The following is a 144179-nucleotide window of genomic DNA, read 5'->3' on the forward strand; positions in this document are numbered from 1 at the left end:
AAAAAGGTGTTTTTTTAGCCACAATTTGAGGTTTGCAAAGGATTCTGGTTAACAGAACCTGGTGAGAGCCCCACAAGTCACCCCACCTTGGATTCCCCTGGGTCGCTAGTTTTAAAAAATGCACTGGTTTGGTAGGTTTTCCTAGGTGCCGACAGAGCTAGAGGCCAAAATCCACAGGTAGGCACTTTGCATAAAACCCCTCTGTTTTCTTTGGAAAAATGTGATGTGTCCACGTTGCGTTTTGGGGCATTTCCTGTCACGGGCATTAGGCCTACCCACACAAGTGAGGTACCATTTTTATCAGGAGACTTGGGGAACATAGAATAGCAAAACAAGTGTTATTGCCCATTGTCTTTCTCTACATTTTTTCCTTCCAAATATAAGACAGTGTGTAAACAAGAAGTCTATTTGAGAAATGCCCTGTAATTCACATGCTAGTATGGGCACCCCAGAATTCAGAGATGTGCAAATAACCACTGCTCCTCAACACCTTATCTTGTGCCCATTTTGGAAATACAAAGGTTTTGTTGATACCTATTTTTCACTCTTTATATTTCAGCAAATGAATTGCTGTATACTCAGCATAGAATGAAAAGCCACTGCAAGGTGCAGCTCATTTATTGGCTCTGGGCACCTAGGGTTCTTGATGAACCTACAAGCCCTATATATCCCCTCAAAGAGAAGAGTCCAGCAGTAACACATATAGAAAAATGGCAGTTTTCACCTCAATTTCAATATTTTTTTATTTCAGTTGTTATTTTCCTTAGGAAACCTTGTAGGGTCTACACAAATTACCCATTGCTGAATTCAGAATTTCGTCTACTTTTTAGAAATGTTTAGGTGTCTGGGATTCAGCATTGGTTTCATACCCATTTCTGTCACTGACTGGAAGGAGGCTGAAAGCAAAACTTTTTAAAAATGGGATATGTCCCAGTAAAATGCCAAATTTGTGTTGCAAAATGTGTTTTTCTGATTCAAGTCTTCCTGTTCCTGAAAGCTGGGAAGCTGGTGATTTTAGCACCGCAAACCCTTTGTTGATGCCATTTTCAGGGAAAAAAACACAAGCCTTCTTCTGCAGCCCATTTTTCCAATTTTTAAATAAAAAACTAAATTTTAGCTGTATTTTGGCTAATTTCTTGGTCTCCTTCAGGAGAACTCACAAAGTCTGTGTAACTCTAGAATCCCTAGGATGTTGGACAAAAAGTACACAAATTTGGGGTAGGTAGCTTATGTGGACAAAAAGTTATGAAGGCCTAAGCGCGCCCTGCCCCAAATAGCCAAAAAAAGGCCTTGCACCTGAGGGGGAAAAGGCCTGGCAGCGAAGGGGTTAATACTAAACATTTACTTACAGTGAAAGGGCCTTAAAAACTATTTTCACTGCAGCAGGATTTGCTGCTCCTTAGAAAAACATATTTTTGTACACTATTCCATTTCATTATATTTTCTTCAGTTAGGAACCATCTACAGATTTCACTATGGACTTTTTGATGTGCGTATTACAAGCCAATTTACTGCTGAAGTCAGATTTGTAATAAATATTTTGGAAAACATACATTTGTCCTCCCTGAAGCCTCTGGATGCTCATTTGCATGAGCCCAAATGTAACCTGGCACGTGAATAACTCCCTTGTTTAGGTGTGAACTTGCTTCCAGAACTGGTATAAAGGCCTTTGTTGTGGGAACATTTTCTATTGTTTGGGTATGTTGACCATCTGGACTGTGCCCAGGAACTTAATTAGCTTCAAAGTGTCCTACTCTGTCATAGGCAAATTCTAGCTGACCCCTGAATCAGGAAGTCTCCAATTCAGTGGGAGATGAACTGCCCCAAGATCTTGTAACAGAGGACGGGTTGGTCATTTCCCTGCACGCACCTCTGGAGTGGGGGCATAGCCTCTGCACAAGGGGAAAATGGTTTCCCCATCTTGGATTTAGGCAGAGAGATGCACTGTTATATTATATGCAGCAGGGCACACAGGAAGGGTTGCAAAAGTAGGTAAGGTTGTCCCTGGGTACATTTACCCTTTTGGTTGAGGGGCAATGAGTTACTCCCACCCACAGGATGATGCCAGACATAACTTTGGCACACAAGACACCTTCCTCAGAACACTTTCTGGACTTGAAAAGAACATTACCTCAAAGTTGAGCCTGTCCGTTCTGTGGCATAGATACCCAGTGTGTTGGAAAGTGGATTATTGATAGGAGCAGGTAAGTACCTACGCATAGCAATAGGCCACTAACCTCCACAGTTAGGATTCAATAAATTAACCCTTGTTAGCTTGACCACGTGCAACAAGGCTTAACCAAGGAGACAAAATTGGTAATTATGACAATGGCGGTGACTGTTAAAGTGGCAGTAATACTACCAACAGGCTGGCGGTAATTACTGCCAAATTATGACTATGGTGGTGACAACTCCCATACACAGCCAATATACCACACCAACCGCCAGGGTGTTAACACCACTGACCACGGCGGCAGCCATCAACAGCCAGGTGGAAGACAAGGTACCACCCACCATATTATGATATACCAAACCGCCACAATTTCCGGGGCAGTACCAACACCATCAAAAGCCTGGCGTAAACAGAACACAGAAAACGAAAGACTCAACCATCAGAGACACAGAGAAGATCAACGCCGCCATGGAGCCGGAACTTTAAGTTTTCCAGATGCTCCTCTAAGCCATGCTCCACCTGGAACACCAATGCCAATGAAAACGACAAAGGTGAGTACAGCCGCCTAGCACACAAGGAAGGGAGGAAGGAAAAGGAGAGTGACACAGACACACACAACACACACCATCCACACACACAGCTTACACACAACCAGCTGCAGAGGAAAACCAATCTCACAGGACCCACGTCATAATAATGCAAGGACAACATTTAGCTATAACTGATATTGTAATTTGATGCCAACAGCCACCATATTGTCCATATGATAAGAGAAATTGGAGTAAATGTTCAGAAAGGGATAATGACCAGCACAAAGTACAAAAGGCCCACATGGTCATAGGTCACAGTCCAAGCCCCAACTTGTTCCCTGAAGAAACCCACACTACACTGTGCAGGGGCATCATGTTGGAAATGGCCAGGCACCTCAGGGGGAACGGGGTTTGGGGGCACCTCAGCTGAAGTGGGGAACATTCACACTGCTTCTGGAGGGGGCTCCATGCCCATTATCCTTTGCTGGGGAGTGCAAGGTCACAGTCTCTGAGGTGGGGAACTTTCCCACTGCTTCTGGAGGGGACTCCATGCCCATTCTCCTTTGCTGGGGAGTGCAAGGTCACAGTCTCTGAGGTGGGGAACTTGCCCACTGCTTCTGGCGGGGGCTCCTTGTACAACAGTCCCTGGAGGGTGGGTTACATGCACTGTGCAAGAGGTGAGTGCTGCTGTGTTCCAGCTGGAGGTGAGAGCTGCTGTGTCCCAGCTGCAGGTGAGGGTTTCTTGCCCCCTGCTGTTGGGGGGGGAAACCCTGCCAGCCTCTGCAGGAGGCGAGGGCTCCTTGCCCACTGCTGTTGGAGGGGAACCCCTGCCAGCCTCTGCTGAAGGTGAGGGCTCCTTGCCCTCTGGTGTTGGAGGGGACTCTTGCTCCTCTTAGTTGGGGGAATGGGAACATTCCCTTTTTTGAGTGGTGGAGTGGGGGGTGGTGGAGTGGGATCCTTCCCTCTCTTGGCTTGTGGACTGGAATCCTTCCCTTTCTTGGGTGGTGAAGTGGGATCCTTCCCTCTCTTGGGTGGTGGAGTGGGATTCATTCCTTTCTTGGGTGGTGGAGTAGGATCCTTTCCACTCTTGGGTGGTGGAGTGGGGTACTTTCCTTTCTTGGGTGGTGGAGTGGGATTCTTCCCTTTCTTGCCTCCACTACTGGGAGCTGCCTCCAATGTCCCTATGGACTGTTTTGCTGAGGTGCTAGGCTGGGTCGTTGTGACCCAGCTCTTGTGGGCAGGACGGGGTGTGGAGGGGAGGAAAGAGGTCAAGTTGGGGAAGGAAAAGCTTCTAAGGGACGGTGGGGTGGGATGAGGGAGGAGGGATGGGAGTGGAGGTTGAGGGAGTGGTTGTTGGAGGTGTAAGTCTGCTGGACCTGGGTGCAGGTGCATGGGAAGTGTGCTGATGTGAGGGGGGTGGCTGTTGGGAGTCTGAGTGTGTGCGTTTGTGTCTCTTAAGAGGGGGAGCACACAGGAGACAACACAGGGGACGCATGGATGGATGTTGCGGAGTGTCTGCAAGTGAGGTGTTGTGATGGTGGTGGTGGTGGCTGTTGATCCAGTGCATGCAGAGGTGAGTGCAGATGTGACTGTGAGGGAGGAGGAGAAGGAGGAAGGGGAGACAAGGGAAGTAGTGGATGTTGTGTGTGTGTAACTGTCTGTTATTTGTATGAGTGCTGGTGGCTTGAAGTGTGCTGCCTGTGTTTGTCTGTGTCACTCTTGTGTGATGTTTTGTGTGCATGCTTATCTGTATGTGTGCATGCAATGGGTTGGGGATGAGGAGACTGGGTCTGGGAAGTGGTAGTTGGAGGGGGGAACGGTACTAAGAGGGACAATGGCTGCCATCAGAGAGGAGGCCAGAGCCTGGAACGATCTCTGTTGGGCCACCAATCCACTGTGAACGCCCTCCAGGAATGCATTGCATTGCTGCATCTGGGATGCCAGCCCCTGGATGGCATTCACAATGGTTGACTGCCCTACAGAGATGGATCTCAGGAGGTCAATAGCCTCCTCACTGAGGGCAGCAGGGCTGACTGGGGTAGGGCCTGATGTGTCTGGGGCAAAGGAGATGCCCATCCTCCTGGCTGAGCGGGTAAGGGCAACTTGGTGAGGGGCTACTGGAGGGCAGTGCCAGTACGGGGGTGGCGGCTATACCTGTAGGTGGGGTGGACCCAGAGGTGTCTGCCACCACCAGGGAGCTTCCATCGGAGGAGGAATCAGAGTCAGTGTTGTCACCTCCTGTCTCTGCATTGGTGCTCACCTCGCCCTCCATTCCACTGGCTCCCTCAGCGTCAGTGGACTCTGCTTCCTGGGTCCTGTGGGATGCAGCTCCCTCTGTCACTAGTGTCCCTGCTCCTCCACCAGATGATGCTAGTGCACACATGTACAGGATGACAGAAGAAAAAAAGGGGGCGAGAGAGTAAGGGAGCACTGGGTCAATTACAGCACCAACACCACAGATGGCATACACATTACCGCCACACACAGGGATCAGGATTGAGCACCATGCATCGCACTGGCATTACATTAGCTAGGTACCACAGAAAGATGAGAGCCAACCACCACCAACTGCACCGCTCCTGTGAGCCACTAAGCCCTGTCTGACAAGGAATGCAACCTAGCTCAGTTACCTGATTTTGCAATACACCCATTACCCTTGAGCTGGATCATGCTGCAGTGTCTGAGCTGGCATTAAGGGGCACCCACTAACTGACACCCACCACCAGGATCCCATGCCACCTACCAATTATAGCTGTAATGCCCACTGTATTCACTCCCTTGTGGCTGTTGTGATGCCCTCAAGTGCCCATCCAGCTCTGGGTAGGCCACCACCAGTGTGCGGGCCATCAGGTGGGTCAGGTTCTGAGAGGCATGCCGCCCTCGTTGGGAGGCCATCCCCAGCTGGGCCTCCACAGTCCTCCCAGGCCCACATCTCAGGTCCTCCCACCTTTTTCTACAGTGGGTGCTATGCCTGCTGTGGACCCTCAGGGTACGCACGTCCTTGGTGATGACACACTACAATCCCTTCTTCTGATGGGCGCTGACCTGCAGAGGAAACACAGACAGGAGGACACCATTGCACATACAACCCAGCCTTTCACACATATGCCCCACAAATCCCATTTCCATCTCCATTGGCACCCAGCCCCGAGGACATTAGTGAGTGCCTCCTGGAGAGTCGATTCCCTGGGCCTGTCCTCCCCCTGGTGCACAGCGGTCCTCCCAGTGTCCCTGTTCCCCTGTGCCTCTGTCCCCTGAATGGTGTGCCCACTGACACCAGGGCCCTGATTGTCTTGGGGTGAGGTGTGGACTGGGAACCCTGTACAGGTGGGCACACTGCTGATTGATGTGTCCTGTGGACAGAGGTATGGGGACGTTGGGTGGGTGCTGTGGTTTTGGATACTAATGGGGAAGGCTCTGTGGTGGACTGTGAGTGGGCTGGGGTGGCCGACTGACCAGTGGTCCCTGATGGGCCAGATAGTTCATCCAGATCCTGAAGTCCAGAGTTACTGTCATCACTGAGGGCATCTTCTGTTGGGGGACTGGATAGTCGTGGCACCTCCACGCCGCTGACATTGGCTGGGGCACCTGTGGGATGTAAGTAATATATTAAGTTTCATGTCTGAGTCATATTGTACATCCCTAGCTTCCCCTCTATAGTTGCAGTCGCCCTGCCACCTTTGTTTGTGTATGGTGATGTATAGTGTGTATACTTTGGTGATGGGTGTACATGCATGGCTGGGAGGGCTGTCCATGCATTGGTATAGCATGCAGGGCTTGGCATTGAGGTTAGTCAGATGTGTAGGTGCAGTTTGTGGGATGGAATGGAGTGATGGGAGTGTGGGTTAGGGGGTTTAATGGCATGCAGGAATGGGGGGTGATAAGTAGTAAATATTGACTCACCAGTGTCCAGTCCTCCAGCTACTCCAGTGAGTCCCTCAGGATGCAGGATTGCCAAGACTTGCTCTTCCCATGCTGTGAGCTGTGGGGGAGGAGGTTGGGGTCCACTGCCAGTCTTCTGAATGGTGAGCTGGTGCCTTGCTGCAATGGAGCGTACCTTCCCCCGTAGGTCATTTCACCTCTTCCTAATGTCGTCCCTTGTTTTTGGATGCTGTCCCACGGCCTTCACACTGTCCACGAGTCTCCGCCATAGCTCCATCTTTCTAGCAATGGATATTTGCTGTACCTGTGCTCCAAACAGCTGTGTGTCTACCCTGATTATTTCCTCCACTATGACCCTCAACTCCTCATCAGTGAAACGGAGGTGCTTTAGTGGTGACATGGGTGTTGTTTGGCGTGAGTTGTGCAGAGGGTGTTGAGTGATCTGGTGGGGTGTGGGATGTTGGGTGCGTGACGGACTAATGTTTGTGGTGTGTGTGTATAGTTGCCTCAGAGGTCTTCTTGTTAATCTCATGGCGATTATTGCTGTTCGTAAAGGGTTGTGGGTATTGGGGTGGTGTTTTATAGTGCTGTGGGTGGGTGTGTGTGTCAGTGTCAGGTGTGTGATTTTCATTTGGGCCAATGTTGTGTTGTTTTGTCAGTGTGTCCTGCCAATAGTTTACCACCATTGAATGTCCGCCGTGGTGATTCGTGGCTCATCATGTGATGGTTGTTGTTTTGTTGACGTAACGGTATGGATGTTCGTACTGACACATTAATACTGACCTTTGGGCTGGCAGATTTGTGAATGTGGTAGTATTCTGTCACTTTGGTGTGTGTGTGTCATAATATGGCGAACGGATATCCGCCACCGTGGTAGTATGTTGGCGGCCATCACAGCGGTGGTAAGCGGCTTTTACCGCCCGCCAGCCCAGCAGAATGTTCTTTATGCGACCGGCAGGGTCCCAGGGGGGCTGACGGTCAGTTAAATGACCGCCAGCCTGAACACAGCGGTTAACACCGCTGTGTTCATTATGAGGGCCTTTATCTTTAATTGGACACCAAAACAAATAAAATCGGAAATGGGAAACCGGAGATATGAATTTTTAAAGAATGTTTTTTGGCCCTTACAAACAAAAAGTGCCACTCAGGGTATCTGGTCCCACCTCGACCGGGGCAAAGTCAAAGTTTAAGGCTGATAGTGCTGGAGCCCTGCTCCGCTATAGCAAATGGGAGGCCCCCATCAGAAGTTTACCTGCAAAATTAGTTTTTTCTTGAAGAATTTCATCAATGGGATGAAGACACCAATCAGATCCGACCTCCCTGGAGCCCTTTTCGGATATGAGTCGCAGGAGACCTTGTTAAGAATTCTACGTTCAGACTTAGTTGATTGTTCAGAATGGAAATCTTAATCCGGGCCGAAGCTGAATTTTGATCCGACGTCCTTGGAGCCCTCCTCGGATATGCTGCACGGGAAGTCCCGGTCAACTTTTTACGTTCAGACTTTGACACTTTTTTGAGCTTTTTCTCCTTGACGTCGGACGGCCCTCCACAGCAAGCCAATTTCAAGTCACCATCGTCAGATTGCCTTTCCAAGAGCCCCTGTTGAAAGTCTGGAGCTCTGGAGCTTTTCAGCGGCTGAACCTGCACGTCAGGCCGGGTCGACGTAAGCCGGCTTGACCCATGACATCGGGTCGGAACCTTTATGTAGCTTTTTTCCAAAAGTTCCTAATCTTCTAGATCTTCTTCCAGAAGGTCTTTGAAGTTCCTTAAGGGGCTCCTCTCTCTCTGTCAACTTGGGTACTGAGGTGTTTTTCTTCTCTATCCCTAACTTTGCAAAGGGCAACAACTAGCTTAATCAAAGAGGTCACCCAACATTTGAGCAACTCCACCATGACCAACAAGGTCAGGGAGCCTACTTTGCTACTGGCCCTGGGGTCTGCCTCCCCAGCCAAGTGCAGTGATGCCATGAAGGCCAGCACACAACAGAGGCTACTGACATCTGTCAGAACCCAGAACCACACCCTAAGCTCTTCACTGACAGGTGGGTGAACTGTGTTAGTGGCAACTGTGGGGCTTAGCCATTGTTCTGGCTGCTTAGAGTGGGAGGCTACCACATCCTGTGGCAGACATCCTTCTTCCACTCTCTCTTCTGTCAGTGCAGGGGCAACACCCTGCACCTGGACAGTTGCCTGACTACTCAGGACGTCCTAGGAGTCAAGTGAGTCCCAACTCTGGGCTCCGCCCTACTGGGGCAGAAGGCCTTGGGCTCACTGGAAAACTCTTTAAGAGTGGCCTACCCTTCTGTTTCTTTTCCTCTTTTCTTGGGGACCCCAGCCTCCTGACTGTAGGGACTAGCTCCCCAGGACTTTGGGCTCAGAGGGTGCCCTGGGTGATCACCCCCTCTGGGGCCAGACTCATCTCTGGAAGGTCATTGCCCAGGTTACAATCTAAGGAGAGGTCAGCACTGATCATCTCCCTATACCAGCCAAGGATACCCTCCCTCTCTAGGGGCACTATGGCCACAGGTTTGGTGGTGACCTCACCTGTGGCTATCCTGACTCTCCTTGTCTCCCCTGGGGCATACATGTCTGGGGTCCCCAACCTGTCACTCAATATAGTGTGACTGGCACAGGTGTCTCTCAGGCCAGTGGTTGGGATCCCATTCACCTGAATCGGATGACAGTGCCTACTCCCACCCTCAGGGATCGCCAGCTTACTAACTGGTCCTGTCTCCCAGCCCAATGCTATATGGACCTCATCATCTGAGGAGTCCTCGTACCTCCACTGGACAGCCTAGTACTAATAACCTTCTTGGAACAGGATGCATCTCCCCTGAAGTGACCTGTCTTCTCACAGTCAAAACAGGCCTTTCTGTCCAAGAGTTTGTTTAACTCTGGGCCTCCCTGTCTCTGCTGGTCACAGTGAGGGTGGGACTTACTCTCCTCCTTCTTAGGGTTCTGGGATACTGAGGGAGTCTCTGTTGTAGGCTTACCACCTCCTTCCTTAGGTATTTGGGGACCTTCTTAGAGTCTCCCCCATGGGACTTGACAACCACCCTGGTTCTCAACCACTCTTCAGCTTCCTCCCCCAGCTCTCTGGCGTTGGTCAGCTTGGAGTCCACTAGAAGCTAGTGTAACCTCGCTTCGGTACAGTTGGTCAAGATGTGCTCCCTCATGATCAAATTGTATAACCCCTCATAAGTATTGATTTTGTTACCATGTATCCAGCCCTCTAGTGCCCTCATAAGTATTGATTTTGTTACCATGTATCCAGCCCTCTAGTGCTCTAAGTGAGGTGTCTACAAAGTCAACCCAAAACTGGAAATTGACCTTCTGGGTATCCCTCAACTTCATTCTGTATTGCTCTGAGGTGAGACAAAACTTATAGGGTTAAACACCTCTTCATACTGGGATAGCAATCTGCTCCCCCGCCCACCTAGGGTCAGGAGGCTATCCCTCCCAGATATTGGGACCAACTCCCATAGGAGTGAACCTCTATATTGGGGCTTAACCCTTCTAGGTTGGAGAGCCCTCTCAAAGGCCTCCAACCACGTGTCTACGTCATCCCTCCCTACATAAGCAGGAACAACCTCTTTTGGTGGTCTGGGACACAACCCACCACCCATGGACACATCAGCTTCTCTGTTGCTGCTAGCATCTCTCTGTTCAATCTTTGCCCACTCCTTCTTTTCTAGGGCCAACATCTCTGCCTCCAAAGCTATGAGGGCTATCTGGGCCTGAAGTTCCCTCTCCATGAGGTCGAGTTCTGCATCTTCTTGGTCTGATGCCACAGCCCCTCTCCTCCCACTAGCTCTGGATGGGGCCCTCGCTGCGGAAATTACAGTTTGGCAATCCTCCTCCTCCTCCTGGGGTTGGAGAGGACATCTTCCCTCTCCCTTCCTACCTCTGAAGCTTTCTCTGCCTACATCTGCACTACCCAGGCCTCAAGGTACTTGATCATCACAGTCTTTCTAAGGATGTTTGAAGCAGGCAATCCCATCTTTCTGCACAACACCCCAAGCTCAGCTGCATTCAGTGTGGGTAGGCTACCCAGATCAAGCTCCATGGTCTCCCTTAAGTTGTTGTGTCATTTAAAAAAAAAAACATTGGCACCAATTGATCAGAACAACTTAGAAAAATCAATAATGAAGTATTTTAAAAAATAGTCCAAATCTGAAAAATTAAAAATACCTTTGCTCCAGGACAATTTAGAGGATTTTTAACTTTCTTCACTTAAAACTATAGTGTGATATTAAATACAAGTACTGGATCCCACCACTGTGCACTAAAAATGTTGGAAAGTGAATTATTGGTAGTGGCAGGTAAGTACCTACGCCTAATGATAGGCCACTAACCTTCACTAGGTGCAGTTAGGTCTCAAAATATTAAACCTAGCTTAACCCTTGGTAGCCTGCCAACGAGTGACAAGGCTTAACTTAGGAGACAAGTGTGTAAAACATTTAAAAATCACAACTCAGTAAATAGGTAAAACACAATAAAATTCCAACACCAATTTATTAAAACAAATAATATTTTATCTTTAGAATGACTCCAAAATTAATAAAATCGGATAAGGGGAACCGGAGATATGAATTTTTCAAGAATTCGTGTTTTTAGCACATAGAAACAAATAGCGCCAATCTGGTCATCTGGTCGCACCTCGACTGTGCCAAAGTAAAGTTTAAGGCCAACTGTGATGAAGCCCTGCTCGGCTACAGCATCAGGATGCCTCTGTCAAAAGTTCACCTTTGGACTTAGGGCCACATGTGCGAATCTGGCTGTTTGTGACATGCAAAAAAGCACTTTCCGATGCACAAACCCAGTTTTGCAATTCAGTAACATTGTTACCGAATCACAAAACGGGTTTACGAATCGCAATTAGGAAGGGGTGTTCCCTTCAAAATTGCAACTCGCAGTGCGATGTAGGATTATTTTGTGACCGCGAATGCGGTTGCAAAGCAATCGAAGTTACCACCAGTGTTACACTGGTGGTAACACATTCGCAAACGAGAACCCCTTCCCCTTTGTGAATGTCACTGATTTTTTTTTTTCAGAGCAGGCAGTGGTCCTATGGACCACTGCCTGCTCTGAAAAAATTAAACAAAAACGTTTCATTTTTTGTTTTTGTGATGCATCTCGTTTTCCTTTAGGGAAAACAACTTTCTACGTTCAGACTTTGTCACTTTTTCAAGAGATTTTCTCCGCTGGGCGAACCTGCAAGTCAGGCCGGGTTGCGGTTGAGGCAAGCCGGCTAGAGTTGCTGCGGCGGTTCGGTCCCTCTAAGAAGCTTTTTCCAAAAAGTTCTCCAAACTTCTCCAAACTTCTGGATCTTCTTCCAGAAGGTATGTTAAGGTATTTTAGGAGCCCACAGCTCACCCCAAGATTCCAGAAGCTTTGAGTTGCTTCTTGAGGGTGCGTACTACAACTCCCAGCGTACCTGGCTCAAACTGCCAATTGGCCAATGGGCAGTGGTCAGCTGGTCAGTTTCCTCAGGATTTGATGCAGGGGGCTCTGATTAGCAATTTTTCACCATTAGCAAACAAGGAGTCCCTCCTTGAACCAGATGAAGCTGGGCAAATTCCTTCTTGTGATGAAGCCCAAGTGTGCAGCTGCTGCAGTCCTTCAGAGTGTAGTGTACAGGTGCAGGTCAGGGGCCCAGCAGGACAGTCCTTCTTCTTCTGATGTTTTTCCCTGTAGGAATCTGGTAGGGATCTGAGGTGTGGGTGCAACTCTGCTATATTTATCCTTGCTCCTGGGTGAAAAACAGGGGGTCCTAGTTCTCCTTCCCCCTTTGATGACCACTTCCTGGGAAGTGAGGCAAAAATCTATCCCAGGGAGCAACATTATTCAAAAATCCATCATGGCTGCAACTGATTTTTGGAGGTTACATCTGTCTGAGCCCACCCACTGATATGGCTAAAAATCTTAAATATACCCCTCTCCTAATCTAATCAAGAGGGCACCTAATTGCTTGGGGTTGAAGGATGTGAGGGAGGTGCTGAGTTGCTCCAAATGTCCTTCCCTCCCTTGAAGACCAGTTTGGCAGCCCTTCCCACTTCCTGCTTCTCCATCTGCTGAGGTAGTTCTCCTCCCCACGGCACATCCTTTGTGTTCAACCCAGGCCATTTCACACCTCATCAAGGCAGCCTGGCCAGGCTGGAAGAGGTTGGCCAATCAGAGAAGGGTACTACATAGCTGAAGTTGGCAACTTTTTAGTTACCTGATCTAGTTATATTAAATCCAACAATTGTATGTAGTGGGATTTATTATAACAATTAATTAGATACCAAACTCGAGGTATCTAACACTTAACGAGGCGTTGTTAATTAAAATAAAGGATCCCCATTTTAGCCTATAGATGCCATTCACTACAGTGATGGAAAATTTAATTTACCTGTTTTACCTCACCAGGGCATACAAAACTATTTTTATATGCTCCCTGCTTGTAGTTACAATGCACCCAACCCTAGGATCACATAGGGCACACCTTAGGGGTGATTTGTATGTAAAAATAAGGTAGTTTATGACTGTGGAAGTACTTTTAATTCCAAAGTCGAATTTGCATTTAACTTTAATTTAAAAGCAGCCAGCAAAATGGCCCTGGGAACCTCAGCAGTGTACCTATGGTTGCACTACCTATGCTGGGGTCCCTAAACCTACATCCCCTACCATATACTAGGGTCTTATAGGTAGGTTGACATAGCCAATTATAATTAGCCTAATTTGCATACTTATTTTATAGAGAGCACAGGCCTTGGGACTGGTTGGCAAACATGAAAAATGGGAGCAAAAAGTTAGGGGGCCTCTGCAATCAGCCCTGTTTTCATACACCATACCTGATACACTTGAGCAAAGCGCATTCAAAAAGAAATGTCTATTAATTTGATTAGCCTTGCAATGTACTTGAAGAAGAATGTATTAAAAGAATGCCATGTGAACTCTGCGGTGGACCTCCAAACCAAGTCACCAGAAAATTGTTCATATTTCTTGATCCAGTAAAGTAATTTTCCTAGAAAAAATAGGACATCAGTTAAACAACCATGCTGTCATTTTCATGAGATAAACTATCAACCTCATTAGGAGTGGTTCTGTAATTGTTGAGATGTTTATCACACTGGCTAAAATCCAATTCCAAGTAAGAATTTATCAGATGTGATAAATATCATGCCATTTACGAGTTGTAGAGGAATAACTTATACATATTTCGGTGATGCATGTTTCCCTAAATCATGCGCGTGTTTTGCAAGTATATCAGCAGGTTTGACCTGCCAAAGTATTTATTTTAAATCTCACAATTGGGATATGTACAGTAATACTAGTTATCGGACCTATTGAGATTAAGTGGGCCACTCATAATGAGGGTCATAGAGTCTACTGTGTGAGTCGGTTAGGCTGTTTCACAAATGGGCTGCCGCAAGCTGATGAGAATGTTTGGTGAAAAATGACTATGTCAGCTGGCCTGGCCACATAATGGACATTCTTGACCTTCAACTGTGACAAATCCAGGCATGTGTTATACTACACTTGTAATGCATAATATAGAACACACAGAAGAAAACAAATTGATGGATCCATAGAGAGAGAAAGGCTTAAAAGAAACCGAATATTTTTTCAAATGAACTGTGAGACTCATATACACTTTGTAGAAAGACAACATGAGATTGGGAAAGTATCCAGATGAGAGAATTTAGAGATAAAAATAAAAAAGAGAGACAGAAGACACTAACAGTTAAATAAAAGCGATGATGGAAAAATAATACATTAACTTTCCCTATAGTATAATTTATAAAGTAACTAAGGTGATTAAGATTCCAGAGATCTCTAAAACCTTTTGGGGCATATTTACAAGAAAGTGGCGCATCGGTCCCGATGTGCCACTTTTCTTGCATGCCCTTACCGCCACCTAACACCATCATGGTTGGGACCACCTTAGAGTCAAAAAGGTCTAAGGCGACGCAAGGGGCTTGTAAATATGCCCCCTTGTATTATAGAGGCAGCCAGTTTTGAAAAGATGAAAGAAGAATAGACTAGGAGTTACAAGCAGCCCAGGAGAAGTAAACCTAGCCTATCTCCGTTCTTCATCAATAAATGATTCAAATAAAAAGTTGTCTGCCTTGCAAATCTTGCTTCAGAAGCCAGTTCCCTGAATGCTCGTTTTAGAGTAAGTCAAAGTCATATCACATTAATTCCACTGCTGCTGACTTATTTTGCAATGAGATTTGCCATGAAAGGGCAGAACGAAACTATAATCTACACCAAGTGATCAAGGCACAATTTTCATGTTCTACATCTCATTAAATACAAATGTACATTTTAGAATGGTGAAAAATAGTCGCGAGCATATGCATAATTATTTGGCTACCATCCAAAAGTGACCCACAATTATGCCATTTACGTTATCAGGCCGAGACACCTCAGCTCAAAAAATATCAACATTTACTTTTCAGACAAATTTATCCCACCTAGGATGCTGGCATAATGCGCAACCAGAATGGGGTGCCAGATTGTAGCTAAGAACCTCAATATAGCCATCTTGCTAAGGCAACAGAAGAGGTTAATTATAAGTTTGCACTGGGACCCGAAAAGTTACCTTATATTGTGGAAGAGTGCACTTAATTTGCAGACGGTGCCACATAAGCAAATCTGTTTACAGGGAATAAAGTGGGAGTAAATGTTAGCATGGGTGTGCCAGGGTTCGAAGCTTCCCAACTCCTGTCAGTAATTTGTGATTTTTCAAGAGGTTTTTGAATGTTGATTACTGCCTAGGAACACTTGGAAAACGACTCTGTCTCTATTTGTTTGAATTCATCAAATGAAGACAGAGTAAATCCCAAATTTTGCATTGCACATTCAGAGGATTCCTTTAACACTCTGGAAAGCCAATAGTGAAATCTTTAAATCTTATCTCCGATTGTTTAGTCAAGATACTACCTGAACACAGATACTTCTTGGTACATTATATGCGATGACTCTACTAATTACAAACAATTATAACTCAGGGGCTTTGTTATGAATGTTTTTTGTCAGGAGCATTTCCTTTGTGTCCAACAAACTTATTTTTGCCTTTATTAGAATTTTTCATTGCTTTCATAGACTGACCACTGTAATAATATAGCATTTATAATGAGTTAATGTGCAAAGTTGATATTTGACAAATGTAGTGAATGAGAAAATAAGGAATCGGAGGCGAAGTCACCAGGAAGAAGGAGTAGGTATATTTTCTCATTCGGTATTGCACAAGACATGTGTTCATCCGTCACCTACTATACACATCACTATGAGGAGGTTAATATAGTAGCTATAACAATGATGACGGCAGTCATGTATCGTGTGATCTAGGCATTACTTTACAAAATGTAAGTGCATTTATGTACCGTTTGCACATTTTCAAAACACGAGGACAACCATAGAGCTATTGCTGCTGACATCTGATATAATCTTGGGATTTACAGCACACAAACAATTTGGGCTAAATTATTAAACGGTTTGCTCACACGCATCTAACAAGATTTTTTGCCAAAAATGCAGTAATGTTTTTCGTTAATAGTTGATATGCCCAAGTTACCATGTTCAATATTCCTCATAATTGGTTACAAACCATATCATACATGATTTGCCAAAATTACACGCTGACACTTTAAAAAAAATAATTAAAAGAAAGCTGTACTTTTCTTTCCGAGTTAATCATAGGAAAGGTCGATTCTTTCAGATAATCTTTGGTAAAAGAATATATCCACATAAATACATATATGTACAGACTTCTTGCAATGCGAGGCATATTTTCATAATCGTTGAGTGAAAATAAGATGCATGTATTGTAAATCATAAATAAATATTCAAATTTCAAAAAATCTATAAATAAACCAGGTGTAGCAACTTTGCATACCCCAAATGATATATCACATTTATACATGCAACCATAGTAACTTAAACAAAAATAAATATTTTATCTACAAAGTATTGTTTCTGTACAATTTCACACATTCAGAATTGAAACTCCCGTCATAATGATCAAACACTCTAAATCAGAGTTTTATGTTATGCTCAGCATTAGAAATTATTAATTTTAGTAGCAATTTCAGAGTGCCTATTGAAGTTTACAATACCCAAACAAGAGTAACTCATATCAGCAAATGAGTTAAAAAGGAGGAGGTGTGTATGAACCAGTTTAATACATTTCTGTCCTTTGTATCCTCTATATTATATGTCATTTGTAATAATGCTTTCAGTCACAAAAATGTTGTGTATTTACAGCTGTATGTGCAAAATTAATCAAAAAGTAACCACATAAATAGGGAGCACAGCTTCAGTATTTCTATTTGTTCTCTGTAAAGAATATTCGACAGCCCACTTCAGGAAACATATACAAATGAATTTTTCAAAAGCTGCCTATATAAAAATCAATGTCCATTTTTGTGGTTCTGAGTTTAATTCTTGCCATTGACTTTGTGTCCTTCTTCAAATAACTGATTTGAGCAAAGATATATCACCATTATTTGTTCATGTTAATTAAATTATTTTTTCCCAGTTTGTAATTGCATAGAAGTAATGTAGTCTAAGAAAATCTGCACCTTGGAATGGTTCATGAGTGGTTCACCAAGTAGGCATCATGTCCGGAAACCAAAGTCGTCCTAGGTGCTTGGACACTTCTGCATGAATTTGTTCTAGGCTGTATTTGTTGTCTGGAATAAGCACCTCTTCCATGATTGACAATTGTGCAAGCCTTCCCCCACACATCTTTACAAATTCCACAAATCCACTGCAGGTGACCTCACATTCACCAAGGCCCATGGCGGTGAGGTTCTTGCAGCGTTCAGCAATGCGGATTAGTTCATTATCTAAAGGCTGTAGTCCATTGGCACAAACTACTAACTCAACCAAACGTGGGCAATTCATTCCGATCCTTCCCAGCATGTCTTTGCTTACTGCTCGTCCAAAGTAAAGGTGGGTGACAGGAGTTTCTTCACGGAAGAAGGCATCAAATTCTTCTTCATACAAAAAGAAATACATAACAATGCTGACCTTAGGAGAGTGCCGAACAAGAGCATCCCAGCTACTCTTCTTGATTGTGTGAAATTGTGTTTGCCCGGGGTTTTCGCTGACCACATCAATGCGAAGATGTTCAAGATGAACATGTTTCTCGCTTGACAGAGCCAGCAGCAGTTCATCACTGAGAAGATGATAGTTCAATGCAAGCTCTCGGAGGCCGTAGCACTGGTCAGCTACACAAAGAATCCCTGAAAAAGAACAAGTACAAAAACCAGTGAAAGATATAGATTGCAATGAAATACGTCACATTATACGTTCACTATTTGGCATACATTAAGGTTCACTAGGTAGGTTTTTTAGCAGTACCATTAGGGAAATTATTGAACATTTATTACACTGCAAATCTACTTGATTATTTATCACTTGTATGCATAGATACCAAATCAACTTTCTAAACAAGTTCAAAAAGCTGTACTAAGGTGTGCAGGGTTGTGTGCTTCCACCCCATTCAATGCACCCTCTGTCACTTGTGAATGTATTCCTAAAAATAAATTGAATCATAGTTGTGGAGTTGCATATCTCCATTTTATAAACAAATACAAAATGTAGATGATTTAATGCAAATTGAAATAGAGCAGGCCCTGTAATATTTATTGGCTTTGTAGAACTGACGGATAATTTATTGTCAAGCATTTGGTTTCAATTATGGAAAACACAAACTCCACACAAAGCAGAACTTCGCGTAGTTGTTAGTAGACTCTATCAGTACCACTAGGTTATACAAAGTAATGAAAGACGTCCCATGGCTCACACGTAGTGAAGCATTAGTCCTCTATTATTAATAGAGATACTTACTGAGGTTCCCAGTATGGTCCCAGAGTTATTTATTATAGAAACACCAGAATTCAATACCTATGTAATTTTCAACACAGAATACAGGCCTTCATACAGTGACAGAGGAATAGCCATGATTAATATGTTACATATATGTTTGCCATGTCACATATCAAATTTGACTTGAATCATCCCATAATATCTCAAATAATAACTACCTTATTTGGCTTAATTGAATGACAGACAATGTATAACTGTTCCCATATATAATGAGTAATGAATACAGAATGTTATATAGAAAACAATATAAAAATACTCCCACTCCCTCCTCTTAATTGTTGGGGAGCAGCCACCTAAACGTCCAGGCTTGTACAAGTCCCATAAACAGGCAAACAAAAGAAAGAATTGTGCTCTCAGTTTGTTCAAACCGCTGATGCAATTATTTAAATGTATATTACTGATCAATGAAGGAACGAAACTGACTAACAATCTGGTTAAAATTCACAAAGTGTTTTCCTCAGTCAGATTGGAATAAAACTCTTTTTGTAAGTGTCCACGTACACCCATATTAAGTGTATAATCGTGAAATGTGCTTCGTGTTCCCAAATTCAACTGCACTCTTACAGACAGGTCGAAGAGAGAGAAGGCAACACACTGAGTGGTGTCCTTCAGTGACAGGAGAATACTCTTTCACTTGGGCACCTATTAAGAGTTTCGCTCCGTGTGCTAGCCGTTTTTACAGACATTAAGATTTCACCCCTTTAGCACCATGCAACAAATTTGACAGGTGGCAATTATGTTCCTTGCCTACATTGTGTATCCCTGAACACTAAGGGGCATATTTATACTCTGTTTGCACCGAATTAGTGTCATTTTTTTTTACTCTAATTCGGTGCAAAACTAACTCCATATTTATACTTTGGTGCTAGACCCCTCTAGCACCAAATTTATGGAGTTAAAGTCATTTTTTGAAAGTGGAGACCTACTTTGCCTTAATGAGATGCAAGGTAGGCGTTCCCGTGCAAAAAATGACTCTATGGCCTTAACGCCATATTTAGGGGCATATTTATACTCTGCGGCATATTTATACTCAGTTTGCACCAAATTAGTGTCATTTTTTTTTACTCTAATTTGGTGCAAAACTAACTCCATATTTATACTTTGGTGCTAGACCCATCTAGCACCAAGGCCCTGATTTAAACTTTTTTTGCCCACATTAACGTCATTTTATGACGCAAAAGTGGCGCAAACTTACAAAATATTGGCCCTTATTTATACTTTTAGCTGCAAAACTGCACTAACTCAGTTTTGCACCAAAAAGATTAGCACCGGCTTGCACCATTTCTGTGCACCAGCCGGGCACCATATTTATGGAATGGTGCAAGCCGGTGCAAAGGGTAGGCTAGAGTTTTAAAAAATGACTTTAGTCGGGTGGGGCTGGCAGTATAGAAGAAGAGGGTTTAGCACCAAAAAATGGCTTTAGGCAGGTTAGAGTAAAAAAAAATGACTCTAACCAGATTAGCGTCATTTTATGGTGCTAAACCTACCATGCCACATGACTCCTGCCTTAGAGAAGGCAGGAGTCATGCCCACCACCCCAGTGGCCAGCACAGAGGACAGGGGTCCCCTGGGCATGGCCATTGCACCCTGTGCCATGTATGGGGGCCCATTTCAGGGCCCCCTATGGCACTTTCAAAAATAAAATGGACTTACCTGTACTTACCTGGGATGGGGTCCCCCATCCTCGCAATCCCTCTAGTGTGGGTGGGGGTGCCCCTAGGGCCTAGGGAGGGCACCTCTGGGCTTATTCCATGGTGTTTCACCATGGAAATAGGGCCACGGGTCCCCTAGCGCCTGCCCTGACCCAGATCTTAAAAAATGGGGCAAAGCAAGCTTTGCTCCATTTTTTGACCCCTCCTCCCTCCCTTGCACCATTTTTACATGGGAGTATAAATATGGTGTTAAGGCCATAGAGTCATTTTTTTGCACGGGAACACCTACCTTGCATCTCATTAATGCAAGGTAGGTTTCCACTTCCAAAAAATGACTTTAACTCCATAACTTTGGTGCTAGACGGCTCTAGCACCAAAGTATAAATATGGAGTTAGTTTTGCACTGAATTAGAGTAAAAAATAATTATGCTAATTCAGTGCAAACAGAGTATAAATATGCCCCTTGGCGTAATAAAATGATGCTAATCTGGTCAGAATCATTTATTTTGACTCAAAACTGCCTAACGTCATTTTTTTTAAGCTAGCCTACCGTTTGCACCGGCTTGCACCATTCCATAAATATGGTGCCCAGCTAGTGCTAAAAAGTGGTGCAAGCCGGTGCAAAACTTTTTGGGGCAAAACTGCCTTAGTGCAGTTTTGCACCAAAAAGTATAAATAAGGCCCTAAACAAGTATGGTGACCATGTGCACTGGAGGACAGAATTTCATTGATCTCCCTAAATCGCATTTCATTGGATGCACCCTTTAAGACATCACTTGTGAATCCTATATAGTGTTTTTAAAGGGAAATGGCCATGCTGTTGTGTGGAGGCCCCTAAAATTCTCATTGCATAGCTCATGGTAGACAACAAATACCAAAGCAACAGTTACGCATCATGTGGTCCCTTAGAGGACATGGATTTTCAGGAGTGTCTCATTTTAAGCATCCAGTGCATCACTTATACTGCCAACAAATTCCTCCTCCAGCAACAGTTCCTTTTTGTGAATCAAGAATAGCATGCAGAGAATTTGCACTCACTTATGTGAGAGGACAGTTTTCTTCCCATTAGATGCATGAAAACAGAATAATTCACGAGTCTACCTCATGCCTCACAATGAACAAATACATTGGTCATAATAGCCAATTGCCCCAAAAGGTTAGTGAATATCTACAAACAAGCACTGACAATACCAAGAAGCCTGGCTTTACTGTACTGCACCCATCTCTCTCACAGGCACACCACTTATTCTGCAACCACACGGGCAGAGTCTTTTAGCTCTGGTCTACTGTGAATGAGAGTCAGAACCAATAACATTGTCAGCCTACTCTGGTACAATGGAACATGAGCACAATTAACAGTGCATGCAAATAGAAATGAAGCATGTGGAAGGGTGTGCTGCTGAGGCCAAGAGCTGAGATACTCAGGACAGGAGTCAGAAAGGCACGTGAGGAAGCCCAATTAGAATTTAACAGAAGAGTGCTAAAGTAAATTAAAAAACAGGCTTGGCAGCTTCATTTTGCACGATATGGAGGCAACGGATACTTAGACAGGCCAAGCAAGATTGCATTCCTGTCATCCAAAAATGAACAGATAGAAGTCTGGCTCATCAAGCTTCTCCCTTCAATTCAGAGGTAAAATATCGTTTTCCTCCAGCTCTTGAAAAGGTGTTAACACATAAAAGCAATCTTGTTGACATGAGGGCTCAAGGTAGTGCCAGCATTGATAGTAATACCAACATCATCTATCATAGTTGCAAAGGTCAGCTAGAAGCCAAAGACTATCAAATGAAGTTAAGTTTGAGTTACTAGAAACATTGATCTTATTAAGGGAATTACTCATCCAATATGTGACATGTCATTGTACTTATTGCCATTATGAGTTTTGTGATAAACATCAGCAGGTCAAGCCTGCCAATACTGATCGAAAGAACAATGCTCAGTATTTACCCAAAAAAGCGTAGCTTTTCGAGCAGTAATCATCAAAATCCACTTATTCCTCAAAAAATCATACTTGAGAGGTATTTATGGCATCCAATAAATTCCATATTTGACATGGTCTTTTTTAACAAAGGTATTATCATGTTTTTTTTCCACTTGGATGGTTCCAAGCCTTTGCTAAAGAAAGATTGCATATGTGCCAGAGTGGGCTGGTGAGCTATATTGAAATAATGTTCCAGAACTTAAAAGGATGGGAGTCAGAAGGGATATCCAAAACTGTGGTAATCTGTGGGATATAAAACCTCTTCCAACTGTATTTGACAGAGGGTTTATTACAGAAGCTTTTTCCACTGGTATTGGTAAGAATTTCAGGGTGCACTGCAAAACCCTCACCAGTTTGCATTTGTCATTAACTATGCAATGTAAAACACCTATTGTATTTGTGAAATCCTGTTCAGGAAGTCCCTGGGCAGTCAAAAGTTACTAGTGACTATTGTGTCACTGGTGGTATTTCATCTGTGGTGTTCTTGTGCTTCTGTACCCAGGCCTTCTAACAGGGTATAAATTGCCCCTTTTAGCACTTGGTAACCTGGTGCATCAGTCCAAAGTTGACTCAGGGAGCTGATATGAGCTAGAAATGCAGTGATCACATTAACCCTGGCAAACACCCATCCTTGTAAGCATATTGACTTTAACATTTAAATTCAGGTGTGCTATTTTTGTTATATTAATATCTGTCTTTGTCATAATTCTACATAATAAACAGATCAGACCTATGGCATCTCACTTAACCTTTCCTAATGAACCTAGCAGGCCTTGATGCTTGGCATGTCACCATAACCAACTTAGGCATACCGTTTGAGTATAATATGTAAAATGAAAGCACTCTTTTACATTGGAAGCACACAATTTATGCTCAATTAAATCACATAGGGAGGGAAATCGACAGGTGGGCAAAGTCACACACCGTATCTCAGTAGTGCTTCATAAAGCTCTTTTTCTGTTGATCACATGTAAATGAACATATGCGTGAACTGCAATTATCTATTCATCTGTCCCTTCTATGTTTTTCCAAATGTGGCCTTGAAAACCTTACCACTAAAACCATTTGAAATCATGCAAAATATTTACTTATTTATTTATTATTCATTCATTCGTGTATTTATTGATTTATGTTGCTGGAAGCAGCATCACAAGCTTCTTGACAGTTCTATAGGCACATTGCATTTACTGCAGGAAGTAGCAGCATATGTGATAATAATCTGAGGGGCAGATTTATAAGAAAGTGGTGCATCAGTCCCAATGCGCCACTTTTCTTGCAATCGGCACCTAACGACACCATGGTCGCACCGTATTTACAATAAGGAGCACTATGGTGGTCTTTAGTACATTAGCATCAACATTTTTGATGCTACTATGGTACTTTGCTGCACTAGTGTAAACAAAATTGATACTAATGCAGCAAAGCAGAGGTTAATATGAGTGCGTCATTTTAACACATGCATTTTGCAGGCGTTAAAAATGACGGAAAAATGCTGCAGTGAAATGTTGTAAATGTCACTGCGCCATTTTTCAGACCTCCCTGCGTCAGAATGCCCACTTGCATACATTATGCCTGATGCAGGTATAATATGGCACAAAGGTGGTGCAAGGGGCTTGTAAACATGCCCCAGAATGTTTGCAATCAAAGCCTCATGAGTATGGAATAGTTTGAGTTTCAAAGACTGTTAATGTTTTAACTTTTTCTTCTGAACAGTTTGAAACAAAGTGATTTAAGTATTCTCATCATCTGACAGATTGTACTTAGCAATTTGTAATGACTAGTAGAAATACATTTTAACATTTTGCAATTTCTATGCTTACAAATATTGTTTCAGTGTATGGCTAAATAAACTTGGGAATATCATGACTCACACATCACTAAGAAAGAACAAACACCTGAATTTAATATTTAAATTTTAAACCTTTGTGAATTGCGTTGTATTTCTATTGTGAAAGTGATTTAGAGCCTCATTATGAGTGTGGTGTTCCGAGGACATTAGGAAACCACACTCCAGGCAGTCTGACACCCCCAATTACAACCCTGGTGAGTAGATTCAGCCAGGGAGGCGCAGAACTCAGTGCCGCCTGGCTGATTACAACTCCCCTCAAAGCCAGCCTTTCCATGTCTGCCTGACTGGCATGTTATGTTGGTGGTGAGGGTGTGCTGGGGGCCAAAAGGGGGCCCCTGCACTGCCCATGGCCCACAGTTCTATAGGCACATTGCATTTACTGTAGGATGTAAAAGTTTATGTGATTATAAAAAGGGGCAAATTTACAAGAAAGTGGCTTATCGGTTCTGATGTGCCACTTTTCTTGCACCCCCCACCACCACCTAATGACTCCATGGTTGTGGTGTATTTATAATACAGAACATCATGGCACTCGTTAGCACAATAGCGTCAACATTTTTTACGCTATTGTGGGGCTTAGACGCTAGTGCAGCAAAGAACAGGGAGGCCCATTGGGTGATATGGGTGCACCATTTTAACGCCTTCTCGGAGCTGGCGTTAAAAATGATGGAAAAAAATGGTGCAGTAAAATGTTGTAAATTTCACTGTGCCATTTTTTCGGGCCTCCCTGCATCAAAAAACCCATTTGCATAAATTATGCCTGACCCAGGCATAATATGGCACAAGGGTTGGCATGGGTAGCACAGGGCCCCCCCTGCCCGCACAAGTGTTGACTTTGCAGACAGTGGGCATTATGAGGGTGCTGGTCAGCCCCCTCTGTGCTATGAGATAGCACTCGGCTCCCTTATGGGAGCCGAGTGCTATCTTGTAGCACTGTTCCTGCTGGTCTGACCTGTGGGAACAGTCTATTACAATGTTACTGCGGGTCAAACTGGCGGGAACATTATAATAGAGCAGGGGGGACGCCACCGCCATGGAAGGGGCGTCCTCCCCATGAGTTTGGCGATCCTGTGGTGGGACCGCCAAACTCTTTATGAGACCCTTAGTGTTCTAAGTGTTCTATTCCTGTAAAATGTTATTATTACAAAATTTTCAAATGTAGGGCTGGAGCAAGCATAATTCAAAATATCACTGCTCCCTCGCTGTGCTGACTAATATGGGTGGGCTGTTTGTACTTTGCTTAGTTCTGAGGAAATGTAAGTGACATACCATAATTTGTGATGCACTCTCCCCCAACCCATACATTTTACCTTTTAAAATCCACATTATTTCAAAGGAACTGATTACTCACCAGCAGGGGACACATGAGGACAGCTGCTCATCTTTAGTAGTTTCAGTGTGTCACTGTTGTTAGCAACAAGCACCTTCAGGGATGGATCATCCACAGGTGTGTCATCAATCTTTATAGATGACAGAGATCTTGAGTTGACAAAGATCACCGTCAGGGCAGATACAAAATGGGACTGTTGGGGCAATGAAAGAAAGCATGAGAACACCAAAGAAACCTTTAAAATGTGCAATATGTTGCAAAACTAAAACAATGGATGCATTAACATAAAGATGATTAATGGAATTCTATTTGACAATCTTTTTATTAAGTGGGTAGAGACTAGCCAATCTGGATCATTCAGCATGAAGGCCTCTGCAGCCTTAATACAAGAGTTATTATATCCAGTGTGCATCCTAAATGTCTTTGCATTAAAACCCATTTATAATATTGGTCTATTTTTTTTTTTTTGCACTGAGTTGATAAAAGGCAACAAACCAATAGGTAACTCATTATATTTTTAGCTCCAACATTACAAGACCACAGTGGTATATTGCTCAAACAACTATATGTTTAGGCACATACTATATGTTATTTCTGGTTATTAGGTGATGGCACGCAGGTCGATAATTCTTAGGCAAGGTAAATACTGTTGAAAAGTAGTAAATATTTTTGGGAGGAGACTTTGCATTAACATTTTTATGTCACAATGTGAAAGATGCATTATTCAAATAATTTAGTTATCAAAGAGCCTATTCACAAAGGTAAATTTATATGTAATTAAAAATACACATCTACATTTATTCTTACATGTAGTAGTAAATGTACTATTCTTGGCTAGTCAACTATTTTGTTTTATTTGTTTTAGTCTAATGAACTTTTTTACTTTGGCTTATACTTTACCAAATGGAGACTGCACAGTTGGGATGGATATCTCCCTTTGTATATTTATTTTCAATGTTGATCAAAATAAAATAAATGTTATGGCACTATTAACTTCTGAAATAAATCCCTAATTAATGTTAATTAATTACTTTAAATAAAGAATATTTTTCTTAAATTTAAAATAAAAAAGAATTCCCCACCTAATAATAGTTTATGCATTAATAATGGTGTATACATTGAAGTATAGAATTAATAAAAAGTAATTTAATTTTTGCATTCATTTTTCAATTAAAAAGGCTGTTAAGATATGTTTTTATACATATGTTAATTTCTAAATTATGTTAATTTATATATTATTTAAGTCTCTGACTCCATGATTTTCTATGGGCAAATTGCCCTGATTGTGTTTACAATGTATGAGTTTTTTGGAATCAGACTATGTCAAATCAGTCCCTGGGACGCACAAACTCAAAAGCTCCACATTGTGAGTAGAGATAGCAGAAGTTCTTCCTGTGAAGTTTGCTAAAGTGTTAGTTCTCCTTGGCCACACACCTATACAGTATTAGCTTCAGACGACCTTCATCCTTCATTCCTCATTTCCTGCCACCGTCAACTTGGTAATATGACAGCTCATTTCATTTTCACTTTGACTGTAATGACGTCAGCACACCATGAGTGCTGATCGTCATTACAGTGAAAAACAAAAAAAATGCCTCTGGTGGCAGGGGAAGCTGCTTCCAAGGCTAAAAAATATATAATGGAAATCCCTCTTCTCAGAAAAGCGGAGAGATTTCCTGGTCGTGTGCAGAGGAGGGAACAGTTCCGTTCTCAGCATATGCCCACCACGACTGAAGACAGAACCATTCCGTCCACAGCAAACAACTAGTTAAAGTATTGAGAGTTGACAAGCATCTGTTCAAAAAGCCACAGACAATGTGAAAGGGAAGGGATAATTCCAGTCAAAAGTATTTCCTCTACTTCCAAAGATGCTAAGCCTCGGCAGCATTAATCTCATACTAAGCCAAGGTCAAATTTGCTGGCTTCGCTGATTGCTGATTACTCATAAAGTGGCCAGTTGATAGAAATAATGCACCCAGTATAGCCCAGCTATGGCTAGACCTAGACCAAGATTAAGATCAATGGCAACTCTAGTCCACCTGGACTGCAAGCTCAGCACCCCTTGTGCAAGCTTAAGTAAGATAGGGAGAGTCTTCAAAGATATGCAGCTCTCACCCAGCATTATCAATGCAAGTAAATGGATGGGAGGGTTGACAAAGGAGGTAATTGCTGAGCAAGGGGAGATGGAGGTGTCTTATCTACAGTTAGCCTATTCTTATAGGGCTGCAAGCAAATCTGTTCTTTGGCCAGCTTGTCTTACATCCCTAAATTTGCGACTGCTAGCCATTTTCGATCTGTTTTAGAAAACAGTTAAAATACAACAGTGACACTGAAGTGTTCAGAGGTTCCTCAACGGAAAAATAATATATAAAGGTTCACTACCATCTCTGTGCCCATGGCCTCTCTTAGCATTTTAAGCCAATTTTGTTCCCACTTGAAATGGAACCTATCTTAGGTGTTCCATCCAGAAATCATCCAAACTAGAAAATGTTTAGGGCCAGCCTGGCAGTTAGCAGATGTGGTGTAAGGTAATGCCCCTAGACCAAGAGCTGGGCTATGTCTATCAGTGAGATTAGTGGAGAGATGAGGACAGAAGAAGCAGAAATAATCACTGAAGGCAATATCATCACTCACTCCTGTATGTAATGTTGCAATGTAGCAAAAGACAAATTTAACTCTGATCCCCAAACAAAAGGCCACAACTACAAGCCTTAAGAATGAGTGTCAGTGACTGTAGGGTTTTAAGACTATGGAACCAGAAAAAAAGGCTAAAAACTTCACAAGAAAGCAATGTAGTGTGCTATACAGTTTCAGCGGCAACTGGAAAGCCTGAAAATGGTCACCTGCAACCAAAACACTGGAGAAAAAAGAAGGAACAGCACGTAAGTAAGTCTGGAAGCACCAAAAGAAGCCTAAGCCCAGTAAGGAGACAGGAGAAGGACAAATGTATGACTAAAGTGTTTTCCAAACCACAGGCACATCGTTCTTAGGTAGAGGAGTTCTATTCTTTCGGTCAGTGACAGGAACCTCTAATAAATGGGCAAGTATACGGGAAAGCAAAATCACGGTCCTGTGACACTTCAAGGAACAAACCATTGGCATGGTTTAGAGAGACCTGGGCCAAAGATGGTAAGGTCGTCAGAACATTATAAAGAAGCTAATGGATTACTGAAGACCTTAGGAAGAAGTGTGCCACAGTAGACATAACTGTGAACACATTTTCGACCCCACTTTGAAACCAAACACTTGCCCTTTTAATACTTGTTCTAACTGCCTGAACAGGTGGAGTGACATTAATGGTATTTGAGCATGCCTACTTATTTTACTTTCCTCAAACCTTTGTCTACATAGAGGACCCTTCCTTCCAATTATCTTTATGCTTCCTTCACTCTTATAGAAGCAATTGTCATCCTTTTTGTGCCATAATTGGAACTATAAATAACAATATGGGGCTTCCCATTTTATTTTCTATTGTAAATTAACTTTTATTAGTGGGTGTTAATGCCCGATTACAGGGGGAAGATACACTGAGGCTAGTGTAGTGGGAGAAGTGATTCTAGAACACTATAGGCAAATCTACTTCCAAACTCAGAATACTGACTGCACGGTCATTAGGGATTTTCTGGTGGGATTAAGTATTCCCTCATTGTCAAAGGAAGAGGGAGCCACCCTCTCCCAACCTTTCACTAAGTCAGAATTAGTAGAAGTGGTGAAAAATATACAGAATGGGAAAGATTGCGGATCCAAGGGTCTTCCAGCAGAATTCTTAAAAAAGTTTATCGATGTTTTAGCAGATTACCTTCTGGGGCTAATTAATAATTTGTAGAGGGCAGGATGATTCATCACTCTTGAAACCTGGGGAATGTAGTCAGCTTCCCAAAAAAAGATAAAGATAAAGAGGATACAAACTCATACTGCCCAATCACTCTACTAAACACCAGCTATAAAATCATTATGAAACTTCTGGCTAATAAATTTAATGCCATTGTACCAACCTTGGTACATTCAGACCAAAACAGGTTCGCAGCAGGGCTGCAACTCACAACTAATACACATTTTTTGGTCGAGGCACTGGACTATTTTTCTATTAATAAAATCCCCGCCGTCATCCTTTCATTGGATGTGGAAAAAGCTTCCAGGTCTCAGGGCTGATACAAAGGATGTCTCAAAACACCAAAGATATCATCATAGTTAATTCAGCTAATGTAGGTAAAATGCAGGTTAGGCGAGGCACCCGGCAGGGGTGCCGCCTTTCATCCATACTATTTGCTTTATTTATTGAACCTTTAGCCATCGCAATCAGACAAAATAAGGGTATTCACCCTCCACTAAAATCAATGGGGAAGATTAAACTGTACTCCGATTATATTATTATGTTTCTATATGCTAATCAGAGCTCTTAGGAGGCGGCCTTTGAAGTATTCGCTCAATTTGAACGAATTGGGGGTTACAAGGTGAATAGAAGTAAACTTAAAATCATACTTTGTGGCGGTATGCCTAATAAATTACTTTCCAAATTGGTTCCCTGTGCGAACCTAAGGCATAAGAGATACCTTGGGATTAGATTCTCGGCGGATATCCGATACCTCTATATTCTCAACTATGCTCCTTTGATATTTAAAATACAAGTATTGTTAGCACGGTGGAGGGCACTCCCGCTGTCTATCATAGGGAGGGTTGTGCTGATTAAAATGTCAATCCTGTCGCTGTTTGTCTTCCTGATCCCAGCCATTCCTTGTGTTTTAACAACCACATTCTGCAAGAAAGTTGATTCACTATTTAGCTCATTTATTTGGCACAATAAAACTGCAAGTATTGTACTGAGCACGCTATCAGCAGATTGGGAGAAGGGTGGCCTAACTCTGCCCAATCTGTGCGATTACTATTTTACGATTTCTGCTCAGTACACGAAAAGTTGAGACCACGCTGCTGGAGTCCGTTATTTCACCTAAGAAGATTCTCAACAAATTTGGCGACGAGTTGCGCAGCCCCGGCTTCCACGCGTATTGATGTTTCCTCTCCGCCTTGCTGAACTTGACTGCTGCTTTAGGACCTATCGAGGAGTATGTTGCAGTAACTATTAATCGGATTTATTTATTTTTCTCCATGTTTCATTTTGTTTGGTGGTTCCTTGGCGAGCGGAGCGGCGCGAGCAAGGCAGCGCGAGCGTCCTTTAATCTACGGACGCGCATGCTCAATGTGCGTTTCCTCGTCAACGTCACGGAAGCGGAGCACCATGACGCGAGTGTCTCCAAGGAGACGGAGACGCTAGCCAGGTCATCTAGAGAGGTTCTCCGCACGCTGCGTAACACTGTGGATTTTGGTTGGTACAGCGCATTTTGTATATAAAGTAAGACTGTGCTACAATGTCAGTGTAGAATCTCTGACAGCTATTCTGTCAAACTTCGTTTTTTTTGGATTTATACTTGTTTAAGTGACATAACATAATTACTTATGGCTTCAAGTAATTTGAATTTACCACCACCTCAACCTTTCATACCTGGATCTAGTGATAATTCCACAAAGTGGCAAGAATGGCGGGAATATTTTTTAAATTACATTTCTACGTGTGATGAAGAAAATGATTTTTCTGCTGATAAAAAGAAGAAAATTCTATTACATTGTCTGGGACCGCTTGGTTTGAAAACCTACAATAGAATTGAAAAGAAACATAGAGAGCATGGTGATGTTTTTTGTCATGCTTTAGAAGATTTAGATAGATACTATGCTCCTACTGTTTGCGTAGGTATTGATCATTACAAATTTTACCATAGGAAACAGGAGAAGGAAGAAACCATTGAGGAATATGTTTCAGCTTTAAAGAATTTGGCTTTAACATGTAGGTTTGGTGTCTTGCACGATGAACTTATAAGGGATCAGATTGTTATGCATGCAGCAAATCAGCATATACAGGATTGTTTATGGACTAAAGGAGAGTCGTCTTTACAGGAAGTCATCGATGTTGTTAAAAAAGCAGAACTGACTGGAAGATGTGCAAAAGCGGTTCTACAGGGGAGTAAAAAAAATGATGACACGTGTCCTGGATCTGACATTCTTGTAAACAATATTAGGGAGGTTAAGTATGGGTCTGACAAGTTTTCAAAGAAAGACTACACCAGTAAAAATAAAAAGCAAACCAAGAAGGATTTTAGTAAAAACAATGTTACATGTTTTAGATGTGGTTTGATGGGTCATTATGCCAACAATAAAAACTGTCCTGCCAGGAACCAGAAATGTTCTGGTTGTGGCATCAGTGGTCATTTTGTTAAAGTTTGCAGGAGGAAAAAAGATTTGGCGATAAAACTTTTAGAGAGTGCAACGGACTCAGCTTCTTCCTCTGACAGTGACGACAGGAATATGTGGGTACTCAATGTAAAGGATCATGAATCTTTGACACTAGATTTTCCGCGGAAAAAAACGAAATGCGACATTTCTATTGGGGATATCACTATCACTTTCACTGCTGACTCTGGTTCGCCTTATACTATTGTAAATGAACTGGTTTGGTTAAAAAAAATTGAACATGTTATTGGTGGGGTTCTAGACAGTCCTGATATCTCTCCTAGAAGTTTTACTGGAGAGCCAATCCAGTTGATAGGGTACAAGAAATTGTTATTTTCTTTCAAAGACCGTAAGGCAGAATGCAAATTGTATGTTTCTAAGACTGGACCTTCGGTTTTAGGCTGGTGGGATCAGGGAGCGCTTGGAATAGTCCTAGATCCAAACAGCTTGGAACCAGTGTCCGTTATACAGGGTGGTGAGATGAGTGATGCAACTATTAGGGATTTGTTTCCACCAGTATTTTCGGGGACTATAGGCATGTTAAAAAAATTCCAACACAAAAACATACTTAAGGATAATGCTGTACCGGTAATACACAAGGCCAGGAATATTCCCATAAGTATTAGAGACGAAGTGTCTGGAGAATTACACAAATTATTGCAAGCTGGTATTATTGAGCAGGTGGAATCATCCGATTGGATTTCGCCATTGGTTGTAGCGAGACGTTCCAATGGCAAGTTAAGATTGTGTGTGGATCTTAGGGACCTCAATAAAAATATTTTGGTAGATCAATTTCCATTACCTAAGATCAGCAAAGTGTTAGCACTTACTAAAGGTAAAGAATGGTTTACCACAATCGACTTGACTTCAGCGTATCACCAGATTTCTTTGCATCCTGAAAGCCGTAGATTGACCGCGTTTATTACACCATTTGGGTGTTATCAATTTATTAGGGTGCCATTTGGGTTGGCATCTGCGGCTGCTATGTTTCAAAGGCTGATGTATAAATTATTTTGTAAGGTGCGTGATGTATTTTTTTTTCAAGATGACATATTAATCATGGGAGATACGAGAGATAATTACAATGCCAAAGTTAGAAAAGTTCTCCAGGTGTTGGAAGATAATGGACTTACTGCAGAATATAGCAAATGCAAAATTGCTAGGCGAAGTGTCACATATTTGGGACATGAAGTTAGTGGTAATGGCATCCAACCTAAAGCTAGTTTAATACAGGCCATTAAAAAATCACCTGCACCTACAAACAAGGATGAAGTTAGGGAGTTTTTAGGCTTGGCAGAGTATTATGCCAAGTTTGTCCATAATTTTTCGCAAAAAACTTTTCCCATTAGGCAATTGCTTAAGAATAGGTGTGTATTCAAGTGGTCTGTGGAGTGTGAAAGGGCTTTTGAAATAATTAAAAGAGACATTATTCAGGCACCTGCTCTACAAGGATTTGACCCAAACTTGCAAAGCATTGTTACTACGGACGCTAGTAGTAAGGGGTTGGGAGCTGTACTCTCACAAATGAATGAGAATAATGAGGAATGTGTAATTGCATTTGCTTCCCGTTCGGTAACTGATGCTAAAGCAAAATTTTTGGTCATAGAGAGGGAAGCTCTTGCATGTGTGTGGGGCTTGGAACATTTCAGGGCATTTGTTTGGGGTACTAATGTCATTTTGCGGAGTGACCATAAACCACTCACCAAGGTCTTAACGACTAAAGGTTTGTTCAAGGCTTCACCACGAATAGCTCGGTTATCTATAAGATTACTAGATTATAAGTATGAGGTATGTTATGTGCCGGGGGGTCAAGAATAAAATTGCTGATTTCCTAAGTAGGATGCCCCTTGTTAATTCGAAAGATAGTGTGGCGGGTTTGGAAGATTGTTGGGTAGCCGATATTGTACAAGATGTTCAGGGTATTACTGATGATGAATGGGATAAGACTGTGGAGGAAGATCTAGTTTTAAACAATGTTCAAACCATGTTGTGTGAAGGATGGCCTCATAAAAAAAATTTGGATGAGAATTTCAGACGATTTTGGGAGGTGAAGGATGAATTGTCTGTTGAGGGGAACAAGTTAATGCGTAATGGGAAATTAATACCTCCTGAAGTACTTAGAAATAAGGTTTTAGATTTGTGTCATGACGGCCATCTAGGTATATCCAAAACAAAAAGTAAAATTAAACAATTGTATTGGTGGCCAGGAATAGATGTGGCTGTGGAAAGAATGGTAAGAGAATGTTTTTTATGCAATGATTCAGAGAAGACTTTATCAACATTTAGACCACCGCTAGTTCCTATTAGGTGTCCTGATATGCCTTGGGAAAAAATTGGTTTAGATATTGCTGGTCCTATACATGCAGATGGTGAGTGCAAATATATAGTGGTGATGTATGATCATTTTTCTAAATGGCCTGAAATCAGTATCATGACCAAGGTTGATTCTGGTTCCATTGTGAATTTTTTGGATATGGTTTTCCTAAGAGAAGGTTTCCCCAAAGCTGTAGTTACGGACAATGGACCGCAATTCATTTCTGATAAGTTTAAGAATTTTTTATCGAGGTGTGGCATTAAACACATTACTACGTCCAATTATCACCCGGCTGGTAACGGTGCTGTTGAGCGCTTTAACAGAGTGTTGAAGAACAGCATACAGCTGGCAGTAAATGCAAAACTAAGTTGGGAAAAAGAAGTTTGGAGAACTGTTTGGTCATACAGGACCACACCTTGTAATTCTACGGGGCACTGTCCTTTCGAGATTATGAGGGGAAGAATTCCGTTATGGAAGGATAACATTGGTTGGATGAAGGATGGTAGGAAGAGTGGTTGGACTGTGGAAGGTGTTATGAACAACATTAAAATGGCGCAGACGCGTTCAAAAGGAAACTATGATATAAAACACAAGTGCAAAATGGTGAATATACAAATAGGTGATTTGGTTAGGGTGAAAGTTCCAGGTTTCAAAAAATATGGAGCGGGTAAATACTATCCTCCTTTGAAAGTTTTGAAAATTTTGTGTAATGCAGTGCTACTTGAAGATGGAAAAGTGTGGCATTTAAGCAGGGTTTCCCCATATAAAGGAGAGGGGAAGAAGAGTATGATTGGAACTAAATGGTCTGTGGATGATGAGGTTAGTAATGACATGTCCTCACAATGTGAATTTGGAGTTCCAGTTCGACATGCCAATGAGACGCAGGTGGTTGGAGGCAACGGAGTTCCTATGCAAAGTGATGAGGTAACAGAAAAAAGAAAAAGGAATGTTCAAGAAGAAGGTATGACAAGCTTAGAGAGTAGGTTTAGTAGGTGTGGCAGGGAAATCACAAGACCGCGAAAGTTAAGAGAATATGTATGCAACTAAGTCCAAATTCATTGTAAAATTAAATAGTTAAGATAGGATTTTGTAGTCATTAGACATTGTGGGGTATTGTTGGAATAAGTAATGATGCTGTTTGTACTTGATATATATGGAAAAAAAATATATATATATTTTTAGTGTAAGGGGAAAGATGTGTTGTATTGTTTATGTTGTTGTCGGGCTCGCGCTAGTTAGCGCGAGCCGGAGAACAAAGGAATGTGAGGGAGGAATGTTGGGGAGTGCGAGGAGACGGTTGGAGAGCAGACCGGAGGCGAGGAAGTAACCGGTCTGTGTGCTGCGGCCGTGTTTTTTTTTATGTATTGGAATAAATTGAATTTACCAGTTGAGACCACGCTGCTGGAGTCCGTTATTTCACCTAAGAAGATTCTCAACAAAATCCTGTAAAGGTAACCTTTAATCAAAGCCAATGAAATTAAGCAATTCAGTGGTCACTGGTTCTTTCTCTATGTATGGACTGGCTGCACTTGCCAGGCATTCAACCACAATCTGAACTAGCAGATTTTAACAAAAATATTTATACCTGAAAGAGGATCAAACATTACTAAATTGAGAGGCTCAGCTGTGCAGGACAGCCAGTTATATTTCCTCTAATGATTGCACGAGTCAATAAGGTACTAAAGAGGTGAAACATTTACCTAGATTGTATTAGTGGCCCCATTCCTGGACTAGGAAAGGGCTTTTGTGTGGAGCCTGAACACATCCTTACTCATTTACATAAAATTCAAACAGGGCGGAAATAATAATTATTTGATTGTCATGAACATGTTCCCTTGTCCTTCCGGATTTAAGTTATTCTACATAGACAGACTATTATCAACTCAGCGTTTCTGAAACAGTGCAATCAGAATTCAATTTTCCTTTTAAGGTCTTGAATCCTACATTGTTTCCTAGTGAAATACGTAAATTAGAGGTATGTAATGCACTATAACGTCCAATATAGATATTTCAGAGGCCAATAGTGTGAACACAGAGTAAACTCAAAACTGAAACCATAGTTATAAAGCATAACTGGGGTTTCTAGAAAAAGAGGTGCACTTACAATGGTCTACAGGTATTATTGTTTTCAACCAATGACGATAATATATGTTTTACACATACTAATATAGCCTTAGAACCCGCCGTAGCGGGCTCTACCGGCTATTAAAGGCCCGCTCCCCTCGTCGGCTCGGGCATTTAACAAGGGAGAGGGACTTTAATAGCCGATGGAGCCCGCTACGGCGGGTTCTAAGGCTATTAGAACATTCTGCCACTCAGGGCAGAATGTTCGATTAAAAAAAAAAAAAATCACGGAGCCCGAGGGGATTAAAATCCCCTCGGGCTCCGTGAGGCTTTGTTCACAGCTGTTGCTGTGAACAAAGCGAACATTGGAAGGTTGGCGCTGCGGGCTTTTACTGGCCAGTAAAAGCCCGCAGCACTCCATTGTTTTCAATGGAGCCCCCAGCATTCCAATGTTCTAATTTACATGTGGACCCAGAAGGGAGGGTGTTACTAAAGCGCTGTTCCTGTCCTTCCTTCAAAGACAAGATCAGTATTTGTTGGAAGATAGTGTGATCTTCTCTTTGTACTCTGTAGAGTGCTGGGGTCCCTCTTGTACAGAGGCACACAGACCACAGTGAATGTACTATAAGCTGCAGCATAGGTTGCTTTTTATTGCCGCAAACTTTAGTTGAAACTGCGAAACATTTTAGTTGCATGTTGTCGCATATCTCCAGTGTCCTGGTTATAACTCACAATTAAAGTTTTAAACATTTCATTTTGCCCTTCGATTAGTTTGATTTTAGAAATAATTCCACATACCAAGGTATATCCTGACCACGACAATTCTATATCAGTGATAACGGTGATATTTACCTTTGCCACATTCATGAAACTTGGTCGTGCTGTTGAAATCAAGCCTAGAGTTTTGATCGAGCAGTTCACCAGTTGTGACAGAATATCACATGCTGCCTCGGCGGACTCAGTGCAACTGTCCACCTATGACAAAGTCAGTAATCCGTTCTTTAAAATCTTGTATTTGGAAATCATGTTCATACAACATATTATGTTTAGAAGACGTAGTCATACTATTAATCCTAAACGCACAGGACGTAAGTACACATGTTGAAGGAAGAAGACATATGTCACAAGTAATCAATGCAAGTTTAAGTCTTCCCAGAAGATTACAGTATATACATGTACACTTTTCATATAAATATATGAAATACAATTATATAACACGTCATATTTTTATTTTAAAAATGCATTATACCTTCATGTAACGACACAATGATCCGACCATCTCGTCCGTAACGGACAATGTGTCCATTATCCAACAAAAATAACACTTTCTCCAGTCGAGAGGATCACCTTTTTTCTGGACAGAAGTAGCTTTTTAATAAAGTAACTTGTGTGGTTATATCTGCTCCAATGATTAAACTGTTTCTAAACTACAGACGCAATTGAAATCACCCTTGAAATGTCACCACCGCCTTCTGCTGACTTGAGAGTGGCTTGATTGAGAATTAATAGTAATTGAATCACTTGATGAAACACTAAAATAGATTTTATCGTGGTTCTCCTAACCCTAAAACAGAGAGCAACTTCACAAATGTATTGGCGTTGGCCTAATCTTTCAGTTTTCGGTAAGCCGGGTTTTGTTGTTCTTTAAGGCTAGCTTGAAGCATGCATATCCATGTTTCTACATTGCAGTGAGTCTAACACATCGCACTGTTTCAGTGCTTTTATTAAATTCCGAGGTGGGCTTTGATCGCCATTCATGCAATTTTCTTTGCCCGTATCAATTGGGGTGGCTGACACTAGTACACACAGACTCACTTTAAAATCAAGAACTTTGCCATTTTTATTAAGACTGGCGAAGGCCCATTAGAAACAAAAGAGAAGACATTGTGGCCGATCAGTCACTCTGGGGATTTTATGCAGAAAGCACCCTTCTATCTTCTACAGCTTAAATCATTAATTTCAATGCAATCTAAAACCCATCGTATTTACCCTCTTAACTACCATTGTACCCTTGAATTATAGGCACTTAATTGGGTTGGGGAACAATCATAACCTTATATATATATATAAATATATGTGTGTGTGTGTGTGTGTGTGTGTGTGCGTGGGTGTGTGTGTGTGTATATATTTATATATATATATATATATATATATATATATATATATATATATATATATATATATATATATATATATATCATTAATTTGAGTTTATTTAAAATAGTAAAACAGCAAAATCACTATAAAGGGAAACAACAATATAGTGTGGATATTAGTTACATATATGATAATATAAAGAGACACTAAGAATAACAATTTTGCTTTATGAAATTGCACTTGAAATATAACTAGAAAGAATAACATTGGGGGGTGGAGGGGAGGGAAGGAGGGAGAAAAAAAACAGTAATGCATACATGTTAACTGGACATTCACATAATAAGTCATTATAAAAACTTGTAGACATTTCGTGGCTATTACTATAGCATGATAGGCATGTAATTAAAGGCAGAGAAATAATGGGTTTTTAGGTCTCATCAGGTGTTAAGATATTCTTACTGGCAAGCAAACTAGATTTAGATAACATTTGTTTGCATTTAATCAGCCTGGAGTTTGTAGTAATCGTCCCTCTAGCTTCCAGAACAAACCCGCTGCTTAGCTCTTTTGTAACTTTCCCCAAGGCAATAATGTTAATCTCGAATAATTAGGATGTATAATATTATCTTTCGCATACATACCAAGATGATTTATTAAAAGCTGCAGGCCCACTTTTATGCAGTCACATCATCGCGTATAACATTGCAACCGACGGCTTTTGGTTTGGAGCAATGCGCTTTCGAGCGGCAAGAAGAGATATCACTTGAATAAAGGCTAAACAGCAGAAGAGCCAACAAGAAGCTCTGTCCTGGTACATTCCCCACTTCCACCTTTCCAGTGTAAATTTTGAAGGAAATTCAGGGACCGTGGATCAATACTCCACGTCCCCAAAGGGTGATCAACTGATCACATGCCGCTTTTAGTCCAATAAAGCATCAATATATCACTATCCCTCGCTCAGTTCTCTGCACTGCTACCTAGCTAAGGATGATGCATTGGTTAACTGTGGAATATCCTTTCATGAATCTAGCTTGTTCCTCCAGGGTGAGGTTTAGTGTACTAATTATTCACTAGAAAGTTTATCAACAGAGGAAGTGATTTTTTTATAGCCTACTATTTGTGTGGACTGCCAACATTTTTAAGCTCTCCTTTCATTTATTATAGTTTATTAATTAATGTATACTATTTGATTTGTCAGGTTACAGTTGTATTGATATTGACCAACCATGCTCATACTTCATAGCTCTGTTAGAAATTCAAAAACCTCATTTGTATACACTCTCTATATTTGTATTCCTCTTAAACTAAATTAGCTAAGTTTTGGTAGTATGTAAAGAGTGGCCTGGTTATTCAAGAAACAACATATTATGTTCTAAACAATAATACTGAGGGATTTAATTGCTGTACTTGGAAGATAGTCCAATAAGTGTGATGAAACTGTGAGGAAGTATCACATGTCTTGGAATCGAAGCTCTCCCCAATCACTACATCAGAATTCAGCGGTAGGACATCAGGTCATACTGTGGCCTATGTGGCACACTGAAGAAAGCAAGTCCAATTCACTGTACTGTGTTTAAGTTGGTAATACATAAAGGATATACGCATTATAAAGTGCAGTAGAAGTGACTAGAATTGGCAGTCCCATAAATGCACAGACTATTATCAGAATATGGTAATTACTTCAATTATTTCCTATGCGCCTGCATATACCCACCACGCTGCTAGTTGATGAGTGCAGCACTGCTGTTTTACCTGGGGTGAACAAATATTTAGTTGCAACCATGCATTTGACTAAGTTATCTCACTCTTTACCAGCCACACAACATGATAAGTATGGTGAGGTACGTACAAAAGTATAATATAACTGCCAACACTTCAGTAACTATAGATAACTCGGGGTTACAAATAGTTATTGACATGAAGCAACAGGTTAGAGAACTGGATAGTGGCTCTAATGAAAATATAGGCTTACAGTATCTGTTACCTCTGGCTATGTTGTGGCATTTAATTTCTGAAGAGATATTGCACTTCAGGTAAAGCTTCATGGTGCTGACTGAATAACGCTAGACCTGTGCTTATTTGGCTAATGAACTTAGAAAACAGGGGGCAGCACCTTCATTTGCATTATGCAGGACAGTGGCTAAGGAATTCCAAAGATTTATAACAACTGCTACTACAAACTAGCAAACTTTAGGGGTCTCTTTGAACTTGAGTGTTTCAAAAAATGGAATTGGAAGAGGATCAACATAGTTTGGCAGATGGTACTCAAGTCTGTTGCCAGGAAAGGCGGGATTAGCCCTATGAGCATTGGATCCTCCGTCTCATGACGCATCCGTGTAGTAAAACAAGACTGACAACCTCTTGACTTAATTACTATCACTTGATTAGCAGTTTTGTAAACGGTTTTTGAGTTTGTACCTGTTGAGAATGTTTGGAATGTACTGCCCGTCAATTTGAAGAATAGATAACACCCTCCTGAATCATTGTAAGAAGGAGCAGGTAGTGAAAGTACCAGCCATAACCAACTGTTTGATTTCACTTATGATAGCAGGACCTAATGATATCTCAAGCTACTGCCTATTCATGGCGCAACAGCTGAAAGAGCGCGGTTGAGATCCTGGAGAGAATTCGGCTCCACTCAATTTTATGTAGATTGGTGTTCGTGCACCCAGCTACTCTGAGTGTAGGAATTCAGGATTCAGTTTTACTGGCTGGAAAATCCAGAAGGTCAATCTAGGGGATAGGATGCGGTGAAGCCCAGCCTGGACACCACCCAACCACCTTTCAATGCACCCTCGTGTCAGGAATATATTTCCCTCCCCCATAATACCACTCTCTACACTGCACCCCCACCCCCGCACACTATCACTTACTCGGAGTACATAGTAAATATGTGTGTTTAATCCCATGGTGTTAGGAATTCTATGTGGAATTCTGTCCCATGAACCCACAATATTCTTCATTCCTTGGAGGTTAATTCATAATGTGAGAAAATAAACGTTGAAACACCAATAGAAACAGTTAATTCCAGGCATCCAGGGGCATATTTATACTCCGTTTGCGCCGGAATTGCGTCGGTTTTTTTGACGCAATTTCGACGCAAAACTAACTCCATATTTATACTTTGGCGTTAGACGCGTCTAGCGCCAAAGTCCATGGAGTTAGCGTCGTTTTTTAGCGTGGACACCTACTTTGCGTTAATTATATGCAAGGTAGACGTTCCCGTCGAAAAAATCGACTCCGAGGCATGTGCGTCGGATTTATACTCCCGGGCAAAATTCACGCCCGGGAGTGGGCGGGTCAAAAAAAATGACGTACGCCCGCTTTTGCGCCGTTTTTTAGCGCCTGCAAAAGGCAGGTGTTAAGGGACCTGTGGGCTCTGAAGGAGCCCAGAGGTGCCCTCCCATGCCCCCAGGGACACCCCCTGTCACCCTTGCCCACCCCAGGAGGACACCCAAGGCTGGAGGGACCCATCCCAGGGACATTAAGGTAAGTTCAGATAAGTGTTTTAAAAAACAAAAATTGTGGCATAGGGGGGCCTGATTTGTGCCCCCCTACATGCCACTATGCCCAATGACCATGCCCAGGGGACAGAAGTCCCCTGGGCATGGCCATTGGGCAAGGGGCCATGACTCCTGTCTTTGCTAAGACAGGAGTCATTTCTATGGGGGTTGGGAGTGAAAAAAAATGGCGCAAATCGGGTTGAGGTGAAAAAATTGCCTCAACCTGACTTGCCCCATTTCTTGACGCCCAAGCCCCATATCCCCCTACGCCGGCGCTGCCTGGTGTACGTCGTTTTTTTCCACACACACCAGACGGCGCCGGCGGCTAACGCCGGCTAACGTCATTCAATAAATACGGCGCCCGCATGGCGCTTCAGAATGGCGTTAGCCGCTGCTAATATAAATATGGGCCCCAGTGTCTCTGAACATACTTCCTCCTAACTTGTAATCAGGTCCTGTTGGTGGCAGGTGTATATGCATCAATTACAATCTGCATTGACTATCAGACTCCTTGAGAAAGGGGGTTAGTAGGTTACTAGTAATCAGAATGCAAAGCTGAAAATGACTTACTAAATCTTGCCTTGGAGAGTTTCCTCATAGCATAAGGTACAATAAATCCCTCCAAAGATGGGCAATAAGCAACGCTGTCGTCATTTTGTTTGTTAGCTCAATTTCATAATCCCAAAATGTCTGACATTTTCGACAGGGACATTTACAAGTAGGTGTCAATATGAAGTCTAACTTCACTGACCAGCAGTGTCCTTAGACAGGCAGCGGGATGAGTGACAGGGCTTGGTGCATACTGCTTTTATAGAGACTGCTCGAGCCACGCCACTGCAGGAACATCTGACGGTGGCCACATCAAAACTATGTTTACTTTAATATTATATTTCTGATGTAAGCGCTCATGGGATTTACCCCCCACTCTTTCTGTGCTGCTTTTCAAGTCTACTATAAGGCACGCAATGGAGGTGGCAATGTTTGGTGCAGGATTCAACCATCAATCCAGACCTCAATTCAAGGAACACTTAAAACAGCTGCTTTGTTTATGTGCCCATCTCTACCTAGAGGTTCATTATGGTGCCTATACAATACAGCTTCTGGGGCGAGAATGGATGCATTCTAGTAATTTGGCTTCAGTGGCTAGTGAAGTGCGGCTTTGTGCATGCGTGGGAATTTTTTATCAGAAAAATTACTACTTTATTTAGGTTTGGTTCAGTTACCATAACCAGACAACATTATCTGCATTTATGAAAGTGCAAGTTTAAATGTTTTGCATAAGCATTTCTTTTTATTTACTTTTCAGAAAAGTGTTACAATTCAGCTCCAGAAATGGCCTGTCTCTGTATGTGCTAAAGTTTATTTTTTCTAGCTTTCTTAGGTGAAATAATGTGTTTGAATCTGTTAAAAGGTTAATATGCTAAATCTCCATTGCTATGTTCGCTGCTAAAAAGCGTGGGGCGGCCAATTGAATAAAGTTGCATAGCACATGTTTCTGGCCAATGAAAATTGTTTGCCAATAGTTGTTTTAGAAATTAATAGTTTAAAAGGTTTATTTTGCAGATAATGTTTTACTAACACTTTCTACGTAATAACATGGCATGAAATTGTATGCTGGCTTTGTCTCAAATTTTATAAAGGATCTGTAAATATTTAGGGCCACATGTTCAAATGTCTGTTTTTGTTCGACTTCAAATTGTGGGATCTAAAGACTTGTAATCTGTGAACTGCAAGACCTGATGTACAACAGTTTCTGAGCCACTGTTTGTGATTCGCAAATGGGTCTCAAGGGACCTGCCTCATTAATATTCATGAGGAAGGTCGCAATTTACAAACCATTTGGGAATGGCCACACTCAATGGGATGGTGGCCTGCTGAGGACAGCAGACCACTATGTCTGTGACTGCTTTTTAAATAAAACTGTTTTTTTTGTTTTGTTTTTTAAATGCAGCCTGTTTTCCTTAAAGGAATTTCTCCGAGTTACAGCTATTAGCAGTTGTAAACTCCCAACCGGACTTTTTTTGCCACATTAAATGGAAAAAAACAGCGATATCGCGCTGCTACAGTTCACTCGTACGGACAGTTGAAGACAGCATGCAGGTAGAAAAAAAAATGCAAAAAAAGAGCACGATCGTGCTGCTACAGTTCACCTATCGGCAAAAGTACAATTATGCAAAAGTGCAATTATGTACATAACCTGCAAAAGTGCAATTAACTATGTAACAGGGTCGATGTCATGCAAAGCGCTGGACTTCTGCCAAGCGAGATCGCGCTGCGAAAAAAAGATAAAAAGTAGTCCACAAACCTGACGGGAAACAGCGAGCCTCGCATGTTTTCAATACTTGGTCGCTGCGCTCGAGGAGGGCTAACCACCGGAAAAGGCATGACGTATGCGTGTCTTCCAATAATCAAAGCAAGCAGATTTTGAAAGTCAAGCCCACGAACCAATGAAAGACACTGATGTAACAAGGACGGGCTCCGAGCCCTTTTCTATCTACTAAAGCGTCTTGCGAGTGAAACGCATGCTGAAGCGCATGCGACGCAGGCTCGACCCTAAAAAAATGAAAAGTTTCCTTTTCATTTCTTGAGTGTAGACAGTGGTCTGTGGGACTAGTGCCTGCTCTGAAAAAATGTTGGTGTCTGTATTCACAAAGAGGAAGGTGTCCCTTGGTGACCCCATCCCATTTGTGGATGAGTTACAACCAATTTGAAATTGGTGGTAACTGCCATTGTTTTGCAACTGCATTCCCGGTCACAAAACAATCATGCATCCCCCTGCAAATCGCAATTAGGAAGGGGTGCCCTTGGCATGCCCCTTCCTAACAGTGAGTCACAAATCCATTTTACGAATCGGTAATAGGTTGCCGAATCGCAAAATAGGGTTTTGCACATAGGAAAATTATTTTATTTTGGTTGCAAATAGCCCGATGCTGCCAACTGGGCTGTTTGCGACCAAAAAAGGCTACGTACATGTGGCCCAAAGTCTTTTGTTATGATTTTTGGCTTAGTCATATTGAACATGATTCACAAAGGGAACTTACACTTTTGAGTAATTTACAACTTTGAGGAACATTACTACTTTTTAATTATTCACAAAATCAGAGTGTAAATCTACTCCAAAAGTCTAATTTATATGTCTCCACCAAATTGAAGGCCCCAAGGGCTAGTCACAAACTGCAGAGGCTTTTAAAAAAAAACTTACCCTTTTGAGTCATTTATATGTATTTTACTCCTATACAAAACAGCCAGGTTTACATAAGCACTGTTGATGATGTCATTGGTAGGTTATATTTTCAAGTAGCGCCCGCTGAATAAAGAAGAGAATATCTGGATCGAAGTACTTGTATGCATTTACATAATATTCAATGAGGCATGTTATTGTGAAAATCTGGAAGTAGGCTACATGGCTTTAGGGCTGTTCCTTTCATCCTGGAATTAGGCTCCATGATTCGGCTGTTCTGTTCATCCATAGGTGCACCCAATCGCTGTGTCATGGTAATTTGTTAGAAGCATTTACCATTCTTTGATCATTTATTTCTGTCACAGTGCTTGGCTACTCATTAGTCGTTGACAAGGAAGCGAACAGATCCACAAGTTTTGAGGCTTGCATAGACTCTGATATTTATTCTAATGACTTGTGATTATTTATTAAATGTATGTTCACTAGAACATGTTAGTCGCTAAACCAGCCATCGATTCAGCAACCAAATACAATGGCTTCAACCTCTAGATGGCAGTATAAGACTAAATGTACTATTATGTAATGTGCCTAAGAACTGCTATTTCTTTACTTGATTTGACTGCCACGTTGCAGTAAATATCGGATCCTGCACAAGCTGTCAGCTCACAAAGCTAATTCATGTATGTGGTAAACGTAGGTGCAACATTATGGGCGTCATTGGTGAGTCATTTATCAGTGGAATTTTCTTGTTCTTGCCATACAAGTAAAGCATTATGGCCTATATTTATACTTTTTTGCCCCACATTTGCGTCATTTTTTGATGCAAAAGCTGCGCAAACACAAAATATGATTGTAATTGATATGTTTGTGCCGTTTTTGCGTCAAAAAATGACTCACATGCGGCCCTAAAAAACTATAAATATGGGCCTAAAGGAGCCCATGGTTGGACTGGGATCACGATTCGCCCGGGTGCCCTAAAAAAAAGCAGCCCACATTCCTAGATTACGCCCATTTATGAAACACGATTTAGCTAGTCTCATTTGGCTCAATATTAGAGAAATGTTTGATAAATTATGTATTTTAAAGTTGATAGAGCCAGAAACATTGTTGAAAACTAGTAGAACTACATTTTGTCCAGGCAGGCGAGGCGCAATAAAGGACCAGGGACTACAGCTCCTGATCTGGCTATGTTTGCCATCGAGCCCTCTTTAAACAGGCATTACTGATATTTTAATGTCCTGGCTGGCTCTTCTGATCAATATGTACCTTAAACAGTAAACGTAAGGTGAACGCAGTTTAAAATGTAGTAGAAAGCTGCTTTGATGATTCGTGACTAATAGTTAAACAAAAAAATGGTAGAAAAGTCATGTTAAAAAGGAATAGGTTGCATTATTATATAAAGCATCCTCTTTCATTATTATGCTCCAAAATCTGCAGACTTAAAACATGAGGAAACAGAAGGATATTTGTTTATTGTAGTTTTATATAAGTGGCCCAAGGGGATCAGAGTGATTATATGAGGGCCAATTACATTTCAGAAGATCAAATGAATTTTTGTTGTAAGCCTTGGGCAATGAAGTCAATTGCCCTGAATCACAGGATGATGAGCTGGCCTTCGTACTGGAATCTATTTCTTTAGTTCCACATTTGGCAGCTCTGCCCTTAGCATTACATCCTTTCAAATCTCCTCTTTGGGAAAGATGCCTCATAGTCACACCTATGCACGGATACCCCCCTCCTCCAAGGCTCGAAACAAAAACGAGCCCACTGGTTACCCTGCTGCATCGGCCCAATGCCCAAATGCCCGCTTTCCAATCCAGTGCTGAAGGAACCCTTTTCTCATGAAGTTTATTCATTCAATCATTCCAGTTTTATTGTTTTGTGACAGGCGTGGGGCGAGTTTTCTCATTTGATTATGAGCTGGGGAAATAGCCTGAAGGGAAACACCTAAACAGTCTTTCACCCCTCTCAAGTTTGATGAAACCAGTACCACTGCATTTACTTAGTTAACAACGGCACCTACAAAACAGGAAACCCTCATTACTGAGTGGTGTACAAAACAAGCATTGGCAAAGCCAATAGTTTGGCTTTGAAGAAGGCAATGGGGGCAGATGCAGGTAACATAAGGGCACACAGAGCATCCACACAGGGAAACCACCCAGTGATCCATGAAAGACACAGGAAGCCTTGCACACATGCCAACAAATAAGGCGACATAATGTATAGAGATCAAACTGCCAGACAAAACCCATTGCATCAGGAGATGCAGGATTATTCAGGTTAAGAAAAGACGGGAAGATGCGCCCCGTGCACAGCCAGTTGCTGGGAGGTCAGGTGCCAAGTGCACATGTGGTGGTGTGCAGAAGGGGAGAACAACCATGTGCACTAAGGAATTAAAGAGTGATGTATACTAGGCAACACAGGTAGATGGGAATCAGGGCAGGAAAGGGTGACTAGCTAGAAGCTAGTAGATGAAGTCTTTGTTGGCCTCAAGACTTTAGAGCAGGAGGCAAGCTCAATCCAAGCCCTTGGAGAGCACTTGTGGAAGAAGGCAGAGTCCTTCCAGCTGAGTCAGGGAGCAGCAGGCAGCAGGGCAACAAGCATGATAGCATTCCTTCTAGAAAAACAATCCAGATAAGTCCTTTGGGCAGCTCAGCATTCTTTCTGACAAAGTCCAGATGTAGATACAGAAGTGCCTTTGAAGAGGTGGAAACTTGAAAGAGTGGTTTTGAAGTGCATAAGTTCCCCTTTCAACCTAGCCCTCGCTGCCACGAGCCTCGTGGTGGGGGGAGGGTTATCAGTCCTTTGTGTGAGGGCACGTCACTGGCCTTTGAAGTGTGAGAAAGAGCCCCTCCACCCTTCCTGCCCAGAAAAACCTAGCTGTATGCAGATGAATGCAGGTGCAGCTGAGCTTCATGTCTTTTGTGGCTGTCTGGGTGGAATGAACAAGGAGAGCTGTCAACCAGCACAGACCAGACTTGGATTGGAGACAGGCTGCAAGGCACACATGGCAGTAAGTGCAGAGGAAAACCTACTTTCTAAAAGTGGCATTTCTGAAAAAGTAATGAATAATCCAACTTCACCAGTAAGTAGGAATTCTTACGACCATTCCAACCATACAAAATATTACAAGGCTATTCCTCTCAGATCAGAAATTACTACTTAAAAGCATAAAAGGGGATCTCTAATGAGAGGACCAGGCTTCACAGTAGTGAAAAATTCCTTTAGGAGTTTTTCACTACCATGACATGTAAATCAGTACATGTCCTGCCTTTTAGTTACATAGCAACCTGCCTTATGGGTTACCTAGGGCCTACCTTAGGGATGACGTATATGGAAGAAAAGGGGAATTTAAGGCTTGGCAAGTAGTTTTAAATGACAAGTCGATGTGGCAGTGAAACTGCACACACAGTCCTAGCAATGGCAGACCTGCGACCTAGTTAGGGGGCTAGTTATGTGGGTGTGCTGCAGTTCCACTAGTCGAATTTAATTTATAGGCCCTGGGCACATCTAGTGCATTTTACTAGGGATGTATAGGTAAAATAAATATGCAAATTGGGTATGAGCCAATGTTACCATGTTTAGGGGAGAGAGCACAAGCACTTTAGCACTGGTAAAGTGCGCAGAGTCCTAAACCCAGCAAAAATGTGATCAGAAAAATAGAGGGAGGCAGGCAAAAAGTTGGGGGATGATCACACTAAGGCTATCAGGTCTAACGTTGTACAAGGTGTCTAATGAATTATTGAAGCTTGACAGTTTCACTGGAAATTAATCAAGGGGGAAAATAAAAAATCTTTCAAGGAAGCAATTGAGATCTTATTAACGATGGGATCATCAATAGTAGTCTTGGTTTTTTGAAGGTTTTTAAAACAAGTAACACAATCAGTATTGTCATGAGGGTAATTTATCATTTTAAAGGCTTAGAGTTGTCAATAACTATGTCTTCGATTAGCAGAGGAAGTGAGTAGACAGCCCTGCAATTGAAGGGTTAAAGTACTCTTTATTTATTTAGTAGTGATAGACTGAACAAAAGAAGGGCAATGAGTACCTGCTTCACTTTACTTCTTTCATTTATCATGGCCCTCTCAAATATCTTTATAGATGGTGTATACTTTCAAATTTGGCAAGATACAACCAATGAAGTAAATTGTTGTAATGGTATGTGTAAAAGATAAGAGTTTCTTGAACCTTAATCTGCATGACCAGAATGATTTATATGTAACACTGTATTCCTTTCTATTGATGACCAAATCAGTCAATCACTCAATCAAGGGTGTATAGATCAGGGTAAAACCGCAAGGGTATCCAAACACTGAGAACATTGCTGCTATGGGGAGCTCAGTTGAACAGCCAGGTCTTGAGTCCTTTCCTCAATTCCAGAAGAGAGGATGAGATCGGTAGGTGAAGTGGAAGGTTGTTCCAGGATTTCTCCATGAGGTAGGAGAGGGCGTGTGTTCCACTGTTGCTTCAGAGAATGCGGGGTGTGTGTGTGAGGGACATGGAAGGGGAGCGCTGGTGTCTGGATGGTTAGTGGATGTTCAGGTGGTGTTTGATGTATGCTGGGCCTTGATTATAAAGGGCTTTGCAGTTCTGGATCAGGATCTTAAACTGACATCTCTTCTGAATGAGGAGACAGTGAGGTTTCCTGAGATGCAGGTGGTGTGTGCTCTTTTGAGCTGTTCGAAGAAGAGTCTGGCCACTGAATTTTGCATGGTCTGTAGTCTCTTCAGGAGGTGCATGGTGATTCCTAAGTAGCGTGCATTTCCGTAGACCAGCCAGCTAGTGACTTCTGTTTCGTCTGTGTTGAGTTTTAGGCAGTTGTTTTTTCATCAAATTAGCAATGCCTGCCATGCACCTGCGGAAGTTGGTCCTTATGGTGGAGGAGTCTTCTGATAGAGAGAGTATGAGCTTGGTGTCTTCTGCATAGGATGGGTTCTGGCAATGTTGGCGAAGAGGGTCATGTAGACATTGAACAGTGTCTGAGGGACGAGGCCTAAGGTCTGCCGCAGATAATATTCTTGGGTTCCAAGGTGAAAGGTGGTAGGTGGATTCCCTGGGTTCTTCCGGTGAGTATGGAGGAGATACCTGTCAGGGTGTCTATTTGGATTCCAATGTGATAAAGCACCCTGATAAGGGTGTGGTGGGATATGGTGTCAGGTGCTGCTGAGAGGATGAGGCGGTTCCGGGCTGCCATTTCTCCCCAGTCAAGGAGGACTGTGATGTCATCAGTGACAGCGATCAGGGTGGTTTTAGTGCTGTGGTTGGTGCAGAGTCCGGATTGGGAGGAGTCCGGAAGATTGTTCTTCTCCAGATGTTTCCTGAACTTGCAGTTGATGGCCTTTTTGGCAACTTTAGAAGGAAATGGTAGCAGGTAGATGGTTTCTTATAAATATGTTTGATTTCTTCATGTTTCCATTCTTCAGGGTAGTTCGCTGTGGTTATGGATGAGTTCAAAATGGCAGTGAGTTCATTGCTGATCCTCTTGCTCCAACTGTTGAAAATGTGGTGGTGAGAGTGGTCCATGGGTGCTCCTGAGTGGACAGGGTTTATGATGGCTGTGGTGTTTTGTGTGGTAAGCTAGTCCTAAGTGATGACCATGTAGTCAGAGTTTGCATAGGGGTTTGCATCCATGGGAGCGAGGAGGCTGAGGTGGTCAGTGGTAGTGGGCTGGGTTTCAAAGTTTTTGAAGATGGTGGAGATCTTGTCATGGAAGAAGTCTGCCATGGTGTCACAGAGTTCCTGAATAGCAGTGATTATTTGTTCAGTAGCTGAGGGGTTGGAGAACTTGCTGATGATGTTGAAGAGTTGTAGTTAGAGCTGGCATCAATGCAGTTGATTAGGGTGCTCATTTTCTTCTCTTTCAGTAGTTGGTGGAATTGGTTGAGTGATGACTTGAAGGTGGCTTGGTCTGTAGTCTCCTTGCACGTGCACCACTTCCTTTCTAGTTGCTTACTGTTGTGTTTTGTGGTTCTCAATTCCGTAGTGTACCACCTGGCCCACCTGGTGGGTCTCTTGAGTTTGGTAGGCTTGACGGGGGCAATTCTGCCAGTGCAACCAGTGATCCACGTGGAGAGGTTCTTGACAATCTGTTCTAGGTTTGTTGCGGTGTCAGGGTGGGAGGTGTTGAGAATGTCAGTCTGCAGGTACACTGATACTTTGTCAACACAAATCTGTGAGACCCTTGCTCACTGTGTCACTGGATTCAAGCTAGCCCAGCTGATGAGGGGTGATACCCCGAAACCAGTCCCAGGATGCTGTTTCCAGTCCAGGGAGGGCCTGGTCTGACAGCTCGGGCCTGACTGTTCCCATGGGGTTTAGGGTCAAGAATTATTTGCATATGGCTGGGTCCAAACTGGGATGGCATGGTGAGCAAAAGAACAATGGATTTAACCCAGATCTGTGACGCGAGGTGAGTGTTTGAAAAGTTTCAGCACTCCGTCCATCATTTTATTTTGTGATGTTGCTCTCTGATACTTTGTTCTAGCTGTAGAATGAGGTGCTGGGCAGCTTGGTGGCAGTGCGGATGATCGTGTAATGGTGAAGTGGATGATGGCGTGGTCTTTCCAGGTGAGCTCGGTGATATGGCTGTACTTCATTCTGTCCCTGACTGTGAATATGGGGTTAAGCAGGTGTCATGCGTAGTGTGTGGAGTTAGTGACTACTTAGGTGAAGCAGATGTTGTTCATGATGTTCAATGGTTTCTTTGTGGATGATGATAACTCCACCATCATGTTTGTTAATCTGGTCCCAGCATGCTCTCTTGTAGCTTTTGGGAGATCCTATGGCGAGGTTTGGTGCGGATACAGGGTTGAACCAGGTCTTGGTAAGGAAGATGACATTCGGGGTGAGGGAGCTGATGGTGTTCCAGACCTCAGTGGCGTGCTTGCAGAGTGATTGTGGTTGAGCAGAATGCAGTGGAATTATTCTGAAGGTGTTGTAGTTGGCATGGTGGTGGTGGTCATCGACCATGCAGGTACTTTGGACCTACTGGAAAGGAGACAGTGCCAGCAGGTAAACGGTCCTACCATAGATCAAAATGAGGTGGAACAGCAGTTGTTGTTCACGCAATCAGGGATCCAGAGCGCCGAGCTCGGTGGCGGTGTATCTGCTAGTAGCAGGAGAGCCAGGGATCCTGGCAATGGGTGCGGTCCGGCATGGATGGGTGCAGACGGTCTTTCCTTTGGTGCTCGTACGGAGTGCCAGCGGCACACTGCACATGTTTGCTGTGGGGCGACACTGCAGCTTCCATTAGGTAGGTCATGAGAGAAGAGAGGGGAGCTGAGGCAGTGGGAAAGGCAGGTGGGAACCAGAAGGGAAAACAGTGGGAAAAGAACGGTAGGAGAAGGGTGAAGCAGGGAACAGAGCAACCAGAGCAGGGGGAAAAACACAAATTCAATAGAGAACAAAAATTTAAATACAGCAACAATAAGGCAACATTCAAATACAGCAACCGTGTGGCAAAATTCAAATAAGCAACAGTAAGGCAAAATGGTGCACACAGAACAGGAGGAAAAGCAAAATGAAATACAGAAGAAAAATTTAAATAAAGCACCAATAATGCAACAAAATAAGCAAAACAATAATAAACAACAAAGCAGTGAGGGGACAAGGTACAAACAGCTGTTTGTGCAGCAGTAGAGGGAGCTGGTGTGAGGACTGCCCCAATTAAACCATTGCATATATTGGCATTTTAATATAATACAGAAGCAACATTTGATTCCTGAAGCATGACAGTGACTTCTTGCATCACAAATATATTATTCCCATCATGCGTTAGCATAGGAATGCTGCTTTGTCAAAACAAATGTTTTAATTGTTTTCAACTACCTCATGTAATTTGAAGTTTTCAGGTAAAATGTGTTAAACTAACTTATTTTACAAACAAGCTCCACATTCATTCAAATACATTTGAGTAGATTAAACTGATAAATAGTGTTGTTTGGAACAATACAAAATTATTTAGTTTATTTCCACACTGTTGTTTAGGAGGTAGACTTAGGTAGACGTGTGCACCTCTACAGCATGAGAAAGACAAAGCAAGGCATGCAATTAAAGGGATGCAGTGAGTGCATTTTATCTAGGCCTCCGCCAAAAAATATTTATGGTTTACAAATTTCCAAAATTCTGCTAGCAGAATGGTGATAAAAGATCCTTTAAGGATGACATAATTCCTTTTCTTTACAAATTCCATTGGCTCCTGTGTTGCCCAATAATTTTCCTTCAAATTTGACATGTTGATTCATACCGCTTTGTGGTCATCAAATCCCAGTAGCCATTCAAAATAAGAGATTTTTTTTTATATATGTACTGGCTTGAGGCATGAGAGTGAAGGTTATCATTATGCATCAAATCCTTTAATGCTACTCCTGCAATACTTCAAATAACACACTACATGATAAAATTCCTAACCATCGAGAAATAGAACCATCTCTCATATAAATAGTCCCATCACGGAATCCTCTTCCTCTCTTAATTGCCGCTCCTCATTCAGATAAATGGCACTTTTATTCATGTTTTAATTGTGTGGATGTAAGTCTGATTTATTGTTTTTTTAAGATAAAACATATGTTATAATGCATGTTTGATAAGTATTATCATTGTTTTGAGGTTCTAGATTTTATAGCTTGTCTTTAAATTTCCAAATTATGGAAATGGAAATTTTAGTGAGGTCTGTAGAGAAATATTTAGAAATGGACTGGTTACAGTCATTTTGACATTTGTATGGAAATTGGTGCGGGTAATTTGAGGAAAATAGTTAATTGTGTAAACATGTAGGTGCAGCGTATGCACTCGGCCCTTGAGAGTTTTCTCAGCGCATGCAGTGCAAGGAAATCATGGCCTTCCTTGAGAGGGACACAGTGGATAAGCATGTGCAGCATTTGTTAAAGGGGAGATGTGTGCCGGCTTGGGCAAGCCACCATAGGAGTGCGCATGCCTTCGCGTGCTGGAGAGGGGCTGATTGATCATGTACACTCTGCTCCTCACGTTGCGGCATGAGCTTGAGAAGTTTAATAAGATTAGAGGAAAGACATTAGCGACTGAGTGAGTTTAGCTCACGTGTGATTTTCCCACCATTTTAGTTTGGAAGAAACTTATAATAAAAATATATTTTATGATGTTGCTTTACCGAACTGCTTAGTGATCTGACAGTTACGGTGTCAGTTTCGGAGGGTGAGAGATGATTAACAGGTGAAAGTAAGGTCAGGACTAATATATTGAAAGAAATTGATAAACAAGTGGTGGTAGTGATTCTTACTTCCATTTAGGAATTATTTTGTAAAGAAATAGCCAGTAATATGACTGATAAAGGGAAAGAATTGATAGAAATTCCTGAAGGAAAAATTAACAAGAAGACCATAAAGAAGTTTATTCAGCATGAAATGAAAGCCTGTACTCAGGAGACTGTAAATACGGTGATAGAAAGTAAAAAAATAAAGAAGAAAGGTTCAGACACTGAATATTGGACCTTATCAGAAAGGCATAAAGGGTATGAAGAAAGGTGTCCTATGCAGCACGCAGGAAAGTGGTGGGCCTTGGCGGCTTGCAGGATTATGAGGCTTAAGAAAATGAGTTTTCGGAGAATGATTATTCAAAAGGGGAAGATTAGTTTGATGAATAGGCGTTAGATCTACATGATGATGATGATGAGATTGAGGATTTGTTTGGATAGGTGCTGTCTCCCTCTACATCAACGGATGTTATAAAGAATCCCTTAGGACAGGATACGTCACCTCTTAGTATTAAGCATCCAAGAAGTGCAGAATGGTGGCCCCTGGAACATGTGAGTAGTTTTATAACAAATGGATACATAATCCTTTTGAGAAAGAGATAGGACATGTTTGGAAGGCTGAATGTTCTAGGCCAGTGATTGCTGACAAAGCTTGTTTTACCTTTAATTTGGATCCCGAAATGATAACCTTTTTGTTCAAAATGGGCAGGAATTCCAGTAAAAGACTTGAAAGGTCCTTAAAGCAATGCTAGAACCATGTCCTGGTTGTAGTAGGTCTGTTAGCTCGGATTATTGACGTGTCATAGGAAGCCTCATATTTAGGTCCTTGATTTGGATTTACTGAGGGCCTGGAGCCAAATAGCTTCAATATTGCTATACAACGCAAACGTGGGCCTAAATGCAGAAACCAGAAAAACAGTGCTAATAAAGATAAATCCCAAATTAGGTGATTTGGCAACAAAGGAAGCAAGTGAGAATCCGAAAGGATTACTGTTTGGCGAGGATATCATAAAGAGTTTGGGAAAATATGTGGCAAACTTCTCTGCATTTGACATAGTGCACCATAATGTGCGCAGAGCTTTTAATGGGAGTGTTTTTGGAAGGGCCTGCAGAAGGTGACATACTGCTGGCCGTGGATTCCAAAGGTCCCACTAAAATAGTTTCAGACAGAGAGGTTTTGGCAGAGTATACCTGGCCAGCACTGATACCTCTATCTACCCACAAAGGGATCTTTCTCAATGTGGAAAAGGAATTAAGCCCCACGGCAAAGGGCCAACTAGGTTCTAAGGTGAGTACAGTGGTTTCGCCTTTCCAAAGCAGGTGGTCAAATAAAATATTTTTCAAAACAATGGAGAACATGATCCAGGATCCATGGATATCAGAAACAATACAGGGTTTCAAACTAGAGTTTACAGAGATTCCTTTACAATACATCCAACCAAGAGAATTGTTATGGAACACAGACCAATAAAAAGTGGTAGACAAAGAAATAGATAGTATCCTGCAGAAAGGTGCAATTGTGAAAGTCAAAAAAGACAGTGAGAACTAGGTCTTTGTGAATACCCTTTTCCTAGTGGGGAAAAAGGACGAAGGATGGAGACCTGTTATAAACCTAAGAGAGATAAACAAGTTTCTAGTGTACAGACACTTCAAGGTGGAGGGTATCATCTGTTAAGAGGCATGTTTCGTAAGAATGATTGGTTAGTAAATTTGGATCTCATAGATGCATACTTTATGGCAACAATGGCAAAGGACAGTCAACCTTTCCTTCAGTTCATTAGGAAAGATCAAATGTCTTCCATTGTCTTCCAATCGGGCTATCGTCAGCATCTTGGTGTTTTACCAAGGTGAAGAGGACAGTAGTGGTATGTCAGAGGGAGAGAGATACTCGGTTGATAATTTACTTGGATGCTATTTTGATTATGGCCCAATCTTTGAAGCAACCTCTTCAGAAGTTGGAGGAGGAAAGGAGTTTGGTGGAGAGTTTGGGTTTCATTGTGAACAAGGAAAAATTGGTGTTGATTCTGACACATTCATCAGAGTTTCTGGGTTTCCAAATAGACATGGCCAAGGTAGTTTTACTCTTACTAGTGAAGAATGTGAGAAAGATAAAGAAGGTCATTTGTTTTGTCAGGCAGCTTTTCCAGGTCCCCTTCATTATAGGTTCTTGAAAAGGACAAAAGCAAGAGCAGAGAGAGCAGAAAAAAATAAGTCTGGATGTTGAGGCAAGAGTGGAATTAATTTGGTAGTTGGAGAATCTAGATGTCTGGAATGGGTGAGCAATTTTTGGTTGCACTCGAGATTTTTGGTCTGAAATCGGATGCAAGTATGACAGGTTGGGAGCACAATTGAGTGAGAAGGAGACTGGTGGTTTGTGGTCAAATTTGGAAAGGGAACAGCACATAAACTGTTTAGAGTTGACAGCAGGTCTTTACGCACTCAGGGGTTACGGACACACTTTACAAGGCAGAGATGTTTTGCTAAAGATGGACAATGTTTTTGTATTAGCATTTATGAATCGATTAGGAGGCATGAGTTCCCAAGGGATTGATAGAGTGAGCGAAAGAACTTTCACTATTTTGTTTAGAAAATTAAATCAGTCTGAGAGTATAGTATTTGCCTGGAAATTAGAAGGTAACAGCAGACTAGATTTCTTGAAAGATTACAGTGATTGGCAGCAGAATTTTGATTATTTCATGGGAATAGATCAGATTTGAGGTCAGTTAGATATAGATCTATTTGCAAGCAGACTGACCAGTACATTGAAGTATTATTTCTTTTGGATGTTGGACCCAGGTGCATTAGCAGTAGATGCTTTTCTACGGAGATGGAAATCAGTGAACATTTATGTGTTTCCTCCATTTGCTATAATCCAGAGGGTTCTGCAGAAATTGAGGAGAAAGAGATGTGTGTTGGTAACCCAGCTCTGGATTTCTCAAGCTTAGTTTCCGATGCTGTTGGAACTCGTTCGCAAAGTTCCAATTTACCTTCCAGCAGAAGAAGATCTATTGAAAGATGTAGCTGGAGAGAAGCATCCTTTAGTTCAAACAAGAGTTTTGGCCCTTCATCTCTGGAGAATATCCGGCACTCCATGCATGTGTCAGGACATTTGGGAAAGGCAGAGGAATTACTTGAGGAGTCCTGGGCTCCAGGCACACTCTGAACTGAAATATAAGGGAATTTGGAGGATATAGGTATGTTGAGGCTTGGAAAGGAGTTTGGATGCCATGGAGGCACCTTTTGTAGAGGTGGTTATTTTTCTAGTAGAAAAAGGACTAAGTTATAGGACTATAAATCGCTACAGTGTCTGCTGGGCACAGCCAATAGGATGATAGAAGTACAAGAAAGAATGTTTTAGTTTGCAGGGTTCTGAAATGTATAAGGTTAAGAAGACCTCCTAAAGTGAGATATGAGGTTTTATGAGATGTCAATTTAGTTTTATCTTTATTGAACTCCTGGCCCAGTAATAGGAATTTGAAGTTGAAGAGGTTGACTATAAAACTGGCAATTTCGTTGTGTTCCTGTCACAGGGTTGCTGATGTGAAATCTTGGAAGTAAGTAACAGAGTTTATGATCTATTTGGAGCAACTTTTTATATTACTAAAAGACTGAGATTATGTAAGAAACTATATTTTATCCAAAATGTGATGCATGTTCAAAACCGTGTGTGGTAGACTGTATGAAATAATATGAATCTAGAGTGGAAGAGTAGCATCCAAATAGAGTAGATCAATTGTGGAGCCACTCAAGGCAGTGACTACAGCCACTACTACAAGTTGGGCAAAGGTTGACTATGAAGCAATCAGGTGTTGATTAACAAAAAATTAAAGCTCATTCATGAGAGATGCAATGGCAAGTCAGGTCTTTTGGAAAGGAGGAAGATTGGAAGACATTATGAGTGTGGCATACTGGTTGAATGCAGCTGTTTTTGCGAAACATGATTGTAGTCCGATTGAACATATGGCGAAGGTAATCATACAAGGCTACCAACATACATAATGATAGCCTCCGGTCTTGTAATGAAATAGCGATTCTCCAAAAAAGTTGCCTAGACAATCTGAATTTCATTAAGCAACAGCTTAAACAGAAATGTATCCATGTAATTCAATAATCAACCAACCTATAAAATGTACATGTCGATTAGAGAATATTGCTTTATAATTTGAATAGCTTCTAATCACAGTCAAATTCCAAACTGGAATTAAGTAATAAATGCATTTGCAATATTGTAATAATTGTTTTGATGTTTACGTAGCCTGAACATTTGATGGAGGTTTGGAAAGAGCTCCTCATTTTCAATATTTGCTTCTTTGTTTCCTTACCTTGAAGCTGACATATTGCAGATGGTTGGCATGTTTTTTGATAATTTGTTGAATGAGATCAGGGTGAGTGGACTTCAAGTAGGATGTAGCTGGCTGGTTAAGTTCAAATTCAAATTTCCTCCAGAGGTCAGGGATGTGAAATACTTCATTCCATCGCCGACATACAGATGCTGCCCGTGCGCGGTCTACCAAGGGCAAGTTCTGAAATATTTGCAGAACTACGTGGTGTGGAAGACTCCCCCAGTCCACCCAGCAGGCTGAGATTGCAGTATCGCTTAGCAGAGATCTATGAAACCCCACTTTTTGCTTTTTCATTGTCTGTTTTACTTTGAGAACTTGACTGTCAATTGTAACCGTCAGTCGACCTCTCTTCATTCTGAAATCAATAAACAACAATTATTTTTTGCCATATAATAAAGTTATAACCTTTATCTCATTATATTGCAGACCTCATTGTGAAAACTAATTCATCAATCCCTTCAGAAGAAAACTTTATTGCAAATACAAAGAGGCATGGCACAATAACTCATGAAAGAAAAGTACTTAAATACCCCACACAGTCATAAACACTGCAACATCAAAGATATAACTATGCATGCTGGTGTCTTTCAAATCTATAACTTCCTTAAATAAAAATAACCTTGCTTTCTTGCGTGCGCCAACCACCCACACTTGAACTATGCATGCTGGTGCCTTTCAAATCTATAACTTCCTTAAATAAAAATAACCTTGCTTTCTTGCGTGCGCCAACCACCCACACTTGAACCTCAAAATCCCAAGCCTAAACTGAGAGGAGAGAGTTAATAATGCATTAGAACTATCATTAGTAAAACACATTTAGGATTTTTTCTCACCACCTTGGTAGCTTGGCACGAGTAGCCAGGCCTATCCCAGAGGCAATGTATAAAGCGATTGCACAACACACACAACACATGTGACACACTACTTACACCACAAAGGAAACACAACACCAAGAAGCATATTTAAGAGCCCCTAGTGCCACCAGGGTGTCACTTTTGTTGATGTTCTAATGTTGTAATGCCCTGTGCCGTATTCACAAGGTGGCGTTAAGTCACTTTTTGTGGCTTAATGCCACCTTGTTAATATGGCCCCTTCACAAGCAGCACTTTGCACTGAAGGGTAGTACAATGGCTGTTGCTGTAGACGTGCCACAGCAACACCCATTGCATTTTGACGCTGCCTCAAACTTATGGGTTTTCGTAGGGGTGGCGTTAGCATGGTGCAATGAGGGAAAATGCTTTCATCTCTCTTCGTTGTTTGCTCTTTCTATGTGTGCTGCATTCTGCAACACACATAGAAATAGAAAATCACCATTTAAGATTGTTTTTGTGCAGGAAGATGTTTCTTCCTGCACAAAAACAATCTTACCCTCAACACAGCCATCCTGGCATTATGATTCGAGGGTTGCTATATTGGCGAATGGCAGCAAATGTAGCACCGGCGCAGGGGGAAACACAGGGGTGCGCCGTATTCTAGTAAATACAGCACATCCCTGCATTTTGAAAATGAAGGTGTGCGACGCTACCAAATTTGGTGCAGCGATGCGCACCGTCATTTTCTGTTTAATCTGGCCCCAATTTATATAAAAATTAACTGTACTGTACACATCAAAAGACCAAACTCAACTTGTCAGAGTACCCTGCTACACAATCAGTTGTCAGATCATTACTCAGTATTATTACACTGCAAAAGCCAGCAGTAGTCACATAAAACACATAGGTTGCTGGTTATTCTGCAACATAAGCAGTAGTCAGGAAAACATTATTACTACAAAATGCACATATCAATGTAAGACATCTATTATCAGAAATGCCAAACAGCAGCATGAATGTCCATAAAAATTAAACCTCGGAGGAACACACTGCAGGTCATGAAAACATTCCTAATACGCTCATGTCATCATCATCACTGTACCACATTATCATGACTGCACCTGCGATGAAACATCACCCGGAAATAGACATGTTGCAGAGAACACATCCATACAGAGGCCCCGACATTATCACAAGGGCATCTGGCAGTAGAAGACCAGTTGTCTTAATTTGTGTTGGCGGCTTCCAGTTCAGAGCACCGGGACTTATTTTTCTGCCTCATGCATTTACTGCGAGCGAAAGCTTCATATGCAAAGACGGAGGAAAAGAAAAACGAAAAAGCGGTACAAAGGGAGAAAGTAGAAAGCTACAATAGTAAGCTGAAGGGGGCAGGGAGTGGCTGTAAGTGGATTGAAGAGGCCCGAGATGGCTTCAAGATTGCGCTGCCTCAGTATCCCGTGCTTGCACATTTAATTGCAGCAGCTGCGTGTTTAAGGTGAGAGCTTTGGGCACCGTCACATTTTTATTTACAAATTAAGCACTGGCCCATATGTAGGGCAGGCTGCACCCGTGCTGCTATCATACAAGGGGGTATAACACATACCCGGTATAGAACGAAAGCTCCTGCCATCCGGTCAGGAGGAATGCAGTACGTATAAACACGAGGAGCTCAGGCGCTCCTGTTGCAATGAAAGTTGGCACTACCTTGCAAAAGAGGACAGAGATCTCCTGAAGGTGGGTGCAATGGCTGACTGCACACACCTGCAGGCGGATATATAGAATGTGTATGTGATCTCTTTTTCCAATTTCAAGGTTTACCCATGGATGGTATACTAACTGCACGCCACCTCCTTGTTGTGTACGGTCAATGTTCCCCTTCACAGCTCTTTTGCCTATAATACTGCACAGTTGCGGAGGCAAATAGCTTCCTCATTTTAATAGGACCTTGCTCAAGGTTTGAACTTGTCGTAGACAGTGATCATTAGAGTGGTGGTTGTGAAACAATTAATACAAGCAAACAAGTAGGAAATAGGGTGCTGTATCCCCCTAAACTCTCACCAACTCTCCCGTGTGAACATGTAAACATCAAAGTATCTATTTAGATCAGAGAACACATACGAATAAAAGGGCAATGAAACTTTGCTAGCTGTTTAAAAATGTGTTTTTATGCTGATAATGCTATCCTGCGGCATTGTACGCCCTCCACAAAACTTGAAAATAACATCTGCTCTGCCAGCAATAGGCTAAGTGAGTCAAATGCTCACTACTAATATCTGTTGTGCCCAGCTTTAATCCTGGCATGGCCAATTCATATTTCCATCCTCATGAGGAGAGTACAGATGGAAAAACTGGGGTAGGGACTATAAATAAAGCAATTCAGTTTTTATATATTTTATCAGAGAGGTTTCAGATGAAAAACAATCAACTGGTTACATCACTAAAATTGTTTCACATGGCCAGTTATTTGAGGCAGCATTATAGGCAGGGCCAGCATGTTGCCTGATGGTCACTCTAGTGTACTACTTGGGCATGGGTACATCTTTGCTCGGGCATGGTCCTGGAGTTAGTTCACAAGATTAGACTGTATTAGTCATCCTTTTCTGCTTCTAAGCGATACCTCTCTCTGTTTGCAGATGTGCCCTGCGGTTGAATAGAAAGAGAGGAGTGCTGAAATTTCAGCTTCCATGCTGTGAAAACAGCTTGTCCTTTAATTGTGGGAAGCATCCCGGACAACGAGTCCTGAACAATGAAGTACTGGAAAATGAAAGCGGAACAACGCTTTAGTTTTCCTCGACTTCCTTGTTCAGGGCCTTAACCACGCATGTGCTGAACCATGTACATGCGTGGTTAAGGCACAGAAGAAGGAAGTCGGCTGAGGAGGATGACGCGATCTAGGAGGAGGTAAGTTGGGCTGGGGCTGTTGTAAGGGCAGGGTGGTCGGGGTATTTTTAGTTTTAGGGGTGGGGTGGGGGCTTGGGGTGATTAAGGTTTAGGGGTGGGGAGGGGGGTCAGGGTTTAGGTTTTAGGGGTGGGATGGGGGTTGGGTTGCTTTAGGTTTTAAGGGCGGGTGGGGAATCAGGGTATTTTTAGTTTTTGGGGGTGGGGTGGGGGGCTTGGGGTGATTAAGGTTTAGGGGCGGGGAGGGGGGTCAGAGTTTAGGTTTTAGGGGTGGGGTGGGGGGTTGGGGTGATTTAGGTTTTAGGGGAGGTGGGTTGGGGTTGCAGTAATTTTGGGGGTGGGGGATGGGTTGGTTGTGGGGATGGGGGGGTCGCAGTAATTTTCAGGGATGGGGGGCCACGGGGACGCATGATGGAACCATGCATGCCGTTCACTAATGCCTTTACCAGAAATGCCTTCACAACAAAAAAACGTTGTTAAGGCATTCGTGGTAAAGGCATTAGTGGCAACAACGAGGTCGTTGTTCTGACCTCGTTGTTCAGGCATGGGTGGTTTGGGCATTAGTTGTTCCGACTTATAACTTTTAATTGTATTTCATAAGGGTGACTTTTATGTGACAATATACAATTTTAGTGAAAGTTGTAAAAAGGAACTTACACTCAGTACCTCCTTTATTAAAAGCAGCCACAGACATAAAAAAATCATTTTAACCAACAATGGGTTTAAAGTGGAGTTCTTTAGTCGATTTGACAGTGAATTGCCACACACATAACAGCTGAGTCCCAAAATGTTCTCGGCATAAGTGCACTTTGGAATTCTGAAAACAAGGATTCTAAAAAACACTTTTTGATAGTAAAAACAGACTTAGTCAAGAAAATAACTTATTATTTACAGCAAGCAATTAGAAAAACTGACACGTTTATTTGCATGATGCATGTATGAAGATTACACAATTTTTCAAATGTTTGGGCCCAGATTTAAGAGGGCTTAGCGCCATTCCAATGCCACGTTATCGTAATTTTTTTACGCTAATGTGGCGTTGGAATGCCAAAAACACCATATTTACAAAGTGGCACACTGTTTGCTTTGCGTCAGTGTGTAACCCCTTGCGCCACATTATGCCTGGTACAGCGCCTGAACAACACCGGCATCCAGGGGAAGGCCCTGGAGTGGATCGCCTCATTTCTCGCCGGAAGAACCCAGAGAGTCCGCCTCCCCCCGTTCCGGTCAGCGGCCACCGAAGTCATCTGCGGAGTTCCACAAGGGTCATCGCTCAGCCCCACCCTCTTCAACGTCTATATGAGCCCCCTCGCAACCATCGCACGTCAACACAACCTCAAGATCATCACCTACGCCGACGACACCCAGCTGATCCTCTCCCTCACCAGCGACCCGGACGCCGCCAGAGCTAGCCTACACGAAGGGATGAAAGACGTCGCCGAATGGATGAAGAACAGCCGCCTGAAACTGAACTCAGACAAGACGGAGGTCCTCATCCTGGGATCATCACCATCCGCCTGGGACGACTCCTGGTGGCCCCCCGCCCTGGGAGCCACCCCCAAGCCAACGGACCACGCTCGCAACCTAGGCTTCATCCTGGACTCCTCCCTCTCGATGACCAGACAAGTCAACGCCGTCTCATCTTCATGCTTCAACACCCTGCGCATGCTTCGAAGGATCTTCCGGTGGATCCCCACCGAGACCAGGAAGACGGTCACCCAGGCCCTCGTCACCAGTCGGCTGGACTACGGGAACGCCCTCTACGCCGGCACCGCCGCCAAACTCCAGAAGAAACTCCAACGGATCCAGAACGCCTCAGCACGACTCATCCTGGACATCCCCCGACACAGCCACATCTCCGAACACCTGAGAGACCTGCACTGGCTCCCCGTCAACAAAAGAATCACGTTCCGACTCCTCACCCACGCACACAAGGCCCTCCACGACCTGGGCCCCAAGTTCCTCAACAGCCGCCTGACCTTCCACAAGCCCACCCGCCAGCTCCGCTCCGCCAGCCTCGCTCTCGCCACCGTCCCCCGCATCCGCAGAGCCACCGCCGGAGGAAGATCCTTCTCCTACCTGGCAGCCAAGACATGGAACTCCCTCCCCATCCACCTCCGGACAACGCAAGACCATCTCGCCTTCAGGAAGCAACTCAAGACCTGGCTGTTCGAGCAGTAGCGTTTCCCCCCCCCCCCCAGCGCCTTGAGACCCTCCGGGTGAGCAGTGCGCTATACAAATACAAATGCCTTTGATTGATGCCTTCGCCAGGCGTAATGTATTTAAGGTGGAGGCGTTCCAGCGCTGAGGGGCTGAAAAAATGGTGCAAAGAAATCAAAGAGATTTCTTTGCGTCTTTTTATTCGCATTTTTAACGCCTGCTAAGACCTCTGCTGTCAGGAAATCTCTCTTGCTGACCACCAGGAGGCATGTCATATAACATGTTGCTCTTCTAACATAATAGCTTCCTGTTTGGATCTGTCATGCACACCTAGGCGGTTCCAGGTATTAAAATTGCACGGATGTTTCAGCTATTAAGGGAGACAACTCTTGGTGCAACAGGAGCAATAATTCTTCAAAAGACAGATCATCCCTCCCCTCTTTGTGAGTTTCTCTTCAGAAAAAGAGGCGCTACAAGTATGTCATGCCATCAAGGCACGATGGAGATACTGTTACTGATTTTTCCCATCAAAACAACTACTGCCTAATGTGTACAGATGTAATACAGGGAATAAAAACCTGTTCCGGGCAGGAGGCTAAACCATAGTGGGCCTTCTGTGCCTGAGCAGCCTTTAAAGGGCTGCTGAAGTGGTTTTTCATTCACCCTACCTCTATCGCAGCTAGCCCGCGTGGAATAAATAGAGTCCTTGGACTTTTTTCTGTGCAATCCGTAGCATATGGTTCACTACTGTGAGGGAGCACATAGGCCCTCATTCTGACCTTGGCGGTCTTTTCGCAAGACCGCCGAGTTACCGCCGCGGTGAAGACCGCCGACCGCGGCGGTATGCCGCTGTGCGCATTCTGACCGCTGGGAGCGTTCCGCCGGAAAACCGCCAGCAGCCACACTGGCGGTCGGCGGGAAAGTGGAGACTGGTCAACCTCCACCGCCACGCCAGCAGAACACCGCCCACAGAATTACGACCCACATTTCTGTGTGGCGGTCTTCTGTTGGCGGTCTTCTGTTGGCGGTCACCTCCCCATGGCTCCCGTCGCCTCCCGGAGGACCAACGCACAAGGTAAGTTGACCGTCCGTGAGGGGAGGGGGTGGGGGGGTGTTGTGTGATGTGGGCGTGCATGGGGGTGTGCGTGTGAGTGTGTAGAGGGGGTGTGTGAGTGCGTGTATGCGGGCGGGGGGTGCTGCTGTGTCTATGGGTAATGTGTGCTGTTCGGCAGGTGCACATGTCTGCATGTATGTGTGCGGGTATGTGTCCCCGTTGTGTATATGTGCATGTTGGGGGTGTGTGCATGTCGGGGTGCATGTATGTGCATGTCGGGGTGGGGGTGGGGAGGGGGTTCGTACCACCTCTGTGGGGTGGCAGGGGGGTGGAGGGTGTGGGGGGAGGACTCGGGTGGGTAGTGGGGGGTGGGGGAGACCCCTATCAGTGCCAGGGAAGGAATTCCCTGGCCCCGATAGTGCTTACCGCCATGGTTCGCACGGCGGTTCCCGCCCGCAAGAAACCGCGGCGGTAGGCAGGGTCATAATACCCTTGGCGGTCTTGGGACGACCGCCGGGCCGGAGTGCGCAAACTCCAGCCCCGCGGTCATGACCGCCATGGCGGTCGGAGTGGAGAAGTGGCGGTCGGTCGCGGCGGGGACCGCCGCGGTCAGAATGCCATTTTTAATACCGCCGGTCTGTTCGCGGTCCGACCGCCGTCTCTCCGCCGACCGCCAGGGTCAGAATGAGGGCCATAGTCATCAGAATAGTTCCATTTGTCATCACATCTGCAATGTGGCCATACTGCTGACTGACACCGTTACGAGAGACATGAGTGCATGCATGTAGTGCTGTAAGGGCACATTGCTGGCTAATTGTTTCATTTTTCTTAATTTTCTTGTGAACATATGGGGCTGTATTATAAATTTTATCCCTGGAAGGCAAAAGGCGCATGCGCACATTATGTGCACCACCGTGGCACATTACTATCACAGAAGATACCACAGACACTGTGTCCTCTTCTCTAATAATGATAGTAGTGGCAGTGCTATCATGAGAAGGCTTTCCTTCACTTGCATGGATGAGTGGCCACATGCAAATGAGGGAATCTGTGCTTCTGTGCCTGCGTCATATTATAGGTGCGGGCACAGATGCAAACTTCACCTTGGGTGGCACGCTCACAGTGCACCATGAAAAGGTGACACATTGTTAATGAGCTGCCTGGAGGTAGCCCTCTGCAGGAGAAATGGGGTCCAGGGACACACTCCCTGTAGGCAGGTACAAACACTCACTGTACCCCCTGCAGGGGATCTCTCTCCCTTCTTTAAAGTGCATGTGGCATGCTATATGCACTGTGAAACTCGGAGTCGCTGTGAAGCTGCCGAGTTCTGACTCATTGTAGTAGGGCACACTGTCCCTGTGAACATGTGTAAATGTACACTGTGGAGCAAACAGGAACAGTGCTCACTTTCCATATCATTGCGCATGGAAAATGATTGTATTAGCACATGCCCTTGCATGTCTGGAGTACATGCGCAGCACATCTTGTTGCAGCAATGCATCATGTATAACTTTAAAGACAATTAAACAGAAAATGAACTTCGCTATGGGTCACACCTCATTGCAATCTTAATATTTATTGTGTTAATAATGAGGTTTTTTTATTCTCTGAGGGTAGGTATTACTTAATTGGAGCAAATATTAGGAGCAGCATGCAGGACATAGCTATTCTAAAAGCTTGACTGGTCCTTCATCGTGCAACTATCAGTTTTTTTTCTGTTGCCAATTTAATCATGTGATTCGGTGAAGTCACAGTTCTGTAATCAGTGAGTTTAGCGGGTTTAATGCATCAAATGCCAGCATTGCACAATACAGCACTATTAGTGCAATGCCTTCACTAATATGGTCCTGTATATAACTAGATGTGCTACTTAAGGGTGTGAGTATTGCATCAGCATTTTTTGTAAAATATATAAAAATATACTAAGGTGCCCATCATGCTAATATGCATTAAACAGTTCTGCATTCTGTATTTTAACAGCACAAAAATTCAATCAAATTTCAAAAGACTTCACAATTAGGCATGTGCATAATAGAATTTTTTGTGAAATGTCATTAAAATTCGAAATGTTAGGCACATTTTTGGAAAATTTCTCTTTGCAATATCTCTGGAAATTGAGGGTAAGGGCATAATTGACTTTTAGAAGACTTCCGAGTTATTGGCAACGGAACTGGTCAGATGAAAAATGTCTATGACAAGATATATTGGGCTTGAAACAGCATCTCACAAGAGATTTTCTGTTCAACTTCACAAATTTCACATAATGCAAAAATGTGTCAATTTTGCTTGTGTAATACAAAGTTTTCGCAGTCATAGTCCTGTTCTAACGTTATCAAGAAGACTCGTGAAATCCCAGTAAGCTCTAAAATATTTTTTCTCGCTAACAGTGTTTTTAGGAGACAGGCTAAAATAAAAAAAAAACATTTTTAGGTCGAGACTGCGACAGCACAGGCACTGCGTGAGCGGTCACTTGTGATAAGGCCCCCAATAGAAAATTAAAATTAAAATCAAAATACTAATTATTAACATGAAAGAGGATCGCTAGGCGCAAAGCTGCCTTTGCTTTACGTTTTAAAACGCATGCTATGAACTTTCCAAAACCCGTGCAGCTTGAGTCCCAAACTTGTCAGGCTGGCACATTTTTTAAATACAATGGCCCATATTTATACTTTTTGACGCTAAACTGCGCTAACGCAGTTTAGCGTCAAAAAATTTAGCGCCGTCTAACGCCATTCCGAAGCGCCATGCGGGCGCCGTATTTATGGAATGGCGTTAGCCGGCGCAAGCAGACCGGCGCTGCCTGGTGTGCGTGGAAAAAAACCACGTAGACCAGGCAGCGCCGGCGTAGGGGGAAAATGGCGCTAGGGCGTCTTAAAATGGCGCAAGTCGGGTTGACGCTAAAAAATCGTCTTAACCCGATTTGCGCCATTTTTTCGACGCCCAGACGCAATTTAAATGACTCCTGTCTTAGTAAAGACAGGAGTCATGCCCCCTTGCCCAATGGCCATGCCCAGGGGACTTATGTCCCCTGGGCATGGTCATTGGGCATAGTGGCATGTAGGGGGGCACAAATAAGGCCCCCCTATGCCACCCAAAAAAATTTGAAAAATATGAAAAATTATACTTACGTGAACTTACCTGAATGTCCCTGGGGTGGGTCCCTCCATCCTTGGGTGTCCTCCTGGGGTGGGCAGGGGTGGCAGGGGGGGTCCCTGGGGGCAGGGGAGGGCACCTGTGGGCTCATTTTGAGCCCACAGGCCCCTTAACGCCTACCCTGACCCAGGCGTTAAATAGTGGCGCAAATGCGGGGTTTTTTGACCCGCCAACTCCCGGGCGTGATTTTTGCCCGGGAGTATAAATACGACGCATTTGCGTCGCCGTCATTTTTTTAGACGGGAACGCCTTCCTTGCATCTCATTAACGCAAGGAAGGCGTTCACGCAAAAAAATGACGCTATTTGCCAATACTTTGGCGCTAGACGCGTCTAACGCCAAAGTATAAATATGGCGTTAGTTTTGCGCCGAATTTGCGTCGAAAAAAACGACGCTAATTCGGCGCAAACGGAGTATAAATATGGGCCAATGTTTCTTTCATAACCTTTAATTTGACTTGCAAGATGCTCCTAAACTTGTCTAAAAACATTTACACCAGTATTAACTATATCCTTTTCCACTACTAACTACTAACCCGCTTTGGAATCTACTGACGTGCATGTAGAAAATAACAAATTGCTTGTATGGGCTGTAGTCAACATGGCTAAAATACATGTGCTAGACTTATTTCTTTCCCAATGCTTGATCATTACTATTTCCAATGCAGTTAATGAACAATCGTTTACCTGAAAGTCTGTTCTTAAATCCCAAGTATACTGGTTGAGCCAGAAAGGCCATACAACAACTATTTAAGGTAGCATACATGTATGCCATTTTAAGAAGCAGGTTATAGGAATGTGAGTGATGCCAAAGGCATGACAGTTGTTTCCATGACCAGAGGAGTCAGAGACCTGTCATCTTAGAACTTATTTAGCAGACAATGCTTTTTTTTTAAACACTCCGCTTTACTGACTGGCCAATATGAAGCCATGGGCTTGTATTCAACAAAAAGAATGTGAAAAATGTTACAGAATCCTGTGAGATGGTGTTCTAAATAAATAGAGTGTCCTGTTACTGAAGATGATGTAAATGGAGGAAACACACCACAGAAAGCTGACAGTCTCTTAGAATCTTCTAAAAAATGAATGCATAGCAAATATAATCAAGAGAGCAACTGACATGGTACCATTATAACACAAAATCTCACAGCACCATATTGAACACCATCATTAGTTTAAATACCTACAAAAAACAACACAAAATAACCACTGGTGGACCTGACATCTTTGCCTCTCAACTTTTTGCCTTCAGTCCTCCTGTTTTTATGGAGTTCATTCTTGCTGGCCTTAGGACTCTCTGCACTTTACCACTGCTAACCAGTGCTAAAGTGCTTGTGTTTTCTTCCTAAAACAGGTTAACATTGGATTACACCCAATTGACACATTTAATGTACTTGTAAGTCCCTTGTAAAGTGGTACTGCATGTACTCAGGGTAGTGCCTAATTTGTGCTTGATGTTTCCAGTGCGGAGCACCGGCACTTACTTTTGAGGGCCGGCACTTATTTTTCTGCCTCAAGCATTTACTGCGTGCAAAAGACACATATGGGAAAGACGGAGGAAGACAAAAATTAAAAAGCGTCACAATGGGGAAAGCAGAAAGCTGCAAAAGTGAGCTGAAGGGACAGGGAGTGGCTTTTAATGGATTGAAGAGGTCCAAGATGACTTCAGGATTACGCTGCCTCAGTATTCCATGTTTGCACATTTAATTGCAGCAGCCGCGTGTTTAAGAGGAGGGTTTTGGGCATCGGCACGTTTTTATTTACAAATTAAGCACTGACTCAGGGCCTGTAAATTAAATGCTACTAGCTGCACTGCAGGGCTCTTTGTGCCACCCACTTATGTAGGGGGATTTTAAACATGTCTCAGGCCTGCCATTGCAAGCCTGTATGTGCAGTTTGAGACTGCCATTTTGACCTGGAAAAGTAAACCTTTTGCCAGACCTAACACTTCCTATTGCAGTATATTTAAAAAGTTGGACATGTACTTTTGACTTTTACTTTACTTTTGAATTTTTCACAACTGCAAGACCTGCCTTTGAGTTACCTTATTTCATTTAATACGTGATATATTTCAACCTTGAGCAGATAGGAATATAAAATATGCAGTCTAAAGACTTTTAATTCAAAATGGTAAAGTTGGATTTTAATTCATAATTCAGAAAATTCCACTTTTAGAAATTTGGCATTTTCTTGTCCTAACTACTTGGTGCATGCAGCCTGTATCCTGGTTCACATGACTAGTGGTAGCTGGCAATAATTCCTTGTGTATTGTTCCAAGACAGTGAAACAAAGGAAGAATGCATATTTGCAGGATTGATCATCTCTGACTTGATAAGGGCAGAGCTGTCAATAACCATACTTGCATATTACACAAGGATGTGTTTCAGCACACAAAGGATTTGACACTAGTCATTTATGCTGCCCAGAGAAGCTGGCACCAGGGCAGGGAGGCACAAAATGTCAAATACCTTGGGGGAGGGAAACCTTCAAAACCTTCTCCTTCTTCAAATCTGGCACTCATTTTTCATCAAATTTATGGACTCAGAAAAATGGTTGTGCTGCACTGCTGCAAGAAGGACTGATAGTCAGCTGCCCTGCTACTCTGCTGCTCTACTACTTGAATGAAAAGGACTGGACCTGCATCTTGAAACTGAGACCAGCAGCATGACTCCAAGGGCTACATGGTTGGCCTCTATATCAGAGCCTCGGGACCAGAAATGGCTCCAATCACCTTAATGCATTACTTAGACTTTGCCTGACCCTTACTTAGTGCAAATCCAGTGCTTGGAATTGGACATGAAGGTGGTCTGCCGGCTCAGCTACGGTCTTTTGAGGACAACTAACGCAGCACGATGCACTTCCTTGCAGCACTTAGCTTCTTGAAACTGCCTCTGCGTGATGCATCCCCGACGCAGGACTTCTCATTGCAAACCTTTATAGAAGGCTTCACCAGAACCGCCGCTGCACAATGCATCCTTGATGCAGGACCACGCATTGCTGTCCCTGGCATATCAGAACTGTAGCTGCAAGATGTATCCTCAGTGTGGGATCTTGCACCACTACACAGGCACATTGTTCTGTGATCTAAATTTTTGTTGCTTAGGTTTCAACTAATTTATTATCTTTTATTCTCTTTTTAAAACTTTATTACTCTTTAAAGCGCTGCATAAATACTTTGCACTTTGCCTCTAAATTAAACCTCACTGTTTTTGTGCCATGCTACCAGAGATTTAAGCTTGGGTTAATTTGGGGTTTGCTTGTGTTTGACCCTGACAAGAATTGTGGTTGTTGCCTGAGTAGGATTTCATCTTTCCAAAATACAACACCTCCTTTCTTATATCATAGAACTTAGAAAAGACAACACATCATAACAATATGTAATAAGAAAAATACAATATAGAAAAAACTTACCATCACTGCCATTGGAATTATGCAATAAGGTGGCTGCTGTTTTTCTGTATATTTATCCACATAACTATTGATTTGCCATACTTATCGCATAATGCCAGCTACATACTTTACAGATTTCAACAAAACCAATTCTACCTCAATCAATAAAAATGTGTGAAAAAAATGCTGAACATTAAAAGCAAATTGGCCACCGCCATTATGCAAAAATTAAGTTTACCCCTTTCAATTTTTGACTGGTATGATTGTGCATCATAGAGATGATCATTATGCCCAGCTAGTTTAACGGTCCCTGGTTCACTAAGATTGAGAATACTAATCATTTTTCACTGCATGGTTTCCTTGCAACAGCAGCTAAGTAGCTCATGACTTAAGCTCAGCACGGCGACTGGTGCAGTTTTTTATTTACCAACAGCCAGGGGGAAAGCAACTATCTCCCCTCTTTTAAACGTTTACAATGCTCAGTACAATCCTGCAGCCATATATGGTGCTGGGATTAGCATAATGTTTCCCCCCTTCAACTCAAGGAAAATCATATATATCGAAACCGTCTGTATCTTCCTCCCTCTAGCTTAACCTTTATCATGTACTCAGAGCTTAATTTGCAGTACATATCAGGCAAAGTAAACTTGGCTCCTATTTTATTTAGAGTTAGTGTGTGGCTTAATCCAGAGGCCTCTTTATATTGAGATATTGTTACTGAAGGTCTCAGTTTGGACAAGGGCTATACAATCCCCATGGCTAGAATATATCTCATTGCACATTTGGTTTGTCTGCCCTGTTTATGACCTCTTTGAGCATCAAAAGGGATGACAAGCTAAGGTATAAGTGCTACGTCTCAGAGTTTTGCACAACAAGAAAGCTGAATACTGAATTAATGGAGAGTTATGTGCAGATGTTTGGTGTCTGTTGAACCAGTCCTCTACCTGACCTTAGACCTCACACATTGGGAGAGATCCCTTCTCTTCCATTTTAGACCAGGGACAGCCTGGTGGCTTTTGCGTTTTTGGAAAGGCTAGAGCGCCTTGGTGGTCCTGCTTTGTCCTGCTCATGTGATGGCTTAGCAGAGCAAACGTTGCTTCACTTTATGTTGTTTTGCAACTTTTGTAACCTTGTGTTTCAACACTTCTGAAACTGTTACTAAACAGTTTGGGTCATCAGAAATGTAGAGAAGCGCTATTTCATCTGCAACTACTGAACAGCCAAGATATATGCCTGAGGGTCAGCTTGTTCCTTAAAGCCACAGTGAGATGCAGGAAAACCACTGAAGGTTATGTTTCTGGTCCTTACAACTAAGGAAACTACTTCTATTGTAAAGTTCCGGGAGTATTTGCTAGCTGATCCTTACTTGTTTGCCAATTTGTTTATAGAAGCTGCTATACCAACTAAATACAGTTTATTGATTTTATATGATTGTTAGCATGTACTTGTATTAATTGGATGTTTTTTCATGTCTTTCTCTTGAATGGCCAAACCTGACCGAATAAAGATATTTTGATTTGATTTTGACTGTTTAGCTATAAGTGTAAATGTAATTGATTGAAACCAGATGCAAATTCATGTTTACATGATTATTGTTATCTCAAAACATCAGCTGTTGCAAGTGGAGGCAGATGAAAAGTAAAAGTGGTTGTATGTAAATGCCTGCTTCGAAATGAGTAAGACCTATTCTTTCAAGAGGAATCTCGCTCAAGAAAATTATGAAACATTTAGTGCAAAATGGTATGTTTTACCGCACAAGAATGGAATGCATTAAGGACTACACATTTTATCAGTGATTTTCCATTGTCACATATGAGTTCAGTCCACTGGTCACACACCCCTTGAAGAAGACAGCACATTATGTTATCTGGTCCTTAGTGTAATCTGCAATATATTCCACCAGCACCAGAGGATACCTTTACTGCCCAGGGACACATTTTTAAAGTACCCCTTGCCTTAGTAAAGTAGGGTCTTTTCGGTACTTTGGAATTGCATGTATACAAGGCTAAAATAATTACAATCTAACATCACTTCCCAAAACAACAATCCTCCAAATATGTATGCCATAGCGGTGATTAATTTTATCCACACAGTAGATGAACATTTTAACAATATGCCAGGGAAACGAAACCCGCTAAGGTTCTTGAAACTACCTTGGCATGCCATTTTTTGAAAGGTGAGAATGAGTTGCATATGTGGTGCTACCTGTGAAATGTTAGTTACTTAACTAGTCAAGCGCACACATCTTTCCTCCTCATTTCTCTCTTCATACATTCCATTTTTCCATTTTTGCAGTTCCAAAATAAATATAGCTCATAGCCTGAAGCAGCCGAGCTGCCACATTTTAAGGCTGGCAAGGCTTAGGGCTAGTTACCAAGTAAAATATCCTATTATATACTTTCTAACTTCCAAACACAGTGAGATGGTACATTTTCTGGTCTCACCTCAGGCAGCTCATGCACTGTTTGTTGAGAGACATTTTGCTTCCTTTTATTGGGCTTAGAACCTGCCCATTATTTACCATTTCTTGGCTGCATTGTCACTCTTGTTTACTTGGTTCTAATTTATCATCATCATTAGGCTTTCATTCTTATTCTTGTGTTTGTCCCTTTCTTCGAACAGGTGCTATTTTTTTTGTTTTAAGCCCTATACCAGAGTTTTGTGTTTTCCAGATGTCTCCCTCGAGTACTTCACTTCCCTCTGTGTTTGTCCCCGCTCCTCTCCTGCCAACTCTCTGCTGTCCATGTTCAAACCCCAGACCATCCAGCCTAACCTCCGTTGTCAGTGTGATTCCCTCAGGCCCTCACACCCACCCTCCACTTTCAGTGTTCTTCTGTTTGCTTGCCCAAGTCCCTCCCGCCCAACTTCTATTATCTATGTGCTTGCCCCAACTACGCCCATCCATCATGCATTGTCCATGCATTGTCCATGTGCTTGTATCAGTCTGGTGAATGACACAAATCCTGACTCAAAAACACTGCCTGAACTGAATATTGTGTCAAAAATATTCACTCAAAAAAAATATTGTAGAATAGAACAATAAAGCAATATAAGAAGAATATTATTGTATTTAATATTGTTTACTTTAATCTAGGTGTAATAAATATTGCTTTTTATTTAATGAAATAAATACTAGTTGGTGTATTAATTTTAATTGTTAGATTTATTATTAAGTCTCCCATAATTCCGTTTTTAAAGATTTTTATAGATAAACACAGACAGAAAACAATGGGCCTCATTACAACATTGGCGGGCGGCTACCGCCGCAAGCCAAGCTGTAACCGCCGTGCGGCCGCCAATGCGGCCGCACTCCCGCGGTGCCCATTTGGAAACCAAATTTCCGCCCGCCGGCCCAGCGGGAATGTGGGCCGCAACATGGGAGCCGGCTCCAAATGGAGCCGGCAGTGTTGCGGCCGTGCGACGGGTGCAGTTGCACCCGTCGTGCTTTTCACTGTCTGCACAGCAGACAGTGAAAAGCAGCATGGGGCCCTGTCAGGGGGCCCCTGCACTGCCCATGCCACTAGCATGGGCAGTGCAGTGGCCCCGAGGGGCCCCATGACTCCCCGTACCGCCAGCCTTTTCATGGCAGTTCAGACCGCCAGAAAAAGGCTGGCGGTCGGGGAGTCGTAATCCCCTGGGCAGCGCTGCAAGCAGCGATGCCCTGGCGGATTACATCTGCCGGGGCTATTGTGGCGGTAAACCGCCGGCCCCGGCGGTGCGACCGCGGCGCGACCGCGGCGCTACCGCCGCAGTCATAATACGCCGGGAGGCACCACCAGCCTGTTGGCAGTGCTCCCGTCGTTTTGGCCCTGCGGTTGTAATACCGCCAGGGTCATAATGACCACCAATGTGTTTCCTGTCTGTGTTTATTTTTAAAAGTGGAACAAATTGTGCTTTTTGTAAGAGACTTTTCAATCTGTCTTTAGTGAATTGCAGGCAAAAGCTGAGCAAATATGCATAAGGAGTTCAAAACAGGATGAGATTTCCTTAAGTACAGGCATGTGTTAACATATATTTGTAGTTTAACACTGATTTGTACCTCTGGGTGTAGGGTTTTGTTATAGGTGGTACTTAATTTGCTAAAACGTGACAGGCATCCATGCATGAGTGGAAGTGTAAAAGTATACAAGCGGAAATGTTAAAAAAACAAACACCATAAAACCGGGAGCCCTATTTATTATTATTATAATTGTTATACATTTTAGAATATAGTTTGTAATTTAAAGTGCTTTTTGCTGATGCTGCTCAGAATTCATGAAAAGAACACAAATGAAAATATATTTTTGTTAAATATTACATAGCAAGTTGATATGATTACTATCCACAGCAGAATGGAATAGGTAAGTGCCCTTAGCAGTTTGGAGTGGATGAGAACCCAAAGAGGGTGGGTAACCATAACCCTCAGTAGGAACCAAATTTTGGTTTTATGCACTACAGAAGCATAATTATTGACTGACTGACACCGTTTAATAAAATTTGGTTCATGGTGTAAGGGACTGCAACCACAAAAGTTGGCACAATGGCTAAACAAATAGTGTTCCTATTAAACTTTTGAAATTAAATAACAACCTATGTATCTTCATAGACTGTAGTGTTGTTTGTCAAAACGTGGCCATGCAAATTCATACTTTGAAAGAACCTTACACTGTGATGCAAAATCCTTTGGTGTTGCATGGACATTAAGTCCAAGTACCTGAGCAAATCCTGAGCAATGAGATGACTAAAACTAGGTCCGGTATTAATGTGATAACACCAGGATCGTACAAATGAATGAAATTGAATTACCAGAGCAAGTTCTTCTATTTCCTCTGCACTGCCCCCATCTGCCACATCACCCCCTACTATTGCTGGACCAAGGTCACTCAGCACCAATGGACCGACACCCTCAGAATCACACATCCCAACATCACCACCAACCTGAACCAGACAGTACAGAACTTCAACACCTGGATCGCTAGTGCCTCCAACCGAGTCACCTCCATCAAACCAGCCAAAACGCACAGACCGACGAAGCAAGCCAGCTGGTACACTCCGGATCACAGCACATCAAAGCACAAGTGCAAACAATTGGAAAGAATATCGTGCACCAGCAGGAACCACATCGACCGAGCTGCCTACAAATCAGCCCTCAACAACTTCCACTGCCAGCTCAAAGCCAGCACCAACCAAACCAAGGGACTCTTCACCATCATCAGAAAGTTCACATGCCCAAAAGCCACTTAAAACTTAATCCCCTCCTCGGAAGAACTCTGCAACGCCCTCGCCGACCACTTCCACAACAAGATAGCAACCATCTTCAGAAACTTTAATCCCCAAACCTACAAACGCTTCAGCAGCCCTTCAGACACCACCACTGATCACCTACTCACCACTTGGGAACAACTCAGCGCACTGAACACAACCACTTCTATGAACTCAATCCACTCAGGATCACCCACCAACTCTTCAACCTAGGAAGAGAGAAGATCAGCTGCCAGCTCACCACCATCTTCAATGTCTCCATAACCAGAGCCATCTTTTCTAATGCATGGAAACACGTGGACGTCAGGCTTTTCCTCGAGAAATCTTTGGCAGACCCCAGCGAGCTCCATTACTACTGTCCAATCCCCCTGCTCACATTCCCCGCCAAAGTCCTGGAGAAGGCCATCAATCTCCAACTCACTGAACACATGGGGAGAAACGATCTACTGGACCCTTCCCAGTCAGGCTTCAGAACCAACCACAGCACAGAGACAGCCTTGATTAGCACAACAGATGACATCTCCAACCAACTCGACAGAAGAGAATCAGCTGCCTTTATCTTCCTGGACCTCTCCGCAGCCTTCAACACTGTCTCCCACCACACACTCATCAATCAACTATGCCAGATAGGAATCACAGAAGATGAGCTCAGATGGATGGCATCTTTTCTCATGGGATGCACCCAGAAAGTCAGCCTCCCCCCTTTACATCAAACCCAAGAACACCATATGCAGCGTACCCTAAGGATCATCCCTCAGTCCAACTCTCTTCAACATCTACATGACACCACTCACAGGAATCGCCAGATCACACATCTACATCATCTCCTACGCTGACAATACCCAGCTTGTATTCTCGCTCTCAGCAGACCCCACCTTAAAGAGGACCACTTTCCACAAATTTATGAAGAATGTTGTCACCTGAATGAAGCTCAACATGGACAAAACTGAAGTTCTGGTCATCTGCAATCACACCGCTCTTTGGAATAACTCCTGATGGCCGCAGAGCTCGGGCCCACCTATGCCAAAAGACCAAGTCCACAACCGTGGTATCATCCTGTACAGCAAACTCTCCATGAAACTTCAGGTCAACGCTGATTTCTCAACCTGTTTCCATGCACTCTGCATGATCCACAAAGTCTTCAGATGGCTCCCCATCAGCACCAGGAAAAATGTGATGTAGGTTCTCATCACCAGCTTACTAGACTACAGCAATTCACTCTATGCAGGCACCAGCACAAAACTCATTTAAAGACTCCAGATGATCCAGAACACAGCTGCCAGACTGATCCTCAACCTACCCAAGAGGACACACATCACCCAGCACCACAAGGACCTCCTCCAACTCCCCATACAGAAGAGGGCCTATTTAAGCTTCAGACCCACACCTACAAAGTCCTCCATGACCAAGGACCCACATACTTGAACCACTGTCTGCATTTACACTGACTGACTAGGAATCTCTGCTCCGCATACCTCACCCTCACACAGATACCACATATCCGCCGCGCTGAAGGATAGTCCTTCTCCCAGCTCCCAGACAAAGCCTGGAACGCCCTCCCCCTTCACCTCCACACCTTTAGTGACCCTGTTCTGGAAGGGACTCAAAACCTGGCTCATCAACTGACACTTGGAGCACAGCAACTGGATACCCTTGAGGGTGATAAGCTGTGCTATACAAGTCCCACCCGATTGATTGACTGATTGATCTTGCTTTTTTGGTTACCCATTTATTTGATCCATTTTTATTTGATCAGGACAGCATGTTTAAGTCATTGACCAAGCTCCACATATCATACACTTTGCATATTGTAGCCCAGGTTTTCATATCAATAAAATGTGAGAGTGTAATTGGACAATACTTTCTACTAAGTTTTTGTGACCAACACTGGAACAATACAGCAAAAGAGGACCAAATTATGTGAAAGGGTTGTTAAATTATGGATCAATAAAAGACAAATTATGTGGGGTAATGCAGCACATTCTGTGACAGTTATATTTTGCTTTTTTGTGATTTTGACACACATCAGTACTTTTCAGTCAAATTTTTCACCTCACAATACCAGTATGAACAGCGGCTGCCACAAATCTCAAGTGGAGAGGTGGGCAGGGGAGATGGGGAGGGATAAAATAAAATAATAATAACAAAAACAAATGTACCTGTGTGGCTGCTCCCGCCAGCCACCTCACACTGCTTCTGATAGTGTTCCAGCCATCCATGGGGCACCAGCATAGGCTCCCCCATGCAATCCTGGTGCTCATCTCCTGCTGTAGCTAGCATGAGAGCAGTGCCAAGTTTGGTCTGAGCGGCTTGCTCTGCCACTCAGACAGTGCACTGTGGTCTGTGCTGTTTCTCCAACCTGGCTGTGCAACACATGTCAGTTTGGTTGGCCTATGACAGCTGGCCAAACGGTCATGCACTCTTACGTACACTCCACTCAACCCCCACCTTCCCATGGCCCAGCCCCACCCCTCCCCACACCGCTTACTGAAAAATAAAACAATTGTAAAATATTGTGGTTTTTTTTGTTGCTGGCTCTGCAAATTCTATAGTTGAATTGTGTGGAAATAGTAATCCATAAGTATGGTTAAAACAATGCAGCAGCAGTATTACATAACTACAGTGGCCCTGGTTATAGTGTTGGTAGATGAAACAGATGTGCTTTGATCAATGCAAAATATAACTATTGAATCCGGGCAGACCGACACCGAAAATGTGACAAAATACAGCTTCATATAACTATAAATCTAAAATTATTTTATGTCCTCTACCTTGATGGGTGGAAGGCATTTGTGTAACACTTTGCACCAGCTAGGCTGTGGTTCTTACTAGACTCCTTCAAATTAGAACAACCAGGCCTTTAGGTGCATTCTAAAAGACACCTATATTTGCTGTACTTCAGACTTTAGCTACTTTGGGTGAAAATATCTTCAACCCTCCTGTGCAAATTTTAAATGTGGTGGGGTGGATGCAAGTACGGTGAAGTGAAGTAATAGAACAGTTCACTCAGGTTTATATACCTTAACCTTGCAACAGAAGTTGGTATCTAATATATGGTGCACCATGGTTCAGGGTAGGGGCAATAGCGTCAAACTTTTTAATCCTGCAGAGCACATAGGGGCCCATTGAAAACAATGGTATGCCCCTTTTTAACGCCCACTCTGTGCAGGTGTTAAAAATAGCCGCTAAAAATGGCACAGTGGAATCCCCCCTTACATACATTATGCCTGGCGCAGGCATAATGTTGTGCAAGGGGTTTTTAAATATGGTGAGTTGAATTTGGCCTCTTTGAGCCACATTAGCATCATTAAAAATGACGTTACTGTGGCACAAGGAGGCACTAGGCCCTCTCAAATCTGGGTTTAAATATCATATGTTTGCATATATGAAGTGGAGCCAGAAATAGTCTTCCTGATTGACGACATACGATTTAATTTCAATCTAAAGAGCATCTTTTATGCAATTTGTAGATGAGTTTTTGAACAGGCTCAAAATCCTCAGATAGGCACACTGAAAACTGTTTTTAGTATTGCCACAATATTCTGTTCTAAGAGGTTTCTATGGTCCTTGTGGGTGCCTACATTTCAAAATTTCGCCATGTGATGGATAGACAGAGACAATATAAAACGAGTGATGGGGTTATATTATGGACAAAAGAGGATCTTTTTTTTTGTTTTTGTTTCTCTGTCGTTTAGTTGGAGACAGCCAATTGCCATACATTCCTACATTTTTCTAATGTCTTTGTCAGAGGGTCAATAGATCCTGGATCTAACAAGATTTTCAGAGAAGGCAAAATACTATCAGGGTATGACAGCTGGACTTTTAGTCATGGAAGCAGTGGCGCCAGAAAACATCACCATTTCAGATACAGGGGTCTCCTGGTACCCTGAAGATAGTCTAAAAATCCCTTATGGGGGAAAGTTACATTTGCCACAAAAATTAATGGAAACAGGAGCGTCAACATCTTATGCTTGAGAAGTTGATCAACTTTGAACTACCCATAAAACCAAGACCAACAGCTGATCTCTGAAGCAAATGTTTTCAAAAAGGGACAACAGGTCCTGAAAGAGGAGCAGCCATGGTCGCAGAGATAGTTAATACATTTCGAAAAGCTTCCATGGTACTGAAATGTTCATATGTTTATTTTCGAAAAGTAGAAATGTAGACTAAGAACCTAATAAAAAATACCAAAAAAAAATGTCCGTTCCCCCTTTTCTGTTAAATTCAAAGAACGGAGAAACTGAGCCTAAATTGTTTCAATCCTATCCGATCAATTCACTGACAATAATATTTTCACTCTTGCTTCCCAGAACGTCATCATTTGGCACCTAGCTACCTGGAACATTTTATAAAATACCCGGTGATGTAGCAAACAAATTAATGAAATATTCCAAACATATCAAAAAGCCTATCTGAATTAGTTTTATGAAAATTGATTTTGGCAGTATAGGCATAAGAACGTAGCAGAGGGAACCAAAGAGAAATAAATCAATTCATAATAGCATTTTTAGAAGGGGCTCTCAGACGACTCACAGCACAGGCTCCACTCTCACAATAATGTGCGCTTAGATGTTGAAACCCACCTCACAGAAAGGTGAGGGTTTCAAATTCGAGCAGCAGATCTCACTTCTTAGAGATAGAGACAGATAGCATGCATGCCAGTGCTGGGAGTCTAGGGGTAGCATGGATATCACGACTTGCTCTACCAGTGAGAGGAAAACACCCCTGGATCAGGTTTCATGCACGTGACTGGCTCTGAAACGTGTCTACGGCCAGTCTCTGGGTTTCCGACTTCATGGACCAGGAAATATGATGTGGAAGGAGGTGATGCATAGGAAGCAGTCCCATGTCTGCAGGTTTGTGCAGGGCAGAGGAAAAGGAGTGGGGGATGGGGGGTTTCCACCAGCAGGAGACACCACATGTTTGCAGCTGTGCTGCCAGGAAGAACTGAGAGACTTACTCAGCAAGAGGAACCCTGCAGAGGATGGTGTGCAGGTAGAGGTGGAACAGGGGTGTCCTGTGGAGATGAGGCACTGCACATGGAGCTATTGTAGGGATAATAAAAAGACAAAAGCGAGTTCGGCTGAGAAATACGGGGGAGCATTGGAGCAAGTCAGGCTGAGTGAACGGTCTATGACTCGGATCAAGGGGTATACTAGTGATATGAGCTACTTTTTAAGTAGTTCACATCTGAGACACATAGTGGGCTGTTACAACTGCTCATAGACAACCCTGACAGCCACTTGTTAAAGCCAACTGAACCACAGAAGTCAAAGGCTAACACCTAAAGTTATTTGAAGGCAAGGCCTAAAATGGCATTTTGCAAATTGGAATGTAGAGTTTTTTTGAGAATTCAGACTAATTTGCTAGGCACCTTTAAGTCCTGCACTATGTCAACTGACAAGGGGGTACCACATGACTCCTGTTTAAGTCCTACTTTATTCACCATCTATGTAGCCCCCCCCCTTGCTGCCATTGCTAGAACCTTTGGTTTTGAAATAATATCATATGCCAATGATACACAGCTGATGATCTCCTTTGATAATATTTAGAGATAATTAATGAGCAGTTCTCCAATGGCATGAAGGCAAGTGGAGAATGGATTGCAACTAACTGCTTACAAATGAATGCAGATAAAATAGAGATGATGCTATTTTGCAAATCTAGCAATATTGGACTCTAGACTGGTGGCAATCTAATCTTGGCCCAGCTCCAATGCCTAAACAGGTAGTTACAGAATTTGGCTTAAAAATTGACCTGTCTCTTTCAATGGAAAGACCACGTCACTGCCATCAGTGGCAGCTGTTTTAACAAAATACATGTGTCTGCTGAAAAAGGCTTTCCGTTTTCTTCCATCCTCATCCAGGAATACTCTTGTTCAGGTCCTGATTATTAGTAAATTGGGCTCGCTACCTTGCTTGCTTCTGTTAACGAGACTCTATTAGCAAAATTGCAAGTGGTCCAAAATACGGCTACTCAGCTTGTCAGCAATCTTCCTGCTGGCTCTGCATCTGAACCTTTGTTGAGATCCTTTCATTGGCTACCTATCAAGAAAAGGTATTTTTTTTAAATGTGTTGTTTGAGCTATAAATCTTTATTGGGCAGTGGTAGTACTTATCTAACCCAGAAACTTAAACGTTACTGTCCAGTCAGGGGCTTGTGTCCCAAGGATAAAGCCTTATTGACAGGTCCCTGTGTTCGTCTTACGAGATATAGTTGAAGGACCTTCAGCTACCTGGCACCGTTTTTCTGGAGCCATCTGCCGCTTCACATTCGCACTTCTCTTGATTATGTCAGTTTCAGGAAATCCGATAAGACAGTTCTATTTTAATGGATAGTGCTCTGTCCTACCTGTTCCATTCTTCAGCACCAAGATACCCCTTCAGGTGCAATTTATGCACTATAACAAGTTATATTAACATAATATACCATAACAGAGTTAGAGGTTTGCTGTTCCTCGCCGCCCTGCATGTCTGCATTCCTAGAGCAACACGTACGCCGCCCTGCATGTCTGCATTTCTAGAGCAACAAGTATCCTAATGCACTATTATCAATGGGGCAAGATTCTGGACATCCTACCAAAAGTCCATTTTGTGTTAGAATGCATTATTAATCAATTAAGGTGCAAAGTAGACTCTGTGGCACACACATAGAAATACATTTCTGGCCAAGGATTTTGTTCACACACTTTTCATTAAGTCCACAACCTCTTCAGTTTAAACTATGTGATAATGTTAATTGGATCGTTCCTGAAGAAACACCTCGAGGCAGCAGATATGAAGTCATCCTTTATCAAACATCAAGTAATTGTACGGAGGATCAGAGAATTGGTATATTGTAGTTGTGTAGGGAAGAATGGAGTGTGGTGGAGTGGAGTGTGTGGGATAGATTAAAGTAGATAGATGGGAGAGGGAAAGTGGGGTAGATTGGAGTGCTTGATTGAAGTGGAGTAGATTGCGTTGGATGGGGTGTGGGTTACGTCAGAGTTAAATGGGGAAGATTGGAGTGTGGGGTGACTGGGGTAGACTGGAGGGTAGTGTGGTAGGTTCCTGCGATGGATTGGAGTAGATTGGAAGGGACTGGGTCAGATTGAAGTGGGTAGATTGGAGTAGGGTAGATTGAGGTGGATTGGAGTGGGGTGCTGCAGAGTGGGTTAGAGTGGACGGGGGTGGGGTAGATTGGGGTAGAGTGGAGTGAAATGGTGTAGACTGGAGTGAAGTGGGGAGACTGCAGTGGACTGGGTAGATGTGGTGATTAGAGATGGGTGAACTGGAGTGGAGTGGGGTAGATTGACTGGGCTAGATTAGGATAAAGAGGAGTGGTGTTTGGAGTAGAGAGGGGTGGATTGGGGTGAGTGGAGTAGAGTAGATTGTGGTAGGTTGGAGTAGGTAGAAGGGGGTAAATTGGAGTGGAGTCAGGTCGATTGGAGTGGAGTGGGGCAGATTAGAGTGAAGGGGTTAGACTGGGAAGAAGTGGGGTAGATTGGAGTGGGGTAGAATGAAGTGGAGGTGTGTAGATGGGGTAGAATAGAGTGGTGTAGATTGGAGTGGAGTGTGGTAAATTGGGGTAAAGTGAGGCGGATTGGGATGTGCTGGCATGGGGTGGATATGGATACACTTATAGTGGAATGGGGCTGATTGGAATGGAGTGGGATAGACTGGAGTGAGGGTGATTGGGATAGACTGGAAGAGACTCAGGTAGATTGGAGCAGAGTGGGATAAATTGGAGTTTGGGTAGATTGGGGTAGAGTGGATTGAGTAGAGTGGAGTGGGCAGTGTGGGTAAGATGAAGTGGAGTGGGGTAGATTGGAGTGCAGTGAGTGAGGTAGATTATGGTGGAGTAGATTGGAGTGGGTAGACTGGGGTTTGGTGGAGTAGAGTGTGGTAGATTGGGGTAGATTGGAGTGGACTGCGGTGGTTTGGGGTAGATTGGAGTAGGGTAGATTGGAGTGGGTGGAATAGACTGCAGTGGAGTGGGGTGAGCACAGTAGATTGGTATGGGGTGGATTGGGGTGTGTTGGGATGGACTGAGGTGGAGTGGGGTATACAGGAGTGGACTGGGTAGATTGGGTGGAGAGGTGTAGATTGTGGTACTTTGGAGTGAGGTGGAGTGGGTAGATTGGAGTGGACTGGGGTTGACTTGGATGGAGTGGGGTAAAATGGAGTAGACTGGAGTGGGGTATGGGTATATTGGAGTGGAGTGGGGTAGATTGGGGTAGAGTGGAGTAGTTGTGAGTGGGGTAGACTGGAGTGGGGTCAGGTAGAATGGGCTAGAAGGAGTGGAGTGGGGTAGTTTGCAGTGTGTTGGAGTGGATTGGTGTAGATTGGAGTGGAGTGTGGTTGACTGCAATGGAGTGGGATTGAGTGGTGTGTCTCAAGTGTAATAGATTGGAGTGGGCTGGAATAGATTGGTGTAGATTTGGGTGGAATGGGATAAAGTGGGGAGAAGTGGGGCGGACTGGGGTAGAGTGGAGTGGGGTACATTGGAGTGGAGTGGGTAGGGTCAGTTAGATTGAGTGGTGAGGGGTAAATTAGAGTGAAGTGGGGAAGATTATAGTGAAGTAGATTCCAGTGAAGTGGGCTAGATTGGGGTAGATTGAAGTGGAGCAGGATAGATTGGGCTGAAGTGGGGGTAAATTGGAGTGGGCAGATGGGGTAGATTGAAAGGGAGTGGAGTGGATTGGGGTGAAGATTGGAGTGCAGTGAATTAGATTAGGTTAGATTGGAGTGGAGTAAGGTAGACTGGAGTGGTATGGCATGGATTGGGGTAGATTTGAGTGGGGTGGAGTAGATTGGGATGAAGTGGGGCAGAGTGGAGTGGAGTAGAGTGGGTTGGGGTAGGGTAGAATGGAGTGGGTTAGATTGGTATACAGTGGAATGGGGTGGATTGGGGTAGATTGGTGGGGGTTGATTGAAGTGAGATAGGGTAGATTGGAGTGGGATTGATTGGGGTGGGGGTTAGGGTGGGGTAGGGTAGATTCGAGTGAGGTTGATTTGTGTGAAGTGGGTTAGATTGGAGTGGAGTGGGATAGATTGGAGTGGACTGGGGTAGAATAGGGTACATTAGAGTTGGGTAGGTTTGAGTGGAATGGGGTACATTGTGGAAGTGTGAACTGGGGTGAACTGGGGTGCGTGGAGTGAGGTAGATTGGGTAGGTTGGAGTGAAGTGGGGTAGAGGGGAGTAGAATTGGTGGATTGCAGTGAGGTAGATTGGAGTCGATGGATACATTGATTTGGAGTGAGGTAGATTGGGGTGTTGTAAATTGGGTAGATAGGAATTAAGTGGAGTGAGGTAGATTGGAGTGGAGTGGAGATTGGAGTGGTGTGGGGCAGGTTGCAGTAGGGTAGATTGGAGTGGGGTATATTAGAGTGGGATAGATTGGTTCGGAGTGGGGTAGATTGGAGTTGAGCCAGGTAGACTCTGGTAGGTCAGGGCAGAGTGGGGTAGATTGGGTGTACTGGAGTAGGGTTAATTGGAGTGAAGAGGAGTTGGATAGATTGGAGTGGGTTACAATGAGGTGGAGTAGGGTGGATTGTGATAGATTGGGGAGGATGGATTGGGGTAGACTGGAGTGGAGTGGGATAGATTGATGTGGAGTGAGGTAGGTTGAAGTGAGGTAGTTTGTGGTAGACTGAGTGGACTGGAGTGGGGCAGACTGGAGAGGAGTGGTGTAGACTGGAGTGGAGTGGGGTAGATTGAGTAGAGAGGAGTGGGGTAGTATGGAGTGGAGTAGACTGGGGCAAACTGAGTGGAGTAGGGTAGATGGTAGTGGAATGGAGTAGGGTAAACTGGAGTGGACTGGAGTTAAGAAGACTGTAGTGAAATAGACTCGGGTAGAGTGCAGTACGGTAGATTGGAGTAGAGTGGGATAGATTGGAGTGAAGTGGGATAGTGTAGGAAAGTCCTTTTTTTTGCCTGATCACCCCCACTCTTTCTGGATAGGTACTGGTGGTTACTGACTCTTGGCTGTGCCCTGGGTACTGCTTACCAGTCCCAGGGCCAGTGCTCTGTGTAAAATGGATATGCAAATTAGGCTAATTATAATTGGCTAAGTTAACCTACCTATAAGTCCCTAGTATATGGTAGGGCATGTAGGTTTAGGGACCACAGCATAGGTGGTGCACACCTAGGTGCATTGCTGAGGTGCCCAGTGTCATTTTAAAAGCAAGCCTGCCTTGCTGGCTGCTTTTAAATTAAAGTCATATGCAAATTCGACTTTGGAATTAAAGGTACTTCCAAAGTTTTAAACTACCTTATTTTTACATATAAGTCACCCCTAAGGTGTGCCCTATGTGCCCCTAGGGCTGGGTGCCATGTAACTATAAGCAGGGACTTTATAAAAATAGATTTATAAGCCCTGGTGAGGTAAAAACAGCCAAATTCGTTTTTCCCTCATTGAAGTAAATGGCCTTCATAGGCTAGAATGGGCAGACTTTATTTTTAATTTTAAAGTCTCCTTAAATGTTACATACCAAGAATTTGGTATCAAATTGATTGTTATAATAAATCCCACAACTTCCAGTTGTTGGATTTAATATAACTAGTGCAGGTAAAAAGTTTAGACTTTACCTAAAAAGTTGCCAATTTCAGCTCTGCATTGTTTTTGCTGCTGTGCTCTGATTGGCCAGCCTGCAGCAGCTTCTGCCAGGACACTTTTATGAGGTGTGAAGTGGCCTGGCTTTACACAAAGGAATGTGCTTGGGGGAGAGAATCTCCCCTCAGCAGATGGGGAAGCAGGAAGGGGGAGGGCTGCCAAACTGGTCTTCAAAGGCAGAGAAGGACATCTGGAGCACCCAGCAACACCCCCACATCCTGCAACCCCAGACAGCTAGGTGCCCCCTTGATTAGATTAGGAGAGGGCAGGAGAGGGGTGTGTTTATGATTTTTAGCCACACCAGTGGGTGGGCTCAGCCAGATCTCTCCTCCAAAAATCAGATTCATCCATTTTGGATTTTTAGAGACTATTGCCTTCTGGGATGGATTTTTGCCACACTTCCCAGGAAGTGGTCATCACAGGGGGACGACCCTGTCCCTGATTGGAGGACCAGGGCCCCCCTGCTTTTCACCCAGGAGCAAGGATAAAACTGGCAGACCTGCACCCACGCCTCAGATCCCCACCAAATTTCAAGAAGAAAGAACTACAAGGAGAAGAAGGACTGCCCTGCTGGACCCCTGGCCTGCACCTGGACCCTGCACTCAGAAAGACTGCACCAGCTGCACACTTGGGCTTCACCACAAGAAGGACTTTGCCTGGCTTCCACTGGTTCAAGGAGGGACTCCCTGTTTGCTACAGGTGAAAAATTGCTAACCAGAGTCCCCTGCACCAACTCCTGAAAAAGTGACCAGCTGACCACTGCCCAGTGGCCAAAAAGGAGTTTGCGCCAGGTGCACTCTGGGAGTTGAAGTCCGCACTTCCCAAGGACCATCACAGAACTTCTGGACCCTTGGGGTGAGCTGTGGACCCCAAAAGAACCTTAAAAGAACATCTGGGTGAAGCCCCAGAAGTTTGGAAAAGATTGGAGAATTTTTTTTAAAAAGCTCCATAAAGTGACCGACCCGACGCGGAAATTCTAGCCGGCTTGCCTCAACCGCGACCCGGCCTGACTTCGTGGTTCGTCCCGGTAAAGAAAAACATCCGAAAAAGAGACTAAGTCCGAACGTAAAAAGTTGACCGGGACCTTCCAGCCATCGTATCCGAGAAGGGCTCCACGGACGTCGGATCAAGATCCAGGTTTACCCCGGTCGAAGGATTTTCATCTCGAAAAAACGACTAAGTCCGAAGGTAAAAATCACCACCGAGGAAACCGACTTCGCGTATCCGGACAAGGGCTCCAGGAGGTCGGATCCAACTGGCAGGTTCGTCCCGGTGAAGAAAAACTTCAAAATAAAGACTAAGTCAGAAGGTAACTTTTTAACCGAGGCTTCCCGCGACCTGTAGCCGAGCAGGGCTCCATCGCGGTCGGCCTGAAAGTTTGACTTTGTCCCGGTCCTGGTGCAACCAGATGACCCGATTGGCGCTTTTTGTTTCTAAGCGCTAGAAAATAATAATACTTTAAAAATTCATATCTCCGGTTCCCCTGAACCGATTTTAATCGTTTTTGTGTCATTTTAAAGATAAAAATATAAGCTATTTTTATAAATTGGTTTTGGATTTTTAAACTGTTTCCTGTGTTTTATTTAATTACTGTTTTGTGATATTTGAATGCTTTACACTTTGTCTCCTAAGTTAAGCCTTGACGCTCGATGCCAAGCTACCAAGGGTAGAGCTGGGATTAATTTACTGAGACCTAACTGTACTTTTGTGGAGGTTTGTGGCTTGTTGCTAGGTGTAGGTACCTACCTGCCCTACCAGTAACCCATTTTCCAACATAATTGGAAGCAGCGACGGGATCCTGTACTTGTGTTCAATATCACGTTACAGTTTTAGATAAAACAAATTAAAAATCCTTTAAATTGTCCTAGTGCAAAAATTGTTTTTAATTTTTAATTTTAATTTTTTTTAAATTAATTTGGATTAATTTCAATTATTGAATTTTTGTAATTTTTCTAAATTCTTGTTTCCAATTTTTGCAAAAAGCTTTTGTTGACACAAAACTAGGGAACCATGGAGCTTGATCTGGCTAGCCTACCCACACTGACAGTAGTCCAGCTTAGGGGGTTGTGTATTGAGAGGGGGTTGCCTGCAACCACTAATCTCAGGAAGGAAATCCTGATTAAATCCCTGACAGCATGGGCTGAGGCCCAAGAGGTAGAGACAGAGGAAGCTCCAGAGGAGGAACCAAAAGAAGATGATGCTAACTCTAACCATTCAGGGGAGGAAAGGCATCAAACCCCAAGTGAGGAAGAGGAGGAACGGTCCTCACTGGACACAGTCACTAGGGGCAGACCCAAAGCTAGTGGTAGGAAGAGGGTCCTTTCAGGAGGAGAGAACCCCTCCATCAGGGAGAGAGAGCTGGAAGCCCAGCTAGCCTACATAGCTTTGGAGGCAGATAAGCTTGCCCTAGAAAAAAAGAAGTGGGCAAGCAAAGAAAAAAAAGATGGAAGCAGCGAGAAAGAAACTGAGGTGTCCCTGGGTGGGGGTTTTGCCCCCAGATTACCCAAAGGGGTGGTTCCTGCCTAGGTAGAGGGGGATGACATCGATAAGTGGCTGGGGGCCTTTGAGAGGGCCCTCCAGATGAGGAAAGTCAAGCCTCAGTACTGGGGTTCACTCCTTTGGGAGTTAGTTCCCAACTCTGGGAGGGATAGGCTCCTAACCATGAGTGGGGAGGATGCAGACTCATACCCCAGTATGAAGAGATGCTTGACTAAAAAGTTTGGTCTAACCCCAGAGCAGTATAGGCTTAAGTTTAGGGACACCCAAAAGACAAGCACCCAGTCCTGGGTGGACTTTGTGGACATTTCAGTGAAAGCACTGGAGGGCTGGATACAGGGCAACAGGGTAAGTACCTTTGAGGGGCTGTACAATTTGATTATGAGGGAGCACCTTCTAACTAATTGTGTCCAAGAGAGGCTCCGCCAGTATCTAGTAGACTCTAGGATGACCAACCCCAGAGAGCTGGGGGAGGCAGCAGATGACTGGTTAAGAACTAGGGTTAACCAGAGACCCCCAGGGGGTGATCAGAAAAAGGGAGGACATGGTTCTTCTCAGGGGAAGAACCAGGGGAAAGATGACAAAAAACCCAAAGAGTCCTCACAAGAGTCCCCAAAAACTTCTCAGGGAGGGGGAGCCCCGAGCCAATTCACTTCTAAAGGGAAAGGGTATCAGGGGAAGAATTTTGATCCTGCTAAAGCAGGAAGGTTTCAGGAGCTTGCTAAGGCCGGCAAGTGTTTTGACTGTTATCAGCCAGGACATAAAAGAGGAGATGCTATCTGCACCAAGAAGCCCCCCACTGGTGGGCAATCCCAGGGGATTGCTAGTGTAGGGTTGGGGGTGGAAGTTGGCCCAGGGGTGGAATCAGGGTACACTGAAGTCACCTTAGTATCCGTGGGTGGGGTGGACATTGCAACTATGGCCACCTTACCTCCCATCATGCAGAGGTATAGGCAGAGGCCTAAAGTCAATGGGACTGAAGTGGAAGCTCTGAGAGATACAGGAGCCAGTGTGACAATGGTTGCAGAAAAGCTGGTTTCTCCAGAGCAGGTCTTACCTGGTGTCTTCCACCAGGTGACTTATGCAGATACCAGAACCAAACTCCATCCCATGGCTATGGTGAGTCTGGAATGGGGAGGTGTGACTGGCCCTAAAAAAGTAGCTGTAGCTCCTGCCCTCCCAGTAGAGTGTCTGCTGGGAAATGATCTTGAAGCATCTGAATGGTCAGAAGTGGAGAGAAGGGTCCATGCAAAGATGCTGGATCTCCCTGAATGGGTGTGTGCTGTGACCAGGTCACAGGCAGCACAACAGGGAAATGCTGGACACTTGGACCCTGGAACAATGGGCCAAGCCTCCAAGAAGAAGAGAAAGGGCACTGGGTCTGGCTTGCCAGCCCCAACAAGTACAGAGGGTCAGGAAGAATCCAACCCTGAGGGGGAGGATCTGAACTCTGAAGGAGGGACACCTTCCCTGCAAACTCTGCCTGACTTGGCAGAACTGCAAGGGGCAGGTGGGCCCACCAGAGAAGATTTGTGCCAGGGACAAAGAGAGTGTCCCACTCTTGAGGGCCTGAGGCAGACTGCTGCCAGGCAAGAACAAGGGGATACCAGTGGTACCCACAAGGTTTACTGGGAGGATGGAGTTCTCTACACTGAGGCTAGGACCCTCAAAGAAGGGGCTACTAGGAGAGTAGTGGTCCCCCAAAAGTATAGAGAATTCCTCCTTACCTTAAGCCATGATATCCCCTTAGCTGGTCATTTGGGACAGACCAAGACCTGGAACAGGCTGGTCAACCATTTTTTTTGGCCAGAAATGTCAGAAAAAGTCAGGGAGTTTTGCAGCTCCTGTGTCACCTGTCAAGCCAGTGGCAAGACAGGGGGCAAGCCAAAGGCTCCCTTAATTCCACTGCCAGTGGTTGGGACTCCCTTTGAGAGGGTGGGGATTGACATTGTTGGTCCCCTAGACCCACCAACTGCTTCAGGTAACAGGTACATTGTGGTGGTAGTGGACCATGCCACCAGGTACCCTGAGGCAATACCCCTCCGGACAATCACTGCACCCACAGTGGCTAGGGCCCTACTTGGTGTGTTCACCAGAGTGGGATTCCCAAAGGAGGTGGTCTCAGATAGGGGCACAAACTTTATGTCAGCCTATCTGAAAGCCATGTGGGAGGAGTGTGGTGTTACTTATAAGTTCAGCACACCCTACCATCCACAGACCAATGGTCTGGTGGAAAGATTCAATAAGACCCTGAAGGGCATGATCATGGGTTTGTCTGACAAACTCAGGAGGAGATGGGATGTCCTCCTCCCATGCCTGCTGTTTGCCTACAGGGAGGTGCCACAGAAGGGGGTTGGATTCAGCCCCTTTGAGTTACTGTTTGGGCACCCTGTAAGAGGCCCATTGTGCTTGGTGAGAGAGTCTTGGGAAAAGCCTCTCAAGGAAGCCAAGGAGAATGTGCTGGATTATGTACTAGGCCTGCGGTCTCGCATGGCTGAGTATATGAAGAAGGCAAGCAGGAACCTGGAGGCCAGTCAGGAGCTCATGAAGCTCTGGCATGATCAGAAGGCTACCATGCCTGAGTATCACCCAGGACAGCTGGTGTGGGTTTTGGAGCCCATGGCTCCTAGGGCACTACAGGCCAAATGGACTGGGCCCTATCCAATCCTAGAGAAAAAAGGTGAGGTCACCTACTTGGTGGACCTTGGCACCCCCAGGAATCCTCACAGGATCCTGCATGTTAATAGGATGAAACCCCACCAGGACAGGGCAGACATGACCATGCTGATGGTCACTGATGAAGGGAAGGAGGAGGAGGGTGAACCTCTGCCAGACCTCCTGTCCTCAAAAGAAAAAGATGGGTCAGTGGAGGGAGTGGTACTCTCTCCCAAACTGACAGATCAGCAACAACAAGACTGTAAGCAAGTCTTGGGACAGTTTGCTAGTCTGTTCTCCCTGACCCCTGGACTCACCAATTGGTGTGTCCATGATGTTGACACTGGTGACAGCTTGCCTGTCAAGAACAAGCTGTACAGGCTGTCTGACCAGGTCAAGGCCAACATCAAAGCTGAAGTGGCTAAGATGTTGGATCTGAAGGTAATTGAGCACTCTGATAGTCCTTGGTCCAGTCCAGTGGTACTGGTGCCCAAAGCTAGTCCCCAAGGTGGGAAGAAAGAATTAAGATTCTGTGTGGACTACAGAGGTCTAAATGCAGTCACTAGGACTGATGCTCACCCCATACCTAGAGCTGATGAGCTCATTGACAGGTTGGGGGCTGCCAAATTCCTGAGCACATTTGATCTGACCTCAGGATATTGGCAGATTGCCTTAAGTCCAAGAGCTAAGGAGAGGTCAGCATTTTCCACACCAGAGGGCCACTTTCAGTTCAAGGTGATGCCCTTTGGGATGAAAAATGCTCCTGCCACCTTCCAACGGTTGGTGAATAGAGTCCTATCTGGGTTGGAATCTTTTAGTGCAGCTTATCTGGATGATATAGCTGTATTTAGTTCCACCTGGAGGGACCACCTGGTCCACCTGAAGGAAGTGCTTCAGGCCCTGCTTCAAGCAGGCCTGACTATCAAGGCAAGCAAGTGCCAGATAGGGCAAAGTTCTGTTGTGTACCTGGGCCACCTTGTTGGTGGAGGCCATGTACAACCTCTCCAGCCCAAGATCCAGACTATCCTGGATTGGGAGGCTCCAAAAACCCAGACTCAGGTCAGGGCCTTTCTTGGCCTGACTGGGTATTACAGGAGGTTTGTTCAGAATTTTGGGACCATAGTGGCCCCTCTGACTGAGCTTACCTCCAAGAAACAACCCAAGAAGGTCATTTGGACCCCAGAGTGTCAAAAAGCTTTTGACACCCTAAAACAGGCTATGTGTTCAGCACCAGTGTTACTGGCCCCTGACTATAGCAAGGAGTTTGTAGTGCAAACAGATGCTTCAGAGGAAGGGATTGGGGCAGTGTTAGCACAAGTTAATGAAGAGGGCCATGATCACCCAGTTGCCTTCATCAGCAGGCGACTACTCCCCAGAGAGAAGAAATGGAGTGCCATTGAGAGGGAGGCCTTTGCTGTGGTTTGGTCCCTGAAGAAGTTGAGGCCTTACTTGTTTGGCACTCACTTCCGTGTACAAACTGACCACAGACCTCTCAGATGGTTGATGCAGATGAGGGGGGAGAACCCAAAACTGTTAAGGTGGTCCATTTCCCTACAGGGGATGGACTTCACAGTGGAGCACAGACCTGGGACTGCTCATGCCAATGCAGATGGCCTTTCCAGGTTTTTCCACTTAGCTGATGAGGACTACCAGGGTGTAGGTTAGTACCCATCACCTTTCATCTGGGGGGGGGCAGTGTAGGAAAGTCCTTTTTTTTGCCTGATCACCCCCACTCTTTCTGGATAGGTACTGGTGGTTACTGACTCTTGGCTGTGCCCTGGGTACTGCTTACCAGTCCCAGGGCCAGTGCTCTGTGTAAAATGGATATGCAAATTAGGCTAATTATAATTGGCTAAGTTAACCTACCTATAAGTCCCTAGTATATGGTAGGGCATGTAGGTTTAGGGACCACAGCATAGGTGGTGCACACCTAGGTGCATTGCTGAGGTGCCCAGTGTCATTTTAAAAGCAAGCCTGCCTTGCTGGCTGCTTTTAAATTAAAGTCATATGCAAATTCGACTTTGGAATTAAAGGTACTTCCAAAGTTTTAAACTACCTTATTTTTACATATAAGTCACCCCTAAGGTGTGCCCTATGTGCCCCTAGGGCTGGGTGCCATGTAACTATAAGCAGGGACTTTATAAAAATAGATTTATAAGCCCTGGTGAGGTAAAAACAGCCAAATTCGTTTTTCCCTCATTGAAGTAAATGGCCTTCATAGGCTAGAATGGGCAGACTTTATTTTTAATTTTAAAGTCTCCTTAAATGTTACATACCAAGAATTTGGTATCAAATTGATTGTTATAATAAATCCCACAACTTCCAGTTGTTGGATTTAATATAACTAGTGCAGGTAAAAAGTTTAGACTTTACCTAAAAAGTTGCCAATTTCAGCTCTGCATTGTTTTTGCTGCTGTGCTCTGATTGGCCAGCCTGCAGCAGCTTCTGCCAGGACACTTTTATGAGGTGTGAAGTGGCCTGGCTTTACACAAAGGAATGTGCTTGGGGGAGAGAATCTCCCCTCAGCAGATGGGGAAGCAGGAAGGGGGAGGGCTGCCAAACTGGTCTTCAAAGGCAGAGAAGGACATCTGGAGCACCCAGCAACACCCCCACATCCTGCAACCCCAGACAGCTAGGTGCCCCCTTGATTAGATTAGGAGAGGGCAGGAGAGGGGTGTGTTTATGATTTTTAGCCACACCAGTGGGTGGGCTCAGCCAGATCTCTCCTCCAAAAATCAGATTCATCCATTTTGGATTTTTAGAGACTATTGCCTTCTGGGATGGATTTTTGCCACACTTCCCAGGAAGTGGTCATCACAGGGGGACGACCCTGTCCCTGATTGGAGGACCAGGGCCCCCCTGCTTTTCACCCAGGAGCAAGGATAAAACTGGCAGACCTGCACCCACGCCTCAGATCCCCACCAAATTTCAAGAAGAAAGAACTACAAGGAGAAGAAGGACTGCCCTGCTGGACCCCTGGCCTGCACCTGGACCCTGCACTCAGAAAGACTGCACCAGCTGCACACTTGGGCTTCACCACAAGAAGGACTTTGCCTGGCTTCCACTGGTTCAAGGAGGGACTCCCTGTTTGCTACAGGTGAAAAATTGCTAACCAGAGTCCCCTGCACCAACTCCTGAAAAAGTGACCAGCTGACCACTGCCCAGTGGCCAAAAAGGAGTTTGCGCCAGGTGCACTCTGGGAGTTGAAGTCCGCACTTCCCAAGGACCATCACAGAACTTCTGGACCCTTGGGGTGAGCTGTGGACCCCAAAAGAACCTTAAAAGAACATCTGGGTGAAGCCCCAGAAGTTTGGAAAAGATTGGAGAATTTTTTTTAAAAAGCTCCATAAAGTGACCGACCCGACGCGGAAATTCTAGCCGGCTTGCCTCAACCGCGACCCGGCCTGACTTCGTGGTTCGTCCCGGTAAAGAAAAACATCCGAAAAAGAGACTAAGTCCGAACGTAAAAAGTTGACCGGGACCTTCCAGCCATCGTATCCGAGAAGGGCTCCACGGACGTCGGATCAAGATCCAGGTTTACCCCGGTCGAAGGATTTTCATCTCGAAAAAACGACTAAGTCCGAAGGTAAAAATCACCACCGAGGAAACCGACTTCGCGTATCCGGACAAGGGCTCCAGGAGGTCGGATCCAACTGGCAGGTTCGTCCCGGTGAAGAAAAACTTCAAAATAAAGACTAAGTCAGAAGGTAACTTTTTAACCGAGGCTTCCCGCGACCTGTAGCCGAGCAGGGCTCCATCGCGGTCGGCCTGAAAGTTTGACTTTGTCCCGGTCCTGGTGCAACCAGATGACCCGATTGGCGCTTTTTGTTTCTAAGCGCTAGAAAATAATAATACTTTAAAAATTCATATCTCCGGTTCCCCTGAACCGATTTTAATCGTTTTTGTGTCATTTTAAAGATAAAAATATAAGCTATTTTTATAAATTGGTTTTGGATTTTTAAACTGTTTCCTGTGTTTTATTTAATTACTGTTTTGTGATATTTGAATGCTTTACACTTTGTCTCCTAAGTTAAGCCTTGACGCTCGATGCCAAGCTACCAAGGGTAGAGCTGGGATTAATTTACTGAGACCTAACTGTACTTTTGTGGAGGTTTGTGGCTTGTTGCTAGGTGTAGGTACCTACCTGCCCTACCAGTAACCCATTTTCCAACAGATAGAATGGGGTAAATTAAGTGGAGTAGATTTGAGTGGGTTAGATAGGGGTAGAGTAGAGTGGAGTAGATTGGGTAAACTGGAGTGGAGAGGGGTAGATTGGAGTGGAGTTGGTAGAGTGGGGTAGATTGTAATGAAGTAGAGTGGGGTAGATTTGGGAAGACTGGAGTGGAGTGGATTGGGTGGATTGGAGTAGACTGGGGTAGATTAGAGTGGAGTCTGGTAGACTGAAGTGGGGGAGAGTGAAGTGAAGTGGGGTAGACTGGAGTGGAGTTGCATACATTGGGGTAAATTAGAGTTGGGTGGAGTAGAGTGGAATGGAACAGGGTGGTTGGAGCAGAGTGGGGAGAGTGGAGTGGGGCGGATTGGAGTGCAGTGGGGTAGATAGAGATAAATTGAGTGGAGTGGGGTACCCAACTCCAATCTACCCTCGTATACCTTACGCCACTTCAAACTATCCCACTCACTCTGATCTAACTCACTTTACCCCAATCTACCACAATCCACCCCACTCCAATCTACCCCACCCCACCCCACCCCACTTAAATCTACCCTACTCAATCTACCGCAATCCATCCCAATCCACTCCAATCTACCTCACTTCACTCTGCCATACCCCAATCTAACCCACTCAATTCTACTTTACCCCAATCAGTCCCACTCCACTCCAATCTACTCCATTCCATTCCAGTGTACTAAACCCCACTCCAATCTTCCCCATTCTACACCATTCCACAGCATGGAGTGGAGTGGGGTAGACTGTGGTTGGGTGGATTGTTAGCATGCTGTGGAATTGGGGTAGAATGAGTAGGGTAGATTTAAGTGGGGTGGGGTGGGGTAGATTGGAGTGGGGTGGATTGTGGAAGATTGGGGTGAAGTGAGTTAGATCAGAGTGGCATAAGGTAGACGAGGGTAGATTGGAGTTGGGTAGGTTGGAGTGGTATGGGTAGAGTGTGGGAGAGTGGTGGATTGGGGTAGATTGGAGTAGGGTAGAGTGGAGTGGGATAGACTAGGGTAGAGTGGAGTAGATTGGGTGGATTGAGGTGGAGTAGACTGGGGTAGATTGGAGCTGAGTGGGATAGATTGCAGTGAAGTGAGGTAGATTGGAGTGTTGTAGATAGGGGTGGATTGGAGTTGAGTGGAGTGGGGTACATGAGACTGGAGTGGAGTAGGGTATATTAGAATAGAGTGGGGTAGATTGAAGTAGGGCAGATTGGAGTGGCATAGATTGGATTAGAGGACATTGGGGCAGAGTGGGGTAGATTGGAGTGGCATCAGGTAAACTGGGTAAGTATGGAGCACGGTGCGGTAGTTTGGGGTGAAATGGAGCTGGGTAGAGTGGAATAGGTTAGACTGAGATGAAGTGGGGTGTATTTGGATGGACTGGAGAGGGTGGGTTGGTGTAGACTGCAGTAGAGTGGGATAGGTTAGTGTGGAGTGAGGTAGATTGAAGTGAGGTAGATTGTGGTAGACTGAGTGGACTGGAGTGGGGTAGACTGGAGAGGAGTGGTGTAGACTGGAGTGGAGTGGGGTAGATTGAGTAGAGAGGAGTGGGGTAGTATGGAGTGGAGTAGAATGGGGCAAACTGAGTGGAGTAGGGTAGATGGTAGTGGAATGGAGTAGGGTAAATTGGAGTGGATTGGAGTTAAGTAGACTGTAGTGAAATAGACTCGGGTAGAGTGCAGTACAGTAGATTGGAGCAGAGTGGGATAGATTGGAGTGAAGTGGGATAGAATGGGGTAAATTAAGTGGAGTAGATTTGAGTGGGTTAGATAGTGGTAGAGTATAGTGGAGTAGATTGGGTAGACTGGAGTGGAGAGGGGTAGATTAGAGTGGAGTTGGTAGAGTGGGGTAGATTGTAATGAAGTAGAGTGGGGTAGATTTGGGAAGACTGGAGTGGAGTGGATTGGGTGGATTGGAGTAGATTGGGGTAGATTAGAGTGGAGTCTGGTAGGCTGAAGTGGGGGAGAGTGGATTGAAGTGGGGTAGAATGGAGTGGAGTGGCATACATTGGGGTAAATTAGAGTGGGTGGAGTAGATTGGAATGGAACAGGGTGGTTGGAGCAGAGTGGGGAGAGTGGAGTGGGGCAGATTGGAGTGCATTGGGGTAGATAGAGATAAATTGAGTGGAGTGGGGTACCCAACTCCAATCTACCCTTGTCTACCTTACGCCACTCCAATCTATCCCACTCACTCTGATCTAACTCACTTCACCCCAATCTTCCACAATCCACCCCACTCCAATCTACCCCACCCCACCCCACTTAAAAACTGAACTAAAAACAAATTCTATACTTTAATTGAAATATGATTTTATGCATGTGCTGATATATTCCCATGGTTTACTCTTCAACAATTGATGACATAAATTCTCAAAGTTGTTAACTCTATGACAAAATTCAAGTTATGTTGAGCATGGGACCACTTCAGAAGACAATGCACAGAATAAATTAATTTTCACCTCCTTAAAGAAAATAAACACATAAATGACAAGAGATGTTTGAACGAAAATACAATATGAAATTATTTAAACTTAGACATATATATATTAAATGAAAATATGGAAAAGATATGGCATATTATTTAAAGAAACAGTTTTCATACATACTTGTTCAGTTGGGATGATGGGGTCATAGCAGATTTCTAGTGAACTCATTTTCTTACCTAAAGAATGCTTCCAGGTTAAAGTTCGCATTAGATGAATAGATTGGGGTAGCCGCTGCCATGGAGCATTCACCAGCAACCGTCCACTTTCAATTCCTATCTCAGTAAAATACCGAGAAAACAAGCCAATCAGAATATATAGAATTTAAACTAATTCTGATTTTTGTTAAAATGTAAGATAATATCCATAATCAGTATACGGGTTCTAATCTGGAAGAAATTAACAGCTACCTCATGAGGTTTAGCTTATAAAAAGTAAAATATCCACAATATGCTCCACCAGCGAGTGAAACATCTTTGCTTTCCTTTGCTGTTCACTCAAAATGTTGGCAAAATATGTTAGTTAACGAGTTAAAGGCATAACATATATAAACCAGATTTCCATTTACATAACTTCACCTCATTTGTTCGTGAAATGTCAGATTAAAAATTTAGTGAACCTCTATGTCAAAACGTTCTCACATGGTTAATTTCAGTCAGTGAACTTCAGTCTCATTATTGCCATCAAATTGAAAATATATTTTTTATACTTTGCTTCCTGTCTTGAATTAGTTTTAAAAGATTTTTATTGGGCTATGACCTTTCTTTAATTTTACAAATTGACTCATCCACAAGAACATAACGAATTTTGACTCAATAGATTTTGTAACTAAAAGACTGGCACCCACAATGCCTTATGTGCCCATATTATGATAAAGAATACTTGTGCTTTGGTTACAGCGGCAGACTGAAACTCACTACCATGTTGAATTTGCCCAAGTTGGTCTCCGACACCAAATTAGAATGATGTGGGCACTTTCCTGCCTACAGAAGGTTCAATCACACTTGAGGACAAGGGGAATTCAGTGCCTGTTATTCGGTTCCACCTGAACCCAGTCACCAATTGCGTAAATTATCCATTCCTTCTACTTTATCTTGTTGAGGTAATTGATCATCATCACGATGTCTGTGCTATGGTTGCATCTTTTCCATTTGACACATATCAATAATTAGGGAAGCATGTAAATGTAATTGTATTTATTATATATTTATTATACTACCCCTGGCGAGGTGTCAAAGCGCTTTTCGGCCAGTAGCATGGTACTCCAGAACTCAAAAGGAATAGTGGTGGATCAGTACAGGGAAATATGAGTACAGCATTAGTATAGGGAGGTATGAATTAATTTGAGTGGAGGACATATGAGTCTGTTAGTTGGACTGAATAAAATAATGGAAGGATAGAGGAGGGAGGAATCCAGAAGTGTTAATTGGGAGATCATAGTAGCTAGATGAGGTTTGGGATGAGTAAAGGAGAGGTGGAGGATGGAAAAGTCTGTAGAAAGTCATTAGGGAGATCATAGTAGTAGAATGAGATTTAGGGTGAGTGTAAGAAATTGTGCTAATAGTTGAGAGGGGTGGACACCCACTGAAATCATAAACACAGTCCTTGTAAAGGTGCAACACAAATGTGGCTAAATAAACCTGTGCGTACCTTCTGGTAGCTTGGCACATAACCAGGCAGGCTTAACTCAGAGGCAATGTGTGAAGTATTTTCTGCAACACTCAAATAGTAATAAAGTGACAACACAAGAAAAATCCCAAACCAATTTAAAACATAGAATACAATTTAATAAATATAATGAGACCAAGATGACAAAAAGCCAAAAGTAGAATCAGAATTCTGAATTTTTAAATGATTAGGTGGAAACATCTCCAAAAAGCACTAAAGACCACTCACAGGCGTCTGGTTGCACTGTACCAGGTCAATGTCACAAGTTCTAGCCCACCACGATGCAATGTGGGTCGGATACAGGGACCAGGTTTGTCCAGGTGAAGAGTTTCTCGGTGTTCAAGTCCATGTGAGGAGTCTCAGCTGAACCTTCACATTAGTGGAGGCTGTGGGGAGGATCTTATCAGCATGAGATGTAGGTCATCGCCAGAGCTTCACATTGGTGGGAGGCACCTGAAGTCGATGTTTGGCACGAAGGTCAGATTGACAACTGAACTTCGCATTGTCAGGTGACATGGTGATCATTGCTAATGCGAAGAGCCTGGACACAGTTGCAAAGAGTGCCAAACTTCAGGATTTTCACCTGGAATACAGGAGGAGTACACTCTGATGCCAATCAAGAGTCCAGAACCCAGAAGGCACCTCATGGGGATCAGGAATCACTCCAGCAGAGGCCAGCAGCAGGGCTCTGACAGGTCCAGGTGGTGCTGGTCAGCTGGACAGTTTCAAGCAGACCTCTGGCAACTTGTTGTGTCTGCAGCTCAAAAAGGAGCCAACTGTCCATTGGAGTTACTTCTGGGAATCCTGGGTTCAAGGCAAGCAGATCCAGTCCAGACTTCCTTCTTCACACAGCAGGGCAGTCCTTCTTCTGAATCGTCCACATGTCTAGCAGTGTTCTGTTGAGAGGTTCTAAAGGTGCCACATCTACACATTGTGCTAGCCTTTGTCTGAGGGGAAATCCTTGGCCTGCTCTCAAACTGAATCTGGACAGTTCTTCCCCTTCTACTGGGTTTGGTTCCAAACTGTCTAGGGTGGCAAAAGCAAGCACAGGCTTGGTGTCAGGTGTCTTTGTGTGTGCTGTAGCTAGTGTCCTTTGAAGTGTAGTCAGGAAAGGACAAAACTCCTCACCAGCCACCCTGTCAGGACGACCCATTCCCTTTACACCGAGAAAACTTTTGTCTCCGTGTCTGTAAGGAGTACACAATACACCTCAGGAGAACCATTCACAGTCATGGGACTCAGTACACTAGCAGAAATACAACAGTTAATGTTGCACCACAAGATGCTATATTTTTCACTTGGACCAGTCATATTGCATTCACTAAAACTGCAGCTTAGTGCTTTAAAGATCTATTTAATGTGTACACAAATTTAGTGTTAGAAGATTTGTTATTTAATGTTGAAGTGCCTGCGGTTGAACCATGTGCTAAATGTGGGCTACAAGCAATGAAAAGTATTTGCTTGCAGGTCAGCGTGTTCAATATTTTACTTTTTTGCAGTTTATTAGAGCGCAAACTTGCTTCAAAGGCATCAGAGCACTTTTCAAGAGCATCAGACCAGGTTACCTAAAGTCATTTTGTGTTTATAGGCACACGGAGATTAAGTGACTTGCCCAGAATTAAAGGGTGTTTAGGTGACGCCAGGACTCGTGTCTGGTTCTCCAGTTCTAACAGCTCAGGCCGTTAATCCACATCCACTCCCGAACTCAGCTTTCTAGCGTCTGAGGCATAAATCCATAACACAGTAAAGATTTAAGATATGCTAATCAGCATGTACATTAAAAAACGTTTTGAGCAAAAGTTGGGAAGTGGTGCTCTAGCTTTCGTTTGTGGTATTTCAGATTGGATATGTCATCTAAGCTAATTAGGAATCTAATCCGTATTTAAGCCATATTTATACTTTTTTAGCGCTGCATTTGCATCATTTTTTGACGCAGAAGCAGCGCAAACTTACAAAATACAAAGCGGCGCAAATGCGGTGCTGAAAAAGTATAAATATGGGCCTTAGTTTGAGCTGGTGGTTTCAGGTGCTCGGCATTTGCACTTAATTGTTAACACCGGGACTTGTGATAGTCTGCTTCATGGTGTGCACTTTGTCTGATTTAGAGACTAGCACATCAACACTCGTTTGTTAATTCAATATAGCTTACAATGCTAACACCTGCCTCTGAAGGCATTCTTATAGCTTTAGGGGCACGGAATTGTCTGAATTGTTACACTTGGGGGGAAGTGATGGTTAGTAGTTGCGTTGGTATTGTCATTGGCAGAGCTGGCAGGGGCAAGGGGTGGTGCAGGCTGCAGTTACCCCCTGGCCTGGGCTCTGGCACATATTTTTTAACAAGTTAAGCACCAATGTAGGGCCAGATGTACGAAAGGATTTTACCCATTCTGTGTCTATGGGAAAAAGCTTTCGTACATATGGCCCCTAGTACTTGTGTTTTTCCTTTTCATTCACAGGTTTCTTTCAGGCTGGTAATACTTACTACATCTACAGAAAGCCTGAATCCCCTGTGACCTGCAGGGGAACAGGAAACACATTCTCCCTTTTCTCAAGTAGCGCAAAACCTAAACATGTTGCCCGAAATATCTACTTTCTCTTGGCACTGCAGAGTTCAAGAAACAGAGTGCAGAAGAAGGAAAAGCAACATTTCGTACTCGTTGCTTTAAACAGTTGTGCTCCATGGCCTGACCTGCTTTCCCCTGCTGATGCCTCTGGCAGCAGGCACTGTGATGTCAGAACGCCACTGAAATAAGCTTTTACAGTTGAGTTCAGTGCCATTTCTTTACAATCGACGACTATGTGCGTCACAAGTCGCAGATTATAAATAAATTAGAGGTGTCCTTTTTATACAGGGATTGCAGAATCATGTATTATAACATTCTTCTACAAAGAGTAAAATGTGATTTCTTTAGTACGTAACTCTGGTATGAAGGGATAATTACACAGATCAATACTAATGTGAGCTACTCTAGGATTATCGTTTGCCAACAATGCTGTCCTCATATAACTAAGAGGTGGTGGAATTGCATAGCAGTTTTTCTAATGCAAGTTTGTTCTTTTACAATATTTTGTCTCAACTGAATCTGTAATTTGTTAGAGTAATAACTAACAATGCGGTTGCGTTAAATGAATGGCAAGGTATTAATATTACACATGGAGAGTTTATTGATGAGCTTCCCAGTTGGTGAAGGCACCACAGGTCACCACAAGGGTGTCTCTGCAGACAAGAGAAGCAGACAAACTAGGTTCTGTGAACAGCGGGAAAGGGGCTTTGAATAGAAATGATGGAACACAAACATAATTGGGTCAAACTATAAATACATTTACAGAGAATGCAAACAAACTAGAATTGAAGACAGGCAGAAAATGGTTGCATAAAAACGGAACGTTTATGAGAGAACAACATCTGAGACAAGAAAAAAATCATTCGGGGATATGGAAGGAGTGGCCAGCAATTTTTATATATGTTGTACGGCTAATAGCAATAGCTAAGGGAACAGACATTTATGTGCCAGTTGCGTGATTTCATCTGCTTAATGACTTCTTCACAACTGCCTGGGATTCAGGCGTGTTAATTCCACACATACTATATGTATGTATGCGTGTATTCATGTATGTATGTTTGTATGTGTGTGTGTGTGTGTATGTATGTATCCATTTATATGTGGTGTTATTATTAGATAATAATAACAAAAATAAAAAATAATAACAACATACATAAAACATACGTGCATTGGCTTATGCAATTAGAAATTATGCTATTATTATTGTTATTATTAATAACATTATTTTATTAGTAGTATTATCGCTGCTGCTGTTGTTAAAAATCTTGTTATCATTAGTATTCTTTCCTGAAGCAGCATTTTAGGATTAATAATATTATTTATACGGCACTGTATTGGTCATATACATTGCAACGCTATAAGAAACAGCCTCACTGCAAAATAGATAGGAGGTTGGGATTATGCGAAGGGCAGTGGTTGACAGATAGGAAGAATAATGTCAAGTGTGGGTAGTGAGATGTTTAATGAGGACTAACAGCAGACTCGTGCCACATTGGTTAAAATGATCCCAAATTGACGGCACATCAATAAGAGATAGCAGAGATCAATGACATAAGGTGATAAGGCAGTGAGATAGATTGTCACAGTGCAAAAGAATACCAATGGGTGTACCTTTGCTTTGCAGGTTTAAAGTGTCAACAGTCAGCAAATGTCGTCAACTTCTTAACTGAAGTGCAAAGATGCTGGTCTTGTAGACTTAGGTAAGCAAGAATTACTTTTTGCAATGGAGATAGAAGAGGTAAAAAGGGCTAGTGGTCAGTTTGGACGATTATCATTACTGGATGGGACTCAAAAACGCAGGACTCACTATGAAATAAGGTATCAATGGCACGTGCAAAATTAGGCATTGGTCGGTCCTCTAGCCACTAGAGGCTCAAGCCCGACGAGAGTCTCTGCTCGACCAAAGGTTATCAAGGATGCTTGAGCCTTTGTTGTGGCTTCTGCCTGCCCTGCCTCCCGCTAGTGCACTCATTTCACTCTCCCTGGTGCTGTTTGGGAATGCGGTGGCCATGCCAGGGACTCTTTGGACTTTCATAATCAAAATGCAAAACTCATGAAGAGTTGTCCAACTTCCCTTCTGCTTCACTCATTGGGGATGGAGAGGAGCCAAAGGAAGGACTTCAGCTACTCTGCCCGTTCATCAGTCACAGGGAGGGCGGATCTATGTAATGACACAAACCAGGCAAGTAAGGTCCAGCAAATATTAACGTTCAGGGTGTAGGCCCTGGCAGCTGAGAGACTGCCTTTGAGCAGCCTGCACCGAAGCTGCTCTGTATTTGAGATACGCTTCTTGCACTGCTGTTGTGCTGCTGCCATGGGTCCACAAGTGTGAAGAAACTCCAAACCGCTACCGCCCATAGCTGTGCCTGTTTGTGACATGGAAAGCTGGCTGTGCAGCTAGCCATGGTCTACAGGATGCTTTGAGTATGTAAGAAAATCTTGCCCTGCTGATGCTAGAAATTCATACTTGAAGGAACTGGTCTAGTCATCGCTATAGGCTTTTTGCATTTGTAGTGAGCTATAGGAAGTGGGAAGAAGGGGATGCAGGCTTGTGCGAAGTGAAAGGAAACCAGGGCCGTGTTATAATGTGCAAAATAGAACACACTGTGACCAGATACTGAGTGCACACTAATCTGATTTATATAAATGAGACTTTTTAATGCTTGTCCTTAGCAAAGACCTCTTGATTTTCTTTAAATTATCTCTACTAAACTGACTATTAGAGGCTTTTAGCCAGCCCTCTTCTTCAATTGGTCTGTTATTGTGTCATTAATTTTTTCCTCCACCCTCAACAGCATTAAGCATGGGGAAATTGATCAGACCATTTCAGTCACTGGCTAAATTCACTGAGAGTTATGACACAACCACACACAAATTAGTTCCCTTTAGTGCTAGGGATTACTGTGGTAATGTATGCTTTTTTAATACCAAAACTGCTAGTTTTGCTTTTAACCATTTTCTTTGGATGGACAAGAGTATGGCCGTTTCCCCAACAATATAAATTTGCAAAAAACATGACTAAACAAATAAAGCACTCACAAAGCCAAAACTAGCTTTGTCAGTGTTTGTTCTTATCAGTGAAGAATGTATTTTGGTCGCAGGTTTTTGGAAGAAATAGTGAACAAACAATTCAGTGGGGCACATCAACAATCAATGTCTAAACTATTATATTATCAAAATGAGATGACATGAGAGAATCTAGTATGATCAAACTAAATTGCTAATTGATAAATCTTCCTTTTCTGAAATAAACAATAACTAACCAAAGAGAAAAACCATGTACTCATATAAAACTGACCAAACAGAAATGTCCATGCAAATAGAGAATTTTAATACAAAAGAATATATCATATTATACACATAGACATATAAACATATATACACAACATGTAGAAAAAGAATGAAAAGCCATCAGCCTACACATAAACATATAAACATATATACACAAAATGTAGAAAAAGAATGAAAAGCCATCAGCCGACACGTGTTTCGTCCTGACTGGACTTCTTCAAGGCTGAGAGAATCACAACATATAACAATCAATTATAACAAATATATATATACAATATATACAAATATTAAAATACATACACATCCAATATTTTATCCTTTCCCTTTCCAAAATACAAAAAACTGATAAATTCTTTGGTCAATTAAGTACACAAGCTCTTAAAAGTGCATATTATTTATACTATTTCTCTTGGTTTGAAGCTAAACAAGAAACTTCAGAGAAAAGGAAGAAAACCACCACCACAACCTCAGTGGTGAAGTGTTTATTTGAAGTATCCAACAATATATTTCCCATGTACCCAAGGATAGGTCTGTTGAAGCCACAGCGATAGTTAGCCATGCAACATGCAAGCCCAAGTGTAAATTAATTTCTTTTTCGTTGGCATTTGATCAATTTATGTCTACAATTTCTTTTCTTTCAAACGTAAACTACTTATAGCCCAGAATAACCCCTCATTGTGTAATGGTGAGGAAAGAGAGTCTAATAAAAATATACCTTTATTTGCTTCTATGTCCGTATAATCATATACCATTTATCATCCTCTATGAAGAAGGAGGGGGAACGTGATAATTTAGTTACTCCCATTTCACTTGGCAAAATTTAGGGAATGCCAATAAAGTGTACTGTAGTGCAATTACTGACCTGTTTTAATCATAATCAGTCACTTCCTTGCTGTCTTCAAAATGAATCTAAATTACAGGAACCGTAAACCTCATGTATTGAGGAACCAACTGAAATATAAATAATTACAATAAATCCAATGTCCTCCCTAAAAGGAACTCAATTCCTATGTGATCATCTTTTATACCAATGTCTCCACACTATCCTGGTAATGGAGCCAGCATTCTAATAGTGCTCCGTTTTTCATTGAATTCGCAAATCTCATGTATTAAGGAACCAATTGAAATACAAATAATTACAATAAATCCAATTTCCTCCCTAAAAGGACCTCAATTCCTATATAATTCCTCTCACTCTCCCCGACTTTTCCAAAGGAAGTGTACAGTTGGTTCCTCAATACATGAGGTTTACGGTTCCTGTAATTTAGATTCATTTTGAAGACAGCAAGGAAGTGACTGATTATGATTAAAACAGGTCAGTAATTGCACTACAGTACACTTTATTGGCATTCCCTAAATTTTGCCAAGTGAAATGGGAGTAACTAAATGATCACGTTCCCCCTCCTTCTTCATAGAGGATGATAAATGGTATATGATTATACGAACATAGAAGCAAATAAAGGTATATTTTTATTAGACTCTCTTTCCTCACCATTACACAATGAGGGGTTATTCTGGGCTATAAGTAGTTTACGTTTGAAAGAAAAGAAATTGTAGACATAAATTGATCAAATGCCAACGAAAAAGAAATTCATTTACACTTGGGCTTGCATGTTGCATGGCTAACTATCGCTGTGGCTTCAACAGACCTATCCTTGGGTACATGGGAAATATATTGTTGGATACTTCAAATAAACCCTTCACCACTGAGGTTGTGGTGGTGGTTTTCTTCCTTTTCTCTGAAGTTTCTTGTTTAGCTTCAAACCAAGAGAAATAGTATAAATAATATGCACTTTTAAGAGCTTGTGTACTTAATTGACCAAAGAATTTATCAGTTTTTTGTATTTTGGAAAGGGAAAGGATAAAATATTGGATGTGTATGTATTTTAATATTTGTATATATTGTATATATATATTTGTTATAATTGATTGTTATATGTTGTGATTCTCTCAGCCTTGAAGAAGTCCAGTCAGGACGAAACACGTGTCGGCTGATGGCTTTTCATTCTTTTTCTACATTTTGTGTATATATGTTTATATGTTTATGTGTAGGCTGATGGCTTTTCATTCTTTTTCTACATGTTGTGTATATATGTTTATATGTCTATGTGTATAATATGATATATTCTTTTGTATTAAAATTCTCTATTTGCATGGACATTTCTGTTTGGTTAGTTTTATATGAGTACATGGTTTTTCTCTTTGGTTAGTTATTGTTTATTTCAGAAAAGGAAGATTTATCAATTAGCAATTTAGTTTGATCATACTAGATTCTCTCATGTCATCTCATTTTGATAATATAATAGTTTAGACATTGATTGTTGATGTGCCCCACTGAATTGTTTGTTCATTATTAAAACTGGTCTACTATTGTAAACCCGGAAGTACATATCAAGGCAACGATGTGTGTCAGTGTATGAGCACTCAAAAGTTTTTTCCTATATGTTTAGAATGTGCATTTATTTCAAGTTATGAGTTGCCTTTTGTTGTTGATTTTGGAAGAAATAGAGCAGAAGTCGATTAGGGCAGAAACTTGTTAGGTTGGAACTCAAAGTTTCTTTCACTTTTTGAGGCTATTTGTATTCGAGGAATGATTCACATATAAACACATAAACTAGCACTGTGTTAACTATGATGCCTGGGCGCTTTTCACAATACTATATCTTATTTAGAGAATGTCATTAATTATTTTGCCTTACTTTTGGACAAGACCCCTAGCACAAGATACAAGATTACTGCTTGCATGACCAAAGTCGCTAAAGGGATGACAGCCAACTATCTCATGTTCAACACAACAAGACAGAAGTGGCAATCTTGAACAAGAACATCTCACCATGGGATTCTAACTGGTGGCTAGGCAAGCTCAGACCCACACCCAGCACCCATCCATGCCAGGAAGCTCACAACAGTCAGCTACAGCAAACTCAACATGACCACACAAGACAATGCTGTCACTGCATCCTGCTTCCACACCTCGAAGATGCTAAGGAAAATCCGCATATAGCTCCCAGGCAACACTAGAAAAACTGTCACTTACACCACAATCACCAGCAATTTGGACAACAGGAACACCCTCTATGCCAGGATCACCAAAAACGAATTAGAATATTACAAACCATCCAGAACTCAACAGGCAGATCTATCCTCAATCTCCCACACAGAACTCACATCACACCACACCTTATGGAGCTCCACTGGCTCCTGATTACACAGACGTACTCATATCAAATTCTTCACACACACATTCAAGTCACTAAACAACTAGGGCACCACCTATCTTAATCGTTGCATCTCCTTCCGCCAATCACCAAGACACCTCTGTTCCACAGTTATCATACCCACAAACATCTAGTGCATACACAGAACCAGATCAGGAGGGTGGATGTTCTCTTACAACACTCCTAATGTATAGAATGGCCTCCAACTCCACATCAGAGCCTCCTCCTCTCTTCCTCAACTTCTCAAGAAGCTGAAGGCCTGGTTTTTCAATTACCCAACCCACCATAGGCAGGGCTAGGCATACACCACTGTTTAGCACTATCTGGACACAAGCAAACTCCCTCCCTAGCCCCATCAGGCCCACTTGCCTTCTCGCTAATCCCAAGGGATATGTGGGTCACATATCTACTCACTTGTATAGCTGCCCTTCATCATGAGTCATGCTAAGTTAACCTAGGAAAACACAGCATTACCTCCACTTCTCATTCTTCTGTCTAAAGTTGAGTGAGCGAGAAGAGTCACAGCACCAGTAAACAGTGCTTAATTTGTGAACAAATAAGTACCAGGGCCCATTACACTCTACAAGTGTGACAATTCAGACTAGTCCAGACCACCCTAAACCAAGAGGATGGCTTAGATAGCAGGCATTAGGCATTTTTGATGTATATTGAATTACTAAACAACTGTTGTGCTTATCTGAAAATCAGACAGACAGCGCCAACATGCGGTGGACTGGCATATGTTCAGTTTTTTATATTTAAGTGCCAGTGCCCAGCACCAGACACCAACAGGTCAAATTAAGCACTTTATGGATGATTGCTAATAGCAGGGAGTAGAATGACTTTAGCTCATAGGCTGTTCAGAGACCCTCTAGTTAAGAAGGTGGAGATATCAGTAGCACTGTTCTTGGTCTGAAAATGGCAAGAGGGTAAAGATCTTAAAGGTGCAACCATGGCATTTCTGATTCACAAGAGACCTTTCCATGCTGCACCTGCATACTGATATTTAAGAGCCTGATATAGAGTTGGATCATAATAAACATTATGTTCTCATTGTATCTGATCTGATCTCCTTTGTGTGGGCTTGTGTCCCTCTAACAATCTCATAATTTATTTTCCAAATCCATACTAAAGCTGCAGCAAGTGATTTCCTTTCAAGCTCTGTTTGGTAATTAATTGTATTTGCTTTTCTCAATATGTATCATTGCATCATGTGCCACAGTCTGTTCTCATTGTGAGCTTTGCCAGAAAGTGAACAACACCTTGTTGTGATAAATTCTCCAGTGTGACCAGTGCAAGTTGGTGACCACTGTCTGTGTGGTAGCACTCCTAAGTACTTAAGGACACATTTTTTGCCAATTCACACAGTGGAGCGCAGCAAGTACCTTGGCTGTGCTGTACTGCGTCACTGGGAAAGGGCAGGAATGTGCCGTATTTAAGGCATACAGCACATTCCTGTGTTTTCCCCCTTCACTGGTGCACAATGGGCTCCCTAGAACCAATGCAGGTATCATTGCACCATGGTGCAAGGGTGCCTGCGTTGCATGCAGGATTGTTTTTGTGCAGGGTGGGATAGCTTCCAGCACAAAAACAATCTTTAGAAAGATATTCCTCTATCAATGTGTGTTGCATTATGCATCACACATAGAAAGAGGAAGTCACAAGGAGAAATAGATATATTTCTTCTTGTTAAGCCTCTCCTGGGGAGGCATATATTTTTGGTGCATTCCCAGATTTACCAGACTTGGTAAATCTGAGAATGCATCAAAAACCATGGGAGTCGCGTGGGAATACCCATGCAACGCCCATGGAATGCCTCCACTGCGCAAGTTAATGCAACTCAGCCGTTTGCGCTGCATTGAATTACTCCAAAGTGGTTTTGTGTGGCTTCAAAAATCTGAGTTAGAGGTTTGCATCACCCATGTACCACATTTCGTGGTGAAGGTATGATGTAAAGCTCTCAAAAATATGCCCCCTCCACCCACCCGGTGCTTTGTTTTTCAATTGGTTTAACTCTTTATATTCCGGCGAGGCCAAGATAATAAAGGCTGGAAGCATTTTCTTCAAAAAAGGCGAGCTGATGCTACTGCAAGCATAGGATAGCCCAGTGATATGAGCTACTCCCAGATCCTAAGCCATGCATTTCCCACAACTCAACTGTAATTATTTGAAATGTAATTTAGTGAGGCAGCAGAAAATCTTCTCATGCATGTGCACTTGAGCAGGGTGGGCATGCAAAAAAAGCAGATCATAAGAAAAGCATGGGAAGGCGCAGATATTAGAATATTTCTATGTGCAACTAATTAAACAAAGGAGACTGAGATAGCGCGATGATTCAAATAGAAGAAAAGATTTAGATAGAGAGAGGGAGTAGGAAAAAGAACGAAACAGGAGGGAGTTAGTGAGAAACAGGAAGACATATATAGCGACAAAGACGGATACAAAGAAAGTAACAAAAAATAGAAAAAATTAATGAAATGACAGAGAGAGAGATTATAAATACGCGTGTGACAGAGAGAAAGAGGAAGAGGAATATAGAGAATGAAGGGGTAGAGTGATAAAGAGGTAGAGAGGAGAGGAAGAGACAAAAAGAGAGACAGAAGAGCGAGCACACAGTGGCATGGAGATAACGAAAGAGAAAGTGAGAGGCAGAAACATATGCGCATAATGTGGAAAGGAGAGAGAAAAAAGAGAGAAACAAAGAGGTGAAGGGAAAAGGTAGAGGGGTAGAGAGACAGAATGCAAGAGAACTACACAAAAGAAAGAAAAGCGTGGAATGGGACACAAGCTAAAGAGAGATAGAGAGAGGAAGAAGACAGACAGGACGCACAAAGGGAGCGAGGGGGACAGAGGGGGGGCAGTGAAAATGAGAGGAAACAAAGACCAGGCTTCAAGGGGTTGGTTAGTTTACCATTATCTTCAGTAAAACACCTCTTCCTTTCAGTAAACAGTACTACATGCTCTCAACAATTATTTCATTTTTTTGCCACTAATCCGCATGAAATGTTGCGTTTTCATCACAGAATCGGATCACTTTCCTAAAATAATCGTATCGGTCCCGATGGCACATGAGAATTTTTGAATGTTGAGAACAGCTTCTGCTACTTTCTAGATAGAACTGACAAAATAATAACGAATTTCTATTTGTAATAAGTGAGAATGCAATGCCCTTTTGTGCTGACCCAAGTTATGGAAGCCCTGGAGACACTGAAGCAGAAGGAGTGAGACATTTCTTATTTGTTTTTGCAAAAGGGAGATGCTATCTAGTGGTTTGGATTTGCAGACTGCAGAGCTAGGGGGTCCAAGCCCACCATGCATATTATCTGCCGTGGTGCAAGAAAAGGCAATGAAGAAAGCAGCGCACGCATAAGCTCCATTTTTGCTGCTTGCATATTGGGTAAGGAGCTAACGGTATCTCCTCAAACGTAAACATTCCATGTGTATAGTTTTTATGTTTTATTTGCCATGTTAACATAATAAGATGGAGATAAAAGAAATTTCTGCTCCTGAAATTATATTGTTGGAGCTATATTGAAGGGAAAAAACAGCTATCCTTTTTCTTTTTTTAGCAACAATGCTTCAAAAAGCTGCTCATTTTTTTCAAGATAATGTTTGTTGCTAAACTAAGACGGATTGTTAAAATCTGTACGGCATTCTTAAATTGATTTACGGGCAAGAAAATGTGATGTATATTAAACAGTGGTTCCACAATGAATTTTCTCATTTTGCTAGAGCAACGTTTATTTTCATAATTTCATATTGTAGAAGGAGGACAATAGAGAAAAATCGTCTGCAGTACTGTTAGCACCAATGCAACATTTCTGACACTTGGCCAATAGTTTCGAATCGCAGCTTCCCTGCTTTACTGAAAAATGTAGAACCAGCCGTTTGGAGCAACCCTTACAAGAGGTAAGAAGGGATAATAAATAGCTGCCAGATGTTTACAGCAGAGCACTACAGGGACTACCCTGAGACTGGCATTTAAACACGTTTTGAGCATCACATTTTGATACTCAGAGATGTGCTTGCGACAATGAAGCGTCGTGCCAGGCGAGATGAGTCAAAGACTCGAGCCATTTAATATCTGCAAGTCACGGCGTGACACGACGTTGACGCATTCTTTCCAGGTTTACGCGGTCTCAACAACGTCTCCACGTTATAACAACAACACTCCTTTTAAGAAATATTCTTAATGCACTTTTTTCAATGTTTTAGTATAAAAAATGACTGTCTTACCTGTTACTCGTGGGCGATTGACGGTTTCGGTTCCAGACAAGATAAAAGGCGCTAAATCTGTAGAGTTTATTTTACGCAGAAATTACAGATATTCCTCCAAATGCTCGCTCTTGCCCTGCAGGTTTCACGTCCACAAAAAAGAAGAAAAAAACAGTCACATAATGCCACCCCTGTGGCAGGGGCCAATCACGTTAACGGAAATCACTAGCCTGTCTGACCTCAAGAAACAAATCACTTTTCATACCGGCCTCCCACCTCCCTGAACTGCTGGTTCACCTCCATCAATGCAGACGGTAAATCCGCCTGTCCCGACACACAGACACTCTGACGTGCTCTCGGCGTGGTAATCTTCTCACATCTGTGTGTGCGTCACACTCGTCCACAAATCGTATCGCCTTAGACTTAGAGGAAGGCTGTATCAGTCAAGACCTAAACCCCGAGGTTCTCCCTACTAATTCCATCTAAGCCGCCACTGTTAAATATGCTCCTCTCTCTTTCCCCAGTGGATCAAAGATGGTCTCACAAACATTAGCATGCTAGCCATACAACATATCCTACCCTCCACACGATTCTTGGGCGTCGCCCTGAAAAAGGCTACTCTAATTCTCCGGTTTCTACATAGGTAATAACCAACTCACCAAAGCCGTGGTGTATTTTCCTGTTTACAATTAGATTCCGTAGCGGCTGTTGCTGTGGTGGTTTCTAAGAGAGCCTTCTATTATGATACGCCCATCTACAAATAGATGCACTGGGTACCTTCTTTCTCTCGCTCTCTGTTGTCCTGCCCCTCCTTTCCCTCTTCTTCTCTCAGCCTGTCGAAAGTAGGTCAGTGTGCCTTGGCAGTACAGACCTGGCTGAGATCCACGGGAAAAGCTTTATAAACAGCAGAGCCGCCTCAAGAGAGCCTGCAAGTGTGGAGCCACCGCCCACTAATACTGAGGCCCTGTCACTGAGGTCACATGGCCTTTTCAGTGACACAATTGGGCGAATACGTAGTGCAGCTTTATCCAATGGCTATCAGGCAAAATTAGCACATTTCGGCTTCGCAGTCAGTTAATCGAAGATTATATTAATACCTTCTGCTCGGAGAGAAGCGCTGCTTTAGCGAGGAAGACAGCATATGAGCAGGATTGAAAATTGGAGGTGTTGTGTATTTCTATAAGCTTTCTCTAGCCAGGAAAAAGACCTTTGGGTCACCTGCGGGGAAGTGGTACTCACATTATAGTAGCAACATCCCATCCTGTCCACTCCAGTGCATATAACACACCAACGTCTTTAGAGTACTGGAGTAGACATGTACCAACTAAACTAAGCAAAAACATGAACTACTTATTCCATGTACGGTGTTACTACATGAATTAATAAACTACCAAGTCAGTTTAAAATAAGTGCAAAACAATCCCTGAAAGTATTTCACTACCACTGGAGCTTCTCAGCAGTTTATAGAATATACTAACAAATCAGTCTCTGTTGATAAAATCATAACAACCACAGACATAAGGTAATGCTAGCACGCCTGGTCCTTAGTAAGTAAACTTACAAGGGGACGCGTATAGGTTGATGAACCTTTTGATTCACATGGAGTATCCCAGCTAGGCTAATGGCTGTCACACTAATGATTAATACGCAACTCAATAAACATTAGTCATCATCAGCAATTAATCAAAAACATAACACCCCATGACCCTCCAGTCATGAATAACCACAACTCACAATACGTTTTCGTAGTTTTATTCCCTATTAGTTACAACACTAATTCATGAAAATTAGTTCAAACTTTATTCGAGTCAACAAATCCGTATTAATTCATTAAAAGGTGCCCAAAACATAGCCTAATCAAAGCGTGCATCAGAGTACATTCTAAAGCAGTAGCATAAGTCAACAATAGAATCAGGAATGAATAAATCAACATAAGTAGCAGAGTTCAGCAAATCAGTTTGTCAATCATTTGTCTCTGTGTTTGTCAATGTCATGGAACTTCACTTTACCCAGATTAGCATCGGCATGTGGGACTTCATGCGAAAACAGTTTAGAACATGAATTTGGAAAAACATCTAGCTAAGAGAAAACATACTTAAACAGCGTAGTTGGTACCTAGAAAGAAAAGGCACAAAAGTTAATTCAGTCACATTGTCATATCTACCTATCCTCTGTATGGATCAGCAACATGTCAGTCTTCGTCCTCAGGTCATCAGTCAATCAGCATCACATCAGGCTCTCAAGAGACATCTCTCTCCATCCTTCTTTCTGAAATTTTCCCTCTTTGTCACAGCATTATATCAAAGTCACCAAGACTATTCCCCAATTCCTAATTGGTCAATTAATTACCTAAATTTTACTTTGTCTAATAGTTTTCACAATCCAAATCTCTGAATTCTAATATTACACAGTTCTCAGATTAATGATTGGTTCACTTTGCGATGTTCTCATCATCCGGCTCGTCAGGTATCAAAAATATTGCATCTTCTTCTCCAGTCAGTGTCTCTATTGTTCGAGTCCTGGGAAAGTAGGCTCTGAGCGCTTTACACACTGCTCGCTACAATTTAGTTCCATTGTGTCCTGTCTGTCGGTTCATGCAAAGGTTTCTGCTAAGCAAATTTTATTAGACAATGAGCAGTTCACAGTTTGTTTGGTTTGTCAGCATCTTTTCATTGAAAGCTAATATTAAGCTTCTGCACGAGGCCTGGCAAAACTAGGCCAAAACTTTGGCTAAGTTAAGCTCTACAATATAATACAAAATATAAGTTATACCTCTTAATATGACATACTACTATGTTATTCTAATACATTTTCAGTATTTCACATGTTAGTCATCCTTTTAATATAATTTGTGAAACTTGGCAACTGCTCTCCAAGGTCACAATTTCAAATGTGCACATTATTTTTCTACATTAGTTATTTTCTACATTTTTTGTCATTCAAATGCATAAACATTCATTAATAATTTATAATTAAGACTTTTGCGTTAACAATCCCTCCTCTGATGACTAAATATGTCATCACACTTTTTTCCTTTTATCATTCACAATTCTGTCTCTTCAGCATTTTGCCTTCTCCTTAAATCTTCCCTATAGATTTTGTCTCTATTTCCTTCTTCCCTCCTCTTATTATTTTTAGATCTTCTCAATTTAATCTTTTGGCACAATTTACATAATCCCCATATTCCTAATATGCAAGCAATTATAATCAAAATTCCCTGTATGATTTTTATTAATACCCCATTCCAAATGTTACTAAGCCAATTCTCCTCTGAAGCAAATCCTTCCCCTACTTTTTCCCATACACATGGTTCCTTCAACTCCTTCAAATCACTACTTGAGTTAGTCAGGTTAGTAAGTAAGTCTCTTATCTCCTTACTATTGTTGGGGATATATGAACAACAATGCCTAGAGATAATCATTTTACAGACTCCGCTGTCCTTCGCTAGGAGGATGTCTAAAGCAAGATGATTTTGAAGAGTCATAGCTCTATCTGCAGTCAATTCAGGATCTATCAGGAGTATTGCCCCTGTAAAATTTGTCAGCATGTTATCCACCATAATAGACAACTTTCGAATCTTGATTAAATTCAGGATGACTCCCAGTAAAGGAATCACTGCACCAAATATTTCTCCGAATATCTCAAAAGAGGATTCCCTCCTCTGTCTTTTATGAAGTAATTATGTCAATTTCGGAAACTTTTTCAAGACCTCCATCTGGTAAATCTTTGGGAACACTATTCCCAAATAACATGTCCCATACCATCCTCTTGGAAGACGGTAATAAGCATTAACTCCACAAATATAGTAAATTCCTGGAATTACAGTGTCCTGACCATTCAACATAAAAGTCCATTTACTCTGAAACAAAAACACATGCCTACATTCTCTCGTTCACACAAATAAAGTGTCAGTGCGTGACTTTGGCCTATATATACAAAGCTTCCCTACATGTTATGCATCTGAAGCTAATTTTCCTTGTGTCTTAATGGCGGTGTAAGCGTAGTCATTCTTGTAAGTCCTTTTCTCTAAGCCTTTTTCTAATTTCTCCTTTAATGCTTTTCTCCTATTGTCAGTATGCTCTAAAAAGCTTTTCTCTAAAGGTGTAAGCAAGCATGTGAGATTATTTTTGTGTGCATATGCCATTCCAAACATTAGTGTAGGTTCAAAGAATCCTCTAACCCAGAGGTCTTCAAACTGGGGGGTGGGCCCCCCTAGGGGGTCCTGAAATGATCCCAGGGGGGGCCCCAGACTCTGGCCAAAATAAATATTATACAGATAACAAGCCTTTGTTTTAAGCAGAAGCATGTTATTGCAGTTTTAAAAAGGTAACCGTACTTAACTGCAATGTTTGAATAGGTTTAGACATATTTAAACATTGCCATGTTTATAAAATAATTGTGAAAAATTCTGAGGGGGGCCCAATGATTTTTATTTTTCAACTGGGGGGGTGCGGCATTAAAAAGTTTGGAGACCTCTGCTCTAACCAATACCATATCATGATCCTTAGCTACTTTACTCTGGTACCTAATGATAGGAACAAACGAAAAAACTACATCATAATTAGAGTAAAATTACTAGATATACTCTTGGTCATAAAACCTTGTTAGTAGCAGATTACAACTTATCCCAAAGGTTAGTGGAAGACTATGGTACGTAACTTCTTCTTCTACCAACAAAGGAATTTGCGTACACACAAGACAATCCTTTGCATCCATCATCTCAACATACTCACTCAACAACCGATAGAAGACATTAGAAGAAAGTTCTTCTTGAGCATTAGTGTAATCATGCAAATATTTCTCATCTGACTTAAACTTCTCCAAAGCTGTTAGCGTAGTAGTTTCAAAAGCAGTAGTATGGATGGCTCCTTTTGCATCAAGAACAGACATTTCCACAATCACTACAATAAACAAAATCCCACACATAATTGCCAATTCAATGCTCAAATATTTACAGTGCTTAGCATTCCTAACTTGATTATTGAACTCAGCCATGATCCGTAAAGAATCAGAAAGCAGAAGTAACTTAGAAAAGTGCAGCGAAAATAAAAAATAAAAATATTCTTCTTTCAACAGTTCAGTTTCACATCCAGGAACCCTTATCCTTGTCAATATTGATTAGCAGCTTGTCACATCCAGTTTTCAATGTCAAATCAGGTAATCAATTTCTCTTCCGGTTGTATTTCAATAGTTTTTTTCTCAAAATGTTTTCAGATTGGTTCAACAGTTCAGCTCCCTGATCACCTTCAGGTTACATCAAAATACTTACTCGGAACCTCTCTATCAAAACAAAAAGGCATAAGCTTGTGCTGCCATTCGTTTGTAGCTTCATATGCCCATTCAGGACCTGCGTATCTTCGACTTGCTATTCTCTTTCTTTTCAACTTTGGCTCATCACTTAACTCTCCTTCACTTAATTCTTCTTTTCTAGTGGTATCTACTTCTTCCTCTATTGTTTCATTTATGACTACTTCCTTTCTTTTCTCTACTGGTGACTCAGGCCAATGCTCTCCTTTCCTTGAACCTTCTGTCAATATTTTACTCAGGATTGGATTTTTCTCCTTTTCTTTTCTATGGTGTTTTCTCTTGATGGACTTACAACAGGCACAGGAGGAGTTAAATCACTTTGACTTTGATCCAACTCTACTCCCTCCCCTTCTTGGTCTGGCATTTGCTCTGTTTGTTTCTCTGAACTGTCTGCTTCTGGGAGAACCCCTGTTGAGCTAGGCTCTCCTGTGGAATCCGTCGAGATTGATTCTTCAGCACCCTCCTGTAATTCTTCTCTCTCGTCTCTTACAGTGATAATAGAACCATCTTCCACAATCTCTTGATCATTTTCAGGCTCTCTTTGTGTCCTTTCTGGTTCAGGTGCTGTGACTTGTTTCGCGATTGCTGGTGCTCTCAACAATGCTTCTTCATGTGAATCCAGTTCGGAAGTCCTGCACACTTTACAGCTGTCGTGGTTGTCAGGATCACCTGGTAGGGTCTCCGCCAATGAGGCTACAAGCACGTCTTGTGCACATGCTTGTGGACGACAACCCAATCGCCAGCTCTCAGGATCGTGAATTGGTGGCAGTGTGGCGGCCTCCACCTGCTGAGAGAAAGAGCGTACCACATCAGCCAGACCCTTGCAATAGTCCAACACCATTTCATCGATAATATTGACAAGTGCATTGGCTGGAACTGCTGGTAATCACGTTGCCCTGCCCATGAGAATCTTGTGGGGCGACAGTCTTGTCTTTCTGTCAAGTGTATTTCTCATTGAGATTAACACCAAAGGCAATGCATCTGTCCATTTCAGATTTGTAGCTGCACACATCTTGACAATTCTTGATTTCAGAGTATCATTCATCTGCTCCACTAGTCCTGATGCTTCAAGGCAATAGCTACAATGCAATTTTTGCTCAATATTTAGTGCTGCACACAAAAGTTTAATCACCTCATTATTGAAGTGCGTCCCCCTATCTGATTCTAAAGAGATCGGAAATTCAAACCACGGTATCAGCACTCTAAGCAATAGCTTTGTTACTGTGAGGCTATCATTCCTTCTTGTAGGGTACGCTTCAATCCAATGACTAAAAATGCACACAATCACCAACACATATTTCAAACCTCCACACACATGCATCTCAATGAAATCCAATTGCATTCTGCTGAATGGACCTCCTGCTCTTCCAATGTGGCTCAAGTTTACCACTGTCCCTTTTCCCCCATTTAACTGCAGACAAATAACACAGCAATGACATACTGCTTCTGCGGCTTTGAGTGCCCCACGTTTCCGCAAAGGTGACACAGTAACATCTTCTTCATCCCTTTCACATCATTTTGAACCTGTACTCAAATCCGACAATTCATATTGACTCCACAGCCTCTACCTCTCATCTGAGGCTGGAACATGACAGTTCCCTGCTGCTGTGGTGCCAGCTGAACAAAAGTTCCTTGCACTCCTGTATATGCTGCCTTAATCTGCATCACCATTGCTTTCTCCTTCAGATTTTTCTGCTTCAACTCAATCTCATCACTACAGTATTTTGCATACTGCAACACCTCATCAATCGGCTTCGCTTGTCAGCAAATCAAGTGACTCTTAATCATCTGACCTATTTCAGGTCTCAATCCCTCCCCAAAGCTGAACACAAAATGCAACATGTCTTTTGGCCTGATCGTTTGCTTGCCACTGTGCTCCTTGAAAGCTTTGAACAATCTTTCATAGTACGCATGTAGCGACTCCTTTACCTCCTGCACTGTCCTGTCTATTCTCTGCCAATCAATATTTTTAGGCGAAATTCTCATCTTCAGGAATTCAATCACCTTATAATAGTGCTTCCTTACTTCAGGAGATGATGCACATGTAGTCCTATCCCTTTCTGGTTCACTTATTGGCCAATCTACAGCTCTTTTGCATTCCACCCACAAATCAGCTGGAACCACTATTTCCAGTAGAGTATTCAGGTCTTCCCACAAACATTTTGAAAGCTTCACAAATCTATCTGTCTGCTGGTACCATTCAACCGGTTTTCTTCCTCAGCTTTGGATGATCATTTGTGAATGACAGAATATCACTCCTGTGCCAAGGAACGTGAACAAACTGCCCTCCTGGAATCTCCCTCATTGGTAACATTTTCACTGGATCCTTTTCCTTTTGAATACTTTCAGAACCTTCTTAAGAATCTCGTTTCCGTTCATGCTTCTTCTTTGGCCATCTGCCTTCCCACTTTTCCAGTGCTCCCCATATCTGAGAACTCTGCAATAATTCTTCAAGCTGCACTTTCATTCCGGCTGACCTCATGTGTTCTAAATCCTTTGCCTCAAAATCTAACCTGTAACTTTGTTTCAAATGTTTTGTCTTTCCAATTTCAATACTGTGCTTTTATGCTAAATCTGCCAATCTCTGATGTATCCTGCCCACCTCTCTTGCAATTCTCTGGCATAAGCATCTCAGCTCTTCTTCTCTATAGGATTCTAACCTATTCACTCCCATTTTCCCTTTGACTAGTTCTGTTATTTCTGTACTCAACCTAACAAGATCAATCTGCTCTTCACTCTTGGACATATTCTGTGGAGTGTTCAAACTATCTAACCACTCATTCAGCTGCTGTGCTGTCAATCCTTGTAATGTAACGTTACTCGCATTTGGTGATGGCACCTGCTGCACCACTGCACCTGGAGGTTGCGGCGTCAAGAGCTTCAAGCTCTGACTTGCACTCGGACCATTTACTGTATTGGGAAGCGCGAATAGTGGACTGAGATCCATCAGTGGTCTGGATCAATCAAAAGTCTGACCCATGGAAGAAATTACCTGCACATGTTCTCTCACCCCCCTCCTCACAAGGCTCTGTGACATTTCACCCTGTTCTGCAGTGGTTGATTTCTGCTGTGCAAACAATGGTACCGCTGGACAAACAGTAATTGGCAGCGATATTGCATCTCGGGCTGCTCTAGTACTCATATTTTTTGGAAGGGCTACTCCCATACTCTGATTCATCACTGGAGTCACATCTGGCTGTGTCCCTGTCATTGGTGTAAACCTCGGCATACCCTGTGGCTGTGCCTGGGGCATCAGTATCGGAGTTGGCTCAGTCTGTACCAGTAATGGTGTTGGAACCACTTGTTCTGTAAGGTATTTTGAGGTTGTCTCAAGAATCAGTACTTCAGGATAAATTCTCTGTATCAGTGGCGGATGCATCTGTGATTGGATCACCGAAGCTGATAATGCATTAGGAGTACTCTGCCCTACATCTTGTACCTGTCCGTTATCTGTCTGCACTGGTCCCGCTGTCCCCAACACTTGTGGTGGGGCAGTTGGAGCAGAACTTGTACTCAGACCTCCCTCATGCACCACATATGGTGGAGGTCGGTCTCTCAGCACCTGAGTAATAAGATCCTCAACATCTGAATCTTCTTCTTCTATGTGGGTATTTTTCTTCTTTTTACTCCCTGATGAACTCTTATCACTTTTGCTAGTCTCCTCTTTCCCTTCTGCCTCATCTTCCTCTGTGATAGGAGGAAACATCTTAACATCCTGCAATGTCACTGTCCTCCAATTCTTCTGTTCTCAATCCCATCTCGCTTCTGCTAGAGACTTCACCTTTCTTATTCTCCTCTGAAACTTTATTTCTTGCTGCTGTCTCACTATCAATTCCCAGATTTCTAACGCCTCAAATTGTGCTGGTCTTGGAAGAGGTCTTGTATCATACAACATCATCCGCAACTGATCCAAGACTCTCAAATTAAATGATCCATGCTCTGGGAACACTAAAACTCCTTCTTTCTAAGTCAATTTGCACCATTGCTTTAACCAAAGACATGGCGCAACACCTCGCTCCTCCATCAATATATAAGCCAGAGAATTTTCCGGTGGGGTAGGCTCCCCCACAGTCGCCTTAAAGTATGTATCTCCCTTCAGGGCACTCTTAAACGCCTTGAAAAACCTCATCTTCTCTACTTTTTGGATATTCGAATCAAATCAGGAAATGACTTTTACTCCCAAGATTCCCTTCACCCGCGTTCTCAACCAATTGCCTCTCACAGACGGCTGCCAATCCGTGCATGACCCTTCTCATTAACCAACTTATCCCAGCGTGGCTCCAATGATGTCACACTCAAACACACTGCGGCTGGCAAAGTCTTGCGGCTCGTCCTCCTAAACTTCAATTCACACAAAACTAATGCAAATTATTGTGAGCTCTAACCAAAAACCACTAACCAAAACAAATCTGCTGGTTTACTACAGGTGGGTAACACAATCGCTTCAGAGACCTTACGGATTTTCACTGATGGCCCTTTAACTGCAGCTATTCCTCTTTCTCAGTCTCCCACATTCGCAAGTAAAATTCGACCTGCAAAATTTTCTCTCAACTGATCAATGAGTCTTTCCTGGTGCACATAGGACTCATCAAATCTCAGTCAAAAATTTCTCTTGTCCACTTTAACTCTCACACGGACTTGTTGACCACGCCTAATCAACCTACTAAACCAGACAGATTACAACTTATAACCAAGTTTCTCCTACACTTGTCAATATACTCCTGAGTCTTAGACCACACAGAGTCCGTGCATCAACAACAACCATGTGGACAATTTTTTAGCACAAAGCGCCACACACATATGAAGTTCAACAACTTCCCTACTCTCATACTGTGGAGTACGCACACTCCTACTAAACTTCAACTGGAGTATGCAAACTCCCTATTTCCCTCACATACGTCACAATTCACCTACGATTTGCATAAACTGTGCAAGCACAACTTGTCGCTTTCACACTATCACTAAAATGCCGAGAACATACCCAACTCTACTTGCAGGATCCAGGATCTGGGAAAGTCATTTCTGGGCTTAAGGGGACATCATCTTTGGTATAATTGCCATTTCAGATAACAAAATCTAAATCTAAAAAATGAATAACTAACCAACCCTAAACTACTACCATAACCACGTAACTAGTTCTCCAAGGAAACTAACCATCAAGCTGCTACCAAAAACTGCTAGCAGGCTTGGTCCTTAGTAAGTATACTTTCAAGGGGACGCATATAGGTCGATGAACCTTTTGATTTGCATGGAGTATCTTAGCTAGGCTAATGGCTGTCACACTAATGATTAATACTCATCTCAATAAACATTAGTCATCATCAGCAATTAATCAAAAACATAACACCCCATGACCATCCAGTCATGAATAACCACAACTCACTATGGCCCTCATTCTGACCTTGGCGGGCGGCGGAGGCCGCCCGCCAAAGTCCCGCCGTCAGGTTACCGTTCCGCGGTCGAAAGACCGCGGCGGTAATTCTGACTTTCCCGCTGGGCTGGCGGGCGGTCGCCTTCAGACCGCCAGCCAGCCCAGCGGGAAAGAGGCTTCCACGATGAAGCCGGCTCGGAATCGAGCCGGCGGAGTGGAAGCTGTGCGACGGGTGCAGTTGCACCCGTCGCGTATTTCACTGTCTGCGCAGCAGACAGTGAAATACATGTAGGGGCCCTCTTACGGGGGCCCCTGCAATGCCCATGCCAGTGGCATGGGCACTGCAGGGGCCCCTAGGGGCCCCGCGACCCCCCCCTACCGCCATCCGGATCCCGGCGGTCGGACCGCCGGGATCTGGATGGCGGTAGGGGGGGTCGGAATCCCCGCGGCGGTGCAGCAAGCTGCGCCGCCATGGAGGATTCAATGGGGCGGCGGTACACTGGCGGGAGCCCGCCAGTGGTGCCGGTCCGACCGCGGCTTTACCGCCGCGGTCGGAATCCCCATTGGAGCACCGCCGGCCTGTCGGCGGTGCTCCCGCGGTCCTCCGCCCTGGCGGTCTTTGACCGCCAGGGTCAGAATGAGGGCCTATATGTTTTAGTAGTTTTATTCCATATTAGTTACAATACTAATTCATGAAAATTAGTTCAAACTTTATTTGAGTCAACAAATCCGTATTAATTCATTAAAAGGCGCCAAAAACATAGCCTAATCAAAACTTACATCAGAGTACATTCTAAAGCAGTAGCATAAGCCAACAACAGAATCAGGAATGAATAAGTCAAAATAAGTAGCAGAATTCAGTAAATCAGTTTGTCAATCATTTGTCTCTGTGTTTGTCAATGTCATAGGGTAGGAACCTCACTTATCCCAGATTAGCATCAGCATGTGGGACTTCATGTGAAAACAGTTTAGAACATGAATTTAGAAAAACATCTAGCTAAGAGAAAACCTTTTTAAACAGCGCAGTCGGTACCTAGGAAGAAAAGGCACAAAAGTAAATTCTGTCACATTGTCATATCTACCTACCCTCGGTATGGATCAGCAACAAGTCAGTCTTCGTCCTCAGGTCATCAGTCGATCAGCATCACATCAGGCTCTCAAGAGCATAAGCCCAATGACAGAATCTCGAATCACCTTGACATCTCTCGCCATCTGTCTCTCCATCTCTCTGAAATTTTCCCTCTTTGTCACAACATTATATCAAAGTCACCCAGACTATCCCCCAATTCCTAATATGTCCATTAATCACACAATTTTACTTTGTCCAATAGTTTTCACAATTCAAATCGCTGAATTCTAATATTACACAGTTCTCAGATTGTTGATTGGTTCACTTTGCAATGTCCTCATCATCCGGCTCGTCAGGTATCGGAAATGTTGCATCTTTTTCTCCTGTTAGTGTCTCTATTGTTCGAGTCCTGGGAAAGTACACTCTGAGCGCTTTACACACCGCTCACTACAATTTAGTTCCTTCATCTCCTGTCCGTCGGTTCATTCAAAGGTTTCTGCTAAGCAAATTTTATTAGACAATGAGCAGTTCATGTAAGTCTGGTTTGTCAGCATCTTTTCATTGAACGATAATATTCAGCTTCTGCACGAAGCCTGGCAAAATTAGGCCACAACTTTGGCTAAGTTAAGCTCTACAATATAGTGCAAAACATAAGTTATATCTCTCAATATGACATACTACTACGTTTTTCTAATACATTTTCAATATTTCACATATGTTAATCATTCTTTTCATATAATTTGTGAATCTTGGCGACTGCTCTCCGAGGCCACAATTTCAAACGTGCACATTATTTTTCTACATTAGTCATATTCTACATTTTGCGTTATTTAAATGCATAAACATTCATTAATAATTTCTAATTAAGACTTTTGCATTAACAGTAACATATTGCATACAATATGCATAATGGAAGTTATGGAAGGCTCCCATTCCAAGTGAAACACATTGAAACACCACACTTTCCTACTCACCCTGATTGGCTGGCGAAGAAGAAGATAAGCTCAAGGTAGTCAGGCCATATTTGATCAAGTGGGTAATCTTTTCTTGGCCACATTAAGCTATCCTCCACATCCTTCTTTTCCAACTGGCATACATCAGTGTCCCTGGAGGTGACAAGAACTGGACCAGGAAAAATAAGTCAGAGTTGACTTTGTGAAGCATTGTTGATTAGCTGAGGTCAATGTACTGGACTGAGTGAATCCAACATTTATGATTCTTCAGACACTGGCACGGAGTATCTTCCCTGTGCCTCAGGGTACCCATGACATCAGAGGATGCAGTAGCTGTGCATCATCTTCTGAGCATGGTCCATGTGAACGAAAAAGCCATGATTTTTCATACCATGGCACTAAATTTCCACCTTCGACATGGGTGGTACAGAAAGAACTATAAAAATGTTTGTGGCACCTTATAACTTACGAAAAGAACCAGAGGTGAATATGTAGAAGCATATGCCTGCTTTGCCCTCTGAGACCATTGGTAATACTAGCTGTGAGTTGGGATTTTTTGTGGATTTTACTCTGCTTTGTTATTCTACATATGAAGTGTCTATGATCAATCCAGTTGGACCAAAGTGCTGCATGAAGGAACTGTTTCCTTTCAAAACATCAAATGACTGCAAAAAACATTTATAGCGATGTTCTTTGATGAAATAATCTACTGCGTCTTTTTTCATTTACCTGAGTTTAGACATGTGTGTCTTGAACCATTAATAACTTTTTAACTTGGTTTAGGATATTGTTTGAAAGTGAAACTTCTTTAAGCATAAAAGTGAGGAGAAAAAATGCAGATGTGCATCTTTTTCACTATCATGCTTCTACATCTAATATTCATGATTTTGAGGAAAAATGTCTAAGGGCAATAAGGGCTTCCCTGTTTGTATCACTTGACAAACAGAAGAGCAATCGAGATGGATCGTGTGCAAAAGTCCTGCATATAAATGGTATTTCAGAGAATAATAATTCACTTGAAAATGTTTAAAGGGGTCTTCTGCCAATGAATTCTGTGTACACCTGTGCAGGGACATAGGTCTTGAGGCCAAAAGTGTTTGACAGAGTTCACTGGTCCTACCTATTCGAGCCCCTGAAACGGTTTGGCCTCGGTGACAAATTCTGCAAATGGATCCACTGCACATACAGAGCCCCCACAGCTACTGCACATGTCAACAGAGTTATATCTCAGCCCTTACCTATTCAGCAGGGGACCAGACGAAGATGTAACCTCTCTCTCCTTCTTTGTGCTCTTTACATGGGGCCCCTAGCCCAAAGACTACGGGCTAACCCTGCCATCTCCGGGATATCCTCGGGTGGCTACCACATCTCATGCCATCAGCCTCTGGGCCAACGATATGATCCTAACGATTACCAATTCCATGTTATCTCTTCCTGCTCTACTGATTGAATTCCAAGCTTTTAGGGACATCACTGGCTTCAAAGTTAATATACAACAATCCCATATTTTTAACTTGACAGTGATTCCATCCCCATGAAGCTAATTTCTGATCCCTGTTTCCTTTTGAATGGGCTAGCAATACCATACCCTACCTGGGCATTCAAGTGGCCAAACTATCCCCAAAACTATTGCAGTCAACTACTCCTCTCTCACCTCGCCCATACTTTCTGATGTTAATACCTGGCATCATCTGCTTCTATCGTGGCTGGGCAGAATATCTGCACTTGGTGACATTGCTGTGAATCTTATACATTTTTCAAACCCATCCTCTAACCCTTCACAACATACTGTACACTTTTTGCAATTAGAAATCAATAAATTCCTCTAGGAAGGGAAGAAACCGTGACTTCAGAATACCTGCTATACCGACCCATGCAGGAAGGCGGCCTCACAGTTTACATGCTACTGCGCTACTTCCAGGCCACCCAGCTCTGCTTTCTTGTGGAGTGGAGTTGGCCATTCTCTGAGAAACACTGATATTTCATGGATCAGACTATAGCTGGCTCTTGCTTCTGGAAGGAATCTTGGGTCCCCCGTAAGCACAGAGCCCAAGGCCTTTACTCTTCACCAGTGACTAGCTCGGTCTTTCTGGTCTGGACTGCCATAGTGGTTAAAGCTGGCCTGACTTCCTTTTCCTAGCATATGAACCTAATCCTGTCCAACCCAGACTTCCCACCAGGGATGCAAAAGGGTTAGGTATCAACAGTAGCAGAATAGTGGCTGTAAATGTGTGGGGTGTTTGTTTGACATGCAGAGAATCATCCTCTTGGAAGAACTGAAGTTTGCCTATGACCTGAAAGAAATAGACCCTCTCCAATATCTCCAGGTGTGACACTGGATGATGAATCCCTCCAATAAACCACATGCAGAAAGACCCCTGACTCCCTTTGAAAAATGGATATTCATTCAATTGCCTTATCACTAAGCTTTATGCCATATTAAGCAAAGGGACCCTGCTGACCAAGTCTAAGGAACAGACTAGGTGGGAAGTGGAGAATGGCTGGACTATCTTTTGCAAAGACTTGGAAACATTTTCTATAGAGCCTGCAAGCACTGAAACAGAATACAAAATTGTGTTATTTTGGTACTTAACCCCAGCTTGGCTTCATAGATAGAACCCAGAGTGTTTAAGGGAATGTTGGAGAGGTGGTGGGAACACGGGCACCCTGCGTCACCTTCTTCGGCATTGCCCAAATCTTGAATGCTTCTGGACCCGCATCCTTAATGACATAGACCAAGCCTTCAACACCACTATCCCAGGGTTCATGGCTTCCACCGTTTTGGGCCTACCCAATCCACTAACATACCTGCTTGGCTCTATGAGAGGAAAACAAATGGCACTGGTGTTAGGGGTGGCCCATCAGGTGATCCTCTCTCTGTGGGGCATGGATAAGACTCCAGACCATACCTCATGGCTTCATAAGCTGTGGTTTATACTGGGGATGGAGAAATTATCTCTGGCTGCAGACCTAGGAAATACATTCTACACAGAATTACGGGCACCATTTATCCACATTCTTTCCTCCAAATTTAATGAATTAACTTGCCTATCCTACCTTAAATTACTGCACTTAATCGCCCTATCTAAACACTTTGATGGCTCAGCTCTACATAAGCCTGCTGGCCATGGTACACTGTAATCTGTCTACTTACCATGTCACACATCACCAATATAGACCATTTAGCTACATACTAGGGAGGAGAGGGGGTTGTTGATTTGGGATGTTTATTGTTTTGCAATAAAAACATCATGCCAAAGCTGCCAGCCCCAGGGTGGTAGACAGGCAGCTGCGTTACTTAAGTTGCAATTCTTTAATTCAACAAGGTCAGCACTCTGGGTTGTAGGCCAATTGCTGTGTGTATTCATCTTTTGCTGTGATTATAATAAACAGAATTGATCCATAAAGGGCTACCTAAGTGGATGGCACAGTCAGTGCTGCAGGCCCACTAGTAGCATTTAACTTACAGGCCCATGAAGATGTTGTACCACTTTACTAGGGACTTACAAATAAATTCCATGTGCCAATTGTGTGTAAGCCAATGTCACCAAGTTTAATGGAGAGCACAAGCACTTTAGCTCTTCTTCGCAGTGATAAAGTACACAGAGTCCTAAAAGCCAACAAAAATGGGTTCAGAAAGCAGGATGATGAAGGCAAAACATTTGGGGATGACCTTGCAGAGAGGTCCAAGTCCAACATGTATTATTTAACCAGTTTACTTTAGTCTGGAAAGGTTATTTTCATTAGCCATAGATTTAATGGATGAGTTTGAAAGATGGCACAATATTGAATTTTGGAAGGATGAAGAATAAAGCTAACCATTCTGCATTGTTTTTAGAGACCGTATGGAGATTATTACCTTCTTGTTACACCGTATTATTATACATTGATATTAAGGGATGCATTTGTCTAAACATCAGATGCCACATATTGTCAAATAAAAAAAAGTCTATGCTGCTGAACTGCATGAAAATTGTTTGAAAGCCTTGAATTTACAGAGAAAATCGTTTTGAGAGATGCTTCTTTAAAGACGGTATTTCCTGTGATAACCCTCTATAGCTCTTCACTTGTCTACAGTCCACTTGAAGTACCGTTTCGTTGATGAAGGTATTATAGAAAATAAATAAAGCAGCTCACTTAGCATCATGAACACCTTGAATCTGAGTCTGGTATATCACTAGGCCCCCTCTGTTGTTTGCCGGGGTTCTGAAATACATTTGGTAAAATAGTAAGAGAGAAAATGTGTTACGTTTTCATATTTGTAAAGCACATGATCACCTGGGAGGATAGCGAGCCTGATTAATTAGGATAAAGTGTCTTTTTTGAGGTATAGTTAAATCCCAGGCAACCTGGCTGTGCTCAATGATATTGTGTTACACAATGGAGTCAACTGGACAGACAAATAACTATCACTGCAGTGAGGTTTCTTAAACAAGGGAAGGAAATTATATAGAGATAATTGGGGGTTATACCTAGGGCAGTATCTACTGAATCAATAAACAAGAACGCAACAGCTAATTTGGTAAAGCGACTAACGAGTTTGGCACATCTATTTTAACTGGACTGATTCGTGAAACAGAAACCAATATAAGGATGATCAGCCTAAAGAAATGTATTTAGACTCCTCCAGACTCATGATCATACATTGTGGATACAACAAAGCTTCATGATGTTCCCCACTGGGAGGCAACATTTTGCTAATCATGCCAAGAAGAAATATAAGCACTGATGATTGAAAGCCTATGGCAGAAAGTAAAAAAAAAACTGTTACTATTGTCACATTAATGCTATTTAAAAAGAAAGGATTTTTATAACACATGGACCTGGGGCTCAAAGAATTGGGAATCAATAATACAACCGGGAGCGGACGTGGTGTTGAACTTGTCTGAGGGATGTCAATGTGATCTCATTTAAATGTAGATTAAGTTGACACTTTTGAAGTCATTGAAGCAACTATATAGCTACCAAACCTTTTGAAATTTGACGGAAGAGTAATCCACCTCAACCTATACTACGAAGGGCACCTGGGTGCTCCCAATATAGGCAGTGCTTTAAATGGGCCGGTACTGTCCGATACTGAGCACCAGCACTTTTTTATTTTGAGAGAGTTGTAATGAGGAGAGTACCAGTACTTCTCAGAAAAAAGCAGGTACTCTGGCACAGAGTACCTGCACTTTAATTTTTCCATTTCAAGCACTGAATATAGTTATCCAATAAGTAGACATATATTCTATTAAATAGTTCAGTTCACATTGAAGACAAGATGTGTTAATAATATAAAATACCTATCAGGAGTTCCAAGCCTGTTGAAAAGCCCATAAGTCACATCCTAGAAGGTCACCCGAGGTCCATATTCTGGCATTAAATGGAGGCTTGCACAACTTCGGAGCGGGACAAACCTTTATAAAGAAAATATACCCAGACTGGTTGTCCATTTAATCCCTTGCTGTAATGGTAATTGTTAGAAATGGGGTCTTTGGTTGGCAGTCAGGTTACCGCCTGTCCAAGCAAGAACCCCCACTCTAGTCAGGGTAAAAGAGAATCACCCTCAGCTAACCCCCGCTCACCCCCTTGGTAGCTTGGCACGAGCAGTAGGCTTAATCTTCAGAGTGCTAGGTGTAAAGTATTTGTACCAACACACACAGTAACTTAATAAAAACACTACAAAATGACACAACACAGGTTTAGAAAAATAGAAAAGATTTATCTAAACAACACAAGACCAAAACGACAAAAATCCACAATACACAAGTCAAGTTATCACAACAAATGCAAAAAGAGTCTTCATGTAATTTTAAACTCAACGCTAAAGCTGTTAGCGTGAAAATGTACCTTGGGTGCGTCAAAAATAACCCTGCATGGGTGAGTGTGCATCAAAAAAGACTTGCGATGCGTTGATTTCACTCACGAGCCAGACCTTGCGTCGTTCCTCCTTTAGTCGGGTCGGCGTGCGTCGTTTCTTCTTCTCTCTGCAGGAGAGCGATGCGTCGATCCGGTCAGCACTCTTGGGTCCGGGCAGGCCTTGCGTTGTTTTTACACACTCAGTGGTGTTTGCCTCAGAACTTCAGCCGTACGATGGTCCGAAAACCACGCAGCGCAGATTGCGATCTCACCAGCCTCCGTCAGCGATGCTGCACGTCGTTTCTCCAGCCGCAGGTATAGATCTTCTGGTCGCATTGGAGGTGAGCGTCGATTTTCAGCTGTGAAGCCGGCGGCGCATCGATTTTTCAGCCGCAGATCGGAGTCACGTCGATCTTTTCCCCACACGGCGGTCTGTGCATGGATTTCTCACTCTTGGGCTGCCAGTTTCTCTTCTCAGGGTCTGCATTGTGTGAGGGCAGGAACAGCCCTTTCAGGTGTGAGTGACCACTCCTCCCCTCCCTCTTAGCACAGATGGCTCATCAGAAAATGCAGACTACACCCTACCTTTGTGTCACTGTTTAGTGAGAGGTGCAACCAGCCCAACTGTCAAACTGACCCAGACAGGGAATACACACACAGGCAGCGTCACAGAAATGGTTTAAGCAAGAAAATGCTCACTTTCTAAAAGTGGCATTTTCAAACACACAACCTTAAAATCAACTTTACTAAAAGATGTATTTTTAAATTGTGAGCTCAGAGACCCCAAACTCCACATATCTATCTGCTCCCAAAGGGAATCTACACTTTAATCATATTTAAAGGTATCCCCCATGTTAACCTATGAGAGGGACAGGCCTTGCAACAGTTAAAAAAAAATGTAGCAGTATTTCACTGTCAGGAAATATAAAACACATTACTATGGCCCTCATTACAACCCTGGCGGGCGGTGATAAAGCGAAGGTAATACCGCCAACAGGCCGGCGGTAAAAAAAATTGAATTATTACCACGGCGGAAACTTCCCACAGATACAGCCACTTTAACACACCGACCGCCATGGCGGTAGCAACAAGCACCGCAGCGGTAACTGCCAACAGCCAGGCGTAAGACAATGTACCACCCACTATATCACAACAGGCCTATCCGCCACCTTTGCCGGGGAGGTACCAATGACATCAAAAGCATGGCAGAAACAGAACACAGAAGGCAAAGGACTCACCTCTGGACACTCAAGGAAGAACCACAACGCCATGGAGCCCAAGTTGCACTTATTTCCCAGGATTGTATACTTCCTCATTCATTACGAACATCAACGCCGGCGAAGACGACCACAGTGAGTACTGCCACCTAGCACACAAGGGGGGAGAGGAAAAAGAGAGTGACACACACACGCAACACCCCCACCACCACCCCCAACACCATACACACAAACAGATGCAGTTACATTACAAATACACCCCCTACACCTCAGGAATAATGCAAGGACAAAAGGAATTGATTAAAGTGAGTGTAATAAGATAAAATACTAGAAATTTGTGACTTAAAATCAAAACAGTATATACATATATACAGATGGAGGGACACTGCCCAGTCCTCAATGTCCGGGGCCACAGGGCCACATCACATAGGCCAAGGCCCCACTTGATTTCTGCAACAACACGGAGTGAACACTGTAAGGGCATCAGGTCGAAAATAACCAGGCACCTCAGGGGGACAGAGAATGGCGGGGCACCTCAGCCGGAAGATGGTACAACACCACTGGTCCTGGAGGGGGATCGTGCACTGTGCGATGTCCTGGAGAGTACAAAGCCACAGTTTCTCTAGTGGGTGGTTTGCCCACTGCTTGGTCCTTGGGAGTGCATAGCCACAGTTTCTCTAGTGGGTGGTTTGCCCACTGCTTGGTCCTGGGGAATGCAAAGCCACAGTCTCTCTAGTTGGTGGTTTGCTCACTGCTTGGTCCTGGGAAGTGTAAAGCTACAGTCTCTCAAGTGGGTGGTTTGCCCACTGCTTGGTCCTGGGGAGTGCAAAGCCACAGTTTCTCTAGTGGGTGATTTGCCCACTGCTTGGTCCTGGGGAGTGTAAAGCCACAGTCTCTCAAGTGGGTGGTTTGCCCACTGCTTGGTCCTAGGGAGTGCAAAGCCACAGTTTCTCTAGTGGGTGATTTGCCCACTGCTTGGTCCTGGGGAGTGCAAAGCCGCAGTCTCTCCAGTGAGTGGATTCTCCACTGGTTCTGGAGGGGGCCTTGTGCCCTGTGTGCTTCATCCTGGCAAGGGGGGGGGTGAGTGGATTGCTTCTTACACTGGTTCTGGAGGGGGCCTTGTGCCCTGTGTGCTTCATCCTGGCAAGGAATGGGTGAGTGGATGGCTTCTTCCACTGGTTCTGGACGGGGCCTTGTGCCCTGTGCGCGTCATCGTGGCAAGGAGGGGGTGAGTGGATGGCTTTTTCCACTCGTTCTGGAGGGGGCCTTGTGCCCTGTGTGCTTCATCCTGGCAGGGAGAGGGTGAGTGGATGGCTTCTTCTACTGGTTCTGGAGGAGGCATTGTGCCCTGTGATGCAGATCTTGGGGAGTGCAAGGTCACAGTCTCTCACCTGGGTGTCAGATCCACACGATTTGCAGGGTAGAGGACAGCCCATGGAGGTAGGACTACACACTGCCCCCTGACGGTGATGGCTGCTCAGTGGTGGCAGTGGCGGTGCTGGTGTCGGGGCTGGCACTGGTGGAGGGAGGCTACAGCCCTTCCCCTGTATCCTCGGACGGCTGCCCACTGGGGCTGCTGCTGCTGGCAGTTGAGCTGGTGGCAGTGCAGGCAGTGGTGGGGGGAGGCTCCAGGCCTTCCCCTGCAGCCTCGGATGGCTGCCACCTGGCACTGTTGCTGGTGTCAGTGGTGCTGGTGTCAGGGCTGGCAGTGGTGGGGGGAGGCTCCAGCCCTTTCCCTGCAGCCTCGGACGGCTGCGGACAGGGGCTGCTGCTGCTGGCAGTGGTGCTGGTGGCGGTGCTGGTGTCGGGGGCCAGTGGTGGGGGAGGCTCCAGCCCTTCCCCTGCAGCCTCGGACAGCTGAACTGTCATGGTTGGTAGTGGGGGCTCAGAATCAGTCCCAGCACCAGGCCTCTTGTCCGTCCTGCCTGCAGGTGCAGACCCTTTGCCCTTCCCCTTGACAGCTGGTGGTGCCTCCCTGCCCTTCCCCTTGGCAGCTGGTGGTGCCTCCTTGCTCTTCCCCTTGGCAGCTGGTGGTGCCTTCTTGTCCTTTCCCTTGGCAGCTGGTGCAGGCACACTGTCAGTGCTGATGGCTGGTTCCCTGGAGCCTCTCCCACCTTGTAGGAGGCTGGCCTGACTTGTAGTGGGTACCAGAGGTACTTCCACCTTGTGCCAGGTCCAGTTATCCCTTATTAGTGTAGAAGAGGTGTTTCTAGCAGCTTAGGCTGATAGAAGGTAGCTATGGCAAAGCAGCTTAGGCTGAACTAGGAGACATGTAAAGCTCCTACTATACCACTGGTGTCATATGCACAATATCATAAGAAAACACAATACACAGAAGTACTAAAGATAAGGGTACTTTATTTTTATGACAATATGCCAAAAGTATCTCAGTGAGTACCCTCAGTATGAGGATAAGTTATATACATATACAAGATATATGTACACAAACCAAAATTATGCAGATACTAGCAAAAGGAAGTAATGCAAGCAATGTAAAATTACAGTAGATTGGAATAGGAGCACATAGGTATGGGGGCAACAAAAACCATATACTCCAAAAGTGGAATGCGAACCACAAATGGACCCCAAACCTATGTGAGCTTATAGAGGGTCGCTGGGACTGTAAGAAAACAGTGAGGGTTAGAAAAATAGCCCACCCCAAGACCCTGAAAGGTAGGTGTAAAGTGCACCTAATACCCCCAGAGAGCACAGAAGTCGTGATAGGGGGTTTCTGCAGGAAGAACAAACACCAGCAATGCAACACAGTGGATTTCCAGACCTGAGTACCTGTAAGACAAGGGGACCAAGTCCAATAGTCGCGACAGTGTCGAGAGTGGGCAGGAGACCAGGAAATGCCAGCTGAGGGTGCAAGGAAGCTGCCACCTGTTGGAAGAAGCTTGGAGTTCTGCAAGAACGAAGAGGACTAGGAACTTTCCCTTTGGAGGATGGATGTCACACGTCGTGAAGAAGCTTGCAGAGGTGTTCCCACACAGAAAGACCACAAACAAGCCTTGCTAGGTGCAAGTGTCGCAGTTAGGATTTTTGGATGCTGCCGTGGCCCAGGAGGGACCAGGATGTCGCCACTTGGATGAGGAGACAGAGGGGGCGCCCAGCAACGTAGGGAGCCCTCACAGAAGCTGGCAGCACCCGCAGAAGTACCTGAACAGGCACTTAGAAGAAAAGTGAACTGGAGTCCACCCGAAGTCACAAAAGGGAGTCCCACGATGGCAGAGGACAACTCAGAAGGTTGTGCACTGCAGGTTAGAGTGTCGGGGACCCAGGCTTAGATGTGCACAAAGGAAATCCTGGAAGAGTGCACACGAGCCGGAGCAGCTGCAAATCATGCGGTACCCAGCAATGCAGTCTAGGGTGAGGAGGCAAGGATTTACCTCCACCAAACTTCGACTGTAGAGTCACTGGACTGTGGGAGTCACTTGGACAGAGTTGCTGAGTTCCAGAGACCACGCTCGTCGTGTTGAGAGGGGACCCAGAGGACTGGTGATGCAGTCTTTTGTTGCCTGCGGTTGCAGGGGGAAGATTCCGTCGACCCACTGGAGATTTCTTCGGAGCTTCTGGTGCAGAGAGGAGGCAGGCTAACCCCAGAGCAGGCACCACCTGGAAACAGTCGAGAAATCCGGCAGGATGAAGCGATACAAGGTTGCTAGTAGTCATCTTGCTACTTTGTTGCGGTTTTGCAGGCGTCCTCAGCAGTCAGCGGTCGATCCTTTGGCAGAAGGTGAAGAGGGAGATGCAGAGGAACTCTGGTGAGCTCTTGCATTCGTTATCTGGTGAGATCCCCAAAGCAGAGACCCTAAATAGCCAGAAAAGGAGGTTTGGCTACCTAGGATGGAGGATTGGTGACCAAGAGAGGTAAGAGCCTATCAGAAGGAGCCTCTGACGTCACCTTCTGGCACTGGCCACTCAGAGCAGTCCAGTGTGCCACAAACACCTCTGTTTCCAAGATGGCAGAGGTCTGGGACACACTTGAGGAGCTCTGGGCACCTCCCCTGGGAGGTGCAGGTCAGGGGAGTGGTCACTCCCCCTTCCTTTGTCCAGTTTCACACCAGAGCAGGGCTGGGGGATCCCTGAACCGGTGTAGACTGGCTTATGCAGAGATGGGCACCAACTGTGCCCATCAAATCAAAGCTTCCAGAGGCTGGGGGATGCTACTCCTCCCCAGCCTTCACACCTATTTCCAAAGGGAGAGGGTGTTACACCCTCTCTCAGAGGAAGTCCTTTGTTCTGCCTTCCTGGGCCAGGGTTGCCTGGACCCCAGGAGGGCAGAAACCTGTCTGAGGGGTTGACAGCAGGTGCAGTGGAGACCCTGGAATGGCAGTTTGGCAGTACCCGGGTTCTGTGCTAGAGACCCGGGGGATCATGGAATTGTCCCCCCAATGCAATAATGGCATTGGGGGGACAATTCCATGATCTTAGACATGTTACATGGCCATGTTCGGAGTTACCATTGTGACGCTGTACATAGGTAGTGACCTATGTACAGTGCACACGTGTAATGGCGCCCCCGAACTCACAAAGTCCGGGGAATGTGCCCTGAACGATGTGGGGGCACCTTGGATAGTTCCAGGGTGCCCACACACTAAGTAACTTTGTACCCAACCTTCACCAGGTGAAGGTTAGACATATAGGTGACTTATAAGTTACTTAAGTGCAGTGGTAAATGGCTGTGAAATAACGTGGACGTTATTTCACTCAGGCTGCACTGGCAGGCCTTTGTAAGAATTGTCAGAGCTCCCTATGGGTGGCAAAAGAAATGCTGCAGCTGATAAGGATCTCCTGGAACCCCAATACCCTGGGTAACTCAGTACCATATACTAGGGAATTATATGGGTGTACCAGTATGCCAAAGTGAATTGGTAAATTTAGTCACTAGCCTGTTAGTGACAAATTTGGAAAGCAGAGAGAGCATAACCACCGAGGTTCTGGTTAGCAGAGCCTCAGTGAGACAGTTAGGCATCACACAGGGAACACATACAGGGCACATACTTATGAGCACTGGGGCCCTGCCTTGCAGGGTCCCAGTGACACATAGACTAAAACAACATATATACAGTGAAATATGGGGGTAACATGCCAAGCAAGATGGTACTTTCCTACACAACCCCCCCGCCCCCAAACGAAGGACAATAAGACTAGCCATGACCTGATGAGTCTTCATTGTCTAAGTGGAAATATCTGGAGAGTCCATTTGCATTGGAGTGGGTACTCCCAGGTCTATGTTCCACTGTATAGCCCATTCCCTGTAGAGATATGGACCACCTCAACAATTTAGGTTTTTCACCTTTCATTTGTTTTAGCCAAAGTAGAGGTTTGTTGTATGTCTGAACAATAAAGTGAGTGTCAAACAGGTATGGCCTCAACTTTTTCAGTGCCCAGACCACAGCAAAGGCCTCCCTCTCTATGGCAGACCAACGCTTTTCTCTAGGGGTCAACTTTCTGCTGATAAAAACAACTGGTTGATCCTGGCCCCCAGAATTCAGTTGTGATAAGATTGCCCCTAGCCCTAATTCAGATGCATCAGTTTGAACAATGAATTTCTTGGAGTGACATGGGCTTTTTAGGACAGGTGCAGTGCACATGGCCTGTTTGAGCTCCTCAAAAGCTTTCTGACAGCTAGCTGTCCACAATACCTTTTTAGTCATCTTTTTACTGGTGAGATCATTAAGTGGGGCTGCTATGGAGCCATAGTTTTTAATGAATCTCCTGTAATACCCAGTGAGGCCTAGGAAGGCTCTCACCTGGGTCTGTGTTGTAGGGGGAACCCAATCTATGATTGTCTGGATTTTCCCCTGAAGTGGTGCAATCTGTTCTCCACCTACCAGGTGTCCCAGATAAATCACCTTTCCCTGCCCTATCTGGCACTTTGAGGCCTTGATAGTGATTCCTGCCTTTCGCAGGGCCTCCTAAACTTTCCAAAGGTGGACCAGGTGCTCATCCCAGGTGGAGCTAAAGACAGCTATATCATCTAGATATGCTGCACTAAAAGCCTCCAACCCTTGCAGGACTGTGTTCACCAACCTCTGAAAAGTGGCAGGTGCATTTTTTAAACCAAAGGGCATCGCTGTAAATTGGTAGTGCCCTCCTATAGTTGAAAATGCAGTTTTAGGTTTAGCATCCTCAGCCAATTTGATCTGCCAATACCCTGCAGTTAAATCAAAGGTGCTTAGATACTTGGCAGATGCCAGTGTATCTATGAGCTCATCTGCCCTGGGTATAGGGTGAGCATCAGTTTTTGTTACATGGTTGAGACCTCTGTAATCTACACAAAACCTCATCTCCCTTTTTCCATTTTTTGAGTGAGGCTTTGGTACAAGCACCACAGGACTAGCCCATTGGCTTTCAGAAGGTTCAACCACTCCTAGATCAAGCATTTTCTGAACCTCTTGTTTTATGCAGTCCCTGTCTCCAGTATCAATTGTGTGTTCACACCACGATGTGGCACTTGGCACAGTTGAAAAGAGTTCAGAAAATTGTCCAATGAGATTTATGCAGTTGTCTTTCAGTTCTGCAGTAAGACAGTCTTCCAAAACTACTCCCTCCACTAAAGCATCCTCTTCAGTGGAGGAGAAGAGATCAGGGAGAGGGTCACTCTCTTAATCCTGTCCTTCATCTGTTGCCATGAGCAGGGTGAGATCAGCCCTGTCATAGTAGGGTTTTAGGCGGTTGACATGAATCACCCTAAGGGGACTCCTGGCAGTGGCCAGGTCAACCAAGTAGGTGACCTCGCCCTTTTTTTCAACAATTAGATGGGGTCCACTCCATTTGTCCTGGAGTGCTCTTGGGGCCAATACCCACACCTTCTGTCCTGGTTGGTACTGGATCAGAACAGCCTTCTGGTCATGCCATTGCTTTTGGAGCTCTTGGCTGGCCTGAAGGTTTTTACTGACCTTTTTTATGTACTCAGCCATTCTGGATCTTAGGCCAAGTACATAGTCCACTATGTCTTGTTTGGGAGATTTTAAAGGTTGTTCCCAACCCTCCTTCACAAGTGTTAGTGGACCTCTTACAGGATGTCCAAAGAGGAGTTCAAAGGGGCTGAAGCCCACTCCTTTCTGGGGTACCTCCCTGTAAGCAAAAAGGAGGCAAGGTAACAGGACATCCCATCTCCTCCTGAGTTTTTCAGGGAGTCCCATTATCATTCCTTTGAGAGTTTTATTAAACCTCTCTACCAGTCCATTTGTTTGTGGATGATAAGGTGTGGTGACTTTGTATGTTACACCACATTCCTTCCACATAGCTTTCAAGTATGCAGACATAATGTTGCTACCCCTGTCTGATACAACCTCTTTTGGGAAACCCACCCTGGAAAAGATTCACAGGAGAGCTTTTGCCACTGCAGGTGCTGTAGTGGTTCTTAGAGGAATTGCTTCAGGATATCTTGTGGCATGGTCTACAACCACCAAAAGCAGTAGGTGGGTCAAGGGGGCCAACTATGTCAACCCCTACCCTTTCAAAGGGAACCCCAAACACAGGTAGTGGAATAAGGGGAGCCTTTGGGGTGCCACCAGTCTTGCCACTGGCTTGGCAGGTCACACAAGACTTGCAAAAATCTTTTGTGTCCTCTGACATCCTAGGCCAGTGAAACAGGGGGACAAGCCTTTCCCATGTTTTGATGTGGCCCAAATGCTCAGCCAAAGGAATGTCATGTGCCAGAGTTAGGAGGAACTCTCTGTACTGCAGGGGAATGATCAATCTCCTGGCTGCTCCAGGTTTTGGGTCCCTTGCCTCTGTGTACAAGAGGTTGTCCTCCCAGTAAACTCTATGTGAGTCACTGACATCCCCATTTTGCTGCTTGACAGCTTGCTGTCTGAGACCCTCTAATGTGGGACAGGATTGCTGTGCCACACTCAGCTCTTCCCTGGCAGGCCCCCCTCCACCCAAAAGCTCAGCAGTGTCTGCTGCCAGCTCCTCTGGTGAAGGTTCTGCACAGGGAGGAAATTATTCTTCCTCAGAAGGAGAATCATCTGTAGAGGGAGGGTTAGTGGGTAGGGATTTACCCTTGCTACCCTTAGCTTTAGGGAGCACTTGGTCCATTGTTCCAAGATCCAAGTTACCCTGTCCTTTTTGCTTTTTGGCCTGAGCCCTTGTCAAAGCAAAAATATGCCCAGGAATGCCCAGCATTGCTGCATGAGCCTCCAACTCCACTTCTGCCCAAGCTGATGTCTCTAAATCATTTCCTAGTAGACAGTCTACAGGTAAATATGAGGGAACCACAACTTTCTTTGGACCAGTAAACCCTCACAGTTGAGATTCACAACAGCCATGGGGTGGCTAATAGTGTTGTTATGAGCGTCTGTCACTTGGTACTGGTGGCCAAGTTGGTGTTGTTCAGGGTGTACCAGTTTCTCTATCACCATGGTAACACTGGCACCTGTGTACCTGTAGGCCTGAACCTCAACACAATTTATTAGGGGAAGTTGCTTATACTTATCCATATTAAGGGGACAAGCAACCAATGTGGCCAAATCAATGGCACCTTCAGAGACTAACACAGCCTATGTGGTCTCCGTAACAAGACCAACCCCAACTAAATTACCAAAAGTGAGCCCAGCTACTCCCTTGGATTGGCTATTAGTAGGTTTTCTCCCACCACCACTGCTATTACTAGGGGCACTAGAATTTGCAGTAGGGGTTGTGGTAGTGGGAGGTTTGGTGTTTTTCTTTTGACAACTGGCATCAGTTGTCCTATGGCCTTTGACTTTACACAAATAACACCAAGGTTTTGTAACTTGATTTGAAGAGGATTTGGAGCCCACCACTCCCACCAGAGGATTTTTGTGGGCCTGATGAAGACTCAGTTTTACTTTTGTCCCCACCCTTGTCAGAAGACTTACCATCCTTCTTCTTGCCATCCTTGTCACCCCCTGTATTAACTTTTCTGTTCACTCTTGTTCTGACCCATTTGTCTGCCTTCTTTCCTAATTCTTGAGGAGAGGTCAGATATGAGTCAACTAGATATTGGTGTAACAAGTCAGACACACAGTTATTCAGAATCTGCTCTCTCAGAATAAGATTTTACAGGCTTTCATAGTCAGAAACTTTACTGCCATGTAACCACCATTCCAAGGCCTTAACTGAACATTCAACAAAGTCTATCCAGTCTTGTGAGGACTCTTTTCTGGTGTCTCTGAACTTAATCCTGTATTTTTCAGTGGTTAAGCCAAATCCATCCAAGAGTGCATCCTTCAAAACTGCAAAATTGTTAGCATCACTTTCTCTAACAGAAGGGAGCCTATCCCTACCCTTTCCATTGAAAGATAGCCATAATATAGCAGCCCACTCCCTTTGAGGGACCCCCTGTACCATACAGTCCCTCTCAAATGCAGCAAACCACTTGTTGATGTCATCCCCCTCCTTGTAAGGAGGGACTATCTTGTGCAGATTCCTGGAATCATGCTCTCTAACAGGATTACTATCAGGAATACTGTTGTTGCTGCCACCATGGGGTCCAAACCCCAATCTCTGTCTCTCCTTTTCTAGGTCTAGGGATTCCCTATCTAGAGCCAGCTGTTGCTGTTTAAGCTTCAGTCTGGTCTCTTTCACTCTCAACTTTTGAGTTCCCTTTCTAACATGTTGTCTTCAGGGTTGGTGGGTTGGGAATGCTTAGACACAGAAGATAAATTAGAAACAACAGAGGGAGATCTGTCCCTAACTGACTAGACTCTAACAACCTGGCCTCCAGGAGTAAAAACACCCCAACTATGATGGGAGCTTCTATTACTACCAGCATTGCTAGGTGGTCTGCTAGGGGGCAGATTTGGAACAGAACCCTCCCCACCTCCCTCAAGGTGATCCTCTGAGTCAGAATGGGAGCCATCTATTAACTTCTCATTTGAAATGCCTGCTTGAGACTCATCATTCACAATAAGCATGTTATATAGAAACTATTTTGTGGGGTTCTTTCCTATCACTAAACCACTATCTAAGCAGAGACTCCTTAGGCTCTTGTAACTCAAATTGTCATAGGTAGTATTGACCATTTTAAGAGCTGACTCTACACCAGACATGATAAAGGAAGGTTTAGAGACAGTGAGAAGAAAGAAAAAGTT

The 144179-nt window shown here is 43.5% G+C and overlaps 1 protein-coding gene across 3 annotated transcripts; it reads right to left on the reverse strand.

Annotated features, from left to right (window-relative positions):
• Nucleotides 1–15594: 15594 nt before the first annotated feature.
• LOC138245547 (F-box/LRR-repeat protein 3-like) lies at nucleotides 15595–115312 on the reverse strand. Of its 3 annotated transcripts, none has more exons than XM_069199226.1 (7): nucleotides 115014–115312; nucleotides 114376–114490; nucleotides 99578–99673; nucleotides 58269–58644; nucleotides 36792–36914; nucleotides 25301–25472; nucleotides 15595–17821 (listed from the first exon to the last, which is right to left on the reverse strand). In XM_069199226.1, the coding sequence occupies exons 3-7, from the start codon at nucleotides 99637–99639 to the stop codon at nucleotides 17178–17180; spliced, it is 1377 nt and encodes a 458-aa protein (XP_069055327.1). In that variant the 5' UTR covers nucleotides 99640–99673; nucleotides 114376–114490; nucleotides 115014–115312; the 3' UTR covers nucleotides 15595–17177. The 3 variants fall into 3 exon arrangements, with proteins under 3 accessions (XP_069055327.1, XP_069055328.1, XP_069055329.1); XM_069199227.1 differs by having other exon boundaries at nucleotides 15778–17821; nucleotides 115132–115290; XM_069199228.1 differs by lacking the exon at nucleotides 99578–99673 and having other exon boundaries at nucleotides 15778–17821; nucleotides 115014–115288.
• Nucleotides 115313–144179: the final 28867 nt, after the last annotated feature.

This window comes from Pleurodeles waltl, chromosome 7 (assembly GCF_031143425.1).
Source record: "Pleurodeles waltl isolate 20211129_DDA chromosome 7, aPleWal1.hap1.20221129, whole genome shotgun sequence".
Lineage (NCBI taxonomy): Eukaryota > Metazoa > Chordata > Amphibia > Caudata > Salamandridae > Pleurodeles > Pleurodeles waltl.

What these genes read in the sequence shown, in the direction of transcription:
- LOC138245547 (XM_069199226.1), bottom strand. Translation starts at nt 99,639, where the DNA reads ATGGCAGCGGCTACCCCAATCTATTCATCTAATGCGAACTTTAACCTG. An exon ending in TGCAATATGTCAGCTTCAAG is followed by an intron (nt 36,915 to 58,268) that starts GTAAGGAAACAA and finishes ACTTTGTCATAG; the next exon opens with GTGGACAGTTGCACTGAGTC. An exon ending in GTTTCATGAATGTGGCAAAG is followed by an intron (nt 25,473 to 36,791) that starts GTAAATATCACC and finishes TTGCCCCAACAG; the next exon opens with TCCCATTTTGTATCTGCCCT.